The following is a 126,898-nucleotide window of genomic DNA, read 5'->3' on the forward strand; positions in this document are numbered from 1 at the left end:
TTGCATGAAAGGATCACGGGGTGCAGGGAAAATATTTCAAATATGCAGCATGTGGCTTGTAGCAGCTTCAAGCAAGTTGAGGGTGGGATATATAGAACGTAAGCCATGGTTAGATTTTATGTTTTTTTTAAAAATGGGGATGACTTAACAGGTAGTCCTCGAATTACAACCACAATTGATCTCCAAATTTCTTTTTTTTAAAGTTTTTATTTTCAATCAATACAATACAATACAATACAATAGTAGAGTTGGAAGGGACCTTGGAGTCTAGTCCAACCCCCTGCCTAGGCAGGAAACCCTATACCATTTCAGACAAATAGCTATCCAATATCTTCTTAAAGACTTCCAGTGTTGGGGCATTCACAACTTCTGGAGGCAAGCTGTTCCACTGATCAATCAATCAATCAATCAATCCATCTTCTGTGTGTACAAGTATTTTGTGCGAACAATTAAAATTTACAATCATATTCATTATTTTATCAATTCTTAGCTTAATACCAATATCTGAAATGTCTAATACTATAACAACCCTCTTCATGATTTATCTAACTCTATTCATTATTTTAACTATTGGCTCATTTTCTGTATTGTACACGACTCCATTTACTGCTAATTCTAATATTTATTGTCTAACCATCGATAAAATAATTCCTGAAGAGAATCAGTCTGTTCTTTCTCTTTAATTGCCAGTGTTAATCTATTTCCTGCCTAGGCAAGGGGTTGGACTAGAAGACCTCCAAGGTCCCTTCCAACTCTGCTATTGTCTTTTATTCATTTCTGCACATTCTAATATTTTCCTAATCAGTCTCCTCTGTAGGAATCTCTTTGCTTTTCCAGTTTTGTGCAAATACAATCCTAGATGCTGTTATAACATGGATGATCAAATATACAAATATACGTTTGTGGTAAAATCCCCAACAGGAATATTTCAGGTTTTAAGTCTATATGTTGCATCAGCTTTTCCAACCACATACGTATTTTTGTCCAATATTTTTTTGCTTCTACGCATGTCTACCGCATATGATAGTAGCAGCCAAGAGTCTGGTGACATTTGCAACATTTCGCTGATGTGTCTTTAAGCATCTTCACCAGTCTTGAGCCCCAAATTTCTACCGCTAAGTGAAACACTTCTTATGTGAGGTAGCCCCCATTTTGCAACCTTTCTTGCCACCGTTGTTAAGTGACTCACTGTGGTTCTTCAATGTCGAATTGTTTTTAAGTGAATCTGGTTTCCCCAGTGACATTGCTCAGCAGGAGGTTGCAAAAAGGTGTGACCTCCCGGGACACCGCAACGGTCATAAATAGGAGTCACACACCAAGTGTCTGAATTTTGATGACGTGAAAACAGGGATGCTGCAACGGTTGTAAGTGTGAAAAACGATCATAGCTCAAACAACTAGTCAACAAGAATTCTGGGAGTTGATGTCCAGATACCTTAAACCTCCCCAGCCAGTAGGAATTCTGGGAATTGAAGTCCAGATATCATGAAACTTCGGCCACCAGGAATTCTGGTAGTCGAAGTCCAGATGCCCTAAACCAATAACCAGTAGGAATTCTGGGAGTTGAAGTCAAGATATCCTAAGCCAAGAACCAGTAAGAATTCTGGGAGTTGAAGTCCAAATATCCTAAACCCATAGTCCACAAGAATTCTGGGAATTGAATTCCAGATATCCTAAACCCTCAGCCACTAGGAATTCTGGGAATTGAATTCAGATATCCTAAACCCATAGACAATAGGAATTCTGGGAGTTGAAGACGATACCTCAAACCCTCAGCCACCAGGAATTCTGGGAGTTATAAACCCTTAGCCCACAGGAATTCTGGGAATTGAAGTCCAGATATCCTAAACCCTCAGCCAGCATGAATTCTGGAAGTCAAATTCCAGATATCCTAAGTCCATAACCAGTAGAAATTCTGGGAATTGAATTCCAGATATCCTAAACTCTCAGCCACCAGGAATTCTGGGAATTGAAATCCAGATATCCTAAACTCATAGCCAATAGGAATTCTAGGAGTTGAAGTCAATATCTTAAATCCTTAGCCACCAGGAATTCTGGAAATTGAAGTCCAGATATCCTAAACCCTCAGCCACCAGGAATGCTAGGACTCAAATTCCAGATATCCTACACCAGGGGTGTCCAAACTTGGGAACTTTAAGACTTGTGGACTTCAACTCCTAGAATTCCCCACCCAGCCATTCTGGGAGTTGAAGTCCACAAGTCTTAAAGTTCCCAAGTTTGGACATCCCTGTCCTACACCCTTAGCAACCAGGTATTCTGGGAGTTGAAGTCGATACCTCAAACCCTCAGCTAGTATGAATTCTGGGAATTGAAGTCCAGATATCCTAAACCCTCAGCCACCAGGAATTCTGAGAGTTGAAGTCCAGATATCTTAAAGTTGTCCAGTTTGAGAAGCACTGGGTGAACCCCAACCCAGGTCTTTTTTTAGTAGCTGGAAAATCTTTCCTGGGTCAGCCCTTTAAATCCTGCTAATTATAACAGGATCAACTCTTGGCTTTCAGATTACGCCTTGACAGATCCCGGATGCTCGGATCAGGAGGAGCAACTGTATAGATGGAAAGGAGATGGCTTTCACCAATCCCTTAATTCTAAATCGCTGTCTCGTTTGACGCAACTTTAATTGCGGAGTTCATTTAAGACCCTACAAAGGCGTTTTGTCTTCGGACCATAAATTTGTCATATTTTTCCAATTATTATTATTATTTTTGCATTTCTTGGTTGCTTTTCTGAGTTTTATGCTCAACCACTGAGTTTTATGCTCAACCAGCTTTTCTGAGTTTTATGCTCAATTCACGTTCCACGTAAAGCAGCATATGAAGAAATATTGAATTTCATAAAATGTAAATGCCTACACGAACTTACGACCACAACTGAGCCCCAAATATCTGTTGCTAAGTGAGACAGTTGTTAAAGGACTCTTTCTCCATTTTAAGATCTTTCTTGCCATGTTCGCTAAGTGAATTACTGCAATGGCTAAGCGGGTAACCCGGTCGTTAAGTGCATCTGGATTCCCCATTGACTTTGCTCGTTAGAAGGTCGCAAAAGGGGATCGCATCATAAACAGGAGTCTGAATTTTGACCCTGTGACCACGGGGATGCTGCAACGGTCGTAAGTGTGCAAACTGGTCGTAAGTGTGCAAACTGGTCATAAGTCACTTTTTTCAGGGCTGTTGTAACTTCAAACGGTCACTAAATGAACTGTTATAAGTCGAACTATCTCTATCGGTTGGCAGAAGAGGAGAAGGGAAGGAGCACAGTGATGTCACTATTCTGACCGAGGCCTCCCAAGATCATGAAGCCGACTCCTCGTCCCGATAAAACCTCTTTTATTTAGTTTAAAGGGAATTCTGTTCCAGCAAAGTCCCGGCCATCAGTCTTTCAAGAGATTTCACAACCACAGGCCTTTATCTGTCTTGGGGAGCTGCCAGGCCGATATCTTCTAAACTCCATGCTGTAGCAGCAATTACTTGGCAAGAAGTCAGGAACAGATCTTCACCCTACTGAAAGGAACTAATTGTCCCCTGCAAACTCCACTCCCCTTTTGCTCCTCTTTATTCCCTCTGGGAGGGGCCATTCAGCGTCCACCTGTGGCTTTACTCCTGAGTTGCCCCTTGCTCCTCAGCTGTTTCCTTCTCATGGCAGCTCTGCGCATGCGCATATTGAGAATAGGCTCCAGCTGTTCCTCTGCCCCACTGATCTCTGACTCCAAAGGCAGCTGATAACTGTCGAACGGCGCTGCCCTCCTCTTGTCTCCAACACAGAGCCCTCGTCCAAGACTTCTCCAGACTCCAGGACTGGTCCATCTTCCTCCCCAACCTCCTCACTGTCTGAGCCTGCCACCAGCTCCTCTGGCGGGCCACAACAGTCACTGGAGGGGAGGCAAAAAAGTCAAAATGGCACCCAAGGTAATGTGATCACAGCCGTGATTTTTCACAGGTGTGTTGGGACTCACATCCACAAGAAATGGAATTTTGACTGTGTGGCTACAACTGATTTTTTGACACATGGAGACACATCTAAGGTCAATCCTGGAGCTTGAAGTACAGTAAAAGAATATGCTCACAGAATCGGAAATACGGAATTCTGGAATTTAATTTTCAGGAAAGAGGTGGATTTTTCTAAAGTCAACTTGACTCCAGCAAATATTATTAGATTGGGCACCGAAAATGGGAGCCGCATTCCTCACGCAAGGCTGTAAGATTTTTGGCTGGCATTTTACCTTGGAGAGTTCGCAAATCTGGCATTTCAGTGACAAATCATTCTTAATTGCACTGGCAGCTCAGACCATACGAATAACATTGCTGCACATGGTGAACACGCTTTATATCTGTAGAGGGTGACTGTCATGGCAAATGATTTGCACCGTGGAAGTTATTATAGGCTTCCGTGTTTTTCTTAATCACACAAAGCAAAGAAACACGGAGCGTCTGAGTTAGAAGGGAAGTTAGCAGTATACTCATTCAAACGCCTTCTAAGGTGCAAAACCATGAAATCAGCAGCATGAAGAACCTACAACAGTGAAGTTCAACGTAAAATCTTACACTTAGACAAGAAAAACCAAACGTACACCTATAGACTTGGGTGAAAGCTTAATAGCAGTGACTGGGAGAGGGATCTTGGAGCCTTAGTGGACAACCAGCTAAATAGGAGCCAGCTGTGTGCGGCAGCAGCCAAAAAAAGCCAATGCAATCCTAAATTGCATTAATAGAAGGATCCGAGTGTGGTAGATGGGCAGCTGTATATTAGTGAATGGTAGAGATGTGGAAGTAATTTGGTATCCTTAAAAACAAATCTCAATGCATCTTTCTTGGAGGCTTAGTGGACAACCAGTTAAATATGAGCCAGCTGTGTGCGGCGGCAACCAATAAAGCCAATGCAATCCTAAACTGCATTAACAGAGGGATATAGTCAAGATCAAGGGAGGTACGAGTACCACTCTATAAAGCCTTAGTAAGGCCACCCCTAGAGTACGGCATACAATTTTGGTCACCACACTATAAAAAAGAGGTTGAGACTCTAGAAAGAGCGCAGAGAAGAGCAACCAGGATGATGAGGGGACTGGAGGCCAAAACATACGATGAACGGTTGCAGGAACTGAGCATGGCTACTCTAGGGAAGAGAAGGACCACCAGGGGAGACAGGATAGCATCTTCCAATATTTGAAGGGCTGCCCCAGAGAGGAGGAGGTCAATCTATTCTCCAAGTCACCTGAAGGCCAGACAAGGAACAATGGATGGAAACTGAACAAGGAGAGATTCAACCTGGAAATAAGGAGGAATTTTCTGACAGTGAGAACAATCAACCTTAGGCATGAAAACCGATTGGCTGACTTTGGGACAATCATGAAAAGATGCTGAGTTCCAATCCCGACTTAGGCAAAAAAAACCAAGTGGGTGACTTTGGGTCCAACATTCTCTCTCAGCCCAACCCACCTCACAGGGTTGTTGTGGGAAATATACTAGGAAGAAGATGTATCGTATAGACAGTTCGTAAAATGGGGCTACATTCACTTAACAAATGTCTCACTCAGCAACATACATTTTGGTCGTGAGTTGAGGACTACCTGGATACAGATGGTATTCAACTTAACGACAGTTCGTTTAGTGATTCATTCAGCTGTGGCAAGCAAGGTTGTAAAATGGGGCATAATGGTCTTGCTTAGCAGTAGAAATGTTGGGTTCCATTGTCGTCATAAGTCGAGGACTTCCTGTACCCCAAATGTTGTGAGGTTAAAGGAAGAATGACGTGCGAGTTAGAATTTGTGTTTGCAAGAAGCAAAATCACCTGTTCTCCAAAAAAAGAACCGTGTTGTCAGTCTATCGAATCAAAAAAAGGAGGATTTTGGTAGCCTTTTTTTGACTTAACAAATGTTATTAAAAGACAGCATAATAGAATGCAAAATAACAGAAGTGGAAGGGACCTTGGAGGTCTTCTAGTCCACCCCCCTGCTCAAGCAGGAGACCCTATACCAGGGGTGTCCAAACTTGGCAACTTTAAGACTTGTGGACTTCAACTCCCAGAATTCCCCAGCCAGCAGAGCTGGCTGGGGAATTCTGGGAATTGAAGTCCACAAGTCTTAAAGTTGCCAGGTTTGGACACCCCTGCCCTATACTATTCCAGACAAGTGACAGTTTAATCTCTGTCACTGCGTTTATTTGGTTTGCCAGCTGTGCCTATATCCTGAGTTATACGGTAGAATGAACTGTCTCTTATCTAAGCTTCACTGCGCATGTCACACATTCCACATGCCTTCACTTTAGTTTGCTTTAGTTTGCTACATCTCGGCCAAGATGTAGTTATTTAGCTAGTAAGTTTGTATTTTTACTTTCTTTACAATAAAATGTTTTTCTTAGAATATACCTCGGGTTTATTTTGCTTATTTCAAAAGTATGCTTCAAGGATGTGCCAAGATCCATACCCCGTTAATTTCCAGGGCTCAATTCACACCCTGACAATCTCTTCTTAAAATCTCACAGTGTTGGAGGACACATAACTTCTGGTGGCAAGTTGTTCCACTGATTAATTGTTCCAACTGTCAGGTATGTTCTCCTTATTTCTAGGTAGCTTCTCTCCTTGCTTAGTTTCCATCCATTGTTCCTTGTCTGGCCTTCAGGTGCTTTGGGGGATAATTTGACTCCCTCTTCTTTGGGGAAACCCCTGAGCTATTGGAAGACTGCTATCATGTCTCCCCGGATCCTTCTTTCTATTAAACTGGACATACCCAGTTCCTGCAACCGTTCTTCATATGTTTTAGCCTCCAGTCCCCTAATCATCTTTGTTGCTCTTCTCTGCACTCTTTCCAGAGTCTCAATATTTCTTTTATATCCTGTCATCCAAAACTTGATTTGTTTTGCCGGAGTTTAAAACAAAGTCCATAACTGGACCATAAGAAAGGATGAGCACCAAAGAATGGAGGCCTTTGAACTCTGGTGCTGGAGAAGACTCCTGCATTGAGTCCCTTGGACTGCAAGGTGATCCAACCAGTCAGTCCTAGAGGAGATCCACCTTGACTGCTCTTTAAAGGCCAGATCCTGAAGAGGAAACTCAAAGACTTTGGCCACCTAATGAGAAGGAAGAAAGACTCCCTGGAGAAGAGCCTCATGCTGGGAAAAACGGAGGGCAAAAGAAGAAGGGGACGACAGAGAAGGAGGTGGCTGGATGGAGTCACCAAAGCAGTCGGCCTGAGTTTCAATGGACTCCAGAGGATGGGAGAGGACAGGAAGGCCTGGAGGAACGTTGTCCATGGGGTCGCGATGGGTCGGACACGACTTCGCAACTAACAACAACAAAACAGAGTCTGAAAGAAAAGCCATTTCTCCTTTGAGATCATCCTATCCGGGCTATTCTCTTGTCCCCCAGGAAGGTGGGTTTGGGGGTGGGGTGGTGAGTCCCCAACAGCTTATATAACCAGAAAGATGCATGCATAAGCAAACCTTGATAGCTATTTATCTTATACCTCCAACCCACGTCCTTCCTACCATGTGGGGAGGGGGGGGAAAGGAGACATGAATCGCTCACAACCCTGTGTGCAAATTTGCCAGGTGCCGGGCTTAGCATCCTCCGTAAGGATGTCCCCGCATCGAGAGGGTAAGGACATGAACGTTGCTATGGCAATTATTATTTTTCTCCATCAGGGTGGAAACTTGATATGGATTCTGAGCCAGCATGGCTTCTTTCAAGATGTGTTGCGTTTGTTTTAACGCACAACCAACAGTTACAAACCTGAGGAATGAGGGGAGCAGGATTGAGGCTACAGATCCGTGATGGCGAACCTATGGCACACGTCCCACAGGTGGCAGGCAGAGCTCTCTCTGTGAGCCATCACCCCATCTCAGCACTACTGGGTATCTTATATGTGCACACCTCCCACCGGCTAGCTGATTTTCAGGTCTCTGCCTTAAAATCTGCGGAGAGAGCAAGGCGCATGGGGGAGACGCATGCACATGCATGGGGGTTCACATGTGCATGTGTGGGGTCCTTGGGGGTGCATGCGCAAGTGCATGTAATGGGGGGAAGCACAGAGGGATATGGCACCCAACCCACGACCCATTTTTGGTCCCAGGAGGCTGCAGGGAGACCTACTAGGCCCAAAAGGAGGCGCGGGGAGGAGGGGGGATTGCGCCACCGTCCCATGGCCGTTTTTGGTGCCATGAGGCTACAGGGAGGCCTACTAGGCCGAAAACGGGGCAAGGGGGGGGGCTGCGCAGCACACGACAACAAATAGGTTAGCCATCACTCCTATAGATTATTTACAGAGATGTGAAGAAGAAAAGCGATACGAGTCGTCCTCGATTTCAGCGTTCCAAATAGCATCCAAAATTAAATCAGAGTCCAAGGGCAAAGCATTGCTCAAAGTCCCAATTTATGAAGAGAGCCACGTTGGCACATCTGGGGAAACCCGAATCTGAAAGCTTCCCGGTTTTCCCCACCCAGGTGAAAGTTCAAGATCTTGCCCCCACACCCAGAAGTCCATCCCATGGTCCAATCTCCCACTGCCATGCTGGCAGTTCCACCCATCCAGTTCCGGTCAGGTGCAGAGGTGCAGAGACACAGGATGACCTTGGCTTTCTAGAAAGAATATTGTTATGGCTACGTTTCATCTAACTCCATACAATCCCCACCTCCCAGTTTCCCACCATAGAAAATGCATAGTAGAAGAATAGAAAGTGTGGGAGGCCAAAGATCCACGAGAAAAGATGGCTGCAGGCCTGACGGTGACCTCCTTTTGCGACCTTCTGACAAGCAAAGTTCAATGGGGAAGCCAGATTGACTTCACAGCCCTGTTACTAACTTAACAACCGCAGCGATTGACTTAACAACTGTGGCAAGGAAGGTTGTAAAATGGAGCAAAACTCCCTTAATGAATGTCTGGCTTAAGCAAACAAATCTATTGGCCTCAATTGTGGTCGTAAGTCAAGGACTAACGGAACTTCCTAACCTCACGCCCCCCCCCCCCCTACACCCTTGGCTTCTGCTCTAAATGTTCTATTTTATTTCATATCCCTTTAGTTATATCCTTGCCGTTTCCGGAGAATTATCTTGACGGCAAGTTATATGAAATAAAATGGGCAATAAAACTGGAATTGCAAAGACTAAAAGCCAGCAGCCGAATAAGGCAGTAAAATGCAAGGATAATCTTTGAAATCCTATAACAGCTGCCCCTGCCTTTCCCCCCACCCATAGGTTCGCCATCACGGGTCTAGAGAGTCCTCGGGTTACGACCACAATTGAGCCCAAAATCTCCAGTGTGAAGCAGGTCAGTTCTTAAGTGAGCGCTGCCCCGTTTTGCAACCTTCCTTGCCAGGGTTGTTAAGTGGATCACTGCAATTAGTAACACGGTGGTTAAATGAATCTGGCTTTGCTAGACAGAAGGTCGCAGGAGGGGATCACGTGATCGCGGGACACGGCAACCGTCATAAATACGAGTGAGTTGTCAAATGCCTGAATGGGGAAGCCAGATTCACTTAACAACCGTGCGACTCCCTTAACAACTGCAGGGATTTATTTAACAACTGCGGCAAGAAAGGTTGTAAAATGGGGTAAATCTCACTCAACAAATGTCTCGCTTAGCAACAGGAATTTTAGTCCCAATTGTCATCGTAAGTTGAAGACTACCTGTGTAACACTGAATGCTCCTAACCCTTGTTTTTCATAAATAAAAACAATGAATATTATTCTTCACTCCTCTTTGAATTATCTTTTACCCGGGACAGTTTTCTTCTAAAAAAGAAAGAAAGAAAGAAAGAAAGAAAGAAAGAAAGAAAGAAAGAAAGAAAGAAAGAAAGAAAGAAAGAAAGAAAGAAAAGAAGGAAAAGAAGAAGAAAGAAAGAAAGAAAGAAAGAAAGAAAGAAAGAAAGAAAGACAGAAGGATTGAAGGAAAAAAGAAAGAAGGAAGGAAGGAAAGAAAGATGTAGGAACAAAAGACAGAAGGAAAGAAAGAAGGAAGGAAAGAAAGACGGAAGGAAGGAAAGAAAGAAAGAAGGGAAAGAAAGACGGAAGGAAAGAAAGAAAGACAGAAGGAAGGAAAGAAAGAAGGAAGGAAGGAAGGAAGGACGGAAGGAAAGAAAGAAAAGAAAGAAGGAAGGAAGGAAAAGAAAGAAGGAAATAAATAATAAAGAAGGAAAGAAAGAAAGAAAGAAGGAAAGAAAGACGGAAGGAAAGAAAGAAAGACAGAAGGAAGGAAAGAAGGAAGGACGGAAGGAAAGAAAGAAAAGAAAGAAGGAAGGAAGGAAAAGAAAGAAGGAAAGAAAGAAAGAAGGAAAGAAAGACGGAAGGAAAGAAAGGCAGAAGGAAAGAAAGAAAGAAAGGAGGAAGGAAGGAAGGAGGAAGGAAGGAAGAAAAAAGAAAGGAGGGACAGAAGGAAAAAAGAAAAGAAAGAAGGAAGGAAGGAAAAGAAAGAAGGAAAGAAAGATTAAAGAAGGAAGGAAGGAAAGAAGGAAAGAAAGACAGAAGGAAAGAAAGACAGAAGGAAAAAAGAAAGAAAGATGGAAGGAAAGAAAGAAGGAAGGAAAGAAAAAAGGAAGGAAGGAAAGAAAGAAGAAAGGAGAGAAAGACAGAAGGAAAGAAAGAAAGAGAAAGAAGGAAAGAAAGAAGGAAGGAAGGAAAGAAAGACGGAAGGAAGGAAAGAAAGAATAAAGAGAAAGAAAGAAAAAAGGAAGTAAGGAAAGATGGAAGTAAGGAAAGAATGAAAGAAAGAATGAAAGAAAGAAAGAATGAATGAAAGAAAGAAAGAAAGAAAGAAAGAAAGAAAGAAAGAAAGAAAGAAAGACGTCAAAACTTTTTGTATAACCTTGGGGGAAATCAAACTGAACAGCTTAAGAGAAGCAGAAGGATATTTATTTCCCCCATGTATTCTCAGTGGAAACACATGACTTTTCCGAGTCACGACACCGTGTTTCATTTGGCGTGTAAGATATAGGTGTGTTACACCCAGGGGTCTAATGATGGGGTGGTTTGTGTGACATAAATGTTACTCGTCGGGCTGACTTTTGATGTTGCACTGCTTCAACCATTGTGGTTCGGCACAAATTACTGTTATTTCAAAAGCTGCCATGAGTGAGTTGCAATAATAATGATAATATATACAAGAAAAGGCCCTGCCTTCAGCTACAGCTGGGCACGCAAAATGGCTTGGAAAGCAGCAAAGGATCATGGGAGCTCCTTTGGCGACCCCCTGCCCGAGGGGAAGCCTCATTCAGTCAACAACCATGTTCCTAATTGAACCTCTGGTTCCCTCTCACATGTGTGCTCGTCGTTCCCGACTCTAGGGGGCGGTGCTCATCTCCGTTTCAAAGCCGAAGAGCCAGCGCTATCCGAAGACGTCTCCATCAGAGGTGGTATCCAGCCAGTTCTTACCGGTTCGGGCTGGAGGCTCCGCCCACCCGCCCCAACGTAATGTGCGACCTTCTGCGCATGCGAGGGAAGTGCCTGAGCGCGCTCACATTTGCGAACTGGTAGCGAAGGTAAGTGATCATCTGTGGTCCTGTGGCCGGCAGGACCCAACGCCGAAGGAGCACACGGAACGCTGTTCCCTTCCCACCAAAGGTGGTTCCTATTTTTCTACTTGCATTTTTACATGCTTTCGAACTGCTAGGTTGGCAGAAGCTGGGACAAGTCACGGGAGCTCCCTCCGTTACGTGGCACTAGGGATTCGAACCGCCAAACTGCCGACCTTTCTGATCGACAAGCTCAGCGCCTTAGCCGCTGAGCCACCGCGTCCCTACAATTTAACTACTGCAGTGGTTCACTTGACCACAGCAGCGAGAGAGGTCGTAACCCGGGGCAAAATTCACTTAACAACCGTCTCACTTACCAACAGAAATGTTGGGCTTGATTGCGGCCCTCCATCGAAGGCCATCTGTGTGGCCAGCATACACAAAAGATAATTTTATCCTCTGAGTCACTTTTATAGGTAGTCCTCGACTTACAACAATTTGTTTTTAGGGACAGTTCAAAGTTACAACAGCACTGAAAACTGACTTATGACCGCTTCTCAGTTACAACCTACAGGATTATGGCTACGAGATCAAAATTCAGGTGCTTGGCAACTGACTCGTATTTACGACGGCTGCAGGATCCTGAGGGGAGGGGGGGTGTTTCATGTGTTCCCCTTTTGCGACCTTCTGACAAGCAAAGTCAACGGGGGAGCCAGATTCGCTTAAGGACGATGTTCCGAATTCAAACCACCGCAGTGATTCACTTAATGACGGTGGCCAGAAAGACGGGGGCAAACTCACTTAGCCAATGTCTCACTTAACAACAGAAATGTTCAGCCCCAATTGTGGCCGTAAGTCAAAGACTGCCTGCACTTTGAAAAGTTCATTTTGATAACCCAGGAAAACTCAAAAAAGAATTGCTAATGTTATCGAGACTTTGAAGATGCGACAGTTGTATGCGTTCCGTGCTTAATTAAGTTTGAGTATTTTAAGACTGAATCCTGCATACTGACATACATAATTACCTGATTTGAAGGGAGAATATATTAACGAAGGACTCCTGAGGACTATTAGCATAAGTTCAGCGCATACGCGAAGAGTTATGCTTTTCGGCACCAATTAGTTCACTTTTAACAGGCAATTCGCTCTGGGTTATCAGAACTCTACCGAAGTGAATTATCAGTCCCAATAGAGAATCATACCTGGCACGGCAGCCTAGTGGTTAAGACTGTGGGTTTATCGTCCGGAAGATTGGCAATTCGAGACCCAACATAGAAAGATAGATGGATGGATGGATGGATGGATGGATGGATGGATGGATGGATGGATGGATGGATGGATGGATGGACGGACGGACGGACGGACGGGCAGGCAGGCAGACAGACATACAGACAGACAGACACATAGACAGACAGACCCTGTAGATAGATAGATGGATGGATGGATGGAGATAGATAGATAGATAGATAGATAGACAGACAGACAGACAGACAGACAGACAGACAGACAGACAGAATGACAGATATAGACAGACAGACCCTGTAGACAGATGGATGGATGGATGGATGGAGATAGATATAGATAGATAGATAGATAGATAGATAGATAGATAGACAGACAGACAGACAGACAGACAGACAGACAGAATGACAGATATAGACAGACAGACCCTGTAGATAGATAGATGGATGGATGGATGGATGGATGGATGGATGGATGGATGGATGGAGATAGATAGACATAGACAGACCTTGTAGATGGATTGGTGGATGGATGGATGGAGATAGATGGATGGATGGATGGATGGATGGATGGATGGATGGATAGACAGACAGACAGAGAGACAGATATAGACAGACAGACCCTGTAGATAGATAGATGGATGGATGGATGGATGGATGGAGATAGATAGATAGATAGATAGATAGATAGATAGATAGATAGATAGATAGATAGATAGATATAGACAGGCCTTGTAGATGGATGGATGGATGGATGGATGGATTGATGGATGGATTGATGGAGATAGATAGATAGATAGATAGATAGATAGATAGATGATAGATATAGACAGACCCTGTAGATAGATGGATGGATGGATGAATGGATGGATAGATAGATATAGATGGAGAGAGAGAGAGATGGAGAAAGATGGATAGATAGACAGACAGATTGATAGATTGATGTAGCTGGAGAGATGAGAAATATGGAGAGAGATGGAGAGATGGGGTGAGCTCCTGTCCCTTGCCTCAGCTCCTGCCACCCAAACAGTTCGAAAGCATTGAAAAGTGAGTAGATAACATTGGCCACTGAATCATTCATTTAGCGACCATTTCGAAGTTAGAAGCAGCACTGAAAAGGGTGACTTATGACTGCCTTTCAGACTTACAACCGTTGCTGCATCCCCGTGGTCATATGACCAAAATTCAAACGCTAGGTAACTGACACGTATTTCAATCAATCCATCAATCAGAATAGAGCTAGACGGAGACCCTTGGAGATCTTCTAGTCCAGCCCATGCTCAAGCACGAAAACCTATACTATTTTGGACAAGTGGCTGTCCAGTTTCTTGAAAACCTGCAATAATAATGTAATAATCCACAACTTCTGGTGGCAAGCTGTTCCACTGCTTAGTTTTCCTCACTGTTAGGAAGTTTCTCCTTAATTCCAGATTGCTTCTCTCCTTGATTAGTTTCCACCCATTGCTTCTTCTCCTGCCTTCGGGTGCTTTGGAGAATAGCTTGACTCCCTCTTCTTTGTGGCAACCCCTGAGATATCGGAAGACTGCTATCCTGTCTCCCCTAGTCCTTCTTTCTATTAAACTAGACATACCCAGTTCCTGCAACCGTTCTTCGTATGTTTTAGTCTCCAGTCCCCTAATCATCTTTGTTGCTCTTCTCTGCACTCTTTCCAGAGTCTCTGCATCTTTTCTACATCGTGGTGACCAAAACTGAATGCCGTATTCCAAGTGTGGCCTTCCCAAGGCATTATAAAGTGGTATCAACACTTCATGGGATCTTGATTCCAATACCCAAATCCTGCAACCGTTCTTCGTATGTTTTTATCTCCAGGACTTTTATCCTCTCAGTTGCTCTTTTTTTGTAATGTGTTGACCAAAACTGGACACAGTATACCAGATGTGGCCTTACTAAGTACTAATCCTTCCCCTGATTTTGCTTCTCTGTTCATATAACCCAGGATTGTATTCGCTTGTTTGGCTGCCGCCCCGCGTGGCTGGCTCATGTTTAAAGTGATTTTTTTGACCGTTGAAGATGTCCTGGGATCATGTCATCATCTTTTGCAACCTTCCAACAAACGAAGTCAGTGGGGAAGCCAGATTTATGGTTCAACCATATGATTCACTTAACAGCAGCAAAAAAATGTCGTAAAATGGGACAAACAAGAATTGCCTTGCTTAATAACAGATATGAGGGGCTCAGTTGTGGTTGTAAGTCAATTCAACCACATGTATTTCTGTTTGCAGCATCCCAAGGTCGTGTAATCAAGATAAAAATGTGTTTGTTTGTTTTTTGGATGGAATCACAGCTTACTTCCGATTTTAGAGAGAAGAGAGAGAGGAGAAGGTGAGGGGAGAGAGAGAAAGAGAGAGAGAAAGAAGAGAGGGAGAGAGAGAGGAGGGAAAAAGAGAAAGACAGGGAAGACAGAGAAAGAGAGGAGAGAGTGAGAAGAAAGAAAGAGAGAAGAGAGAGAGGAGAAGGTGAGAGGAGGGAGGGAAAGAGAGAGAGAGAGAGAGAGAAAGAGAGATTGAGGAAAGAGAGGAGAGAAAAAGGAGAAAGAAAGAGAGGAGAGAGAGAGAAGAAGGTGTGAGGAGAAAGAGAGAGAAGGAAAGAGGAAAGAGAGAGAAAGGAGAAGGTGAGAAAGAGGAATGAGAGAGAGGAGAGAGAAAGAAATATTGAGGAAACAGGAGAGAGGAAAGAAAAAGGAGAGAGAGAGAAAGAGAGATTGAGGAAAGAGGAGAGAGAAGAGAATAAGGAGAGAAAGAGAAAAAGAGGAGAGAGAGGAGAAGGTGAGAGGAGAAAGAGAGAAGAGGAGAGATTGAGAAAAGAGAGGTGAGGAAAGGAGAGAGAGAAAGAGGAGAGGAGAAGGTGAGAGGAAAAAGAAAGAAGGAAAGAGAGAAAGAGAAGAGATTGAGGAAAGAGAAGAGAAAGAAGGAGAGAAAAAGGAGAGAGGGGTGAAAGGAGAGAGAGAGAGAGAATGGAATTCAAAAGACTTAATTAGGGATAATGTTCTTTCAGTTACCCTCTGAAAAAAAACTTTCCGTTTGGTCTGTGACAGAAAAAGCTATAAATTACAATTAAAAAACCTTCGCAGATTAATTGCAGCAATGAATCAAATCGACTCGTTAATGATGACACAGAACAAGGAGCAGTTTTAATTATGTCTTGATAAGAACGGCCCCTCCCCAGCAACCTGCCACATAATCCAGGAATACGAGTAGTCCTCGACTTACGACCACAATTGAGCCAAGCCTTTCTGCTGCAAAGTGAGACTTTTGTTAAGGAGTTTTGTCCCCTTTTTTGCCACCGTTGTTAAGTGAATCACTGCAGCTGTTAAGTTAGTGACAAGGTTGTTAAGTGGCCTCCCCATGGACTTGGCTTGTCAGAAGGTTGCAAAAGGGGATCACGTAACGTAACCCCAGGACGCTGCAACCGTCATAAATATGAGTCAGTTGCCAAGCATCTCAATTTTGATCATGGGGAAGCTACGACGGTCGTAAGTGTGAATATCGTTCATAAGTCACTTAAGTCATGGTGCTGTTGTAACTTTGAATGTTCACTAAATGAACGGCCGTAAGTGGAGAACTGCCTTATTCAATGAAACACCGCTTGGGGGGGGGGGGAAAAAACACAATTTTGCACAGTTTTGAATGTAGTCTGCCCCAAATTGTTGTAACGCTTAGTGGTGTGGTTGTTGATCAAAGAGATTAGAGGACATTTTTGGTGGATCGGGCTCTGTAAAAGCTTTTAGTCAGTGCGATGATCTGATTTAGTTCCAGCCATCCAGTTCCAGCCAGATGCAGAGGTGCAGAGACAAAGGATGACCTTGGCTTTCTAGAAAGAATGTTGTTATGGCTACATATCATCTAACTCCGTACAATCCCCACCTCCCATTTTCCCACAATAGAAAATGCATAGCAGAAGAATAGAATAGGTGTGTGGAAGCCGTACGGGTCTGGATGGATGACAACCGACTCAAACTCAACCCCTCCAAGACGGAGTGGCTGTGGGTACCGGCTCCCCGGTTCAGCCAATTAATCCCATCATTGGCCATCGGGGGCATTCAACTCGCCCCCGTGGAGCGGGCGCGCAATTTGGGCGTCCTCCTGGATGCCCGGCTGTCCATGGATGACCATGTGACAGCCGTGGCAAGGGGGGCGTTCCACCAGGTCCGCCTGGTGCGCCAATCCCTACTGGACCGGGACGCCTTACGCACAGTCACTCATGCGCTGGTGACGTCTCGCTTGGACTACTGTAACGCTCAGGACCTAGCTACTTGCGGGATCGTATTCTGCCCCATACATCCCTGCGACCAATCCGCTCGCACAGAGAGGGTCTCCTCCAGGTGCCGTCCACCAGACAGTGCCGAGGGGCGGCGCCTAGGAGTAGAGCCTTCTCTGTGGCGGGCCCAGCCCTGTGGAATGACCTCCCTCCAGATATTAGGAATACCTCTGACCTCCGCTCCTTCCGTGTAAAGCTCAAGACCCACCTATTCCAAGTAGCTGGCCTGGCTCAACTATGATCTAACTATATCGCTCCTGACGGGTTTTTTATTTGGGTAATTTAATTGTATTCATTTATCTAGGGGTTTTTAAGCATTGTGATTTTAATTGTTTTTATTCATCAGCCCACCTCCTCCTTGTACATGTCTTGGTATACGTCTTTGTTATATGTATGTCTTGTCTAGATATGTATTCTATGTGTTTTATTGTACGCCGCCCCGAGTCCTTCGGGAGAGGGTGCGGCTAAGAAATAAATATTTATTATTATTATTATTATTATTATTATTATTATTATTATTATTATTATTGTTGTTGTTGTTGTTGTTGTTGTTGTTGTTGTTGTTGTTGTTGTTGTTGAAAGTGTGGCAGGCGAAAGACCCAAAAGAAAAGATGGCTGCAGGCCTGACACACTGCAGTTGATAAGTTAAGGAACCCTGTTGTTAAGTGAATCTGGTTCCCCCCATTGATGTTGATGGTCAGAAGATCACAAAAGGGGGTCTCATGATTCCGAGACACTGCAACCGTCGTAAATATGAGTCGGGTTGCCAAGCGTCCGAATTTTGATTACGTGATCGCGGGGATCCTGCAAAGATTGTCACTGTGAGAAACAGCCATAGGTCACTCTTTTCAGTGCTGTTGTAACTTTAATTGGTCATTAAATGAACTGTTGTAAGTTGAGGACTACTGTGTATCTCTGAATAGCATCTGTGAACCGCAACAACACACAAAAAAAAAACCCTGCTTTTGTGCTGTAAGAATCCCCCAGCTTAACAGCAGCGTTACACAAAAGCTCAGATCTCCCTAAGAGATTTATCTCTTCCGTAATAAAATTTGCTGGTTAAGGGACAAAACTATTTCTCTGAGAATTGTGTGGCAAGCACTGGTGAAGAATTCATCACAAACACTCATAATTTAGAAACAGACTGGCTCGAAGCTGTGTAGAATATATTTCATGGTTAGAAGGCCCTAAGAATAGAATAGAATAGAATAGAATAGAATAGAATAGAATAAGAATAGAATAATAGAATAAAAATAAGCATAGAATAGAGAATGGAATGGAATGGAATAGCATAGCATAGCATAGCATAGAAATTAGAATAAGAATAGAATAGAATAGCAGCATAGAATAGAAATTAGAATAGAATAAGAATAAGAATAGAATAAGAATAAAAATAAGAATAGGATAGAGAATGGAATGTAATAGAATAGAATAGAAATTAGCATAGAATAGAATAAAAATAAGAATAGAATAGATAATGGAGTGGAATAGAATAGAATAGCATAGAAATGCACAGGTACAGTATAGGTGGTACCTTGCTCAGTAGTAGTAACTGTGAAAGGGATCTTGGAGTCCTAGTGGACAACCATTTAAATATGAGCCAGCCGTGTGCAGCAGCTGCCAAAAAAGCCAACACAGTTCTAGGCTGCATCAACAGAGGGAGAGAATCAAGATCACGTGAAGAGATAATACCACTTTATAAGGCCTTGGTAAGGCCACACTTGGCATACGGCATCCAGTTTTGGTCGCCACGATGTAAAAAAGATGTGGAGACTCTAGAAAGAGTGCAGAGAAGAGCAAGAAAGAGGATTAGGGGACTGGAGACTAAAACATATGAAGAACGGTTGCAGGAACTGGGGATGTCTAGTTTAATGAAAAGAAGGACTAGGGGAGACATGATAGCAGTCTTCCAATAGCTCAGGGGTTGACACAAAGAAGAAGGAGTCAAACTATTCTCCAAGGCACCTGAGGGTAGAAGAAGAAGCAATGGGTGGAAACTAATCAAGGAGAGAAGCAACTTAGAACTGAGGAGAAATTTCCTGACAGTGAGAACAATTAATCAGTGGAACAGAAGTTTTCCAGAAGTTGTGAATGCCCCAACACTGGAAGTCTTTAAGAAGATGCTGGATAGCCATTTGTCTGAAACGGTATAGGGTTTCCTGCCTAGGCAGGGGGTTGGACTAGAAGATCTCCAAGGTCCCTTCCAACTCTGCTATTGTATGTATGTATAAATTAGAATAAGAATAGAATAGAACAGCATAGCAGAATAGAAATTGGAATCGAATAAGAATAGAATAAAAATAAAAATAAGAATAGAATAGATAATGGAATGGAATAGAATAGAATAGCATAGAAATTAGAATAAGAATAGAATAGCATAGCATAGCAGAATAGAAATTAGAGTTGAATAAGAATAGAATAAAAATAAAAATAAAAATAAGAATAGAATAAATAATGGAATGGAATAGAATAGAATACAGAGGATAGAATGAAACATCTGCAAGAAAACCACCAACCTCAAAGAGCACCAAGGACCCCATGCTTTTCCTCCCCTTTCTCTCCCTCCCTCCTACACAACCCCCCTCCCTCTAACGCTGATGATGCTACCTAGTTGGGTCCTGAAACGCCTGCAAGAAAGCCACCAAGCTCAGAGACCACCAAGGACCCCACAGTTCAACTATAACACAGTTCAGCTATAAATCTGAGATGGTCTCACCAAACATGGAAAAACCACTTGCAGACACACACACGGCCATCTTAACACTCCCCCGACGAAACCCCCAAGCATGCAACTCTCCAAAACGAACAGTGTACAAGAAATAATAACGCTTTACTTCTAATGACTTTCTACATCACCTAATTAGATTTGTTAATAACATTCCTAACGACTGCCTGGTCATCGTAAAAGAAGGGGGGGGGGAAGTAACATGAAATAAACAAAATTTTCTCTTTTCTTCCCCCCCAAACGTGCTTGTCAGCATTACTTTCGCACTCAGAATGCCTCTTCAAAGTGCTAATTGGTGCTTTTGGCATTCTGCATCTCAAATGAAAGGAAACAGCTCTAATCAGGATAAAATCTAATTTGCTACAGATAAAATACTGTTACTATTAGAGCTTTAAAGCGATTTTTATGCCTTCCTAATTTGCAAAGCAGAGAAGTTCAAACGGGCTAGCTAGTGGGGGACGACGACGACGACTCTGCATTCTACCTTGAGCCTGGACCAGCGGTCACCAACTGGTGGTCCGCGATAAAATTTTGGTGGTCCCCCCAAAAATATGATTTGCATTTTTTATATTGCACTAAATCAGCGGTCCTCAAACTATGGCCTTAGGCTGGGTATATACAATGAATGCTTGTGTTGCTGCAGAGAGTCTCCCCCTTCGGGGTCTTTTTGTGTGGGTTGGAGGGGGGCAGAAATTCTGACTTGGGGTCTGCTTCAGCCTCCTGGTGGGGGGCTTTGGGCGAAGGCTGGAGGGAAGCTCCGCTGGTGGCCAAGAGCCGGAGGGCCTCGTTCCAGTGGGACTGCATCATGGCCTGGAACTGGCTGACCATCTCTGCCCACTGAGCCTCCAGGCGCTGGTCCCTGGCCTTGCACTCCCGCAGGTCTTCCCTCTGCTTGGACAGCCTATGCTGGTAGTCCTCAGTGAGGTGCTCCTGCTGAGCCTCCTTCTCGGTCAGATCCAGTTTGAACTGAGCTGTTGTGCCAACTCTTTCTCATAGTGCTTGCTCAGCTCCAGCAACTGCTTCCTGTTGGGACCCTAAGGAGCCCGGGCGGGGAGGCAAGGAGTGGCTGGGAGGGGAGGGGCGAGTAGACGCCAGTGAGGTGCCCCTTGACGTGAGTGACATCGAGTTGGCCATGCCCACCCAGTCACATGACCACCTAGCCACGCCCGCCCACCCGGTCATTAGGCAGATCATATTAGCGGTCCGCGGGATTTAAAATTATGAATTTAGTGGTCCCTGAGGTCTGAAAGCTTGTTGACCCCTGGCCTGGACGATACATTTGGGGGTAAATAGGCAGTAATTTGGACCAAAGTCACCCAGCTGGCTTTCATGCGTAAGGCATGACTAGAATTCACTGCCTGTCATTGGCCTAATGTCAGCCAATGGGCTTTCATGTCTAAGGTGAGACTAGAATTCACCATCTCCTGGTGATTGGCCTAAAGTCACCCAGTGGGTTTTCATGCCTATGGTGGCACTAGAACTCACCATCTCCTGGGGATTAGGCTAAAGCCCCCAATGGGCTTTCATGTCTAAGGTGAGACTAGAATTCACCATCTCTTGGTGATTGGCCTAAAGTCACCCAGTGGGTTTTCATGCCTAAAGTGGGACTAGAACTCACTGTCTCCTGATGGGACCAGAGGACAGAGTAGGCACAGCTTTCCCAAATAAATTTCTTCTCGACTCCTTTTTCTTTTTCTTTTGACTCTTTCAAAGATACTTTTTTTTTTACATGAAGCAGATGTCCATAAGCTATTTTCTGAATTAATGTCTCACTTTAGCTGGCTTTAAAAAAAAAATCTGCATTTTTCTGGTTCTTTCCTGAATATTCCTTTGCTTTTCATGATCAAACACTGTTTCAACTCTACCTTGAGCCTGGACTATATATTTGGGGATAAATAGGCAGTAATTTGGACCAAAGTCACCCAGCTGGCTTTCATGCCTAAGGCAGGACTAGAATTCACTGCCTCCTGGTGCTTGGCCTAAAGTCAGCCAATGGGCTTTCATGTCTAAGGTGAGTCTAGAATTTACCATCTCCTGGTGCTTGGCCTAAATTCAGCCAGTGCGTTTTCATACCTATGGTGGAACTAGAACTCACTATCTCCTAGTGATTGATCTAAAGTCACCCAGTGGGCTTTCATGCCTAAGGTGAGACTAGAACTCACCATCTCCTAGTGATTGTCCTAAAGTCACCCAGTGAGCTTTCATGCCCAAGGTGAGACTAGAACTCACCATCTCCTAGTGATTGGCTTAAAGTCACCCAGTGGGCTTTCATGCCTAAGGTGAGACTAGAACTCACCATCTCCTAGTGATTGTCCTAAAGTCACCCAGTGAGCTTTCATGCCCAAGGTGAGACTAGAACTCACCATCTCCTAGTGATTGGCTTAAAGTCACCCAGTGGGCTTTCATGCCTAAGGTGAGACTAGAACTCACCATCTCCTAGTGATTGTCCTAAAGTCACCCAGTGAGCTTTCATGCCCAAGGTGAGACTAGAACTCACCATCTCCTAGTGATTGGCTTAAAGTCACCCAGTGGGCTTTCATGCCTAAGGTGAGACTAGAACTCACCATCTCCTAGTGATTGTCCTAAAGTCACCCAGTGAGCTTTCATGCCCAAGGTGAGACTAGAACTCACCATCTCCTAGTGATTGTCCTAAAGTCACCCAGTGAGCTTTCATGCCCAAGGTGAGACTAGAACTCACCATCTCCTAGTGATTGGCTTAAAGTCACCCAGTGGGCTTTCATGCCTAAGGTGAGACTAGAACTCACCATCTCCTAGTGATTGGCTTAAAGTCACCCAGTGGGCTTTCATGCCTAAGGTGAGACTAGAACTCACCATCTCCTAGTGATTGTCCTAAAGTCACCCAGTGAGCTTTCATGCCCAAGGTGAGACTAGAACTCACCATCTCCTAGTGATTGTCCTAAAGTCACCCAGTGAGCTTTCATGCCCAAGGTGAGACTAGAACTCACCATCTCCTAGTGATTGGCTTAAAGTCACCCAGTGGGCTTTCATGCCTAAGGTGAGACTAGAACTCCCAACCTCCTCGTTTTGAAACCAGCACCATAACCAACAGACCAAACTGGGCTTCCTCCAACCATTTTCTTCAACTGGACCAGGATTTAGCAATAGCATTTAGACTTATATACTGGCGACAGGAAGGGCATCCGGCTATTAAAACACTCCGCTAGTTCTATTCGGATGCCCTGACTCTACTCCGTGTGGGATTACGGGATCGTTAAAGGAAGATGATAATGAGGTTGATTTAGGCTTACATACTACTTCACAGTGCTTTGCAGCCCGTTCTGAGCTGTTTAGAGTCAGCCGATCGCCCCTAACAATCTGGGTCCTCATTTTACCAACCTTGGAAGGATGGAAGGCTGAGTCAACCTTGAGCTGCTGAGGATCGAACTGCTAGCAGTGGGCAGAGTTAGCCTGCAATAGCACTTAGACTTATATACTGCTTTATAGAGCTTTGCAGTCCTCTCTAAGCGGTTTACAGAATCACCTCTTGCCCCCAACAATCTGGGCCCTCGTTTTACCGACCTCGGAAGGACGGGAGGCTGAGTCAACTTTGGGCCGATCAGGATCAAACTTCCTGGCTATAATTTTATTTTCCCCACTGGAAATCCATCCCTACTCCCACACCATTCCGAGGGTGCAGCTAGAGGTCTGTAGAGATTCTCAATCCTCCAGGTCATGGAAATCCATTCCAGTAGGGAAAATTGAGACTATAGGAACCAGGAGCGCTACTCAAGGTGACCCTGAGGTCACAGATAAACCTCCAAGTGGCCTCAACGACCCTCTAAAAGGATGCAATGTCAGGCCTGCTGCCACATTCCTCTTGGATCTTTGGCCTGCCACACTTTCTATTATTCTACTGTGCATTTTCTATTGTGGGGAAATGGGAGGTGGGGATTGTAAGCAGTTAGATGAGACGTAGCCATAACAAGATTCTTTCTAGAAAGCCAAGGTCATCCTTTGTCTCTGCACCTGATGGGAACTGGATGGGTGGAAGCTGCCAGCATGGCAGTGGGAGACTGGACCATGGGATGGACTTGTGGGTGTTTGGGAGCAAGATCTTGAACTTCCAACTGGGTGGGGAAAACCGGGAAGCTTTCAGATTCGGGTTTCCCCAGATGTGCCAACATGGCTCTCTTCATCAATTGGGACTTTGAGCAATCCTTTGCCTCGGACTCTGATTTAATTTTGGATGCTATCTGGAATCCTGACATGCAAATGGCCAGCTGCCTGCGAGGAGTGTCAATCCTTTCCTTCCCCACCATCCAATCAGATCTGAAGAAGCTTCGATGAGAAGAAGGGAAAGGTCTTCAAAAGGAAAAAACAAGGAAGCCCAGTTGCCTCCAGAAAAAGCACCTTTGAGGACATTTTTGGGAACCTTCCAATGGGGAAGGATTTTTGCTTGGCTTTTGAGCCGGACCCGAGGTCCATCGTCCTTAAAAGCCCTCCCTTCGCGGGACACTCCATCTTCTCCTTTTCCCTCGCGCCCTTCTTTTGCAACAAGAGGCTTTTCAGGGAGGGAAAAAATAAAAAAATAAAGAAAGGCCCCGTTGATCACCTCTTTATTTCTGAAAAAAGCCCCCTGTTCCTGTTTACAGCTCTGAAAGGTTTTCCTTCGGTTTCCAAACGCTGGCAAGACATTTGGGAACACCGTTGGCACTTCCGTGCCAAATCCCATGGGGCTGCTTTCTTTCACTGAAGGCCTTTTGCGCCTTGAACAAAGCGTCCGAAATCATACGCTCCAGTACACCCGTTCGATCCCCCCCCCACCGCCCCACCTCCTCTTCTCTCTTCTCATTTATCCATCTGTTAAAGGAGGATCTCCCAGCAATCATTCAATTCGGTTCAATTGGTTACCAAGGGAGCGCTGCAGTCGTAGGAAACTTTCCCCAATTTGATGGCATTAACGGGCTGCGGGGAAAAGCAAGAGCCGACTGGAAAAATTCATTTACCGACAGGCATCGCTCGGCAAAGGTATGAACGAATCGGATTGGGCCTCGTGGTTAAGGCGCCAGGCTCGAAAGCAGGAGACGGTGAGTTCTAGTCCTGCCTTAGGCACAAAAGCCAGCTGGGTGACTTTGAGTCAATCACCAGGAAGCAGGCATGAAAATGGTCTGGATGATTTTGGGCCAATCCAAAGGGGACACTGAGTTCTAGTCCCACTTTAGACATGGAAGCTGACTGGGTGACCTTGGGCCAATCACTAGGAAGCTGTGAGTTCTAGTTCTGTGCTAGGAATGAATACGAGCTGGGTGACTTTGGGCCAATTGCTAGAAGACTGTGAGTCCTAGTCCCATTCTCTCAGCCCAACCCACTTCACAGGATTGTTGTTCTGGGGAAAATAGGAGGAAGGTATGTTAGATCTGTTCGCTGCCTTGAGTTATTTGTAAAAATAATAAAGGCCAGATACAGTAGAACCTCTGGTCACGAACGCTTCTTCTTGTTGTTAGTTGCAAAGTCATGTCCGACCCATCGCAACCCCATGGACAACGTTCCTCCAGGCCTTCCTGTCCTCCACCATCCTCTGGAGTCCATATAAGCTCACACCGACTGCTTCGGTGACTCCATCCAGCCACCTCCTCCTCTGTCGTCCCCTTCTTCTTCTTTTGCCCTCCATCATTCCCAGCATGAGGCTCTTCTCCAGGGAGTCCGTCCTTCTCATTAGGTGGCCAAAGTCTTTGAGTTTCCTCTTCAGGATCTGGCCTTCTAAAGAGCAGCCAGGGTGGATCTCCTCTAGGACTGACCGGTTGGATGGCCTTGCAGTCCAAGGGACTCAATGCAGGAGTCTTCTCCAGCACCAGAGTTCAAAGGCCTCCATTCTTTGGCGCTCAGCCTTCCTTATGGTCCAACCTTCACAGCCATCCATTGCAACTGGGGAAACCATCGCCTTGACTATACGCACTTTTGTTGGCAGGGGGATGTCTCTGCTTTTTAGGATGCTGTCTAAATTCTTACCACGACTTCTTAATTATTTACTTACTTACTTACTTACTTACTTACTTACTTACTTACTTACACACTTCTTACCATGACCAAACTGGGGTCTAACCAAAAAATCCACTTTTTTTTTTCACGGCCCATTTCCCCTTCGGTGCCATTTTTTTTGGTAAGTGCCAAATTCCCAAAATTAGGTTGGACCAAATCAGGTTGCGACCAACGTTATGGAACGAAATATGGTCGTGACCAGAGGTTCTACTGTACAAATGAATAAATGAAGGTAGGTCAAGGTACGCATTCCACATCTTAACCCTGGGAAATTTTTTCTATTTGATGAGGTTGCGAGATAAGACTGGTCTCAGCAGTCAAAGTTGGAGAAAATCTAAGAACAAAACCTTTTGTTTTGTTTGGACCAAGCGAAACTTCCTATTTAATTGATTATTAGTGTTACGATATATCAAGTCAATCCAAGTCCTGGGGAATTCCTGCAGTTTTCTTAGGAAATATTTTCAGAAGTATTGTTTTCTTCCTAAGGCTGAGATAGAGGGGCTGGCACAGCTGGCTTTGTGCTCAAGGCAGGACTAGAACTCACTGTCTCCTGGTGATTGGTCCCAAAGTCACCCAGCTGGCTTCTGTGCCTTAGGTGGGACTAGAACTCACAGTCTCCTAGTGATTGGCCCAAAGTTACCCAGTCATAGATTTGATGTCTAAGGTGGGGCTAGAATTCAGTGGCTCCTGGTGACTGGTTCAAAATTACCCAGCTGGCTTTCATGCCTATAGGAGAGACTAGAACTCACAATCTCCTGGTGATTGGCCCAAGGTCACCCAGCCTTTCATGACTAAGGCGGGACTAGAACTCACAGTCTCCTGGTGATTGGCCCAAGGTCACCCACTTTTTCATGTCTAAGGCAGGACTAGAACTCACAGTCTCTTGGTGATTGGCCCAAAGTTAACTCAGTCATAGGTTACATGCTTAACGCAGGACTAGAACTCACAGTCTCCTGGTGATTGGCCCAAGGTCACCCACTTTTTCATGCCTAAGGCAGGACTAGAACTCACAGTCTCTTGGTGATTGGCCCAAAGTTAACTCAGTCATAGGTTACATGCTTAACGCAGGACTAGAACTCACAGTCTCCTGGTGATTGGCCCAAGGTCACCCATTTTTTCATGTCTAAGGCAGGACTAGAACTCACAGTCTCTTGGTGATTGGCCCAAAGTTACTCAGTCATAGGTTACATGCTTAACGCAGGATTAGAACTCACAGTCTCCTGGTGATTGGCCCAAGGTCCCCCACTTTTTCATGTCTAAGGCAGGACTAGAACTCACAGTCTCTTGGTGATTGGCCCAAAGTTACTCAGTCATAGGTTACATGCTTAACGCAGGATTAGAACTCACAGTCTCCTGGTGATTGGCCCAAGGTCCCCCACTTTTTCATGTCTAAGGCAGGACTAGAACTCACAGTCTCTTGGTGATTGGCCCAAAGTTACTCAGTCATAGGTTACATGCTTAACGCAGGATTAGAACTCACAGTCTCCTGGTGATTGGCCCAAGGTCCCCCACTTTTTCATGTCTAAGGCAGGACTAGAACTCACAGTCTCTTGGTGATTGGCCCAAAGTTACTCAGTCATAGGTTACATGCTTAACGCAGGATTAGAACTCACAGTCTCCTGGTGATTGGCCCAAGGTCCCCCACTTTTTCATGTCTAAGGCAGGACTAGAACTCACAGTCTCTTGGTGATTGGCCCAAAGTTACCCAGTCATAGGTTACATGCTTAAGGCAGGACTAGAACTCACAGTCACCTGGTGATTGGCCCAAGGTCACCCTGCTGGCTTTTGTGCCTACGGCCAGACTAGAACTCAAATTCTCCCAGTCTGTAAATCAACACCTTTCCCGTTAGACGGAACTAGCTCTGTATTTAATCAATTACTGATCCATAAAAGGAACTCTTCACTGGGTGGGGAGCTATTTGACATTTCTTTGGAAGCCCCAAAAGAGAAGCTTGCATTTATCACGGTGGATTTCCCAATATGTTAAGACACATAACGAGTGCCTTTTTGGATAACGGCATTGAAACTGCTGAGGGGAGATTCTATGCCTCAATAGGCCGACTCTCTCTATCTTTAAAAGCAATTTCTCACATCACTCCTCAATTATCCTTTGTGCCAGTAGGCAGTTGTCTGCAAAGATTTATTTTATTTTACTGCGAATCAGGCCTTCCACCGCAAATTTTCCTCAGCACGGCTCTAATTTTCAAGGGGAAGCTTCCAGGGAAAAGTCGAAGTGAGGACAATTAACAGAAGGGAGAAAACCCACTTCAACAACGGTTCATAGGGCTGTTGTTACCCGCTAGTAGCCAGCAGATTCGGACAGTGAGGAGGTTGGGGAGGAAGATGGGCCAGTCCTGGAGTCTGGGGAAGGCTCTGATGAGGGCTCTGTGTCGGAGGCAGAGAGGGGGCCAGGGCCGTATGCCAGTTATCAGATGCCTTCGGAGTCAGACATCAGTGAGGCAGACGAACAGCTGGAGCCTGTTCCCAGCGTGCGTATGCACAGAGTTGCCAGACAAAGGGAACAGCTAAAGAACAGGGGTCGACTTGGGAGTAAGGCCACAGGTGGACAATGAATGGCCCCTCCCAGAGGGAATAAAAGAGGAACGAAAGGGGAGTGGAGTTTGCAGGAGACACTGAGTTCCCTTCATTGGTTTGTGAGTCTCCTTGCCACGTTTTGCAGAGATCGGCCTGGCAGCTCTCCAAGCCTGATAAGGTCTGTGACTGTAAATCCTCCCTTGAAAGACTTTGCTGGATGTGAAGGAGCGGAATTCACCGTAAAATAACAAAAGGGTTTTTTGTCAGGACCAGGAGTTTTCTTCATGCTCTTGGGAAGCCTCCGTCAGAACAGTGGCATTCAGTTGAGCCAAGTACAATGAGGACTAGTGCGATACAGGCAGTCCTTGACTTACAACCACAATCGGTCATAGGATTTTCTTACTGCAACCTTCTGGCAAGCAAAACCAATGGGGAAGCTGGATTCACTTAACGACCGAATTACTAACTGGACAACAGCAGGGATTCCCTTAAACGGCTGTGTCAAGGAAGATTATAAAATAGAGCGAAATTCATTGAATGAATTTTGTCTCACTCGGCAGTAGTGACTTTGGCCTCAATTGTGGTCGTAAGTCAAGGACAGCCCATATCCGGGGGGGGGGGGGGAGAAATGACCCAACAGATCATGGCTTGTCTAGTTTAGGAATAAAACTAGCCGTCTGTTGAATTTCACACTCCTGATCTCCTTGTTTAAAGAGACAAATACAGTTGATAAGTGTGTTTCTCTCTCTCTCTCTCTCTCTCTCTCTCTCTCTCTCTCATCTATGTCTCATCTATCATTATCTAACTATTTCCTATCTAATCTATATTTATCTGTCTGTCTATCATATATTCTTCTATCATCTATCTATCTATCATCTATCTATCTATCTATCTATCTATCTATCTATCTATCTATCTATCTATCTCTCATCTATCATTATCTATTTCCTATCTAATCTATATCTATATGTATCTCTCTCTCTCTCTCTATCCTATCTATCTATCTATCATCTATCTATCTATCTATCTATCATCTATCTTATCTATCTATCTATCTATCATCTATCTATCTATGTCTTATCTATCATTATCTATTTCCTATCTAATCTATATCTATCTGTATCTCTATCATTATCTATCTATTATGTATCATCTATCATCTATCTATCTATCTATCTATCTATCTCTCATCTATCTATCTATCTATCATCTATCATATCTATCGATCTATGTCTCATCTATCATTATCTAACTATTGCCTATCTAATCTATATCTATAAGTATATCTATCTATCTATCTATCTATCTATCTATCTATCTATCTATCTATCTATCTATCTATCATCTATCTATCTATCTTCCTATCTATCTATCTATCTATCTATCTATCTATCTATCTATCTATCTATCTATGTCTTATCTATCATTATCTATTTCCTATCTAATCTATATCTATCTGTATCTCTCTCTATCATTATCTATCTATTATGTATCATCTATCATCTATCTATCTATCTATCTATCTATCTATCTATCTATCTATCTATCTATCTCTCATCTATCTATCTATCTATCATCTATCTATCTATCTATCTATCTATCTATCTATCTATCTATCATCTATCATATCTATCGATCTATGTCTCATCTATCATTATCTAACTATTGCCTATCTAATCTATATCTATAAGTATATCTATCTATCTATCTATCTATCTATCTTCCTATCTATCTATCTATCATCTATCTATCTATCTATCTATCTATCTATCTATCTATCTATCTATCATCTACGGAATCTCTCTCTCTCTCTCTCTCTCTCTCTCTCTCTCTCTCTCTCTCCAGCCTCTTCTCATTTTTCCAAACCCTTCCTTCCCCCAAAAGATAGCTATATCCTTCGCCCATTCCACTTAACGCAAGGAAGATTCTCACAGTAATTTTAAAAAACCACATCGTTTTAACTAAAACCTCCTTCTGTTCTGATTATGGTAGGTTGTGTAATTAAACTGCTGCCAGGTTGAGTAGCAGGACGCGGCAGAAGAGCTGATCTAGAAAACGTTCTGCTTAGACCCCCGAAGTGCCAATACGAGAAGGCAAAAAACATTATTTCTAAATCCTGGCCCCTCCACCTGAATCAAAGGAGAAGTCACAGCAGAAACGGACAGGCTGCCCCCAACCGAAAATCTTATTTTACTCCTGGAATAAGCCTTTCTAGCATCTTTCATTACAGTGTCCGCTTAAGGTTTTTCAACACGCCGAGTCTATTTTCCAAACAGCCCTTCATCTCTCTGATCAGACTTGAAAGTGGGGGGGGGAGAAATACCCCCTCCCAACCATGTTGCCTAGCCAGCCAGCCAAACAAAGCATCGGTGACCAATTTGGAGGTTAGGTTTGTAAAGTTTAGCCACCAAGGAAAACACCCACCTGTCTCCTCCCCAAGGCTTCAAAACCTCAATTCAAAAAATTTCAGGCCAATTTTAGGCACCTAGTTACACCCAGCTACAACAGGGAGCAGAAGTTCCCTCCCACCCTTGCAGGGTTTAGGAGAGAGTCTCCTGGGAAGGGGGGAATTCTAGTTCAGCTGCGCCTCCGATCTTGCAAATGCATTTCGACAACCGGCCTGATTCCTCTAGTTTGAATTCTCATTTCATCATTGCTAGCTAAAAGGCTGATCGGATTATGCAGCAGTTTGGGGGTAGCCTCCTCCCTGCCTGCCCCTCTCAAATTGCTCTGTCAAATTAACTCATTTAAGAAGACCCCTCCCCCCACCTCCGCTCCTCACTCCCCACTCTAGCCTAATTCATTCCCGCAGGAATTTCCCACCTGGGTGGGAAATTTTAGCATAATTTTAGCCGGCTTTTTCTCCTTCCCCCCCTATTTTCAGAGCAAAGCAAAGCAAAACTGAAATTAGGAAATCTGGATTATGTCAAACCAGGTTGGAAAGTTGAGCTTTGATCCCAGAGTAGAAATACCCCATTGGATTTGGGGAAGATTTGATTTATCCCTGTTTCCTGAGATGAAATAAAGACATTCTGGCTCTTTTGCACCCACCTTCCAATCGTTATTAACAAAAAACCTGCGTATCTGAATTGGGCAGCCCTGTAAAATCCGTGGAATGAAGAAATAAAATAAAGTAGGCATCGACCCCGCTTGGCAAACGACACCATCCACACAAACTGAATCTTTGCAAATCTCTAAATCGGTTAGGCAGCTCTCCGTGTCAATCGAAGTTTTTATGCATTTTTTTTCAAAGTACCTCTTTTTAATTTTTCGTTTTATGCCTATTTTGCTAGCCATTTATCTATTTCAACCCTGGGTGGATTTCCTGCATTCTCCCAGCCACCGTATTCCCCCAAACCTTTTCCTGAAATCAAACCTTCCCCTCTCTTATAAAATAGGGGTATTTAATCTATTTATTTATTTTGCAAGCAACCTTTCAACTTCCTGTCACCCTTTGCAATGGGGGTGGGGGTGGGGAAAACTTATTAGACATATCAAAATCCAACCTTTTTCATCTCGGGATTATTCACAGAGATAAGACTATAGATAAGAACCTTTTAATTTTTTTTTTTTAGCAATACGTGGGAACTCCAGGGCTTCTGCAATCTTTTTTTTCCTTTTTTTTAAAACATAAAATGCAACGTGCTTTGGTAACCAGATTAGAATATCTGACATCCAGGCATCCTTTCCTATTAACATCAAGGCTCGATTCCAAAAAAGAGTAACAGCAGGGAAGAGCGTCTCTTTAAAACTAGCTGGGATGCTTTTCCTCCCGCAGGCAACATCGATTAATTTCCCTCCATGACGGTGTTTGTGTATGTGCGTGTGGGTATGCGATGCCCCACAGTAAAAATAGACCGGAGAAAATCTAAGGAATCAACAGCAATAAAGAGAAGATGGAAATCCACACCAGACTGAGATTTATATATGCAGGTGAAAATGCAAAGGGTGGGGGGAAAACGGCTGGGACGAGCGGGAGCTGAACATTTGAAAAGGCGCCCGAAAGATTTTCTGCCCAGAGTCAAAACGATTTCCCCGTGTGGTGTGTGGTCAGAGGGGGTGTTTTAGCAGAGGGCTGGAGGAGGAGAGGAAGAGGAGGCAGATTACATTTTGCAAATGCTCAGGGGTCCTTTTGTTATTTGAAGAGGCTAAAGCTCTCCTTTGAGCCTTACGGCTAGATAATTCTGCATGTGCATATCTTCATTTAATGTCATGTAATGTGTGCGTGCCCACACACACAACATGAAAATAATAAAAAAAGGCTTCCTTCCTTCCTTCCATTCATCTTCCTTCCTTCCTTCCTTCCTTCCTTCCTTCCTTCCTTCTTTCTTTCTTCCTTCCTTTCTACTTTCCTTCCTTTCCTCCCTCCTTCCCTCCCTCCTTCCTTCCTTCCTTCCTTCCTTCTTTCTTCCTTCCTTCCTTCCTTCCTTCCTTCCTACTTTCCTTCCTTTCCTCCTTCCTTCCTTCCTTCCTTCCTTCCCCATAGCACTTACTTATCTACCACTTCACAGAGCTATTTACATCCCTCTCTAAGCAGTTTATCAGCCTATCACCCCCAACAATGCCTATTTATTTGTGTATGTGTGCATACACACACACACACACTGTGCCTATATATTTGTGTGTATACATATACACACATATACACACATACACACATATATACATATACATACATACATACATACATACATGCTACATACATATTAACACACAATTATATACATATATACATATATTGATATATATAAACACAAACATATACATACATACATATGTACGTACATACATGCTGCATACATATACCCATATTGTATACACATTTACACATACACACACACACACACACACACACACACACACACACTGACTCAGCTCAGCTTTGTCATGCCAATTGGGGAAGGGAAAGGGATCCATTGTGGGTCCAGGCAGAAAAAGACTTCATTTTTTTTCTCAACCCCCCCCCTCCAAAAAAAACCCCTCCTCTAGATCTGAAACTGTGGCCGGGGGACTCCGATTCCCATCATCCGCAGACCTTAAGGGGTACCCATCTTTTGCAGGGTGCCTGCTTGGGGAATGGCTGGTGGCTGGGGTTTTTTTTTTTTTAGTGCTGATCAGCCTAATGGTCAGCCAAAATTGACCCCCCCCCCGGGGGATAAAATAACCGATTTTAATAAGGTTGGGTGTCCCATTCAAAAATTTGGGAGGGGGACCTCCTGTTTGTGTTGGGGAGGGGGGAGCAAGAGGGAAAAACGGAGGTTTTGGGACCCTTTTGATCTTGGAGACAGAAGGAAGAAGGGGATCAAAGCACGCAAGATGATTGCGTTGAAGATGTGTGTAAGAATGCAGGTTTTATTCTAAAGTATTTTATCTGGCTTTTGCAAGGGGGGGGTGGCATATGCTTCGGTCTACAGAGGGTAGGGGAGAATGGGAGGTGGAGTCCACCCAGCTGCAAGGCAGCCTCTGAGAGAGAGAGAGAGAGAGAGAGAGAGAGAGAGAGAGAGAGAGAGAGAGAGAGAGAGATGGGGGTGTTATGGATATTGTAGTCCAGAGATCCCGCCGGTGGATCAATAATGGGTGGGCTGTGATTCTCAAGCACAGGGGAGGGTGGGATTTGGAGTCCAATGGCCTCTCCAGACTGAGCTAGACCTCCCGAGTAAGACAGAGGGTGTATGGGTGGTGTAGTCTCTAGATCCTGCTGGGAACCTTCTCCGCCAACAGTGGGCTGGGTCTCCCAAGCAGTGGAGCATAGGAGATGGAGTCCTCACCTTTAGCAGATACAGGGAGTGCTAGAGATGGGGGGGTATGGATGATGTAGTCCCCACCCTCTCCTCAGATGCAGGGCTAGAGATCCCAAATTGGGGAGTATGGGTGATGTAGTCCCCCCACCCTCTCCCCATGTGCAGGGCTAGAGATCCCAAATAGGGGACTATGGATGATGTAGTCTCCCATCCTTTCCCGATACATAAAAGGAACCAGAGGTCCAAGACAGGGCAGTATGGATAGTGTAGTCCCCCCACCCTCCCAAACAACCTCTCCGGAGTCAGGAGTATGGATAGTGTAGTCCCCCCACCCTCTCAAACAACATCTCCCGAGTCAGGAGTATGGATAGTGTAGTCCCCCCACACTCCCAAACAACCTCTCCCGAGTCAGGAGTATGGATAGTGTAGTCCCCCCCCCACAGCCTCCCAAACCACCTCTCCTCAATCATGGGGCTACAGCCCTCTCCTGTGGATCATGGGACCTGGAGTCCAACCCTCCCGAACCTAACCAACCTTCCTTCCCCGGAGACACCGGGCGCTTCCTCCCCCCCACTCCCAGGAAAGCCGCCTTCCCCTCCCCGCCAGCAGCGGCGCCTGGGAGCTGGAATCCCGGTTCCCCCCCACCCCCCAAAAAAAACCCATCATCCCCGGCCGGCACTCACTACTTGTAGAGCTGCTGCAGGCAGAGGTCCAGGCACTCGCCTTCCACCTCCTCCTCCGTGATGTGCTCCGAGAGCGGCCGGGGCAGCGAGGGCAGCGGAGGCAGCGGAGGGCAAGGGCTGGCCGGGCGAGGCGGCGGCGGCGGAGGGGGCGGCGGCGCGGGCTCGGCCGGAGGCGCCTCCTCGGGCTCGGCGTCCCCGGGAGGACTGACTCCGTCCGGTCCGGAGCCTTCCTCCTCCTCTCCCTCCTCTCCCTCGTCTCCATCCCCCTCCGGTCCAGCGGCGGCTGCATCTTCCTCCTCCTCTCCACCTTCATCTTCCTCCTCTTCCTCCTCCTCTCCTTCCCCGCCCGCGGCGGCTTCTCCGTCCTCGCCAGGCGCCGGCTCTCCTTCCCCGGCTTCGCTCCCGGCCGCCGCCGCCGCCGCTCCTTCCCCGCCGCCGCCCGCGGAGGAGCAGGAGGAGGCGGAGGAAGGCGAGGCGGGCGCCGCTTCGAAGGGTCCGCGGAACTCGCCCAGGAAAGCCTCCAGGAAGCGGCGATAGGAGCGCTCCTCCGCCAGGCTGCAGGGGCCGCCCGCGGCCATCGCTCCTCCGCACGGCCGGCAGCCCTACCCGACCCGCAGCCCGAGCCCTGCGCCAGCCAGGCAGCCCGCGAGCGCGCAGCGCGGCCCCGAGCCGCCGGCCGGCCGGAATCCCCGCGCCCCGCCTCCTCTGCGCGCGCCCGCTAAGCAACGAAGGAGGGAGGGAGAGCGCGCGCCCGCGCCCGGCTTGCTTCTTCCCCGCGGGAGGCTTTTCTCCTCCTCCTCCTCCTTTCTCCCTTCTTTTCCTTTCCGAGCGGGCGGGGGGCGTGCAATCCCCCTGCCCTCCCCTATTCCAGGATTCTGCAAAAAGGGAGACCCCTCCCCTCCTTTAGCAAGAGGAGAGGGGGCGTGCAATCCCCCTCCCCTCTTCCCGGATTCTGCAAAAAGAGAGACCCCTCCCCTCCTTTAGCAAGAGGAGAGGGGGCGTGCAATCCCCCTCCCCCCAGATTCTGCAAAAAGGGGGACCCCCTCTCTTTGAGCAAGGCGCGAGGGGGCGTGCGATCCCCCTACTCTAGTCCCGGACCCTGCCAAAAGAGAAATCTCTGCCCCCTTTCCAAGAGGGGAGGGGGCGATCCCCTTACCCTCCCACCGGATTCTGCCGAAAGGGAGACCCACCCCTCCTTTAGCAAGGGGGCGTGCAACCCCCCTCCCCTCCTCTCGGACACTGCCAAAAGGGAGATCTCTTCCCCCCCCCCTTTCCAAGCGGGGAGGGGCGTGCGATCCCCCCTTCCTTCCTCCTCTCCCCGGATTCTTTAAAAAGGAAGACCCCCCCCCCTCTTCTTTACCAAAGGGTGAGTGGGGAGGGGATGTGTGTGTAATGATCCCCCTCCCCTTCTCTAGGATTGTGCAAAAGGAGGAGAAAAAACCCTTTCCAAGCGGGCAAAGGATGGGTAACTCCCCCCCCCCTTCTCCTCCTGGACTGTGGAAAAAAAGGGAGACCCCCTTTCCAAGGGGGGAAGGGGCTCCCCGACACTGGAAAAATGGAGACCCCCCTCCTTTAACAAGGAGTGAGGGGGCGTGCAATCCCCTCTCTCCCAGATTCTGCAAAAAGTGAGGCTCCCCCTTTCCAAGAGGGGAGGGGGTGCGCAATTCCCTCCTCTTTCCCCTGTCCTACCAGACCCTGAAAAAGAGAGATCCCCCCTTTTATTAAAGGGGGGAAAGGGGCATCACCACCTCCTCCCTCTGGCCCTTTCCGCAGAACCAAAGAGAGACTCCCCCCTTTCCAAGCCGGGTTGTGGGGGGCGTGCAATCCTTCTCCCTCCCCTCTTCTCCTCTTCCCTCCCTCTCCCCGGACTCAAAAATAGAGACTCCCGCCTTTCCAAGCAGGGGGGGGGAGGAACAGGCGTGCCATTCCGCCTTCCCCTTGCTCTTCCTTCCTGCGGACACTGCAAAGAGGGACTCCCACCCAACACCCCCCCTCCCCATGGGCCGCTGGTGGGACTCCGATTCCAATTGACTGATTAACAGAGTTAGAAGGGACCTTATAGGTCATCTAGTCCAGCGGTCGCCAACTGGCGGTCCGTGGAGAAAATTTTGGTGGTCTGCAGAAAAAGGATTTGCATTTTTTAGATTGCACTAAAATCGGGGGTCCTCAAACTACGCCCCCCCCCCGGGGAATGGATACCTGCTTGTATTGCTGCAGAGAGCCTCCGCCTTTTTGTGCAGGTTGGAGGGGGGGGGGAAATTCCAACTTTTTATTTGATTGATTGCGTTAAGCATGTATTATATAAGAATTTAAGTATAAACATGATTTTGGATACATGAAAAGGGTACCAATAAAAAGAAACATTAGGACAAGGACGGTAGCAGGGAGTGAGGGATTCCTACCGGTTCGGACTGGTTTGGCTGAACGAACCGGTAGTGGTTTGGTGGACTGGGTCAATGGAACCGACCCAGGGCTGCCACACCCCCGAACCGGTTCTCCGGACAGCACCTATGGCGCCGCCCTCTTGTTTTTCGCCTCTGCGCATGCGCAGAACAATTTTTACAATTTTGCGCCCTCGAGCAAATAATTTCCCACCAGCGCAACCATTTCACACCCATGAGCGAACCGGCAGTAGTGCCGGCCGGAACCCACCCCTGGATGGTAGGCATGTTGGTGCGCTTATGCACGCCCCTTACAGACCTCTTAGGAATGGGGTGAGGTCGACAGTAGACAGCCTAAGGTTAAAGCTACGGGGGTTTGGGGAAGAAACCACAGGTAGCAGGTAGTGCATTCCAGGCATTGACTTGGGGTCTGCTTCGGCCTCCGGGGGGGGGGGGCTTTGGGGGAAGGCTAGAGGGAAGCTCCGCTGGTGGCAAAGAGCCAGAGGGCTTCGTTCCAGTGGGACTGCATCAGAGGTGGGTCCCTGCCATTTCTAATCTCTTCTATAAAAGAGGTTCCACAAATCTACCGTGCCATTTAGAACCGGTTCCAGCTCCCTCCCCCCGCCCGTCCGCACATCATCAAGTTGAAGAGCAAGAGGAGGAATTCTGGGAGTTGAAGTCCACAAGTCTTAAAGCTGTCAAGTTTGAACACCCGTGGGTTTTTTTTTTCCTAAAGGGCTAGGGGTGCAAGGGTCTTGTAACTTGACAGCTTTAAGACTTGCACACTTCAATGCCGGAGTTCCTGAGCCAACATGACTGGAGGAGGAATTCTGGGAGTTGAAGTCCACAAGTCTTAAAGCTGTCAAGTTTGAACACGCCTGGGTTTTTTTTTTCTAAAGGATTAGGGGTGCAAGGATCTTGTAACTTGACAGCTTTAAGACTTGCACGCTTCAAATGCCAAGAGTTTCTGAGCCAATATTTTGGTTGCTAAGCTAGAGCGTTGTTAAGTGAGTTTCACCACAATTTACAAGTTGGCCACGCCCACCCAGTGACATGACTGCCAAGCCACTCCCACTCAGTCACATGGCTGGAAATCCACTCCCACCTGGTCACATGGCCGGCAAGCCACTCCCACAAAGCAGGCCACACCTACAGAAGAGGTTCTAAACATTTTGGAAACCCACCACTGGAGTCTTCCCTCTGCTTGGAAAGCTTATGCCAGTGATGGCGAACCTTTTTTGGCTCCCAGCACAGTGGGGGGGGGGTCATGCGTGCGCGTGCCGCATCCATAATGCAATGCGCGATCTCCCCAGTGCATATGTGCGCAAGAGAGGCGCAACCCCCCCAGTTTTCCATGCTTTTTTGGCCCTCCTCAGGCTCCAGAGGCTTTATAGGAGCCTGGGGAGAGTGAAAACAGCCTCCCCCCGCCCAAATGCCCTCCAGAGGCTTCAGGGACCTTCCGGAGGCTTCCCTGAAGCCTCCAGAAGACTACAAAGGACCATACGAGCAAACTGGAAGTGACTTCCGGTTTGCTCGTAGGGTCGTTTTTTGCCCTTCGGAGCCTTCAGGGAAGCCCCTGAAGCCTCCGTAAGGCTTAAACCGACCCTACGAGTAAACCGGAAGTCTGTTCCCGAACTTCCTGTTTGCCCATAGGGCCAGTTTTTTGCGCTCCGGAGTCTTCAGGGAAGCTCCTGAAGCCTCTTGAGGGCCTCCGGGTGGGGGGGAAGGCTCTTTTTGCCCTCCCCAGGCTCCTATAAAGCCTCTGGAGCCTGGGGAGGGCGAAAAATGGCTTTAAAAAAGGCTGAACTCGTGTGCCCTGACAAATGGCTCCGCGTGCCACCTGTGGCCCGCGTGCCATAGGTTCGCCATCCCGGGGCTATAGCAATCCCTGCAGACTGAAACAGCTGATGATCAGGAGGCCCATGCTTAAACTAAAAGTAAAACTTGCTGTTTGCTTCATGAGGCAAATTGCTGGGAGGCAGAAGCAGATTTTGGTTTTCTTCTGCTAATCAGGCTGTTTGCTGCAAGGAGGTAAGTCAATCACTATAAATGCCTATAGAATGTTCAAATTATTAGACTTATTTTGTAAAGACTGCTTTATTATTGTTCTAGACCACTTAACAAAATGAAGCAGTCCAGAAAGCCACCTCAATTTTAACAGCATCTGTACAAGTATAGTCTGAAATGGAACACCACAAACAGTGTATGTGTCTGTACTGTTTGCTGTTTGTTGCAAGGAGGCAAATTTCATTCCCCTTGTTTTGCTCCCCAAAAGCTAGGTATACTTTGGAGCATCTTATACTCCGAAAAATACGGTAATATTCTGCCTTTTTAATATTTCCTAAAATATTTCATTCTTCTAGGACAGGGGGGTGTCTTCCCTCAGAACGGTCACTAAATGAACCCGTTGTAAGTCAACGACTACCTGCATTTCTTAAATTTATATGCTAGCCTTCTCTCTCTCTCTAATAAAGGAACTCAGGGCAGCGTTAGCACTTTCAAAGTCTGTTTCTTTGTTCTGGGAACTGAGAAGGGCTTCAAGATTTCAAAATAACGAAGTACCCACAAACAGCGTAAAGCTTTTAGTAAATGCTTAGAATGCCATCACTTCGGCTTTTTCACTAAAAGCCTCTGTTGACCCTTTGCGTTCAAGGTGAAAATAAAAAAGAAATTCAATACTTACTTTTCCCAGGAAGGACCCAGGAATTTCTCCTATGTAAAAAAAACCCTAAACCCACATTAACTTGGGGTCCTTATATATGCAAGACATTGAGGGGGGTGTAATAAGCACAACTGGGGTCTGGAAAAGCAATTGGGAATCAATTTGCAACCTGACCCACAGTGCCATTAAGCTGAAATGCTTATAGATTTATGGCAGGTTTTTTTTTTGTCCACTTGGAAACAAAAAGGCGCTAAATTTATATATTCTCCCGGGACCTTCCTCCCACCTAGAATATAAATCAGATGAAAGTAACAGAAATAAATTTTCACAGCCAGGAGACCCCAGAAATAAAATACAGGTAGTTCTCAACTATAGAATAGAACAGAATAGAATAGAACAGAACAGAACAGAAATTAGAATAGAATAGAATAGAAATTAGAATAGAATAGAATAGAAATTAGAATAGAATAGAATAGAATAAATTAGAATAGAATAGAATTATTTTATTGGCCAAGTGTGATTAGACACACAAGGAATTTGTCTTTGGTGCATAAAAAAATACATTTATCAAGAATCATAAGATATAACAGTGATAGTCTTAGTGTCAAGCCTGAAGCCATCTTTTCTTTTGGATCTTTGGCCTGCCACACTTTCTATTATTCTACTATGCATTTTCTATTGTGGGAAAATGGGAGGGGGGGTTGTACGGAGTTAGATGCTATGTAGCCATAACAATATTCTTTCTAGAAAGCCAAGGTCATCCTTTGTCCATGCACCTCTGCACCTGACCGGAACTGGATGGGTGGAACTGCCAGCATTACAGATTGGACCATGGGATGGGCTTGTGGATGTGTGGGGGCAAGATCTTGAACTTTCAACTGGGTGGGGAAAACCGGGAAGCTTTGAGATTCGGGTTTTCCCAGATGTGCCCACTTGGCTCTCTTAATAAATTGGAACTTTGAGCAATATTTTGCCTCGGACTCTGATTTAATTTTGGATGCTATTTGGAACCCTGACATTAACCCGAATCTTATTGCATTCTTTGATAATGTGACAAAATTAGTGGACCAGAGGAATGCCGTTGATATAGTTTACTTGGACTTCAGTAAGGCTTTTGATAAGGTAGACCATAACCTACTACTAGATAAAGTAGAAGAATGTGGGTTAGACAGCATCACCACCAGATGGATTGGTAACTGGCTGACCAACCGCACTCAACGTGTAGTTCTCAATGGAACTGCATCTACATGGAGGGAAGTATGCAGTGGAGTACCCCAAGGCTCTGTTTTAGGCCCAGTACTCTTCAACATCTTCATCAATGATTTGGATGAGGGAATAAATGGGGAACTCATCAAATTTGCAGATGATACCAAGCTGGCAGGAATAGCCAACACTCCAGAAGATAGGCTTAAGATACAGAAGGATCTTGACAAACTTGAACATTGGGCACTATCTAATAAAATGAAATTCAATGGTGAAAAGAGTAAGGTTCTACATTTAGGCAACAAAAACGGAATGCACAGGTACAGTATAGGTGATACCATACTCAGTAGTAGTAACTGTGAAAGGGATCTTGGAGTCCTAGTGGACAACCATTTAAATATGAGCCAGCAGTGTGCAGCAGCTGCCAAAAAAGCCAACACAGTTCTAGGCTGCATCAACAGAGGGATAGAATCAAGATCACGTGAAGTGTTAATACCACTTTATAATGCCTTGGTAAGGCCACACTTGGAATACTGCATTCAGTTCTGGTCGCCACGATGTAAAAAATATGTGGAGACTCTAGAAAGAGTGCAGAGAAGAGCAACAAAGATGATTAGGAGACTGGAGACTAAAACATATGAAGAACGGTTGCAGGAACTGGGTATGTTTAGCTTAAGAGAAAGAAGGACTAGGGGAGACATGATAGCATTATTCCAATATCTCAGAGGTTGCCACAAAGAAGAGGGAGTCAAACTATTCTCCAAAGCACCTGAGGGTAGAACAAGAAGCAATGGGTGGAAACTAATCAAGGAGAGAAGCAATTTAGAACTGAGGAGGAATTTCCTGACAGTGAGAACAATTAATCAGTGGAACAGCTTGCCTCCAGAAGTTGTGAATGCCCCAACACTGGAAGTCTTTAAGAAGATGTTGGATAGCTATTTGTCTGAAACGGTATAGGGTTTCCTGCCTAGGCAGGGGGTTGGACTAGAAGACCTCCAAGGTCCCTTCCAACTCTACTATTGTATTGTATTGTATTGTATCTCCATTAAAATATTTTACTGGCTACTTTGAATTTTGAGGTGCTGTCCAGGGTCCTGAGCCCCAGCATCGACCTGAGCCCGGGCGGCGAAAAGACTCAGGGGAAATGGAGGAAGAGTGACCCAAACTAAGCAATCCAATCATACTAGGAAACTAAATAAAACAATATAAATCGTAAAGATACAAGCAACAAGGTTATAGTCATAGGTAGAAAAGGAGATAGGTAATAGGAAGGATGACAAGAATAAGAGTAATACAGTCTTAGTAACAGTTTGACAGATTTCTGGGAATTAGCTGTTTAGCAGAATGATGGCATGTGGAAAAACCGGTCCTTGTGTCTAGTTGTTCTGGTGTGCAATGCCCTATAGCGTTGTTTTGAGGGTAGAGGTTGAGACAATTTATGTCCAGGATGTGAGGGGTCTGTAGACTAAACCATTGGCTTATGAGTCATGACAATTCAAAGTTAAAAAGGTGGACTTATGACCATTTTTCACACTTATTTTTCACACAGCATCCTCCTGCTCATGTCAGCCAAATTCAGACGCTTGCCAATTGCTTCGTATTTATGATGGTTACGATGTCCCAGGGCCACGCAATCCTCTTTTACGTCATTCTCCCAAGAGCAATCAATGGGGAAGCCAGATTCCCTTAACACCCATGTGGCTAAACGAACCACTGCAGTGATTCGCTTAACGGCCGGGGCAAGAAAGGACACAAAATGGGGCAAAAGCCACTTAACTGCCATTTCTGCTCAGCGACAGAACGTTGGGCTCAATTGTGGACGTAAGTCGAGGAAGCGGCATTAGTAAAATAAGGTTCTACATCTAGGCAAGAAAAACGAAATGCACAGGTACAGTATAGGTGGTACCTGGCTCAATAGAAGCAACTGTGAGAGGGATCTTGGAGTCCTAGTGGACAACCATTTAAATAGGAAGCAAGCCGTGTGCAGCAGCTGCCAAAAAAGCCAACACAGTTCTAGGCTGCATCAACAGAGGGAGAGAATCAAGATCACATGAAGTTTTAATACCACTTTATAATGCCTTGGTAAGGCCACACTTGGAATACTGCATTCAGTTCTGGTCACCACAATGTGGAAAAGATGTGGAGACTCTAGAAAGAGTGCAGAGAAGAGCAACAAAGATGATTAGGGGACTGGAGACTAAAACATAAGAGGAACGGTTGCAGGAACTGGGTATGTTTAGCTTAAGAGAAAGAAGGATAGGGGGAGACATGATAGCAGTCTTCCAATATCTCAGGGGCTGCCCTAAAGAAGAGGGAGTCAAGCTATTCTCCAAGGCACCTGAAGGCAGGACAAGAAGCAATGGGTGGAAACTAATCAAGGAGAGAAGCAACTTAGAACTGAGGAGAAATTTCCTGACAATTAGAACAATGAATGAGTGGAACCACTTACCTCCAGAAATTGTGAATGCACCAAAACTGGAAGTTTTAAAGAAGATATTGGATATTTATTTGCCTGAAGAGGTGTAGAGTTTCCTGCCTGAGCAGGGGGTTGGACTAGAAGACCTTCAAGGTCCCTTCCAACTCTGTTTTCTATTCTATTCGATTCTATTATCATTACAGGAAAGAAAAATGTGCATTTGTTTGGAAGTGTGCTGGAAGCAAACATTTCCGTGTGTCTTCTCTTAGGGACCTTTTGGGAAAGTAGCACAAACTAATCAAACTAAAAGCATGACTGCTAATGTGCAAATAAATTGTCTGGGTATTATTGCAGACAGGACAACAATAAAGTCTCTCGTAAACAAATAAAAGTGCAATAATCCTTTTTGGAAGATATATGACGTTCAAAAAGGACAAACTCAAAGAATTAGATCTCCTCCAATTATTATTTTCTGTTCCAAGGACGGAAGCGATCAGATCCAGCCACGCCACAATTACATTAGCAACTCCGGCTGGGATTTTATTACCTAAATCTAAATTGAATGAATTTCTTTCAGGAGGAATAAAACTTTTGGGAGTGTGGGAAGTTGGTTTAGAGAAATACTGGTAACCCTTTGCTTACAACCATTTTTTTAGGGACTGTTTGAAGTTACAACGGCACTCAAAAAAAAAATAGATTTACAACCGTTTCTTGCATTTACAAGGGTTGTAGCTTCTCCAAGGACATGTGATAGAAATTTCATGTATTGCCAATGGCAGTGTCCCGGGACAGCGGTGCCCAACTGGTGGTCCGTGAAAACATTTTGGTGGTCCTCAGAAAAACTATTAGCACTTTTTATATTGCACTAAATCTGGGGTCCTCAAATTACGCTCCCTGGGACGGATACGTGGAATGAATGTTTGTATTGCTGCAGAGAGTCTCCCTTTTCGGGGTCTTTTTGTGCTTGCTGGAGGGGGGTAGAAATTCCGATTTGGGGGGGGGGGGCTGTTTCAGCCTCCTGCTGTGGGGCTTTGGGCGAAGGCTGGAGGGAAGTGCCGCTGGAGGCGAAGAGCTAGAGGGCCTTGTTCTAATGGAATTGAATCACGGCCTGGAACTGGCTGACCATCTCAGCCCGCTGAGCCTCCAGGCGCCGGTACCTGGCCTTGCACTCCCACAGGTCTTCCCTCTGCTTGGAAAGCCTATGCTCCTAGTCCTCAGTGAGGTGATTCTGCTGAGCCTCCTTCTCGGTCAGATCCAATTTGAACTGAGCCGTTTTGCCAACTCTTTCTCCTGGTGGCTGCTTAGCTCCAGCAACTGCTTCCTATTGAGGCCCTAAGGAGACCGGGCAGAGAAGCAAGGAGTAGCTGGGAGGGGAGGGGCGAGTAGAGGCTAGCAAGGTGCCCCTCAACGTGAGTGACATCGAGTTGGCCATGCCCACCCAGTCACATGACCACCAAGCCACGCCTACCCAGCCGGTCATTAGGCAGATCATATTAGTGGTCTGGGGGATTTAATATTATGAATTCCCTGAAGGTTGGTGACCCTTGGATTAGAAGGTCCCTCCAAGGTTTCTTCCAACTCTTGTTATTCTGTTGTCCCATAGGGGTGGGGAAGGATAAATTGGGGTACAACTCATTTAACAACTGCTTTGCTTAGCAATGGAAATGTTGGTCTTAATGTTTAAGATTGATTAAGTTCAACCTTCTGATGAGCCAGGCATGTCTCCAGGATGTAGGACAAAAAATCAAAATATGTTTATGTGCAAGTGGCTTGCCCTACCAGCGTTGGTGAGACTGTTCTTGGTACCCTCTTTCCCAGAAAGTAAGACAGGGTCTTATTTTCTTTTGACCCCCGAAATAAGCGCTTGGCCTTATTTTCGGGGAAGTCTTATTATCTTTGAGGTTTACTGTTTGTGTGTCTGAGTTGATAGTAAACAGAGGGCAAACCCCACTCCCTTCGGGCACTGATGATGAGTTGTTGGTGGACTCCGACAGCTCAGATCATTATGGGACTGCTCTGGAGGATGAGGAAGACTCTGGAGGGTGTCTGGAGTCAGAGCAGGAACTAGAGAGGCCTGTTAGCCACCAGGTGGCATCTGAGTGAGGGAGCAGTGAGGAGGAGCAGAGGGAGGTTGTCCCTGATGTGCGTAGACATCGAATTGATAGGAGACAGGAACAGCTGTGGAGAAGACGTCATAGAAGGAAGTAGGGACAGCTGGTTAAGGGTGTGGCCCCTTCCAAAGAGTTTATAAGTGGAGCGAAGGGAGGGGGATCTTTGCAGGAAACAACAGTCCATTATACGAGCCGTTGCAGAAGCATTCTGTAAGTTTTATCTTGGGTTCTTGAAGATAACGTTCTAGTCTCCCAGCCAAGGGGTGGCTTTATCTATGTAATTAGTCATGGCAGACAGCCAAGCCTGGGTCTGCATATTCATTGGAATCACAGGGCAGAACAGTAGTTAGGTAATGAAATGCTTACTGCAAAACAACCAAGCTCAGAGAGCACCAAGGACCCCACAGCTCTCCTCCTCTTCCTCCTCCTCCTCTACTCTGTAACCCTCACTCCCTTTTAGCACTGATGATGTTACGTAGTTGGGTAATGAAACGCCTACACGAAACTATCAATCAATCAAGCAGAATAGAGCTGGAAGGGAACCTGGAGGTCTTCTAGTCCAACCCCCTGCCCAAGCAGGAGACCTTGTATCATTTCAGACAAGTGGCTGGTCAGTCTCTTCTTTAAAAACCTCCACTGATGAAGCACCCACAACTTCTGGGGGCAAGCTGTTCCACTGGTTCATTGTCCTCACTCTTAGGAAGTTTCTCCTTAGTTCCAGGTTGCTTCTCTCCTTGATTAGTTTCCATCCATTGTTTCTTATCTTGCCCGCTGGTGCGTTGGAAAGCAAGTGGGCCCCCTCTTCTTTGTGGCAGCCCCTCAAATACTGGAATACTGCTGTCCTGTCCACCCCCAGTCTTTCTTTTCTCTATCCTGCAACCGTTCTTCATATGTTTTAGTCTTCGGGCCTTTAATCGTCTTAGTGGCTCTTCTCGGTACTTTTTCCAAAGTCTCAGCATCTTTTTTGTAGTGTGGTAACCAAAGCTGGCTGCAGTATTCCAGGTGTGGCCTTACTAAAGCTTTTTGAAAAAGTTTTGACTGCACCGTTGTGGATGCCGTGACTGATAAACCCATAAGAAATGTAAAGCATCTTTCTTTCAATCTATCTCTAACAGAGACATCATCCTGCCTACAAAACTGTGTATACTCAAGGCGATGGTTTTCCCAGTTGCAATGGATGGCTGTGAAGGTTGGACCATAAGAAAGGCTGAGTGCCAAAGAATGGAGGCCTTTGAACTCTGGTGCTGGAGAAGACTCCTGCATTGAGTCCCTTGGACTGCAAGGCCATCCAACCGGTCAGTCCTAGAGGAGATCCACCCTGACTGCTCTTTAGAAGGCCAGATCCTGAAGGGGAAACTCAAAGACTTTGGCCACCTGATGAGAAGGAAGAAAGACTCCCTGGAGAAGAGCCTCACGCTGGGAAAGATGGAGGGCAAAAGAAGAAGGGGACAACAGAGAAGGAGATGGCTGGATGGAGTCACCGAAGCAGTCGGCGTGAGCTTCAATGGACTCCAGAGGATGGTAGAGGACAGGAAGGCCTGGAGGAATGTGGTCCATAGATTAATGATGGGTTGGACACAATAATACAATAATACAATACAATACAAAAGCAGAGTTGGAAGGGACCTTGGAGGTCTTCTAGTCCAACCCCCTGCCTAGGCAGGAAACCCTATACCGTTTCAGACAAATGGCTATCCAATATCTTCTTAAAGACTTCCAGTGTTGGGGCATTCACAACTTCTGGAGGCAATTTCTGTTCCACTGATTAATTGTTCTAACTGTCAGGAAATTTCTCCTCAGTTCTAAGTTGCTTCTCTCCTTGATTAGTTTCCACCCATTGCTTCTTGTTCTACCCTCAGGTGCCTTGGAGAATAGTTTGACTCCCTCTTCTTTGTGGCAACCTCTGAGATATTGGAAGACTGCTATCATGTCTCCCCTAGTCCTTCTTTCTCTTAAGCTAGACATACCCAGTTCCTGCAACCGTTCTTCATATGTTTTAGTCTCCAGTCCCCTAATCATCTTTGTTGCTCTTCTCTGCACTCTTTCTAGAGTCTCCACATCTTTTTTACATCATAGCGACCAGAACTGAATGCAGTGAATGAAGTGAATGACCAGAACTGAATGCAGAACTGAATACAACTTCGCAATAACTAATAACAACAAATTGATTGAACTGAAAGGTGATAGGTTGCCAATAAAGGCTGCGTGGAGCAATTAATCAACCACCAGACTATCCTTCTGCAAAATCTCCCCTTGGGCAGGCACATTTCCTACTTGATGTTACCGTTTCCTCAACCCACAGCCTGCTAATGTCTCTTATGATGTATCACCTTCGTACTGGCCCTCAGCCTACTTCCACAAGGTAGGATAACAGCCCTTGATTTATTTCCGTATACGGAGTCCTGCTGCCCTAAGAAACAAGTCAGGCCTCAGACAAACTTGTTAAACCACTTAAAAATAAATTACCGCTGTAATTACTGTACAATGGAGCAGAATAATACTAGAGAATTTGTACATCCATGCAATTCGGAACTCGGTGGAAGTTGACTCTAGCAGCTTACAAGGAGCTCCAGGCTAAATTTCTGGTCTGGCCTCTCCTGATTTTCTTTGATAGGATGTCTAAATGTTCCAAAATGTGATTCACACAAGATACTTGCCTCGAAATTTCTTCTTTAGAGCAGCAATGGTCTCTCGGCAACACAGGAGCATCCATTTAACTAATGTTTTAAAAAAGGCATTAGTCTCAGACTTACAAAATGAAAAGGCTGGCAGGTTCCTTAGAGGTCATCAAGTCCAACCCCTTCCCAGTGTAGATATTGTGGCCCGCCAAGAGTCGGAGAGTAAGGAGGTTGGGAAGGAGCACGGGCCAGTCCAAGAGGCTGGGGAAGGCCCAGACGAGGGCTCAGCATCGGAGGCAGAGATGGGGCCAAGGCCGTCTGGCAGTAATCAGGTGCCTACGGAGCTAGACATCAGTGAGGCAGAAGAACAGCTGTTCCCAGGATGCGCATGCGCAGAGCTGCCAGAAGAAAAGAACAACTCAGAAATCAGGGTCGACTTGGGAGTAAAGCCACAGGTGGAAGATGAATGGCCCTTCCCATAGGACATAAAAGAGGAGCGAAAGGGGAGGGGGCTTTTGCAGGAAACAGTTCATTCAGTCATTAGATTCATTTCAGGAGTGTGAAGATCTGTCCGTGAATCTCAGAGACTCTGTGCCCAGCCTTTCCTTGCACAGCACCTCCTTTGGGAAAATATTTGCATGGCAGCTTTCCAAGATAGATAAGGTCTGTGGTCCTAAATATTCCTTTGAAAGACTGTTTGCCAGGCCTGGCTGAAGGTGAATGAGAGGAATTCACATTCGTTTAATAAAAGGGGTTTTGTCGGGACCAGGACTCCGCCTTGTGCTTTTGGGGGGAAGCCTCGGTCAGAACAGTGGGAGTAGACCATGGTACCACAGCAGTGGTGGGTTTCGGCTCCCGTTACAACCGGTACACTGCAACGGGAGCCGGGTGTGCACCATGGGCACGCATGTGCACCTGCCAACTGCGACATTCCAGCTGCTAAGCAGAGCATCGAGCAGGTGCCGTACACTGTGTGCACAGATGGCCCGTTTCCTTCAAATAAAGATAAGGAACGGGGGGGGGGGGCAGACCCTCCAAAGCACCATTCCGGTACGGTGGCTGCTGCTTCCAGCAGGCAATGGTACGTGTGTACCGGGGCGTACCACCTGCAACCCACCACTGTACCACAAAATGTAGGTAGGTTGTTGCATTGTTGAATCTCCCAAATGCACAGGTACAGTATAGGTGGTACCTTGCTCAATAGAAGCAACTGTGAGAGGGATCTTGGAGTCCTAGTGGACAACCATTTAAATAGGAGCCAGTCGTGTGCAGCAGCTGCCAAAAAAGCCAACACAGTTCTAGGCTGCATCAACAGAGGGAGAGAATCAAGATCACGCGAAGTGTTAATACCACTTTATAAGGCCTTGGTAAGGCCACACTTGGAATACTTGCATTCAGTTCTGGTCGCACGATGTAAAAAAGATGTGGAGACTCTAGAAAGAGTGCAGAGAAGAGCAACAAAGAGGATTAGGGGACTGGAGGCTAAAACATATGAAGAACAGTTGCAGGAACTGGGTATGTTTAGCTTAAGAGAAAGAAGGACTAGGGGAGACATGATAGCAGTCTTCCAATATCTCAGGGGTTTCCACAAAGAAGAGGGAGTCAAACTATTCTCCAAGGCACCTGAGGGTAGAACAAGAAGCAATGGGTGGAAACTAATCAAGGAGAGAAACAACTTAGAACTGAGGAGAAACTTCCTGACAGTGAGAACAATTAATCAGTGGAACAGAAGTTGCCTCCAGAAGTTCTGAATGCCCCAATGGTATAGGGTTTCCTGCCTAGGCAGGGGGTTGGACTAGAAGACCTCCAAGGTCCCTTCCAACTCTGCTTTCTATTCTATCCTATCCTATCCTATCCTATCCTATCCTATCCTATCCTATTCTATCCTATCCTATCCTATCCTATTCCATTCCATTCCATTCCATTCCAATCAATGAGAGAAGCAACCTAGAACTAAGGAGGAATTTCCTGACAGTGAGAACCATTTATCAGTGGAACAAATTCCCTCCAGAAATTATGAATGTTCCAACACTGAAAGTTTTTAAGAGGAGATTGGATACCCCTTTGTCTGAAATGGTATAGAATTCCCCAATTCCTGCAACTGTTGTTTGTATGTTTTATCCTCCAGTCCCCTAATCCTCTTTGTTGCTCTTCTCTGCATTCTTTCTAGAGTCTCAACATCTTCTTTATATTGTGGGTGACCAAAACTGGATTTGCAAGTGTGGCCTTACTAAGGATTTACATAGCGGTTCTCTTTTGAGCTTCTTCGCACTGTTTGAGGGTATCTTCTCTTTTCACACCTGATAGATGGACATTTGGGACTCGGCTCCGGATGGAGGGCTGAAGAGGAGAACCAGACATTACAGCGAAGGCCAGGGGTGGTCCCTCTATTTCAGTGTTTCCCAACCTTGGCAACTTGAAGATGTCTGGACTTCAACTCCCAGAATTCCCCAGCCAGCATTCGCTGGCTGGGGAATTCTGGGAGTTGAAGTCTAGACATCTTCAAGTTGCCAAGGTTGGGAAACACTGCTTTATTTCACATTCCGCATTATGTCATATTGCGTTAATTTCCTGCTTGACAAGCTGAGATGCTGTAGCCAGAAATATCCGAGCGATGTTTCATTTGTCATGTTATAGGAAGTTAGCACCCACCCATCTCCTAGACCTAGAAGAATGAAATAGCCTAGAAAATATTGAGAAGACGGGATGTTATATTTCCCTGGAAAAGAAATGGAGAAACATGCTTTTAGACAGGAAACAATGTCAATGGCCTGAGTCAGTCTATTCTACATAACAAAGGTCTCCCCCTTCAGCTCCAGGGTGATGGGATTGAGGCATGGTAGTATTAGCTCTTTACCCATCTCACCACAGGGCACCTGGGAAGAAGCAATGCTCAACCAAACCTGGACTCAAAGCACAGCCTAGAGTGCTGCCCTTGCACGGCCCCATGGGAGTCTGACAACCAATCAGAATGCAAGATCAAGATCAAAGGCCAGAGAGGGCATAAAACCAGGGACTTTCAGCATCTCGCTCTCTCTTTTCTTCTTCACCCAACATCTGGAAGCATCTGATCCCCCCTTTTCCGTTCAGGAGCTCAAGCCATGTGGTCCTGTCCACCATTAAACCATCTTTCCAAGCAGCCTCCGTGTCTCCAGTGTCTTTTTCTTACAAGGGAGTTAGCACCCACCCCTCTCCTAGGAAAATGAAATCTTTTAGAATATTTCCTCTAAAAGGGAGACAGAAACTCAGCTGCCTCCTACCTTTGTTAATGGGCCATTAAGGCCTGAGCCAGCTCATCTGCAACACAAAACACGTGGCTCTCAGGACATGATAGGATTAGCCCTCTTACCCATCTCACCACATGGCACCTGGGATGATTAAGGCTCAATCAAGCCTGGGAGACAGACAGCCCACAAAGTTAGCGAAGACTCCCGCTCCCTGGGAGTCTGACCACCAATGAGAATACATGTCTTACACAGGAACAGGAAGCTCCAAGGCAGGGCCCAAGAGAGAGTATGGAACCCAGGCTCTCTCAGCATCTCTGTCCTTTTTTTCTTCAAGATCTTCAAGGCATGTGATTTCCCCCTTTATCCCCCAGGACCTCAAACTATGTGGTCCTGTTCATCATTAAACCATCTTTCCAAACAGCCGCCATGCTTCCCGTGTCTTTCCCCCCCCCCCACTTGGAAGTGAACCCAGAAGGACATTTCTTCCAATAGGTTCTTTCTGCATTCCTGTCTCAGCCGCTTCCAATATTTAAACTGAGCCCTCTTTAGTGGCGGTCTGCTGTTTTCAATCCTCATTTGGACCATATCACGTTTATTTAGAAAACATATACAGGTCGCCCTCGGCGTACGACCCCAATTGAGCCCAACATTTATCTTGTTAAGTGAGACATTTCTTAAGTAATTTTGGCACCATTTTTACCACTTTTCTTGCCCGAAGTTGTTAAGTGAATTTAACAATGGTTAAGCAACACGGTTGTTAAGCGAATCTGGCCTCCTTTGCTCATCAGAGGGTCGCAAAAGGAGATCACGTGACCCCCCCCAGGACACTGTGACCGTCATAAATATGAACCCGTTGCCAAGTGTCTGAACTTTAATCACATGACCACGGGGGATGCTGCAAAGGTTATACATGTGAAAAATGGTCATAAGTCAGTTTTTCATAAGTTACTACTGTAACCTGGAATGGTCTGTTGTAAGTCGACAACTACTTGTATGATGGATGAATTCCCATTGTTTGCCTTGGATCTTTGTTGTCGTAAGTTGTGGTCATACGTTGAGGAGTAGAATAGAGTAGAATAGAGTAGAATAGAATAACAGAGTTGGAAGGGACCTTGGAGGTCTTCTCATCCAACCCTCTTCTCAGGCAGGAAACCCTACACCACTTCAGATGGATGGTTGTCTAGTCTTTTCTTAAAAACCTGGAGAATTCACAACTTCTGGAGTCAAGTTGTTCCACTGATTGTTCTCACTGTCAGGGAATTTCTCCTTAATTCTAGTTGCTTCTCTCCTTGATTAGTTTCCACCCATTGCTTCTTCTCCCGCCCTCAGGTACCTTGGAGAATAGCTTGACTCCCTCTTCTTTGGGGCAGCCCCTGAGATATTGGAAGACTGCTCTCGTGTCTCCCCTGGTCCTTCTTTCAGTAGACTTGTTGTTGTTAGCTGTCGTGGGTTAATGGGATCCCCTTTTACGACCTTCTGACAAGCAAAGTCAACGAGGAAACCAAATTCGAGTAACTACTATTGTTACTAACTTCACAACTGCAATGATTCACTTAACAACTGTGGCAAGAAAGATCGTAAAATGGGGCAAAATTCACTTAACAACTGTTTCACTTACCTATAAAAAATTTGGGCTCAATTATGGACATAAGCCGAGGACTACCTATAACTCTATTTTGATAATAATTTGTATGATGTGGAATTATCATATTCTATTCTATTCCATTCCATTCCATTCTGTATTTCTATTCTACTCTACTCTTATTCTATTCTATTCCTATTCTATTCTTATTGCTACTCCTATTCTGTTCCATTCCATTCTCAATAAAGATTATATTCTGTTCTGTTCTGTTCTACTCTATTCTTATTCTGTTCTACTCCTATTCTATTCTTATTGCTACTGCTATTCCGTTTCATTCCATTCTAATTAAATATTGATAGATGTATCCAGACAGAATAAATGGATTTACTACCAGTGTTTGCCTCAAGCTTGGAGCATCCAAGGATGTAAAATTGACTTTAAGTTCAAACAAACAATTATGACTTAATGTCTTTAACAAAGAGGATACCATCTCTTGTCTCCCGGGGCACCCAGAGTATAGTTACCGGAAATGGCAATTTGCTGTTAGCAGTGGTGATTTTTAGGAATGAAGGATTGAACCTCATCTTGTGCTACCTAAGTCACGCTGGATTCTAAAAGACATTTGAATAAACTGAAAGGGGGGGGGGGAGAAAAAAAAAAGAAGACACTGAAGCTTCTACAGCACAGGAAGAAAACAAAAAGCTTATTAGAGGATGCCCTGAAAGAAATTGCTAAAGTACAGGCATGGAAAGGAACTTAGAAGAAAGTGGGGAACGTAGATTTACAATACAATACAATAGTAGAGTTGGAAGGGACCTTGGAGGTCTTCTAGTCCAACCCCCTGCCTAGGCAGGAAACCCTATACCGTTTCAGAGAGAGATAATTTGCAGAGATAATGCCTGGGGTGGGAGCTCCCATTAAGTCTTTAAGCTGTGGAGCGCCTCAAGGAATAAGTGCGCGATCGACATACCGCCATAAAGAAACATCCATCCCAGAGAGGCGCTTTCTCCAGGCCATCAAATTAATTAATAGTAATAATCAGCAGGAACGTTCAGAGTCGTGCAGTTACGACACCGCTGGTATTTCAAGCCACCGTCCAAAACAAGATGACATTTTCATTTCGAGCCAAGCCAAGAAATTGGACAGCTCAGCATCTACATGGGTGTAATTATAGAATTCTCTCACCTATAACATGGCATTGTGTAATTCCTCCGCGCTCCCTCTCCACCTCCCCTCCTCCCCAGTAGCGTGCCAATGATTTCAGCCTCACTTCAAGAAACACAATGGGGGTATCTTGCGCTATAAGTAAAACTGGGATGATGGGGAGATTTTTCCCTACAAAGTCGAGCGTGGCTAAATGTTGAGAGTGAGGCTGGAGACGCTCAACGTGAAGGCCGCGTCCAAGGTCAAAGCGCAAGGGCAAACGCTAATCTGCTAATTGCAAAGCAGGCGGGTGATGTGAAGGAACTCAAAAGGTTGCATAAATTTAATGAGGATATTAAAGAGGAGGTTCTGCATGGCTTCCCCTTTGAAGCTTAAGCCCCAAGACAGGGGAAGATCATGAAGCAGAAGAAAAGAGGCCTAGAGAGGAGCAGGAAATAAAGAGAGAGAAATCTATTGTTGTGTAGATTGAACACACAACAGATGATGAGCGGAGGCCCGAGCTGTGTCTCTTAACACAGACAACGTCAGAGAGTTGCTTTACTGCAAGTAAAGTAAAGGTAAAGGTTCTACTTGCACATATGTGCTAGTTCCTGACACTAGGGGGCGTTGGTGCTCATCTCCGTTTCAAAGCCGAAGAGCCAGCGTTGTCCAAAGACGTCTCCGTGGTCATGTGGCCAGCATGACTCAACGCCGAAGGCGGATGGAACACTGTTCCCTTCCCACCAAAGGTGATCCCTATTTTTCTACTTGCGTTTTTACGTGCATTCGAACTGCTAGGTTGGCAGAAGCTGGGACAAGTAGCAGGAGCTCACTCCGTTACACAGCGCTAGGGATTCGAACCGCCGAAATGCCGACCTTTCTGATCGACAAGCTCAGTGTCTGAGCCTCCGAGCCACCATGTCCCTTCTGCAAGTAAAGTGCCATATAATTCAACATTCCTTAACCCGGGCAAACTATAAGATGTATGGACTTCAACTCCCAGAATTCCCCAGGCATTTTCCCATCCTCCGATCAGGAAATCTTCTTTTCTTGTGTGTGCGAATTCTCCAACCATGAAAGTTTTAAAGAAGAGATTGGACAACTCTTGGTCTGAAATTACATAGGGTTTCCTGCCTGAGCTGGGGGTTGGACTAGAAGACCTCCAAGGTCCCTTCCAACGCTTGTATTCTGTATTCCGAAGGAGTCCAAAAGTGATTGCATCAGACGTTAATTGTTTAAAAATGCAAAAATCAACATTCTGAAACATTTTGTTTTCCAGTGATTACCTCTATGAATTTCGATGGTTTATTTTGATTATTAATAATATAATCAAAATAACAGGTTTAGGGTAAGCCTGGCTAGGACATTTATTTATTTATTTACTGCTCAAGTCCAGATGTGTGTCAAGTAAGGAGCTTACGAAAAGGGGAGGATCCTTTGTGGTTTTTTAAATTTAATTTAAAGAGTGCAGAGAAGAACAACAGAACGACTTGCCTCCAGAAGTTGTAAATGCTCCAACACTGGGAGTTTTAAAGAAGATGTTGGATAACTATTTGTCTGAAGTGGTGTAGGATCTCCTGCCTGAGCAGGGGGTTGGACTAGAAGACCTCCAAAGTCCCTTCCAACTCTGTTATTCTATCCTATCCTATCATAGTTTGTCAAACAGTGAGTGGCTGAGTGGCTGACAATTATATTCTGCCCCAACCAAATATCCAGATAATACCCCAAAGGTGCTTTTCCAAAAGTGGACTTCCTTGGTGTTTTTTTTTTTCCTTTGAAAATGTTTTGATTCTCAGCCAAGAAATGAAATGTTTTCAAAGGAAAAAAACCAAGTCCAAGTTGCCTTTTGGAAAAGCACATTTGGGATAACCATGACTTCTTGGATGATTGAAAAACCCGACATCCCGATGCTATACACATTACCCAGAGTATATATACATGTAGCAGATAAAACGTTCATACAGTATGTTGTCCAAAAGCATCAACTCTCTCACAAAAACATATTTTATTTCTATTTTATTTTTATCTTTACCTTTCTTTAGGAGGAAGTTTCTTCTCCCGCGTTTCATCTTATGAAGTATTTGGGGCTGCAAATGACTGCCCCAAATATATTTACTTATTCAATTTTTATATCCGATATTGGGCACTATCTAATAAAATGAAATTCAATGGTGAAAAGAGTAAAGTTCTACATTTAGGCAACAAAAACGAAATGCACAGGTACAGAATAGGTGGCACCTTGCTCAACAGTAGTAACTGTGAGAGGGATCTGGGAGTCCTAGTGGACAACCATTTAAATAGGAGCCAGCCGTGTGCAGCAGCTGCCAAAAAAGCCAACACAGTTTTAGGCTGCATCAACAGAGGGAGAGAATCAAGATCACGTGAAGTGTTAATACCACTTTACAAGGCCTTGGTAAGGCCACACTTGGAATATTTGCATTCTGTTTTGGTCACCACAATGTAGAAAAGATGTGGAGACTCTAGAAAGAGTGCAGAGAAGAGCAACAAAGATGATTAGGGGACTGGAGACTAAAACATATGAAGAACGGTTGCCGGAACTGGGTATGTCTAGTTTAATAGAAAGAAGGACTAGGGGAGATATGATAGCAATCTTCCAATATCTCAGGGGTTGCCACAAAGAAGAGGGAGTCAAACTATTCTCCAAGGCACCTGAGGGTAGAACAAGAAGCAATGGGTAGAAACTAATCAAGGAGAGAAGCAACTTAGAACTGAGGAGAAACTTCCTGACAGTGAGAATAATTAACCAGTGGAACAGAAGTTGCCTCCAGAAGTTGTGAATGCCCCAACATTGGAAGTCTTTAAGAAGATGTTGGATAGCCATCTGTCTGAAACGGTATAGGGTTTCCTGCCTAGGCAGGGGGTTGGACTAGAAGACCTCCAGGGTCCCTTCCAACAGAAGATTTGAATTTGGAAGCAAGGAAGCGGGAATCACATCACCTCTCTCTTTAGATTTTAAGTCTTTTGGCAAGGCTAAAAATACCTAAACATAAAACAATCTTGCATTTTTCTTTTTTATATTATTTTACAACTTTCAGGAAGTCGATGACACGAAAATAGCACATGGGAACCCTAAACGGCTGTGAATCGCTGTTGTGAATCTATAGCCACAAAGACCGTTCCAGAAATATTATTCCAGGTAGCCTTATGATGACAATTGAGCACAGAATTGATGTGGCTAAAATGAGAAATGTGTTAAGGGATTTTTGTCCCATTTTACGACTTTTCTCACCACTTTTGTTAAGTGAATCATTGCAATTGTTCAATTAGTAACAGGATTGTTAAGAGCGAATCTAGCTTCCCTCTTGAGTTTGTTCATCAGGAGGTCGCAAAAGGGGGTCACTGCAACCGTCATAAATATGAGCCAGTTGTCCAGCATCTGAATGTAAATCCTGTGACCATGGGGTTGTGGCGACGGTTGTAAGTGTGAAAAATGGCCTTAAGTCCCTTTTCCCCCCAGTACCGTTGTAACTTTGTTCACTAAACAAGCTGTTGTAAGTTGAGGACCACCTGTATTACCTAGAGGAAAGTCACCTGAGTAATACGTTAAAACGTTTGCTGTTGTCAAGAAGAAGAGAACAACAACCCTCTTTGACGAAGATACTGTAAATCAAAGCCTTGACATACCAAAATAATCTGGATTGATCAGGAAAAGATCTATTTGCAGCATGGCCAAGGAAGCACCGCGTCGATTGGTTAACAAACCAGGTTCTTTTAAGGAAAGACATCACAAGACGCATCCCCCATTTCTCCATATAGCCAAGCAGGCGTGTTCTGTAGGTCAACCCCCAAATCTTAACCGGCATTGCGAAGACGTAAGCAGCTATTATTCCCAAATGAAGCATTTGCTTGTTCACAGTGGGTCCCTTTTGTTTGTCCACGTCTCCTGCGCCAAAACGTTTGTCTGAATCATCGCATCCAGCTCCCCCTTCCTTCCCCTCCTCCTCCTCTTCGCGGATGCTCCCTCGCTTTTGTTTCACGTTGGTTAGGAAAGCTCCGTCTGACTCACGGATTCCAAAATTGGATCGCGTCTCACTCTCGAAATGGAACTCTGAATATTTTATTATGCAGATCGGGCTTGGGGTTCCCCCCCCCCCTTTTTGATTGCGCTCGAAATTAAAAAAAAAAAAGACTGGATCTATTGAATTCGGAAGAGTGAGTTTGGGGCTACCGATGCTCGGGGTTCTTTGACCGCAAAGCTATCCTGAATATAAAAAGTCAAAATGAAAAATGCAGGTGCTTCTCGGGACATGCATTTTCTTTCTCACCCCCCCTGTGAATTTCTCAAGAGATGCACGTATTTTTTTTTAATAATAAATTTTATTTTATTTTCTCAGAGATGCACGTATTTTAATCCATGTATTTTGTGATGTCACAAATCACTATTAATAGGTCAGGTGTAGCGTGAACTAGCTGCAGCGAAAAAGCTTCCTTCCTTCACCTGAATTGTCCAAGGTATTTTTTTTAACAAAATGTTAAATTCTTCCAAAGGCATTTTGTGTCCTGTCGGGGTCTGCATTCCGCCTCTCAGCCTTTCTTTTATTTCTTAGATTTGTTTGCTGCTCTTCTTGCTTCGAGATTATCGAACAAAAGCCGAGAATCCCTGGAACAATTTCTCTCTATGGGAAGGAACATAATTTTCAACTCACGTTTAGGCTTTTTATACAAACATCACCATAGCCCTATACCAGCCTTGAGAGTTCAGCACGGTGACCGTAAATGGATTTGAAGCGGGCAATACAGGTAATCCTCAATTAATGACCACAATGGATCCTCAAATTTCTGTTGTTAAGGGAGAAATTTGTTGAGCTTTGCCCCATTTTACGACTTTTTCTTGCCACAGTTGTTAAGTGAATCACTGCAGTTAAATCAGTAACATGGTTGCTCGGTGAATCGGGTTTCCTCCTTGACTTGGCCACAAAAAGGTGATCACATGACCCAGGGACACTGCGACTGCCCTAAATGTGAGTTGTTAAATTGTTAAAGCATCTGAACAGAAATAACAATAGCCCTTAGACTTATATATGGTTTCACAGCCCTCTCTAAGCGGTTTACAGAGTCAGCCTATTGCCCCCAACATATACGTCCGTGTATGTGGGTATGTGGATAATTGTTATCTTTTGAGAGCTGAATGCAATGAAATGTCATTTTAACGTATTCTGCTTAGGATACATTTAAAGTGTCAATAACGTTTTTATTCTAATTCTATTTTTAAGATGTCCAAGGTCCCTTCTGTAAGCTAACAGTTGGGGCAGCAATATATAAACCAGGATAGTAGTACTGTAGCTTTAAGTACTGCTGTGATTGGTTACTGTTACCTCAAGCAGCCATAAGAGGGAGCCAGAATGACTGTTAGCTCTGTTTGTTAGATGCTGATCGGTGGATGTATCGTGAGTTACTGTGTTTTTGCTACTGTTAGCTGCTTTGTGTGCTAAACTGATTGTTTGATACTGGACTGTGTTCGAAGGATCATTCCTTAACTGAGAACATAGATAACTGACTGACTGAACCGTGTATGACTTGGACTGTAAATTGAACTCTGAATACCTCTATATTTCCACATAGTAAACTACTATTATTTATACTGTTTGGTGTCCCTGTATGCTGGTTTGTGCATGTTCTTCCATACCACTCTCATTATGCTTCTCAGCACAGTCGCTCTCCTAACGGGGAGCTTACTTACTTAACACCTTCTAACTCTTTTTTTTGAGCCATGGTGGCGCAGTGGTTAGAGTGCAGTACTGCAGGCTACTTCTGCTGCCTGCCATCTGCCTGCAATTTGTCAGTTCGAATCTCACCAGGCTCCAGGTTGACTCAGCCTCCCGTCCTGGGTAAAATGAGGACCCAGATTGTTGGGGGCAAGAGGCTGACTCTATAAACCACTTAGAGAAGGCTGTAAAGCACTGCGAATCGGTATATAAGTCTAAGTGCTATTGCTATTCTGTACTCTTGAATTTTGGGTGCCGTGAAGAATTTTCTCCCAATAGGTTTTATTCCTCTGTGAGCCAATAATTCAATCCTTCAATCCTAATTTCGTATTTCTTCCCCTAAGGAAAGCTCATGTCATAAGAGGCAGTGCTGTTGACACACAAATGCTGAAGGCGTATCTGAAGAAAGGCTGAAGTGGAGATGAAGGCACAACAAGGAAGCAACGAAAGGAAAATGACCATTCTTCGAATTCACACTTTTTATTCATGTTACTCTCGGAGATACCTTGATAGGCATCTTGTAGAACTATCATTTAAAAAAAGAAACGTAGTCGAAATTGCTTCTTCTGATTCATGGTTCTTCTACCTGCTCTGTTCGTGGCCTTTTACGAGGATTTGCTTCGTTTTCTGCTGGGGTCAGGTTTGACTCTGAATGCTGAACATCTCTGAATCCATGAGACTGTGAAAACAAATAACAAAACTGTCCAACAACTGTAACTGATTAAGATATAGAGCCATTATAGTGTGTGAGAATCAGGAGTAGAAAATGCAGGTAGTCCTCTACTTATGACCACAATTGAGCCCAAAATATATGTTGCTAAGCGAGTTAAGTGAGTTTTGTCCAATTTTAGGGCATTTCTTGACATAGTTGTTAAGTGAATCATTGTAGTTGTTAAGTGAATCTGGTTTACCCATTGACTTTGCTTGTCAGAAAGTCGCAAAAGGTGATCCCATGACCCCGGGACATTGCAGCCATCGTAAATATGAGTCATTTGCTAAGTGTCTGAATTTTGATCACGTGACAGTGGGGATGGTGCAATGGTCGTAAATGTGAAAAACGGTCAGAAGCCACTGTTTTCAGTGCTGTTGTAACTTTGAACAGTCACTAAATGAATTTTTGTACGTCAAGGACTATCTGTATAGCACATCTACCTGTATAGTCCTTGACTTACAACTATTGATTTAGTGATCATTCAAAATTACAACAGAACTGAAAACAGTGACTTATGACCATTTTTCAGAGTTACGACCTTTGCAGCATCCCCACGGTCATGTGATCAAGATTTTGAAGCTTGGCAACTGGCTCATATTTATGACCATTGGTGTGTTTCAGGGTCACGTGATCCCCTTTTGCAACATTCTGACCAGCAAAGTCAATGGGGAAGTGTGACTAACTCAACAACTGCAGTGGTTCACTTAACAGCTGTGGCAAGAAATGTCCTAAAATGGGGCAAAACTCACATAACAAATATCTCACTTAGCAACATAAATTTGGGGCTCCATTGTGGTCAGAAACACAAGAAACATACACACAACAGGCTTACATACTATACCTTTTCAATGGCAAGATGCAATTTGAGAGACACCCCACTCACCCACTCAAATAGGGGAAGCAAAGATGCGATTCACGTATCTGTTCTTTTCTTTCTTTAATTTTAACATTCCCTCCCCCTCCAAAGTTAAAAAACAAAATAAAGAAAAAGAAGACTACAAGCTAACAACCACCAGACACTAGTAATTTAAAAAAAACCCATGTGAGGAGGAGGAGGAGGAAGAGGAGAGGAGAGGAGGAGGAGGAGAAGGAGGAGGAGGAGGAGGAGGAGGAGAAGGAGAAGAAGAAGAAGAAGAAGAAGAAGAAGAAGAAGAAGAAGAAGAAGAAGAAGAAGAAGAAGAAGAAGAAGAAGAAGAAAAAATAGAATAGATAATTCATACATTTTAAAAAAATCCACCCTGGCTGAATGCTGCCAAATATATCAAATGCATTTGATGTTATCTGTTTTCAAATTTCTTATGAAAAAATATTTGGAAAGAGGGAGCTCTGCAAAGAAGTGATCTGTGAGGAACTGAAAGGTTAGCCTTGCTTTTCAAATCCTCCCGCAGAGTGACAGATGGGATCACTGCAGCTAAGTCACGGTTAAAGGACAAGGCTAACTTCTCTGCCGAAATCGGTGGGGGAAATCCTATCTCTCTGTTCTTTTCTTACGCTCAGAATTAGTCCCCTAATAAGTAATTATTCCCCCAGTGTTCCCCTGCCTGCTCTTAAAAATGGGAAAACGGCGGGTGGCTACCAATTGCTCAAGGAAGCAGCAAATTTGTTGCAGGAGAGATGCCATCTCAAGCTGGCAGGATGTGAAAATTGTGGCCTGAGCAAGGGCTATAAAATGACAAGGAAGACCCAGCTTGATCTGTAACACAAATGACTTATCTCCGAGACGATGAGCAGAGCTGCAGAGCCACCGATCCCTTTTTAAAAGGACAGATAAGGAGAGGAATTGATTTCCACAGTATTTAGGCAAGTCACCACCACCACTCTTTCAAAAGCGGCCCCAAATAACTCCGTGAATAGAATGAAGCAGAAATATTTCAGGGCTGCCTCAGCAGCTCGTCATGGAAATTGGGTTCCTGAAGCCAAAAATGGGCAGCTAAAACACTCCAGCCCCCAAAATGAGAAACAGTTAAAACAAGAAAATAAAGTAAAAGTAAGGCTCTAGATTTGAGTCAGTAGAGATTCTCTGTCATGGTTGTCCGAAAGGTGTTTTTTTTCAGGAGGCAACTGGACTTTCTGGTTTGTCTTTGAAGACGTTTCCCTTCTCATCCAAGAAGCCTCTTCAGATCTGACAAGATAGTGGGGAATGGAAGGATTTATATTCCTTGCAGACAGCTGGTCATTTGCATCCTTTTAGAGAGTTGTTGAGGCCACTTGGAGCTTCTTCAGTTCTGATTGGATAGTGAGGAACGGAAGGAAGGATTTATACTCCTTGCAGACAGCTGGTCATTTGCATCCTTTTTAGAGAGTCATTGAGGCCACTTGGAAGCTTCTTCAACTCTGACAAGATAGTGGGGAATGGAAGGATTTATACTTCTTGCAGACAGCTGGTCATTTGCATCCTTTGAGAGAGTCGTTGAGGCCACTTGGAGCTTTACCTGTGTCCCCAGGGTCACCTGAGTAGACTGCAGGAACCATTAGCATTACTCAGGTGACTCTGAGGATACAGATAAGTGGCCTCAACGACTCTCTAAAAGGATGCAAATGAACAGCTGTCTGCAAGGAATATAAATCCTTTCATTTCCCCCACCATCCTGTCAGACCTGAGGAAGCTTCTTGGATGAGAAGCGAAACCTCTTCAAAGAAAAAACAAGAAAGCCCTAGTTGCCTTCTGAAAAAGCATCTTTGGGTCAAGGTTCTAGATTTGTGGCAGAATATTAGTCCAAAACATAAACATGAGTTGGCTGTTTACAGATTTAGCAAACTGAAACCCCATTGCTCTGTGAGGCTGAAAATGGGGAAAATAATTTCTTAAAATTTTTATTCCAGGGTGTTTCTTTGCCGGTTTTAGCACTGTCACGTTTTTAGAACCATTTTTAGCACTGTGAATTCACTATTGGAATAAAATAATGTTCCATACTTCAAGAGGGTGGCGAATTAAGATGAGGTAAATATTGCAATCTCTACATTAAAACTGAAGTGCCATTAAAGTATGGGTAATCCTAGACATAACCTCCACAATTGATGCCAAAATTTATGTTGCTAAGTGAGACCTTTGTTAAGTGAATTTTGCCCCATTTTATGACCTTTCTTGCCAGAGACAGAGAGAGAGACAGAGAGAGAGACACACACACAGACAGAGAGAGAATGTAGTCACAACACTAGAGATCCGGTAGTTTATTCTATTTATAGTGGCATTTTCTAAGCAGAGAGAAAGAGTTACTTAAACTTTGTGGCGTATGAACTGACAGTTTTCTGTGACTAATTTTTCTGTCAGGAAGAGCTTTGAGAAAATGATTTTTACATTTATGATTTCCACCCTCACTGTTCTGCCAAAAGCTATCATACAGCTGCCGTCTGTGCAATCACGACAGTATCGCCCCTAAAATAAAACTGTGACCGATGGGCTTTGCCAAGAACCAAACAAGAGGCAGTTTTCACTCGAAGACCTAAGACTTTATAACCGATTAGGCTGTAAAATCCTCAACTTTACAACCGTTCGTTGAGTGACTGTTCGAAGTTATAATGGCATGGGGAAAAAAATGACCGTTTTTCACACTTTATGACCGTTGCAGCGTCCCTTGGTCACACGATCAGGATTCAAACCGGCATGGATTTATGATGGCTGCGACCTTCTGACAAGCTAAGTCTGTGGGGAAGCCAGATTTCCTTAACAAATGTGTGACTAACTTAACAACTGTGGCAAGAAAATGGAGCAAAACTCACTTAACAACTCTCATGCTTAGCCATTGGAAAATTTTGGGCTGAATTGTAGTCTTAGGTAGAGGACAACCTGTATTCAGAGCAGTGAGGCTAATTCAGAACATGGCGGTTTCCACATAGTAGATCACGGAGGCCAAACAATGAGACAGATGGTTTCTAAATATGATGAATAAATAAACCATGTTTTCCTCCCCAATGGAAGAAGAACTGAAGGAATGGAAAGAGAAAGCAAGGACAGCTCTTCCTTTCTATGCCCTTCTGGAGCCGTGGGAAAGGAATTGCCAGGGTTGATTTAAACCCCCGTCGTCGCAATATTCATAGTTCTACTTTGGTCATCCCAAAACACATTCAGAACTCAAAAGACACTTCTAAACTTCCATAGGAAATGCTATGGCAACATGCTCCCAGGCCAGCAAACACTTATAGTTTGGTAAGCTGTGTGCTTTTGACATTTGAAGAGCAGTTTAAAATTGTTTTTGGCTTAGCTCCATGTTCTGCAGAAACAGCCCATAAAATGTGGCTAGTTTCAATATTTATTTCAGGATTATACTCAAGGCGTTTCAAATGCCATCAAGAATACCTGGAACGTTTTTGTGATTCTGCACCGTATTCAGTCCACTTAACACCTAGTTCCTGTCATATTCCAACTGGCATTCCGATTCAGCTCTACCTGCCAATTTCAGGGTTGGCTATACCGGTAGTCCTCGAGTTACAACCACAATTGAGACAGAAAATCTCTGTTGCTCAGTGAGAAATTTGTTAAGTGAGTTTTGCCCCCCATTTACTTGCCACATTTGTTAGGTGAATTGCTGCAGTCATGAAGTCAGTTAGACGGCTGTTAAGTGAATCTGGATTCCCCATTGACTTCACTTTTCAGAAGGTTGCAAAAGGGGATCAGGTGACCCCAGGATACTGCAATTGTTTTAAATGTGAACCAATTGCCAAGCATCTGAATGTAAGAGTCCATGACCATGGGGATGCTGCACCATCGTAAGTGTGTCGTAAGTGTGCAAAACGGTCATGTCACTTTTTTCAGTGCCGTTGTAACTTTGAACCGTCACTAAACGAGCTGTTATAATTTGAGGACTACCTGTATAAGTTGAGATCACTTACAATGATCCCCCCCCCCCAATGATTCCCACATCATCTTACAATGATGTGGGAACGAAGCAGGTTATTTGCTTAATTTAGGTCATCAAGTCCTAAATTTAGATCATGAGGTCCATGTAATACTAAGCGGACATTACAGCTTACCTTGGATCCATTATTTTGGAGTGAGGCAGGCATACCTTTTGGCTAGAAGATAGGTTTGGAAACTTACAGGAACCAAGTATGGGTAGTCCTCGACTTACTACCACAATTGAGACCAAAATGTTTGTTGATAAGTGAGACAGGTGTTTGGTCCCATTTTATGACCTTTCGTTCTATAGTTGTTGCGTCAGGGGGTATCAAACTCGAGCGCCATGAGCTGGATGTGTCATGCGCTGACCACACCCACCCGATTTAGCGAAGGGGAAAAATTGTGATACGTCACGTGTGTTGTTGAGAGTTTGACACCCCTGTGTTAAGTGAATCGCTGCAGTTGTTAAGTTAGTAGCATGGTTGTTAAATGAATCCAGCTTCGTCATTGACTCTGCTTGTCAGAAGGTCGCAAGAGGGGATCACATGACCTCAGGACACGGCAACCATCATATATATACATGCCAGTTGCCGTGCCTCTGAATTTGGATCACGTGACCATGGGGATGCTGCATCGGCCATAAGTGTGAAAAACGGGAGTAAGTCACTTTTTTCAGTATCGTCATAACTTCGAGCAGTCCACAAAGTGTTGTAAGGCAAGGGCCTCCCGTAAACGAACTTACTAACTAATAAGAAGTAGGACCTTTCACTTCACAAGGAAAACAACTACGGAAAATCCCACCGAGGAAATATTGAGGATGGTATAAAAAGCCATCGTACCTGCACAAAAATTACCTTCATGAAATTCCGAAAAAAAATTCAAATAAAAGACGGAGAGAGGATCAAAAACATCAAAGATGGTTTATAGACACAGGCAGTGCGGGATTACTGAGATGGTGTCAAGAGCGCGAGAGCTCAGAAGAAACCGAGTTCGTCAAAAGGAGTTAAGAGTCATAAGAAGGGCAACTTCAAATAGGTTTAAACCAGGGGTGTCCAAACTTGGGAACTTTAAGACTTGTGGACTTCAACTCCCAGAATTCCCCAGCCAAGGCTCTGCTGGCTGGGGAATTCTGGGAGTTGAAGTCCACAAGTCTTAAAGTTCCCAAGTTTGGACACCCCTGGCTTAAAGGGAAAGGAAAAGAATCAATGTACCAGCTATTCAGTGAAGTGCTATCAAAGCTGACACCAGCCAGAGCGTAGAAAAACTCAAAAAAATAGTTCCTGATTGGAAGACGAGGAGAGGTCTGGCCCACAGAATCGCCGAGAGTCGGCCTCGACTGAATGGCTAACATCATCATCCCGTGAAGAAGGATTTGATTAAGGAAAAGAGCAGGACACCTGATGACCTAAATCAGGGGTGTCAAACAGAATGTGGATCCGGCCCACAGGGTACTTAGATCTGGCCTGCTGGGCTGCCCTGGAAACAGTGAAGGACCAGAGAACATGGAGCTCCGTTTTTGGCTGCGATGGCCTCCTGCAACTCTTTGCCAGCAAAATCGGAGCTCAAGAGGGGGCTTCCATAACTCCGTTTTTGCGGGCAGGGCACTCGAGGCTCCACAGGCGACCTCATGAGTGAACCTGAGCTGGCCACGTCGAGCTGACCATGGCTCCCCGAGGTCAAACACAACCCTGATGCAGCCCTCAATGAGTTCGACGCCCCAATCTAAATGTTCCCTTCCAAATTTATAATTTATGAGAGGGATGGTTTGAGACTGGATAGAGAATGAGCAGAATACAGTTGCTCAATGCAGACATAATGTCAAGCCGTAGCTAAGGAAACGAATTATGGATATGGCCTGTATCTGCATGGCGTCTTTTATTTGTTAACTTGCAAATCAGAATAAGAACCATAAATAGGTCACAAATGCAGCATGTCTTTCATCCTTAGTTTGATGTTCGGAATTTACATACCACTGAAACTCTCCTGTTTGTCTTGTTGTAACCTTTCACTGAGGAAAATGGCGCTTTGCGGGGCAACAATTTTGGAACCAAAGGGGCTCACTTAGAGAATACATCCCAAATGTGTGGTTTTAATCTTTCAATTATTTTTTACCTGTTTTATAACAGGTAAAATAGCCAGTTACCTTGCAGGGGAAATGGGCAGCATAAACATTTAATAAATAAAACAATTAAAATTACAGAACTGTGGAATGAGTGCCGTGGAATTGAAAGTCAGCAAACTATATAAAAAGATTTTATGACCTAGAAATGATCATAAACCGTTTTATATGACGGGATACAAACTGTCACAAACCATTTCCAGTGGTCAAAAAAACAACGGATGGAAACTAATAAAGGAGAGAACCAACCTAGAACTAAGGAGAAAATTCCTGACAGTGAGAACAATTCTATCCCATCCTATCTGCGGACTGACTTGCCTCCAGAAGTTATGGGTGTGTCATCACTGGAGACTTGTAAGAAGAGACAGGACAGAAATTTGTTTAAATTGATATAGAGCAGTGATGATGAACCTATGGCACGCACGCCACAGGTGGCACGTGGAGCCATTTGTCAGGGCACGTGAGGCGCTGCCCTGTCAGCTGGCCAGCGCGCATACGTGTGCTGGCCAGCTGAGTTCACCCTTTTTTAAAGCCATTTTTCGCCCTCCCCTGGCTCCAGAGGCTTTATAGGAGCCTGGAGAGGGCGAAAAGAGTCTCCCCCGCCCCCCTGGAGGCCTTCTGGAGGTTTCATGAGCTTCCCTGAAGCCTCCGGAGCACAAAAAAAGGCCCTACGGGCAAACCGGAAGTTCGGAAACGGACTTCCTGTTTGCTTGGAGGGTCGTTATGAGTGCTCCGGAGGCTTCAGGGAAGCCTCCTGAAGGTCCCTGAAGCCTTTGGAGCTCTTAAAATGACCCTCTGAGCAAACCGGAAGTGGTTTCTGGTTTGCTCAGAGGGTCAATTTGACTGCTTCGGAGGCTTCAGGGAAGCCTCCTGAAGGTCCCTAAAGCCTCTGGAGGGCTTCTGGGGGGGGGGGGGGAAAGGCTGTCCCTGAAGTCTCTGGAGCCTGGGGAGGGCGAAAAAAGCATGCAAAAATTGGGGGGGGGGGGGCGCCTGTAGTGCGCCATGCACACTGGGGGGATCACGCATTGCATTATGGGTGCGGCACGCCCGCACACGACCCCCCTGTGCTCCCCCCACTTATGGCATGTGAGCCAAAAAAGGTTCACCATCGCTGATATAGAGTTTCCTGATTGAGCAGGGGGTTGGACTAGATAGAAGACCTCCAAGGTCCCTTCCTACTCTTGTCATTCTAGTCCTTACACTCCTGATGGTTGGCAGTTCGACACAGGCTACTTTTAGGGCAGATACATCTCTGGGTATGTTCCCGAAGTAGAATCTCTGCTATCGTTGAAGGAAGCTGGGAAGGAAATATCTCTGAAAAGATGACCCCACAGGTTGCGAGTTGTCTAATATTATTTAAAATTCTGCCCTCTGAGATGTTGGGAGGGTTGAGCAGATGGGAAACGAAAACAGAGCGGTAGCTTCAAATCATGATTTGTTGAGAGAGATCCAAAAATGAAAAGTATTAGATGACCCCATCAATCAGCAGATAACGAACCCATGCTGTGCACGGCGTCTGAAAGGAGCCAAGAGGGACATGACTGTCACAGGTTGACCTGACGAAACTTTCCCTGGATTTCAGTCCTTGCTGAGCTGCTTGTGAGCCATAGAGAGGGTGTTGGCTAGACACGATGATTTGAATCTCTCTCTGTCTGCGGCTGCTTTTCTCTGCAAACAGAATGGACCTATGGAAAAGTACAAAGAACCCGTCCTGGATGGAACCAGTGGAGGAACTGGAACCTGGGCCTGGCGAAGCTGGGAAGTATGGAAAGCATCGAATAGACTGCGCATGGGTGCAACAAAATCCAGAGACACTCTGAACAAAAGGGGCTATAATAGTGATGGCTAAGCCCTTTGGCGTCATGTGCCCACACCTAAAATTCAATGTGTACGCAACATCCCCTGCCTGCAAATACATGCACAGCCCCCCCCCCCAGCAACCCCTCCATGCCCCATTTTGGGCCTAGCAGGCTTCCCTGCAGCCTCCTGGGACAGAAAGGTGGGCGCACCGTACCCCCCCCCGCCCTCAGTGCATGCGTGTACATCTCCTGCATGTGCTCCGCCCCCCAGCGCTTGCACGGTAGAGATTTGAAAACTAGCTGGCCGGCAGAGGCGCGTGCGTGCATGCGCGGTAGAGTTGAGCTGGGGCAATGGCTCGCCTGCCCGCAGAGAGGGCTCCGCGTGCCACAGGTTCGCCATCACGGAGCTATAAGGAGGCTTTTACTCTTTGCGATTGTGGTGACACGCAGACAACACATATGTACACCTGCCCTTTGTGTCCCGATCAATGTACGATTGAGAGTCTCATGGCAGTGTGATAGAACTCAATTAATGTTGCTGATTTCTGGGTAAAATCTATTTAATTTGTACATGTTTTAATCTTGTGTTTTATATTATATACAAAAGAAGGACTAGGGGAGACAGGATAGCAGTCTTCCAATATCTCAGGGGTTGCCACAAAGAAGAAGGAGTCAAACTATTCTCCAAGGCACCTGAGGGTAGAACAAGAAGCAATGGGTGGAAACTAATCAAGAAGAGAAGCAACTTAGAACTGAAGAGAAATTTCCTGACAGTCAGAACAATTAATCAGTGGAACAGAAGTTGCCTCCAGAAGTTGTGAATGCCCCAACACTGGAAGTCTTTAAGAAGATGTTGGACAGCCATTTGTCTGAAATGGTATAGGGTTTCCTGCCTAGGCAGGGGGTTGGACTAGAAGATCTCCAAGGTCCCTTCCAACTCTGCTATTGTATTGTATTGTAAGTAAGCCTCAACTTATGACAGTTTGTTTAGTTGACCATTGAAAGTTACAACAGCACTGAAAAAAGTATTTTTCATCCTTACAAAGATTGCAGTACCCCCTTAGTCACGTGATCAAAATCAGGATACTTAGCAAACTGACTCATATTTATAAGGGTTGCAGTGTCCCAGGGTCATGTGAACACTTTTTGTGACCTTCTTACAAGCAAAATCAATGGGGAAACCAGATTCCCTTAACAACCGTGTTACTAATTTAACAACTGCTGTGATTCCGCTCAACAACTCTGGCACAAAAGGTTGTAAAATGGGGTCAATTCACTTAACAAATGTTTCACTTCACAACAACATTTTTGGGCTCAATCGTGGTCATAAATCAAGTACTACGGGTAGGATGCCGTATTTTAATTGTGATGCTTCTGACACAAATAAGCAAACTATCACAGGTTTATCATGAAGATGTGTGGCTAGGGTTGTGCTCCCTTCATTGTTAGCATTTCATTTTCACCTTGTTCTTCCCAGTTTTGGCCTCTTCCGCTATTTATTTATTTATTTATTTATTCGATTTATCAGTCGCGCCCTCTCCGCGAAGGGACTCGGGGCGACGTACAATCAAATATATAGGCGTGTGGCATGGAGGAGGTAAATACATCAACATTTAACAATACAAATAGAAATAAAAGCCACAAAGTTAAGATAAATAACAGTAAAATTACAACAATTAAAACAGTTAAAATACCCAAAAAATTTAAATTTACAGTTTAAAATTGCCAGGGAGGTTAGAGAGTTCTAATTAAGCCAGGCAGGGTAGTTGGAACAGGTGGGTCTTGAGTTTCGTGTGGAAGGAGCGGAGATCAGTCGTTGTCCTAATATCTGGGGGGAGGTCGTTCCAGAGGGCTGGGCCCATCACAGAGAAGGCCCTGCTCCTGGGCGCCGCCCTCTGGCACTGCCTAGTGGACAGCACCTGGAAGAGTCCCTCTCTGTGAGAGCGGATTGGTCGCAGGGATGTATGGGGCAGGATACGATCCCGCAAATAACTAGGTAAATAATTGTACTTACTGTAATGCAAAAGGGTACGGTTGACTCCTTCTGACTTGGAGACTTATACAACGTTGCCAACCTGGAAATAAACAATAAACAAACAATCATGATTACTTCAGTGACATGGACTAACGTTGAGGTGGAAAAAAGTTGAATAACATTAAGCTCACTGCATTTCACTGGCAATTACCGTATTTTTTGGAGTATAAGACACACTGGAGTATAAGACGCACCAAGATTTTGAAGAGGCAAATTTAAAAAAAGTTTTTGTACCCTGCAGACCTCTCAAAAACGGGCCCGTTTTTTGTCAAAAAAAAGGGCACGCATAGCCTTTAGGAGGCTTATATAGTGGTCCTGGGGGATGGGGGGGGGGAAACAAGCAAAAAACGGCCCGTTTTTCACTCATTTCTGCCCTCCCCAGCCCCCAGGAGCATTCTGGAAGCATCCTAAAGGTTATGCACAGCCATTTTTGCAAAGGGGGCGGGTTCTGGGAGGCCAAAAATACTGCATTCAGTGTATAAGTTGCACCCAGATTTTCAGCCTCTTTTTTGAGGGAAAAAGGTGCATCTTATACTCCGAAAAATACGGTATTTGTGTTTATGTTATCTTATTTCATTACTACAGAGTCAGGGAATTATTAGAGTATTATTAGAGAATTATAGAGAGTATTACATCATTGCTGTTAGTCAGTGAAAGGACATAATCAATTCAACGAATGAGGAAAATATTATAAGATCAAAAATATAGCATGTTAATTTTAGCTTTATATCCTGTCTTTTTATCAGTGAGGTAGTCCTTGTTTAAAGATGCTAATTGGGACAGAAAACTCCATTAAGTGAAGCACTTTTAAGGAGAAAAACCAGTTCAGCTACCCTGGTTACTATCGTTACGTAAGGATCTCACATGGACATAATTTCTGACTTCCTGCTAGCTTCCCCATTGACTCTGCTTGCAGGAACATCACAAATTCTGACCACGGCACACCGTAATGGCAGACATGGGCCCAGTCATAAATACCATTCATTCATCATTATTATCTAGGCTGCATCAACAGAGGGAGAGAATCAAGATCACGTGAAGGGTTAATACCACTTTATAATGCCTTGGTAAGGCCACACTTGGAATATTTGCATTCAGTTCTGGTCGCTACGATGTAAAAAAGATGTGGAGACTCTAGAAAGAGTGCAGAGAAGAGCAACAAAGAGGATGAGGGGACTGGAGACTAAAACATATGAAGAACGGTTGCAGGAACTGGGTATGTTTAGCTTAAGAGAAAGAAGGACTAGGGGAGACATGATAGCATTATTCCAATATCTCAGAGGTTGCCACAAAGAAGAGGGAGTCAAGCTATTCTCCAAGGCACCTGAGGGCAGAACAAGAAGCAATGGGTGGAAACTAATCAAGGAGAGAAGCAATTTAGAACTGAGGAGGAATTTCCTGACAGTGAGAATAATTAACCAGTGGAACAGAAGTTGCCTCCAGAAGTTGTGAAAGCCCCAACACTGGAAGTCTTTAAGAAGATCTTGGATAGCCATCTGTCTGAAACTGTATAGGGTTTCCTGCCTAGGCAGGGGGTTGGACTAGAAGACCTCCAAGGTCCCTTCCAACTCTACTATTGTATTGTATTGTATTGTATTGTAAGTTTGAATGGTCACAAACAAGGATCTAGACAGCTGGAATGGTTCCTATTCCTTTTTAACAGGCTTGCACAGAGGAACTTTCCAGAAGACAACAGAATAACAGAGTTGGAAAGGACCTTAGATGTCTTCTAGTTCAACCCTACTTAAGCAGGTGACCTTATACCATTCTGGACGGATGCTTATCCAGTCTCTTCTTGACAATCTCCAGTGTTGGAGCATTCACAACTTCTGGATATAAGTTATTTCACTGATTAATTGTTCAGGAAATTTCTCCTTAGTTCGAGGTTGCTTCTCTCTTTGATTCTACCTATCGCTTCTTGTCCTTCAGGTGCTTTGGAGAACAGCTTGACTCCCTCTTCTTTTGGGGCAGCCCCTGAGATATTGGAACAATGCTATCATGTCACCCCTACTCCTTCTTTTCATCAAACTAGACATCCCCAATTCCAGCAACCGTTCTTTATATGTTTTAGCCTCCGGTCCCCTAATCCTCTTTGTTGCTCTGTACTCTTTCTAGAGTCTGAACATCATTTTTATTTTGTGGTGCGTTGATTGCTGTATTGCAGTGTTTCACAACCTCAGCAACTTTTTCAAGTCCATGCTGGGGAATTCTGGGATGTGAAATCCATATATTTTCAAGTTGCTGAGGCTGAAAAAAGGTGTCTTAATTTAAAAGAGTATAGATACGGTCAACGGTATTTTACAACTTGTGACAGATGGTCTGACATGAACAGTAAAGAACAGAAAATAGCGGCCGTGTTTGAAAGAGAGAAATGACTGTAGAAACCTGGCCTGCTTTGCAATTCTGCATTCTTAACTTATTTCAAGTTCACAATTTTTACTTTCTTAACTGGCATTTTTTTTAGAAACAAAGGGATGGAATAAATCTTTTGAAGCAATTGTTAACTGCACTGATTTTTTTTTTGGTTCAATCTAAAATCTAATTCGAGAACCTCCCGCTAAAACCCAGAGGGAGGGAGAGCTTCTGAACTTGCTATACCCCAGGAAAATACTCAGCCTTCCTTTGAGATAACCTGCCAAGATTCCTGTTAATTATTTTTAGGGCTCTGGGTTTCTTTTCTTCTCTTGGTGCTGTTCTATTAGAAAGCAAGTAATTACCGCCCAAGGAAGATTATCACATTTCGTTGCATAGGGAATTCCTTAGAACATTTAAATTGGTGGGTGTACTTGATAGAAATAGCCTTAATCGTGAGATACCCTGTCATGTTTTTAAGAGGCTCTCAAATAGAATTCCACCAGGTGCCCTTCAGATGCCATGGATATCTGTGTTTGAAGTAAAGTGACACACACTTAAAAGCGCTGGGCGGAGGGGAGGGGTATTAGGTTTAAACACAATAATTGCATAACGGCTAAGGCTACACTGTGTTCCAGCTCTAAAACAAAGAGGGACGGCGAGAATCCACCCAGGATCCTGGGCAAAACAAGGTTACAAAGGAACAGCTTAACTCGGTTTATTGCCTTTAATACAAAGCTCTCGTTTTCTACAGGTTTCCCTCATGGTATAAAAAGGAAGGCTGTCTCTGCTAACACATTGCTGTCTTGCAGTCTCACACTTTTGTCTTTAAAATGTCGATGTTTGGATAGGTTTTGTAGCTGAGTGCTTTGGATAAGGTTGTTGCCCAGAATTGCAAGCTACGTTAAAGGGACAGAACAGCCCCTGATGCAGTCTCTCCAAGAATTTATTTCAGGTTAAGATGCCCTGTTTCCCCAAAAATAAGCCCTTCCCCAAAAATACCCCCCCCCCAAATATTGCAACACAGCAGCAGCCATGAGGTGAACACGCTCGCCGCCTCCTGCACCTCAAAAATAATAAGACCTCCCCGAAAAGAAGGCCAAGCATTTATTTCAGGTGTCAAAAGAAAATAAGACCATGTCTTAAATTTATAATTTATATAAATTATAAATTATAATAAGACCATGTCTTAAATTTATAATTTCTTTCCCACAGTTTATCCCATTTTTCTAACTCTATATTATGGCCAAAATTTCTTCCCCAGCTAATCATTGTCTCCTTTACCGTCTCTTCCTCCATTTTATATCTTAGAAGAAAATTATATAATCTAGTAATCATTTTTCCTCCCATTCCTAGTAATATTTTATCTAATTCCATTTGTTTCTCGTGTATTCCGTATTGCTTCCGATCTCTTTTAAATCTTGCTTTAATTTGTAAACAGGGCCACCATTCCATATTTATTCCTTGTGTTTTCAGATCTTGTACTGATTTTAGTTCTCCTTTTTCGTCTAAGAGCTCTGCACAGCTTACCATTTTACTGAGATCTATAGTATTTGGATATGTCATTGCCTCCATCGTTGATAACCAGATTGGGATTTTCAGGGAGTAGGTTTTTTTTTTTTTCCCCCAGACTCTAAACAGGGCATCCCTTACTATATGACTCTGGAAGTAGGAATGAGATTTATTCTTTCCCTCCCAGAGGAAGCCATGCCAGCCTAGTTGGAGATCGTGGCCTTCTAGCCTAAGGATTCTTTTATTTTTTAGTTGAATCCAGTCCTTTAGCCATGTTAGGGCTGCCGCCTGATAGTAGAGCTCCCAATCTGACCCTGTCTTATTTTCGGGGAAACACGGTAAGTTGTCATTCGTATTTACATTATGCTATTCATCCCCCCCCCCCTGCATCTAAATCGGCTTTTTATGTATTTTGTTCACAAAGATCTGTACACCTCAACTTCAATGTTACGAAAAAGAACTGGCTGGTTCTGGCATAGGTAGGCAGATTTTGCTACTTGTCTCTTAAAGTCCTTTTTTGTGTTTTATTTTTAGAATATCTGAAGAAGTGTAGAAGTTGAGGCATGCCAACGGGAATTCTTTTTCTTGTTGGCTTGAAAATTTCGAACTTGATACTGTATACTTGACTCAGTTTTCAGGCTTTCAAGACACTGAATTATTAGCAAATCATACCTGCTGTTCTGGACAACAAACTAGGCTAGTGTATAAAATGGTTCGCTAGTTTGTGGTTTATGTAGTTATCCTCAAGTTATGATCACAACTGAGCCCAAAATTTATGTTGCGAAGTGAGACATTTGTCAAGTGAGATTTGCCTCGTTTTACGACCTTCCTTGCCACCATTGTTAAGTGAATTATTGCAGCGGTTAAGTTAGTCTCACAGGTTGTTCAGTGAATTTGGCTTCCCGTGGACTTTCATTTGTCAAAAAGCCGCAAAAGGTGATCACGTGACCCAAGGACACTGCAGCCGTCATAAATATGAATCAATTGCCAAGCGTGGGAATTTTGATCATGTGACCATGAGGATGTTGCAAGCGTCATAAGCGTGAAAACCTTTCAGTGCTGTTGTTACATTGAGCGGACACTAAGTGAACTGTTGCAAGTTGAGGACTACTTGGACAACTTTTTCCTGTCTAGCTGCATATAGGCTGTTCCTTTTTTTGGGGGAGGGGGGGGGGAGAGTTTTTGAAATAATTTTTGTGAACTTTGTTGTAGCCAGTTTTTAGGTAAGTATTTAAATTAAAGGCAGAATTTTCATTCCACAGCTGGTACATGCTAAAGGCAAGATGAGAAGAGAAGTAGAAAAGGTAATTGAGTGTACCCTTGGGTTTAGTTACTAATTTCACTGATTGGTGTCCATTTTTAAACTCACCTCTGGTTTTTATTCCAGTGCAAAATTAAACGTATCGTAGCTGCATGACCCCAGCTTTCCCCTAAGGGGGGGGGGGGGGAGAGACAGAGAAAGAAAGAAAAAAATAGTACTAATTATTCTTCAAGCATGTTTTAAAGGTATACAGCTGGTACATACCGCAGATAGGAAGGGCCAGCTCCAAAGAAATAATAAAAGAACTCATGATCAGAAAATTAGCAATTATCAGTGAAGATAAATCCTCTTAAGCTTTGAGAAGGCAAGCCGGTTTCCTATGCAAAAGGAAGCACTGAGATACTAAATGCCTGCACGACAAAATGCCTATTAATTGTGATAGAACAATTCATTAAGACGGCCCTGCTCCCTTTCTGCCTTGCAGTTTAATGATTTATAGGAATCTTGGAGGCTTTCAGAAAACCGAGTTAGAAAATATTTGGAAACAGATAAAAATGGGTTGTTTTTTTAAAAAAAAGAAATCCTCACAAATATAGAAGAACATATATGTAGCTTGGGATTGAAGCGGGGAGTCCTTGGTGCTCTCTGAGCTTGGTTGTTTTCTTGCGGATGTGTTTCGCTACCCATTTAAGTAAGATCATCAGGGCTAGAAGGGAGTGGAGTTGGTGAAGTGAAGGAGGAGAAGGGGAGAAAGAGAAGAAAAGGAAAAAGAAGGAGAAAGAGGAAGAGAAGAACAGTGGAGTCCTTGAGCTAAGTTGCTTTTCTGCAGACCTTTCACTACCCCTCATCAGTAGAGGGGAGCGGTTCTAGAGAAGGAGAGGAGAGGAGGAGAAAGAGGAGGACGATGGTGGAACTCCTTGGTGCTCCCTGAGCTAGGATGTTTTCCTGTAGACATTTCACTACCCAACTTAGTAACATCATCAGCGCTAGATGGGAGGGGGGGGGTTTGCTCTCCGTCTATACAGAGTTGCTTATCCCACCAGTCTTGTTGGGGATACACAAGGATTTCACCTCACAAAAAAGGTACTCCTGAATGAAATGCATAATCTGCTTAGGCCAGACACGCAAATATTTTTACCAATTTATTTATTCCATAGCCACCCATCTCAGTCAATAGCTGAAAATTAGTTTAGTTTACTTTACTTTACTTTGTCATTGCACCTTGTACAATACAATACAATAATACAGTACAATAGTAGAGTTGGAAGGAACCTTGGAGATCTTCTAGTCCAACTCCCTGCCTAGGCAGGAAACCCTATACCGTTTCAGACAAATAGCTATCCGTTTCAGACAAATAGCTATTGTACAATGAAATTAAATGCCATCTTCAGTGTACATTATAACTATAAAAATGAAAACACAAAGACACATCCTTCACATTCCATAAAATTGAATTGAAAACCCGATATTGCATTAGTATTTCACTATACAGTGGAATTCAATATGGTTCCTGCTCTGGGGTAGAAGCTGTTTTTCCGCCTATTTGTCCTTGTTTTTATTATCCTGTACCGTCTGCCAGATGGTAATAGTTAAAAAAAAAAGGGTGGGCCCAGGATGAGATGGATCTTTAAGAAAGTTTTGAACTTTCTTAAGGGCAGCGGGAGCTCTAAAGCTCTTCCAAGGAGGGGAGGGGGCAACCCATGATCCTCTGGGCAATGAAGTTAACCTTCCGGAGCACTGTCCTATCTGCCATTGTGCAATTGGCAAACCGGACACAGGCGCAGTGAGTTAAAATACTCTCTATGGTGCAGCGGTAGAAGGTCACCAGCAGTCTTTCATGTGGTTGTTGTTTCCTGAGAAGTCTCAGATAGTATCATCTCTGCTGGACCTTTTTGACCAGGGCTGCAATGGGAGGTCCCCAGGTCTCAGGTTCTCTTTTAAGACAACACCCAGAAACTTAAAACTTGCCACTTGCTCCACTCAGCTTCCATTGATAACGGAGGGTTGGATGTCTGATCTGTTCCTTCTATAGTCCACTCTAAGCTCCTTGGTCTTATTGGCGTTAAGGACCAAGTTAATGGTCTCCACAGACGAATGGCTTTTCATTGCTTCATGAGCTCTAAACCAAGCCATGCCTCAGACAGAGAAACCTTTAACAAGTCTCTCCCAGTCTTGTCTAAAAGAAGAAACACTGCCAAAGTACTGGTGAGGCTGGGGCATCTGTGATTTATATTTAACACCTTTGACAGTCAAGGCTACTAATAGACCGTTTCTCCTTTAAGCAGTACAGTCTGCCTTCATTCACTAGTCTTCACTTTTTTGCTTATCTTTCCAACACTCCAGAGTCTGTGTCTGGAAATATAATGCAGCCATTCCTGGAATGGTTCTCTTCTACTGCAGGTTTCAGCTTAAGGGGCAGAAGGTTTCTTTGTTACCCTGTTTCCCCGAAAATAAGACCCAACCTGGAAAATAAGCCCGAGCATGATTTTACAGAATGCTCGTCATATAATCCCTACCCCAAAAATAAGCCCGAGTTAAGATCACCAGCCAGATGGACTCATTTAGTACCATATTTTCCCCAAAATAAGACCTAACCAGAAAATAATGCAGGGGTGTCCAAACTTGGCAACTTTAAGACTTGTGGACTTCAACTTCCAGAATTCCCCAGCCAGCTGGCTGGGGAATTCTGGAAGTTGAAGTCCACAAGTCTTAAAGTTGCCAAGTTTGGACACCCCTGTTCTATGCGTCTTTTGGAGCAAAAAATTATAAGACCGGTCTTAGTTTTGGGGAAACATGGTACCTTTGATGAGCCATAGTCAAATGGCACTTCTACACTGTAATTTGCCTTTTATTTTTACTTAGTCATTAATTTAATTAATTAATTTATTAGATTTCTAGACCGCCCCCTCTCCCCGAAGGGACTCAGGGCGGTGTACAGGTATAAATTTAAAAACCATACAAACAATAGTATACATAGCTAAAATTAGATTAAATAGCCCCTGTACGAATTTATAAAAATTAAAAACTTAGACCATAAAACCAATCATGAAAATTTAAAAATAAAACTGAGGTGGGAAAGCTGGGATTGGACCAGGCCGGCTAGCTGAAACAGGTGGGTTTTGAGTTTCTGACGGAAGGAGCGGAGGTCCGTAGTCATTCTAATGTCAGGGGGAAGGTCATTCCAGAGGGTTGGGCCCATCACAGAGAAGGCCCTTCCCCTAGGCGTCGCCCGCTGGCACAGCCTAGTGGACGGCACCCGGAGGAGTCCCTCTCTGTGTGAGCGAATCGGCCGAAGGGATGTATGGGGCAGGATACGATCCCGCAAATATTGATTTATATCCCACCTTTCTTATGTTTATCAATAATTCAAGGTGCTGAACATACCTAATATTTCCTCCTCTTTTCTCCACAACAACCCTGTGAGGGGAGTTGTGCTGAAAGCGAGAGGGACTGGTCTTAAATCACTCAGCCAGCTTTCATGTAAAGGTGGACCTAGAACTCAGAGTCCCTTGGTAATTGGCTCAAAGCCATTAATAGTTCTAATTCTCAGTAAACTTCTCCTTAGTTCTGGGTTGCTTCTCTCCTTGCTTGGTTTCCATTCATTGTTTCTTGTCCTGCCGTCAAGTGCTTTAGAGAATAGACACCCCCTTTTCTTGTGGCAGCCCCTCAAATATTGAAAGACCGCTATCATGTCACCGTTGGTCCTCCTTTCTTCCGGACTAGACAAACCCAATTCCTGCCAATGTTCTTCACTGGTTTTAGCCTCCACTTCCCTAACTGTCTCTGTTGCTCTTCTCTGCACTCAAGAAATTCGCTGATGGCCCAAGGTCAGTGGACTCAGATCTGAGCCACAATATCAATTAATTGGAATTGAGGGCTGCGCACCTGGTGTGAAGTTCCCAGAAGATGACCTAATTAATTTATGAGCCTCGAGACAAAGTTCAAAAGAAATCCATTCATTTATTAGGATCAACATTTCTGGCATGTTCTCCTGCGGAGCTGAAACTGATTTCCGCTTTATTGCGTTTGAATTTTACCCGTGTCCCCTCCCCTCTGTCTGGGTCATAAATCACATTCACCAACAAGGTTGTAGAAATATGAGATCCAACTCTGGCCGAAGGTATGCATGGAATCCTCCTTCCAATGCCAACCTGATGATAGTCATGGCAACGCTTTACAAGTTGACACCTGGCACTCAAGAAATTCAAGAACTCTGTGTCAAGACGGCACATGCTCATCCTGACAGATGTGGCCACCAAGGCCCATATAAACCACCAAGGGGGTCCCATTCAAGGGCCTCCGAGTGGAGAGACATATTCTGTCCCTAAGGACGGAACATATTTCAGGGGTGAGCAACATGGAAGCAGACTGACTCAGCAGAGCCACAGTGTGGTGCCTGCATCCAGACATATTCCAGGAACTGACAGAACACTTCGGTCCTCCAGTCCTGGACCTATTTGCCACCCCAGACAACAAAGAGCTTCCCAGGTTTTTCTCTAGGTTCCCAGCACCAGGGGGCAAATAGGTCCACTCCCCTAACCGTCTCTGTTGCTCTTCTCTGCACTCTATACATTTCTGGAGTCTGAACATCTTTATATTGTGGCTGTACTGGATGCAGTATTCCAAATCCTATCTTACCACGGCATTATAAAGTAGTATTCAACACTTCACGTCATCTTGAACATACCTGCTTCTAAGTTAATATGGGGAGGGGGTATGGCAGGGATCTTCCTTTAGAAGACCAGATATGGAAGTCAGGGCTTGTTCTGTTTCAGGGTTAATTGGACCTCTATAAAAGCACCACAAAAAAATCCTAACCTAACCAAATTCTCCACCGATTCCTCTCTCCGAAGGGGACTAAATCCTTCTATGTGCTTTGCCTCTGAAATATTTAATTGCTTAAGAAAGTGGAACAGACCATAGCAATCTCCTCCGGCTTCTTCCTGTCCACTCCCCCCCCCCTCTCTGTAATACAGTACTTTCCTGTGAAAGGACTCGAATGCAATCATTTCAAAGCCAAGGCCAGAGCCCGGGTGCCAAAAGAACAATAAAGGTACAAACAAAATGAAACTCTGCTCCGCTCATGAGAAACTGGGGTGGCTTTGGAAGGAAGGAAACTTAATTATTCTTGCTGAGGTTGGACCCTGTCATTTGATTTCCAGACAGATTCATCGAGCCTGTCTCTCAGCCCATTCTAGACACGGCTTCTGTGTAGGCAGAAGATGGATTGGATTTTAAAGCAACAATTTAAGGGAAATGCCGCGAGCCCACCCCGATTTGTCTCAAAGCGGCTCCAGAAGCACAAAATTGGGCATCTGCTGGCCTCTAGCAAGTACATCGCAAACTCTACCCACTCCTTCATTATCACACCCAGAGGGAGAAGCACTATCATTCTAATAGAGGAATTCTCAAAATTAAATGTCTAGACTCCGGTGGCATCTCGCCAGCTCTCGTCACCATGCTAGCATGAGATTTAACATTTGCAAGCGGAGATTAGTGCACGAATTATACAAATGAATACCGTTTCCATTTCAAACCAGCCCGTGGAGGGGGGAAACTGTTTTTATACTCCGTGGCAAAACGCACTGCTTCTAAACGATACTGAGGGGAGATTAATATCTGATCTTATTGCTGAGAAATATCAAGTAAAAGCCATCTCTGGGATAAGCCAGCTTGGGAATTCGGCTTGGTTAAAGACAGATTTGTTTAACAAAGCCCTTAACCTAATTCTTGTAATGCTTGGTAGATTCCTTCTGCTTTTATCTATAGGTCTTTTTAAAGAAACTAAAGCTAAGCTAAAATAACCATTCTGGTCTTTATGGTCACTTTTATGGAATAATTTCTAAAAGATCTTTTCATGAATAAAATAAAATGGAGGGGAAAAGAGGGAACAGCAGTGCTCACTAATGGATGTGTTTATGCTGCTACTGAACAACAAAATTTGCCCTACTTGGAAGCGGTTTGAAAAAGAGAAGATGTGAGAGAAAGCAAAACAAGGCTCCCTTTAATGTATAGACTCTTTTTGACACATCCTAAAAGCTTTGTTGTCTAAAAATATCCGAAATATTTATTAATAACATGCTGTAGGAGTGGAGACCCGTTTGGTGTAATGGTTAAGGTGCTGGCTTAGAAATCAGGCGATGGAGAATTCTAGCCCCGCCTTAGCCATGAAAGCTGGCTGGCTGATTGGGTCAATCACCAGGAGACTGAGAGGTCTAGTCCTGCCTTGGGAACAGTAGGATGACTTTGGGCCAATCACCAGGAGACTGAGAGGTCTAGTCCTGCCTTGGGAACAATAGGATGACTTTGGGCCAATCACCAGGAGACTGAGAGGTCTAGTCCTGCCTTGGGAACAATAGGATGACTTTGGGCCAATCACCAGGAGACTGAGAGGTCTAGGATGACTTTGGGCCAATCACCAGGAGACTGAGAGGTCTAGTCCTGCCTTGGGAACAGTAGGATGGCTTTGGGCCAATCACCAGGTGACTGAGAAGTCTAGTCCTGCCTTAGGCATGAAAACCAACCCAGGGACTTTGAGAGAGTCCTTCTCTCTCAGCTCAACCCACCCCCCAGGGTTGTTGTGGTGGGGAAAACAGGAGGAGAAATAAGTCTTAGGTACGTTCACTGCTTTGAGTTACTTATAAAGTAATAAAGGCGGGATAAAAATCTAATGAAACAATAAAGCAAGCAAGTTACAGAATTGGTGGGACAACCTTTATTCCCAATTTGATCATGGTGCAACCTGTTTTCAAAGCATTTTACAGGCCTTAAAGCAATCCAGGGGGGGGGGGGAGACATAATGCAACTTACAAGTCTTTTTTTTGTGGGGGGGGGGGGGTTCCCAACAAACATTATGGGCCATATTTCCAATAACCCCTTTCAGTCTTGAATGGCTGAAACTGACCGGCGTCAACTACAATGAGATTTTGAGGAATCATGATTTGCAAAATCAATGGGGAAGCCAGATTCACTTAACACCCGTATTAGTAGCTTAACGACCGCAGTGAATTGCTTAACCACCATGGGAAGAAAGGTTGTAGAATGGAGCAAAACTCACTTAAGGAATGTTTCGCTTAGCAGTGGAAATTTTGGCTTCCGTTGTGGTTGTAAGTCAAGGGCTACCTATAGTCTCCTGCTCTGAGCTTTGAGAGAGGAGAAGCTGGCTAAAAGTTGGAATCCAGGGGCACCTGCACCCTGACTCTCTTCACCCGCAGTCCAATCCAGGAAAATGAGAGAAAGAGAGAAGGGGGTGGGGAGAGAGAGATGGGGCGGAGAGGAAGAGATGGAGAAAGAGGGAAAGAAAAGGGGGAGAGAAAGAGAGTGGGAGAGAGAGGGAGGGAAAGAGAGAAGGGGAGGAAAAGAGAGGGGGAGAGGGGGAGGGAGGGGAAGAGAGAGAGGAAGAGTGGGGAGAGGAAGAAAAGGAGGGGGAGAGAGGGAGAGGAAGAGAGATGAAGAGAGGGGAAGGGAAAGAGGGAAAGAAAGGGGGAGAGAGGGGGAGAGGGAAAGAGAGAAAGGAAGAGAGGGAAGAGAAAAAAAGAAGGGGTAGACAGAGGGAGGGAGGAAGAGGGAGAGGAGACGGAAAGAGAGAGGAAGAAAGAAGGAGGGAGAGAGAAAAGGAGAGAGGGAGGGAAAGAGAGAGGAAGAGGGGAAGGGAAAGAGGGAGAGGGAGGGAAAGGGGAGAGAAAGAGAGGGGGAGAGAGGGGGAGGGAAAGAGAGAGGGGGGAGAGGGGGAGGGAGGAAAAGAGAGGAAGAGAGGGGAGAGAGGGGGAGAGGAAGAAAAGGAGGGGAGAGAGGAAGAGAGAGAGAGAGAGATGGAAAGAGAAGGAAGGAGAGAGGAAAGAAGAGAGGGAGGGAAAGAGAGAGGAAGAGGGAGGGAGGGAGAGAAAGAGAGAGAGGAGGAGAGAGGGGAAGGGAAAGAGGGAGAGATGGAGAAAGAGGGAAAGAAAGGGGGGAGAAAGAGAGTGGGAGAGAGGGAGAGAGAGGGGGAGAGAGGGAGGGAAAGAGAGAGAGGAGGGAGAGGAGAGACAGGGGGAAGAAGAGAGAGATGGAAAGAGAGGAGGAGGGAGAGAGGAAGAGAAAGGGAGAGAGGGAAAGAGAGAGGAAGAGAGAGAAGGAGGGAGAGAGGAAAGTAGAGAGGGGGGGGGGAGAGAGAGAGAGAGAGAAAGAGAGAGGAAGAGGGGGGGAAGAGAGAGAGAGAGAGAGAGAGACTCCACCCTAGAGGAATTCTCTGTTGCTTGCTGGAGAGGATTGTCTTTCCCTGAACTGTTCCAAGAACAGAGAGGAAAGGACTGACTGGCAGCTGAGGGAGCAGATGGCAACCCTTGGGGAGCTGGACCCATCCCACGGATCGCCAGTTCCCGACCCTTAAATCGATTAGCTTTAATTTGCTTTGTTAGCCTGACTGTCTGCCAAAAAAGAAAAAAAAAGCCCCTGTGTAGACTGCAGGGGAAGAAGGCCGGGCAGGAGACGATAGGTCAGCGTTTGAAAGCAAGGTATTGTTTTTATTTTTAAAAAAAAATCTGCCTGCCCACGTCCAATCCGGCGTCCTCCGAGGACTGCGCTTTTGACTGTGTCCAATTTATCTTGCACCTCTGCCAAGCGGACGAAGGAACTGCTGAACACACATGAAGGAAAGGCCTCTGCAAAGCTGCCCCTGCCCCGGCCATCAAGGGAACCTTATGGGATTCAGAGGCAGAAGGAATGCAAGAGCTATTTTAAAAGAATGGCTCTGCGGTCATCGTCCTGACGTGGCTTTAGCCCAGATCTTTGCCCCTTTGGGGGAGGAACAAAATACACCCCCCCATCTGGGCCTCTTCTCATCAAAGGGAAGGAGCCCCTTTTAAAATGACCCAAAACAAGAGTAGAATTTCTGATGGTAAAAGCTCAGGATGCTGTATAAACCTAAGCAGCAGCTAGAGTTAAATACAATACAGGTAGTCCTTGACTTACAACTGTTTGTTTAGTGACCGTCCGAAGTTACAACGGCACTGAAAGAAGTGACTTAGGGCAGTTTTTTCACACTTACAGCCATTGCAGCATCCCCGCAGTCACGTTGGTTTACATTCGGATCCTTGACCACTGACTCACATTTCTGATGGTTGCCTTGTCACTGGGGTCACGTGATCCCCTTTTGTGACCTTCTGAGGAGCAAAGTCAATGGGGGGAAAGCCAGATTCACTTAACAACCGTGTTGCTAATTTAAGGATGGCAGGGATTTGCCGAACAAAAAAACGTGGCTAGAAAAGTCATAAAACTCATTTAGCAAATTTCTCGCTTAGCAACATAAATCAATTGTGGTTGTAAGTTGACGACTGTCTATACAGCTAGTGCTCGACGTATGACCGTCATTGAGCCCAAAATTTCTGTTGTTAAGCGAGACACTTGTTAAGTGTGCTTTGCCCCATTTTACGACCTTCTTTGCCACAGATGTTAAGTGAATCACTGCAGTTAAGTTAGGAACACGGTTGTTAAGTGAATCCGGCTTCCCCATTGACTTTGCTTGTCAGAAGGTTGTAACAAGGGGGGTGGGGTGGTTACATGACCCTGGGACACAGCTAAGGTCATAAATATGAATCACTTGCCAAGCATCTGAATTTTAATAATGCTGCAAAGGTTGTAACTGTGAAACACGGTCTGCAGGCATATTTTCCAGTGCTGTTTAACTTTGAGTGGTCGCTAAATGAACGGCTGTAAGTCGAGGATTAGCTGCATATGTTCCTGGCGGCAGCGATGTCATGTAACGCAGAAAAGCAGCCAAGACACCTAAAAACAGTGGAGTCCCCCAAGGCTCTGTTTTGGGCCCAGGACTCTTCAACATCTTCATCAATGATTTGGATGAAGGAATAAATGGGGAACTCATCAAATTTGCAGATGACACCAAGCTGGCAGGAATAGCCAACACTCCAGAAGATAGGCTTAAGATACAGAAGGATCTTGACAAACGTGAACATTGGGCACTATCTAATAAAATGAAATTCAATGGTGAAAAGAGTCAGGTTCTACATTTAGGCAACAAAAACGGAATGCACAGGTACAGTATAGGTGGTACCTTCCTCAATAGTAGTAACTGTGAAAGGGATCTTGGAGTCCTAGTGGACAACCATTTAAATAGGAGCCAGCCGTGTGCAGCAGCTGCCAAAAAAGCCAACACAGTTCTAGGCTGCATCAACAGAGGGATAGAATCAAGATCACGTGAAGGGTTAATACCACTTTACAAGGCCTTGGGGAGGCCACACTTGGAATTACTGCATTCAGTTCTGGTCGCCACGATGTAGAAAAGATGTGGAGACTCTAGAAAGAGTGCAGAGAAGAGCAAAAAAGAGGATTAGGGGATTGGAGACTAAAACACATGAAGAATGGTTGCTGGAATTGAAGATGTCTAGTTTAATGAAAAAAAGGACTAGGGGAGACATGATAGCAGTCTTCCAATATCTCAGGGATTGCCACAAAGAAGAGGAAGTCAAGCTATTCTCTAAGGCACCTGAGGGGAGAACAAGAAGCAATGGGTGGAAACTAATCCTAAAAACTAAACTAAAATAGGGGCAGTCAGGCATAATACAGGTTATGTAGACAGTAAACACAAGGTCAATCAAAATGGACTCAAATGTCTATATACCAATGCACAGAGTATGAGGAATAAACAGGGAGAATTAGAAATTCAAGTAAAAGAGGACAGATATGATATTATTGCCATTACAGAAACTTGGTGGGATGAAACTGACAAATGGAACATACAGCTAGAAGGATTTAAATTATTTAAAAGAAATAGACCAAATAAAAGAGGAGGTGGAGTTGCACTATATATAAGAAATAACTATGTCTCTACAGAAATAGAGCACAACAATAATGAGAACTATCTTGAATGCATTTGGGTCAATATTAAAGGTTGTGGGGGAAATGACATTGCCATAGGTCTATACTACAGGCCACCCAACCAAGCAGAGGAAGAAGATGAACTTTTTGCTAGTCAGCTAACTAAGGTATGTAGGAAGCACACCACAATAGTAATGGGAGATTTTAACTACCCTGACATCAACTGGGAAACAAACTCTGCACCAAGTGGAAGATCCAACAGGTTCCTAACAAACCTAGCAGACAACTTTGTTTTCCAAAAAGTAGAGAAGGAAACAAGGGGATCAGCCATACTGGACTTAATTCTCACTAACAGAGAGGAAATGATAGAAGGTGTTGAAGCCATAGGAACCCTGGGGGCAAGTGACCATGCAATATTGGAATTCAACATTATCCAAACACAAGTAGTAGAACAAAGTCAAACTAGAGTCTTGGACTTTAAGAAAGCTAATTTCAATAAACTTAGAGAGAGCTTGGGAAAAATTCCATGGATGAGAATCCTCGAGGGGAAAACAACTCAAGAAGCTTGGGAAATTTTGAAAAATGAGATTAGAAAAGCCCAGTCTAACACAATACCAATGAAGAAGAAAAACAACAGCTCCCAAAAGAAACCAGCATGGCTGCATAAACAACTATCTGACAAACTGAAAGACAAAAAAAGTAAGTATAAAAAGTGGAAGGAGGGGGACATAACTAAGGCAGAATATCAGCAAATAGCCCGAGCCTGTAAAGATGAAGTGAGGAAAGCTAAGGCTCACAATGAAGAAAGGCTTGCCACAAAAGTAAAAATTAACAAAAAAAGCTTCTTCCAACATGTTAAAAACAAAAAAAAAGTTAAGGAAACAATTGGTCCATTGCTAGGAGAAAGTGGCAAGAAGGTGACAAGCAACAGGGAGAAAGCAGAACTATTTAACTCATGTTTTGCATCTGTCTTTACACAAAGGGATAAAACAGTCCAACCTATCAAAAGCAGCACCACAAAATTAGGAACACAAATTGAAATAGGGAAGAAAATGGTAAGTGAGCACCTGTCTACCCTAGATGAGTTCAAATCACCAGGACCGGATGGATTACACCCCAGAGTTCTGAAGGAACTAGCAGACGAGATCTCAGAACCACTGAATTATATCTTTCAGAGATCCTGGAACACCGGGGAACTACCAGAGGACTGGAAAAGAGCTGATGTGGTTCCCATCTTCAAAAAAGGGAAAAAATTAGATCCAGGAAACTACAGACCTATCAGCCTAACCTCAATACCAGGAAAGATTCTGGAAAAAATAATCAAGCAACGAATTTGCGAACACCTAGAAGCAAACAAAGTAATAGCCAAAAGCCAACATGGATTTGTCAAAAACAGATCATGCCAGACTAATCTTATTGCATTCTTTGATAATGTGACAAAATTAGTGGACCAGAGGAATGCCGTTGATATAGTTTACTTGGACTTCAGTAAGGCTTTTGATAAGGTAGACCATAACCTACTACTAGATAAAGTAGAAGAATGTGGGTTAGACAGCATCACCACCAGATGGATTGGTAACTGGCTGACCAACCGCACTCAACGTGTAGTTCTCAATGGAACTGCATCTACATGGAGGGAAGTATGCAGTGGAGTACCCCAAGGCTCTGTTTTAGGCCCAGTACTCTTCAACATCTTCATCAATGATTTGGATGAGGGAATAAATGGGGAACTCATCAAATTTGCAGATGATACCAAGCTGGCAGGAATAGCCAACACTCCAGAAGATAGGCTTAAGATACAGAAGGATCTTGACAAACTTGAACATTGGGCACTATCTAATAAAATGAAATTCAATGGTGAAAAGAGTAAGGTTCTACATTTAGGCAACAAAAACGGAATGCACAGGTACAGTATAGGTGATACCATACTCAGTAGTAGTAACTGTGAAAGGGATCTTGGAGTCCTAGTGGACAACCATTTAAATAGGAGCCAGCAGTGTGCAGCAGCTGCCAAAAAAGCCAACACAGTTCTAGGCTGCATCAACAGAGGGATAGAATCAAGATCACGTGAAGTGTTAATACCACTTTATAATGCCTTGGTAAGGCCACACTTGGAATACTGCATTCAGTTCTGGTCGCCACGATGTAAAAAAGATGTGGAGACTCTAGAAAGAGTGCAGAGAAGAGCAACAAAGATGATTAGGGGACTGGAGTCTAAAACATATGAAGAACGGTTGCAGGAACTGGGTATGTTTAGCTTAAGAGAAAGAAGGACTAGGGGAGACATGATAGCATTATTCCAATATCTCAGAGGTTGCCACAAAGAAGAGGGAGTCAAACTATTCTCCAAAGCACCTGAGGGTAGAACAAGAAGCAATGGGTGGAAACTAATCAAGGAGAGAAGCAATTTAGAACTGAGGAGGAATTTCCTGACAGTGAGAACAATTAATCAGTGGAACAGCTTGCCTCCAGAAGTTGTGAATGCCCCAACACTGGAAGTCTTTAAGAAGATGTTGGATAGCTATTTGTCTGAAACGGTATAGGGTTTCCTGCCTAGGCAGGGGGTTGGACTAGAAGACCTCCAAGGTCCCTTCCAACTCTACTATTGTATTATTGTATTAATCTAGGAGAGAAGCAACTTAGAACTAAGGATAAATTTCCTGACAGAGCAATTAATCAGTGGAACAGAAACTGCCTCCAGAAGTTGTGAATGCCCCAACACTGGGAGTCTTTAAGAAGATGTTGGATAGTCATTTGTCTGAAACGGTATAGGGTTTCCTGCCTAGGCAGGGGGTTGGACTAGAAGACCTCCAAGGTCCCTTCCAACTCTGCTATTGTATTGTAAACGGCTCTCCAAAGCGGAGGGGAAGGATGAGAAAGAAGAAAACCGAGCAAAGAGTTATAACGTGGATGCCATCCAAATAATCATTTTTAGATGATTGATGGATGCAAAAGCGAAGATTATATGACTGCAGTTCCAGGCATTTCCATTTCTATAACTGCTGGAGGACGGGCTGTTCTCAGCAAACTAAACAGGGTCAGATCTGGCAAGAAATGGGATGAGAGCACATCAAGGAACCACAGGCTTTAAGCGCAACAAATCCCAAACGGCCTGAAATAAAGCGATGGCAAACCACCCAAAGAGCTGCCAAGAAAATTAAATGGATGTGTTCAGGAAGTCCCCAGCAGTCAAGTTCACCTCAAAGGATGCCTTGCTTAAAAATAAAAGAAGAGATTTGCTTGGCAGGAAACAGTGGGGGGTGGGGAGTGGAGTGGAGTGGAAAGTGCTTTCTGTAAATCTTTTATTTGGGCTCTTTTGGATTCCCCGGCTCTTAACTCCAGAGTTTGATTCAGGAGCTCTCATGTCAGCACAGAAAATTCTTCGTATTTTATTACCTTCGGTATCTTTACCTCCCCTGCTGGGGAGATGGGCGGTATATAAATTTAATAAACAAATAAATAATAAAAATCTTTAGCCAGAGTGCCTCTGTAAAGGAATGCGTGGAGGTCCTTGGCGGGTCTAGGGAAGAAATGCTGACTAGCAAACAATCATCACCTTCAAATGATAAGAAGGGACCTTGGAGGTCAACCCAAGCATAGGATAGGATAGGGTAGGGTAGGATTGTTCTCACTGTCAGGAAATTTCTCCTAGTTCTCAGTTGGTTCTCTCCTTCATTAGTTTCCATCCATTGTTTTTTGTCCTGCCTTCCGGTTCTTTGGAAAATGGGTTGACCGCCCCCCTTCTTTGTGGGGATCAACCTATTTTCCAAAGCACCATAAAGCAAGAACAAGGAACAATGAAGCCAGTGAATGGACTACAGGCACTAGATGCAATCACAGCTAAGGCAAAACAGAATTATAAGCAAGGAACTTTTAGTCCCTTTAAAACGTTCTCTGGGTGAATATGCCTTTAGAAAGAATTCTTTGGGGAACAAGATTGACCATCACTATACTTTTTTTGTTCCTGAGAGAGAAAGTAAAATATAGGCAGAGGGGGGGGGGGGAAACCATCCTCTAACAGGAAGTAGAAATGCTTACCTAGGGCAGGTACCAAAGAGGAATTATTTTGTTCAAAGCGTGTGGTCATCTGATTGGTCAACACTACCTGAAAGAAGCAGAAAAGAAGAGAATCTACGTCAAATAAATTAGCCTTTATAGTTACTGAAAAATAAAAGCTGTTAGACCCGTGTTTCTCAACCTCAGCAACTTGAAGAAGTGTGAGCCTCAACTCCCAGGATTCCCCAGCCCACCTGGGAGTTGAGGTTCACATATCTGGGTATGTCTAGCTTAAGAGAAAGAAGGACTAGGGGAGACATGATAGCATTGTTCCAATATCTTGGGGGCTGCCACAAAGAAGAGGGAGTCAAACGATTCTCCAAGGCACCTGAGGGTAGAACAAGAAGCAATGGGTGGAAACTAATCAAGAAGAGAAGCAACTTAGAACTGAGGAGAAACTTCCTGACAGTTAGAACAATTAATCAGTGGAACAGAAGTTGCCTCCAGAAGTTGTGAATGCCCCAACACTGGAAGTCTTTAAGAAGATGTTGGATAGCCATTTGTCTGGAACGGTATAGGGTTTCCTGCCTAGGCAGGAGGTTGGACTAGAAGACCTCCAAGGTCCCTTCCAACTCTGCTATTGTATTGTATTGTATTGTATTGTATTGTATCTTCAAGCTTCCAAGGATGAGAACCCCTAAGTTAGACTCCCTTTGTCTCTGATTACTGGTCTTGCTGCTGAGGCTTATGGGGTTGGCTCCCATCAGCTTTTGGAGAGCCATAATTTCCCCAGCTCTGCCACAAGTAGACATGGTATAGCCGCTTTCACTAATAATAATAATACACAGTCAACTTACGACCACAACTGAGCCCAAAATTTATGTTGCTGAATGACTTTGAACGGTCACGAAATGAACCGTTGTAAGTCGAGGACTACCTGTAATAGCAACAGCATTTAGACTTACATACTAACTTACAGCAGGGGTGTTAAACTGGCGGCCCATGGGCCAGATGCGTCACGCACAGGCCACGCCCATCGCAGCTCCACGAAGGGGAAAAACATTGCCATACGTCCCATGACTGCAATGTTATGCCACGGGTTTGACACACGTGGCTTTACAAAAGCAGCCTCTTACCCCCAACAATCTGGGTCCTCGTTTTACCCACCTCGGAAGGATGGAAGGCTGATTCAACCTTGAGGTGGTCAGGATTGAACTCCTGGCAGCGAGCTGAATTAGCCTGCAATACTGCATTCTAGCCCCTGCGCCATCCTTAACAGACTTAACAACTGTGGTTAAGAAAGACAAAAAGTCTGGAGTGGACCTGGAGACAGGCCAATAGAAGAGAAAGAACTGGAGAAGACAACAAAATACAATGACCTGCAAGCAGAAATAGAACCACTGTGGCAAAAGAGAGCAAAGGTAGCGCCACTAGGAATAGCTGCCTTGGGTGCAATACCAAAACTAAAACTGGTGGAGAGAATTCCGGGGGTTAAAGGAGGTTGTGGGGACAACCCCGTTCGTTTTCTTTCTGAGGCATTATATCGTTTGTATCTTGACTTGCTCATCATGGCCAACATTTAGCACGCAGACATCCTTCCTTGTCCTACAAGACAGCTATTTTGAATTATTTTAGCAATACAGAATATGCCCATCAAGCCCCTCGGTTGCTCCTCTTGAGTCAGTCATTCAAAAGGGGAACTAAGAAGGGTTTCTTCCTCCAGCACCTGATCTAAAGAATCCGATGTCAGTATCCAGCGCAGAATTACAGAGTTAGAAAGGACCTTGGAGGTCTCAGGCAGGAAACCTTCTGCCCTTTCAGACAAGATGGTTGTCCAACCTCTTCTTGAAAACCCCCAGTGTTGTAGCACCCACAAATTTCTGGAGGCAAGGCATTTCCACTGATTGATTGTTCTGTCAGGAAATTTCTCCTTAGTTCTTGGTTTGCTTCTCTCCTTGATTAGTTTCCACCCATTGCTTCTTGTCCTGCTCTCACATGCTTTGGAGCATGACTCCCTCAGATAAAAATATGGATTAAACTGGGGTGCCTCTGAATATTCTTAGCTGGGGGCTATTGCTGTTAATGTACTACGTGAGGCTTCCCATTGGTATCTTGTTTAGCCAGCTTGGGAAGTAACATTTTAGGCTCACAGGCTGATCCGTTAGAGCTGTTCTGTGTTGTCTTCTAACACTATCTGAGTAAAAATACATGGAGGGGCTTATTTTTAGCAGCCCAGCAATAAAAAGAAAAAAGAAAGAAAAACCCCAGCGTACATAACAGAATCACAGCTTAAGGAGGAACGACGTTACCTGGAAACAGGGAAAAAGTAACATTCCAGATTCTGGAATCATCCTTTCTAACCTGGGTAGGCTGAAACCCCCCCCCCCCCACTTATAAATAGCTGTAGCTCAAGCGTGTCATCCTTTGGCAGGAAGCCAGCTATATCTGCAGCACCTCCAGGCTGAGGTCAAATGATGCAGCAACGAAGGAGATGAAAGGCAGTTTACTAAGGAATTTCTCCCAGGAATTTCTCTCTCAGCAAGACTTGTTTTCTCTTCACAAGATTCTGCCTGTATGTTATCTATTTATCTGCCTGCCTGCCTGTCTGTCTGCCAGGTGCTTTTTCAAAAGGCAACTGGATTTTATTTTTCCTTGACGATATTTTGCTTCCCATCCAAGAAGCTTCTTCAGTTCTATCTATCTACCTATCTAGCCTTTATCATTTTATAAATAACTCAAGGCAATGAATACATGCAATACTCTTCCTCCTCCTGTTTTCCCCACAGCAACCTGGTGAGGTGAGGTGGGCTGAGTGTGTGCGACTTTCATTCCTAAAGTGGGACTAGCAATAGGAATAGCACTTAGACTTATATACCGCTTCATGGCGCTTTACCGCCCTCTCTAAACGGTTTACAGAGTCAACTTCTTGCCCCCAACAATCCGGGTCATCATTTTATTGACATCAGAAGGATGGGAGGCTGAGTCAACCTTGAGCCGGTCAGGATTAAACTTCCTAGCTGTGGGCAGAGTTAGCTTGCAATATTGCATTCTTGCCACCACAGCTCTTCTAGAACTCTCAAACTCTTGATGATTGGCCCAAAGACACCCATCAGCTTTTATGCCAAAGGCGGGACTAGAACTCACTGTCTCATGATGATTGGCCCAAAGTCATCCAGCTGGCTTTCCTGCCAAAGGCGGGACTAGAACTCAACCATCTCCTGGCTTCTAGCCTGGTGCCTTAATCACTAGATCAAACTGGCATTCATGTTCATAAAAAGGACAATGACAATCAAAAGGCAGGAAATCCTTAACCCACTTAAAACGCGTACAATGTGAGCTTTATAAGAACAGCTGGATTTATGTCAAGCCATCGTTTGTTGAATCATGCCCAGCTGAATAAATAACTGGTTTTAAATAATCTAGTAAACTAGAAATTATGGTTTAACAACCACAATTGATAGGTTTATATAACATGTCAAAAATACATTGCAGTGTTAGCACATCGAATTTTCTGTCAAATGTTTAGTCACTACGAGTGTTACGAAGTTATACAGGTAGTCCTCAACATACAAGTTTGTTTAGTGACTGTTCGAAGTTACAACGGCTCTGAAATAGTGATTTATGTGATTCATTATGTGATTCATTAGTGATTCATTTTTCACACTTACAACCATTGCAGTGTCCCTATGGTCAAGTGATCAAAATTCAGACACTTGGCAACTGACTCGTATTTATGACCCATTGCAGTGTCTCGGGATCATATGATCCCCTTTTGCGACCTTCTGACCAGCAGATGCAATGGGGAAGCCAGAGTCACTTAACAACCGTCTTACTAATTTAACAAACAAGTGATGCACTGAACAGCTTTGGCAAGAAAGGTCGTAAAATGGGTCTAAATTCACTTAATAAGTGTTTCACTTAACAGCAGAAATTATAGGCTCAATTGAGGTCATAGGTCAAGGGTTACCTGTACCATTTACTGGTTTAGCCACGTATCTCCATTTCCCCTCAAACTTACCGATAATGTACGGTCATTTGCAAGGCATATCAACTGTTGGGCCAGGCCATTCAAAAGTCTCGTTCGCAGCGACAGGTCTTCGAAGTCATGGCGGAAAGGAAAGGCAATTCCATCAATCACAATCAACTGTACCTAATGGTCGAATATAAAACAGAGTGAGAGAGAGCTTCATTCCCACAGAAATCTGTATCAGAAAAGCTGGGATGCCTGTAAATAAGATTATTTCCCCCCCCTAAGGGATCCTTTGTTATTAATCCAAGGGCTACTTGTCATTTCATGGTTGAGGGAAATTAAGTATAGATTAATCTGAAAGGGATTAACCCTTCGCCTCGTTGGAGTTGTTATTCTATTTATAGAATTTCAAGTTATAAAACCACGATGACTCTCACAGGAAATAGCTGCAGTTTTTTTCTCCATCAGATTTTTAAAAAAAACAAAGCAAGAACAGTAGCATCTTAATAAGCCTCCCACGATCCTCAGATGTTCTGACTGTTATTGTGCTTAACCATTAGAATGACCTGGAAATGAAAAGAGGTCAGGCATTAGAACAGATACTGGTCGGTTACTAGATCATTTTGAATTGGAGGATTTTTCTTGGAAAAAAGAAAACACCTTTATGCAAATAGGTGATTTGCTTCAGAAAATTTTCAATTTGCATGGGAAAAAACGCCAGATACTGTGGCCCTCCCCAGATTACCGGCGGAGTTCGGGCCCAATCCTCCTGCTGTGTGCTGGCGGTGATCGCGGGCGCTTGTAGCCTCTGAAGCCCTGGGACCCAAGATGGCGACCGCCGACCACGTGGTCCGAACACGTGAGCCTCTCCTCCTTCCTGGGTCCTGCGATCCCCATGCTTTCCCACCGCCTTGAAGGAGGTGGTGGTGGGGCCCCTCCTTAAGAATCTTTCCCTGGACCCAGCTTCTTTAGCCAACTATCGTCCGGCCTCCAACCTTCGCTTTGTAGCGAAGGTTGTTGAGAGCGTGGTAGCAGGTCAGCTTTCCCAGCACCTGGACGAAGCTGCCTATCTGGATCCGTTTCAGTCGGGTTTCAAGCCCCGGTACATCACGGAGACGGCATTGGTCGTGTTGGTCGATGATCTCTGGTGGGCCCGGGACAGGGGCTGCTCCTCTGTCCTGGTCCTATTAGACCTCTCGGAGGCTTTCGATACCATCGACCATGGTATCCTACTGCGACGACTCGGGGGGTTGGGAGTGGGGGGCACCGTTTTACGGTGGTTCTCCTCCTACCTGTTGGATCGGTCACAGTTCGTGTTGACTGGAGGGCAGGGATTGACCCCCAGGCGCGTCACTTGTGGGGAGCCCCAGGGGTCGGTTCTCTCACCCCTCCTGTTCAACATATAGATGAAACCGCTGGGCGAGATCATCTGTGGTTTTGGGGTACGGTATCATCAATATGCTGATGATACCCAACTTTTCATCTCTACCCCAAACCACCCAAACGATGCCCTTGACGTGACGTCCCGATGCCTGGAGGCTGTGCGGATCTGGATGGGGAGGAACAGGCTCAAGCTCAATCCCTCCAAGACTGAGTGGCTGTGGTTTCCGTCATCCCGATTTGTGCATCTTGTTCCATCTTTGACGATAGGGGGAGAAATTTTAGCCCCCTCAGAGAGGGCCCACAATCTGGGAGTCCTCCTCGATATGCGGCTTAGTTTAGAAGAACACCTGACGGCCGTGACCAGGGGGGCCTTTTACCAGGTTCGCCTGGTACGTCAGTTGCACCCCTTCCTGGATCGGGATGCTCTATGCACAGTCACTCATGCCCTCGTCCTTTCTCACCTGGACTACTGCAAAGCTCTCTACATGGGGCTGCCCTTGAAGAGCACCCGGAGGCTTCAGCTGGTCCAGAATGTGTCCGCACGGGTTGTCATGGGGGTATCTAGGTGCTCCCATGTTACACCCCTTTTAGGCGGCCTGCACTGGTTGCCGGTTGTTTTTTGGGTGCGATTCAGGGTGTTAATTATGATCTTTAAAGCGCTCCATGGCTTAGGCCCAGGGTACTTGCGAGACCACCTACTGCCACTGGTAGCCTCCCACTCGGCCAGTGTCGGCTAGGGGGAGAGCCTTCTCTCCCCCAGGGGGAGAGCCTTCTCTGTGAGAGCGCCTTCCCTCTGGAATGAGCTGCCCCCGGAGCTTTGCATAATCCCTGACCTCCGGTCCTTCCGACGCACGCTAAAAAGTTTCCAGCAAGCCAGTCTGCTCTGTTAATTTTATCTAATTTTTAAAATGTTAGTGTTATATAAATTGGGTTTGTTTTTTGGATTGTTTCTAATTTTCTTTTAACTTTTGTAATATGTGTTTTTTAATGCTGTACGCCGCCCTGAGTCCTTTGGGAGAAGGGCGGCATACAATACAATACAATACAATACAATACAATACAATACAATACAATAGTAGAGTTGGAAGGGACCTTGGAGGTCTTCTAGTCCAACCCCCTGCCTAGGCAGGAAACCCTATACCGTTTCAGACAGATGGCTATCCAACACCTTCTTAAAGACTTCCAGTGTTGGGGCATTCACAACTTCTGGAGGCAACTTCTGTTCCACTGGTTAATTGTTCTAACTGTCAGGAAGTTTCTCCTCAGTTCTAAGTTGCTTCTCTCCTTGATTAGTTTCCACCTATTACTTCTTGTTCTACCCTCAGGTGCCTTGGAGAATAGTTTGACTCCCTCTTCTTTGGGGCAACAAACAAACGAACAAACATGCTGTAACTGGGATTGCTTGCAGTCGCGCTATGAGGCGCGGGGCCTGGGGCTTCCCCCCTCCGCCGCCGAACCGGGGCTCGGGAGCCTCTCAGTAGCGCTACCAGCTTACTGTGCACAAGCTGATTGCAGAGCGCACGAGAGGAGGCTACGCTAGACAATTACGCTTAGCTGAAAGGAAGTACCAAGGAGAGCCAGTTAAATTAGCTCCTTCTGAGCCGAAGACTGAGGTTAATCTGGGGAGTCAGAGGAGGAGCAGAGGGAGTGACCTCAAGATTTACCTCAGTCTCCGGGCAGATGGGCCGTGACAATACCCAGATGTGTCTCCTCCCACGCCCCCCTTCGGAGACTTTTCAATTTGCATGGGAAAAAATGCCAGTCACATTACTGATGATATAGGAAAGCTTTTTTTAAAAAAATCCAGCTGTTATTATGCAGTATTTAGTTCTGAGTTTCCCATAACAAACACCTGAAATAATGAGTTTATAGTGACCCTTCAACCTATTGTTCTCCGATTCAGGAAGAAAGCAGCAGTTAAAAATAGCTAAACAGCATCACAATTCTCTTCTCTTAATACTTTTGTTTTTATAAGGTCTGGCTATATGTTGAAATCCTGAAGAGGAAACTCAAGTACTTTGGCCATCAAAAGAGAAGGAAGGACTCCCTGGACAAGAGCCTCATGCTGGGAAAGACCGAGGGCAAAAGAAGAAGGGGATGGCAAAGAAGGAGATGGCTGGATGGAGTCAGCAAAGCAGTAGGTGTGAGCTTCAATGAACTCTGGGTGATGGTAGTGGACAGGAAGACCTGGAGGAATGTTGTCCATGGGGTTGCGATGAATTGGGCATGATTTCGCAACTAACAACAATATGTTGAAAAGGTTATCTGTGTAATGACATGCTAAAGCCTTTTTTACAACCAAAAGCTGTGATTCTCAAGATAACACTCATGACATAAATCCTTGTACAGGTAGTCTCTGAATTACGATCGGAACTGAGGCCAGAATTGATAAAGAGCAACCTCATGGCTTGGTGACAGCAATTCCTACAATTTTCATTGCTGCTGTTTCAGTGGTGGGTTCCGGATCCCGTTCCAATTGAAACAGGCCCGGCGGCGTCCATATGGACACGCGCAGTGCGCCCGCACACATATCTTAGTGCCTCCGTGATACTCCAGCTGCTCAGCGGAACGATGTGCAGGTGTTGTATGCGCTGTGCGCGTAAGTGCCGAAGACTTAAAAGATCGGTAAGGAGCTCGGGCGGGCGGGCCCTCTGGACCACCGTACCGGAACCGTATCCGGTGCTCTGGGCAGGCTCTGGTACACCCGTACTTGCAACACACCACTGTGCTGTTTGTGTAGGTAGGTAAAAGCTGTGGTGGTGCACTGGTTAGAATGCAGTATTGCAGGCTAATTCTGCTCACTGCCAGAGTTCAATTCTCATTGGCTCAAGGTCGACTCAGCCTTCCATCCTTCCAAGGTCGGTAAAATGAGGATTGTTGGGGGCAAGAGGCTGACTCTGTAAACTGCTTAGAGAAGATTGGAAAGGACTATGGAGCAGTATATATGAGCCGCGGTGGCAGAGTGGTTAGAGCGCAGTACTGCAGGCTACTTCTGCTGATCACCGGCTGTCTGCAACTTGACAGTTCGAATATCACCAGGCTCAAGGTCAACTCAGCCTTCCATCCTTCTGAGGTGGGTAAAACGAGTACCCAGATTGTTGGTTTCAGCCTCTTGCCCCCAAACTGCTTAAAGAGGGCTGGAAAGCACTGTGAAGCGAAATATAAGTGTAAGTGCTGTTGCTATAAAAGTCTAAGCGCTCTTGCTATTTATGTATTATTTATTAAATTCATATGCCATCCATCTCACTTTGAGACCGAGGGGTTTACAAGGGAATAAAAGGTAAAAGCTAAAGGTTTCCCTGTCCAGTTGTGTACGACTCTAGGGCACAGTACTCATCTTCATTTCTTAGCCAAGAAAACCGCCTCAAGACATACCGAACTCTTGGAGGGAAGCATACATCACATTAATATTTAAAGAAGGCACAGACCAAAACCAAATTCAAAATTACAGGCCAATCTCGTTGCTGAATGCTGACTATAAAATATTTGCAACAATAATAATAATAATAATAATAATTTAAATTTATTAGCCGCTCCCTTTCCGAAAAGGACTCGGGGCGGCGTACAATGGAGTAAAAAACATATAACATTTACATAAATCCATGACATACATAAGTACAAAGACACACATGTTCGGAGGAGGTTAACAGATACAATACATAGACAATTAAAAACCATTAAAATACCCTAATTACAAAACCCCATGTACAATCCAAATTCAAAATGTTAAAAAACAGACAGTCAGGAGGAGTACGAGAAAATTACGGTTGAGCCAGGCCAGATAGTTGGAAGAGGTGGGTTTTCAGTTGTACACGGAAGGAGCGGAGATCGGAAGTAATCCTGATGTCCCGGGGGAGGTCATTCCACAGGGCTGGGCCCATCACAGAGAAGGCTCTGCTCCTGGGTGTCGCCCCCCGACACTGTTTGGCGGTCGGCACCCGGAGAAGTCCCTCTCTGTGAGAGCGGATTGGTCGTAGGGATGTGTGGGGCAGGATGCGATCCTGCATGTAACTAGGCCCTGTGCCATGGAGCGCTTTAAAGATCATAATCAAGACCTTGAAACGCACTCGGAAGACCACAGGAAGCCAGTGCAGCTCGCGCAGGAGAGGTGTTACAGGGGAGAATCTAGTCCTCCCCATGATCACCCGCGCGGCCGCGTTCTGGACCAACTGTAGTCTCCGAGTGCATCTCAAAGGAAGCCCCATGTAGAGAGCATTGCAGTAGTCCAGGCGAGACGTCACCAGCGCATGGGTGACTGTGCGTAGGGCATCCCGGTCCAATAAGGGGCGCAATTGGCGCATCAGGCGAACCTGATGGAACGCCCCCCTTGCCACGGCTGTTACATGGTCATCCATGGACAGCCGGGCATCCAGGAGGACGCCCAAATTGCGCACCTGTTCCATAGGGGCTAGTTGCACGCCCCCAATGGCCAGAGATGGAAACACCTGGTTGAACCGGGGCGCCGGAAGCCACAGCCACTCCGTCTTGGAAGGGTTGAGTTTCAGTCGGTTGCCATCCATCCAGATCCGTACGGCCTCCAAACACCGGGACATCACTTCGATGGCCTCATTGGGGTGGTTTGGGGTGGAGATGTATAGCTGAGTGTCATCAGCATACAGATGATATCCCACCCCAAAACCACGGATGATCTCGCCCAGCGGTTTCATGTATGTGTTGAACAGGAGAGGCGAGAGTACCGAACCCTGTGGCACTCCACATGTGAGAGGCCTCCGGGTCGATCTCTGCTCCCCTGCCAACACACGTTGCGTCCGGTCAGTGAGGTAGGAGCCAAACCACCGTAACACGGTGCCCCTGACTCCCAACCCCTCCAGCCGGTGCAACAGGATACCATGGTCGATGGTATCGAAAGCCGCCGAGAGGTCTAATAGGACCAGGATAGAGGAACAACCCCTATCTCTGGCCCGCCAGAGATCATCCACCAATAATAGCGGAGAGACTAAAAAGATTACTAAATAACTACATACATCCAGATCAAAATGGATTTCTCCCAACAAGACAAATTAGAAATAATACCAGAATAATAGCAAATATCTTGGAGTATTATGAGGTGCATACAGAGAAACAAGTGGCTCTTGTATTCCTGGATGCACAGAAGGCATTCGATAATTTAAATTGGCAATATATGAAACAAAAAATTAAAAATATGAATTTAGGAAATAAATTTGAAAGATTAATAGAAACAATATACTCTACCCAAAAGGCAAACATATCAATATCAAAGCCTTCTGATACGAATTAGAAAAAACCAGGAAATAAGAGGAATCAAAATTAAAAATGAAGAATACAAAATACAGGCCTTTGCAGATGACTTAGTATTTATTATAGAAGATCCATTATAGAAGATCCATTAGAAACAGGGAACAGGTTAATGCAAGAACTTGGAAAATATGGAGATGTGGCAGGATTGAAAATTAATAGAGAAAAGACCAAAATAATAACCAAAAATCTGAAGGAAGAACAGAATAAAGAATTAGAAAAAACAATAGGACTCCAGGTAGTAAAGAAAGTTAAATATTTAGGAATATGGCTAACTGCAAAGTGCTCAACCATAAAAGAAAATAATTACACAAAATTAGTGCAACAAATAAAAAAAGATTTAGAACTATGGTGGAAATTACAATTATCTTTATTAGGGAAAATAGCAACTATAAAAATGAACATACTACCAAGAGTCCTATATCTATTTCAAACGATTCCCATAAAACTAGAGAAAAAATTCTTTACCGAACTGAAAAAAATAATACTAAAATTCATCTGGCAAGGGAAAAAAGCTAGGATAAAATTGAAAGCATTACAGGCGGCGCCTAGGAGTAGAGCCTTCTCTGTGATGGGCCCAACCCTCTGGAATGACCTCCCCCCCGACATCAGAACTACCACCGACTTCCGCTCCTTCCGACAAAAACTAAAGACTCACCTGTTTCGATTAGCCGGCTTGGCCCACTCATAGTTTTATCTTACCTCCTGGCAGATATTTTTAATTGGGAATTTCTTGGGGGAATTATTTTAAATTTAATTTTTTTGGGGTATTTTTAGGGGTCGCTTTTTAAATATTGTTTTTTAAATGCTTTACTTGAAGGTACAGTTTTTATAACCTCCTCCATTTAAGTATTTGTGTATTTATGTATTCATTTTATGTATTCCATTAACTGTACACCACCCCGAGTCCCTTCTGGGAGAGGGGGCGGTCTAGAAATATGAATTAAAGTAAAGTAAAGTAAAGAAAGAAGTAGAGGTGGTATGGGGCTACCTGACTGGGAACTCTATTATAATGCAGCAGCACTAATCTGGATCAAAGACTGGATAAATTTAAAAAATAGAAGAATATTAGCAATAGAAGGCCATGACCTGCAAATAGGATGGCACTTTTTCCTATGGGAAGAGAGTAAAAAGAAGCAAAAATACTTCCATACACATATCAGAGAAGCATTAATACAGGTCTGGAACAAAATTAAAGCAAAACACTACATGAAAATACCGACATGGCTCTCCACTATGGAAGCCATGACACACCCCAATATGCTAGATCTATCAAAAATGGTTAGGTATAGTGAAATTTTAGATAACCAGGGGAATCTGAAAACGAATCAAGAACTAAAAGAGAATAATATAAATATAGATTGGTGGCCATACCTCCAATTACAATCAAGATACAAAAAAGATGTAAAAGAATATGGAATATATATAGAACTGCAACAAATAGACAAAATCTTAATTGGCCCAGAAAACAAATTTATAACGAAAATGTATAAATATTTGCTAGAAATAAATTTAGAAGAAGAAATAGTTAAAGGCTGTATGATAGCATGGGCCAAAAATTTGGGACATAATATAGATCTAGCGGATTGGGAAAGAATTTGGCATACAAATTATAAATTAACGAGATCAGCAACATTGAAAGAAAATATAAACAAAATGTTTTATCGTTGGCACCTACCACCAACAAGATTGGCAAAAATGTACCCAACACTGAAACCGACCTGTTGGAAATGTAAAAAAGAACAAGGGACCTTCTATCACATGTGGTGGACCTGCCGGGAATCGCAAAAATATTGGAAAAGAATTTAGAAGTGGGCACAAGAAATTACGGGGGAACAAAGTATAAACCCGAAACCTTCTTACTAGGAATAATCAAAGGGAATTATACAAAAAAAATTAAATATCTACTAACACATATATTAACCACAGCTAGAATAGCTTTTGCCCAATGCTGGAAGCAAAATAATGTACCGCCGGACGAATTAGTGGTAAAAAAAAACCTTGGATTGTGCAGAAATGGACAAATTAACCCTAATATTAAAAGACAAAGAAGAATCGGAATACTACGAAATTTGGAATAAGTGGTATGAATGGTTGGAAAATAAGAAAAATAATTAAGCCGAAAACAATATACATAAATAAACATAGAACTGTATATAAAAGTAGGTAAATATGTAAAATATCATAATAATGTATAGATAAGATGACATAATGACGTAATATATGGTAAAGAGAGGAAAACATAGATAGATACGACGATGTAACATTGTACAAACTGTTGATATAAAGATTGTAATATGTAATGAAAAGACAAAAACAATAAAAATTATTATTTAAAAAAAAGACATTTCTTATGGTCATGTGGCCAGCAGGACATCACATCACATTGCAGTGTAGAGCATGGGGCAAAATACGGACTGCTGTTACCTTCCCACCAAAGTGGTACCTATTTATCTACTCACATTTGCATGCTTTCAAAATGCTAGGTGGGCAGGAAAAAATAGGAATGTAAAATCCAATTGTAAAATGAAACCAAATTAAAATGACGCGTTAAAGGGAGAAAATGTAAAGTGTTCATTGAATTCTACAGTCATTGGGCAAGGCAACCTCCTGCCAGGGTCCCACAACCAGGGTCAGTGGGAAAGCCAGCACGTTCCAAGCCCCATCGGTGTGAGGGGCAGGGAATGAGGAGGTGTATAAACTATGTCCAGTTTCCAGAAAACAGAGATAATTGACAGCCATGTAACTAGAAGTCAGAGCATCCAGAAACATTTAGTCAAGGAAAGATAATTTATTATTTTCATTTCTTGCAGTGGCATAGTTGAGCTGAGAGAACGAACGGATGGAAGCCTCAAACCTCCTCTCCCAGAAATGTTCTTGAAATATACACCCCAGTTCTGCCTCCTACAAGGAGCAGCAGGATAATTCTGGCTGCCATTGAAAAGGATTGCTTTTGCTTGGCATCCTTCCCTTTATCCTCTGTATGTAAAACTCAGTGAGGTTACTACCTTGTAGGGGATCGTTAGAACAAACGTTACCTCTGTGCCAGTTTGTTATTTGGAAAATCTTTCTTCCTATAAATTTCAAGAACCTTGCAGTAGTTCTTTCTCCCCCTCCCCCATCCAACAAATTCTTGCATCTTCCCCCACAGCCCCAAAAGAAGTGCCTGCAGTTTCCAAGAGAACAAATGTTTTCCCATCTGGATCGCAAGGGCTTATGGGGGAATCTCTCTTAGGAGCTCTGTATTAAACTAAGGATTTCTTTTCAGGAACATTCTGTCAGAAGATCTGTAACACACAGGTAGACCTCACTTAACAATCATTCGTTAAGAGACTATTTGAATTTACGACGGTGCTGAACAAGTGACATTTACAACGGATCCTCAAAGCTTTGGCAGCTGGAGCGTCCCTGTGGTCACATGATCGCAATCAGGACGCTCAGCAACCAGTCTGGATTTCCAATCTTCACAACATCCTACTGTCATGTGATTGCGATCTGCAACCTCCCTACTGGTTTCCCACAAGCAAGTCGATGGGGAAGCTGGTAGGAAATCGGACGTTGTGATCACATGAGGTCCTGGCTTAACAACGGCAGGGTGGATTTGATTTAAATCGACTCGATTTAAATCACGATTTAAATCACTAGTAAAAAGACTCGATTTAAATCATAATTTTAAAGAGCAACTGTCACCTCCTCTGACCTGCTGTTGACTCACCAACAGTCCCAATATTGCAGAATCTACAGCCTCATGCTACACAACGAAGCTCCATTTCATGCTAAATAAACCGAATTATTAATGTATCTTAAATAGAAAACTATCTTTAGATAGATTTTATTCCAAAAGCATTTTTTAAAAATAAATTTGATTTTTTTAAAAATCCGTTTTAAATTTTAAAAAGAATCCAATTAAAAAAAAAAAAGAATTGATTTTTATCCACCCTGAACAAATGGTAACTGGGGACTGCCAGAATTATCACTGCTACAAGATGGAGTCATGTAACATGGCGCTTTACAACTGCATCCTTAGTGGCAGACATTCTAACGATCCCCAAGTGAGGACTACCTGTATATTCTTACAAATTCTGTAGAATACTAGAAAGGAAACAAAATCTTACTTATTTTTAAATGAGGAAAAAAAGGGACTGTGTAAATCTGAAGAAAGTGGGAAGACGCTGCAAACTGCTGCAGATAGTCCTCGGGTTAAAATCATTTCTTTAGTGACCCTGCAAAGTTAACAATGGCAGGGGAAAAAGTGACACATGACCATTTTTCACACTTGTGTGTATTACAGCATCTCCATGATCACGCAATTAAAATTCAGACGCTTGACAACGGGTTCATATGTATGACGATTAGTATCCCCAGATCATGAGATCTACTTTTCTGACCTTCTGAGAAGCAAAGTCCATGGGAAAGCCAGATTCACTTCACAACAGCGTTACTAACTTAACATCTGCAGTCATACACTTAACAATTACGGCAAGAAAGGTCATAAAACAGGGGAAAAACTCAAGACTTAACAACTGTTTCACTTAGCAGCAGAAATTTTGGTCTTAATGGTAGTCGTAAGTCAAGGACTACCTGTACTGCTACTCTAATACATTCTCTTTTCCCCTCTGGGAGATGCACTTCTTTTGGGTCCTTACCTTTGGGTGTCCAGAGAGAAAATCTGGGAGGAGGTAAACCTGTGCCAGCAGCTCCATATAGTCATGGCAACGGAAGTAATAAATATGGGAAAGAATATTTTCAAGAGAGAAAGTCTCCAAGGCTGTTTGATGATCTGAAGAAAAAAGGGTAAGAAAAAAACTCAATAAAAACCTGTATTGAATTTGTTCCTCATCCCTCGCTTCCTGGCTTCAGAGACAGAGGCTGTTGACAGGGCAAGGTATGGGGAATAATCTGTTCCTTCCAGAGATAGTTTGTGGTAGTCTTTTGTAATAATAAATCGCATAATCCTATGATTAATCATATAACATATACTTACTATGACAGACTGATAACCATATTTAGTTATCATATATAAATATAATATATAAATATTAAGAATGTCTTGTTGCATGTTAAAACATCTATTCTTACAAAGGAAAAGTGTTGGGAGCAGAAGAAAATACCTGCACAAAGCCCATTTGCAGTTCCCAAATTTTCTGTACTATCACATTGCATAAATTTGCATAAAATCAGAATTTTGCCAAATGTCTTTCCAAGCCGTGAATGTTTCCAAGAGGCTTGTGTTTTGGTTTCAATTCAGAGTGCTGTTCAATCCCTAATGAATTCTGTCTCTGAAATGAAACCAATCTACGTATTTCGGTTTCTCAAGGACTGCTGCCCGAGGTCAGAAGATATTCTGGGGAAACTTTATTTCTTTATTTATATCCTGCCTTTATTATTTTCACAAGACGACAAACTTCCCCAACACACTTTCCTCCTCCTATTTCCCCCATAACAGTAACCCTGTGAGGTGGGTTGGGCTGAGAGGGACTGGTCCAAGGTCACCCTGCTAGTTTTCATGGCTAAGGCGGAATTTGAACTCATCGCCTGCTGCTTTCTAGCCTGGTGCCTTAACCACTAGACTAAGCATTCTCACCAGTTTTCTAATATTACTCTGCTATTAGATCTGTGTCTTTGTTCTTTTCACCCACCTTAAAAATCAGCCCTTCCAGAAGGGTACTTAAAAAGCAAGCCTTGAAATGCAGCAACCTCCAAACAGTTTTTGCAAAGTCTGGCAAAGAATCAAGAGCTAAAGAATCTGTTTCTGAACCTTTCCCCTTTAAGTGTCTTTATCATCTTATGTGCTTTGGTTGGGCATAAGAAATGTCCAGGCTTAGTACCCAATGGCCCTTCTTTTATTCCAAATTTAGGAATGTCCATTGGTTTATTACTGTCAAGGGTTTCTCAATCTCGGCCACTTGAAGATGTGCAGATTTCAATTCTGGGAGTTGAAGTTCACATATCTTCAAGTAGCCAAGTGTCAGGGGTTCCAAGTAACACCCCAAACGAAAGAAGACTCCAAGGCTTGAGGTTCCTCAAAGTTCCATTTTATGAGAGATGTCATATTGGCACATCTGGGGAAAACCCAAATCTGAAGTTTCCAGGTTTTCCCCACCCAAACGAAAGTTCAAGTCCCTGCCTAGCAACCACATGTCCATCACATGGTCCAATCAAGCAATGTCCTAACTGGAGATGCCTCCCGTCATGCCACTCCAGGTGCAGGGCAAGTTGTCCTTGACTCTCTGAGAAAGGAATGTTATTGGGAGTGTATCTACCCCACTCCATATAATCCCTCCCTCCCAATTTCCCAGAGCATGAAATGTGGCAGGTCTGAAGGCCCAATGCAAAAGATGGCTTCCAGGCCTGACACCAAGTTTGAGAAACACTGATTACTGCAATCTAATTCTGCATGAATAAAACATTCCAACTCAGTACCGCATACAGTTACTTCCTATATTTGAATAAATATTGAATGGATCTATGATGGTTAAGGAAATAAATGGAACGGTTTGAATAAAGAGCCAGGAAAAAAGCACACTTTGCACGAAAGCAAATATAGTTTGGCAATTAACCTTCTTCTGGGTGCACTTCAGCAATAAGCTGACAGTGACGAATGCAGGCTTCTGCTATATCCACAACTCGATCAACCATAAAGCTCCCCTCGGTATCTATGAATATAGCTTCTGCAGCAAGTCCACCAAAGCATTCTGGAATTTGCACATCCACCACTAGCTGCATGCTGGAAAGAAAGAGGGAGAGAAGGAGAATGATAATAAAACATCAACGGAGAAAGGTTATTGCAAATCGACTCATTGCTTTACTACCCCGATGGCTGAAAATGCAAAGGATCTGCAAAGTCTTGTAACAGAAGTCTAAAAAGACACAATGAGAAACAAGAGATTGCAATGAGAAACGGTCAAAGGAACTGGGTATGTTTAGTCTAACAAAGCACTGTAGTACTATGGCTGACATGATAGGAGTTTTCTAATATTTGAGGAGCTGTGACAGAGAAGAGGGGATCAATTTATTCTCCAAAGCACCTGAAGGCAAGAAGTAACAGATGGAAGAGCATTAAAGAGAGCTGCAAACTAGAATTAAGGATAATTTTTCTGACAGTGAGAACAATTAACCAGTGAAATGACTTGTCTTTAGAAGACATGGGTGCTCCATCACTGGAGATTTTTAAGAAGAGATTGGACAACCATTTGCCCGGAATCGTATAGGGACTCCTGCTTGAGCAGGGGGTTCAACTAGAAGACCTCTGAGGTCCCTTTCAACTCTGTATTCTGTATTCTAAATATAAAGACCAACACACTAATAACCAAGGTACAATAACCAGCCTTAGAATTGATAGTGAAGGTATCAAAGTGTAAAATAGTGCCCTCCTTTTAAAAGCAACCATCAACAGTAAAAGAGTAACGGGTCAAGAAATATGCTGTAGACTAGAACTTTTGTGGACCAGCAATAAAGGCCTTGGAAAATACATTCAGAAGCCATGATGCATCCATACCTACGAAGATCAGAACTTTGCAAACCATGGTAGACTCAAATTATCCTACCGTGGACAGTGTTACGCAACAATTTAGCTATGTGGAGAAGCCTCTAATGCTGGGAAAGGTGTAAAGAAAGAGAAGAAGATGACCAGGACTTAGTTACAGTGGTGATGAGTGCATTGTTTGAAGATCAGAAAGACAGATCATCATAGAAAAAAAAATATTTATCTATTTGGTTACTAAGAGTCAACCTGATGAGGAGAAAACAGAAGTAGTAGTTAGATGTCTACGGAGATTCTCAGTCATCCAAGTCATGGTTGTCACAAAGGTGCTTTCTTTTCAAGAGGCAACTGGACTTTATGGTTTTTCTTTGAAGATGTTTCCCTTCTCATCCAAGAAGCTTCTTCAGTTCTGACTGGAGAGTGGAGAATGCAAGGATTTATACTCCTTGCAGGCAGCTGGTCATTTGCATCCTTTTAGCGGGTTGTTAAGGTCACCTGGAGGTTTATCTGTGTCATCAGCAAGGAGTATAAGTCCTTCCATTCCCCACCATCCTGTCAGAGCTGAAGAAGCTTCTTGGATGAGAAGTGAAACATCTTCGAGCACCTTTGGGACAGAAGAAATAGTTGGACTTTACTCCTGGTGACTGCCTAGATCAGTGTTTCTCAAACTTGGCGACTTTAAGTCCTGTGGACTTCAACTCCCAGAATCCCCCAGCCAGCATAGCTGGCTGGGGAATTCTGGGAGTTGAAGTCCACAGGACTTAAAGTCGCCAAGTTTGAGAAACACTGGCCTAGATCCCTGCAGTTGTCTTGGCAACATTTCTGGGAAGTGGTTTGCCCTTTCCTTCTTCTTACACCTGAGAGTGACCAGCCCAAAGTCATCTAGCTGGCTTTATGTCTAAGCCAGGACCCAAACTCAGTTGTCCAATTTTTAACTAGGTGCCTTTCACTGCTGCACCATAAAAATGGTGTGAGATTCTCGATGCTCTCTGAGCTTGGTTGTTTTCTTGCAGATGTTTAAGTAAGATGTTCATTACCCAAATTATGTAACATCATCAGTGCTAGTCCACGATTTCAACTGTGAGCTATCCCCTCAATTTCAACCCTGACATACAAATATTATCCTTTACAGGTTAAGATTGTATATTTTGAACTCCCATTAATTACAATAAGACCTCAATGTCAGGGCATATGAACAAGCCTGGGGCAGTGACTACAAGCTGTGAGCAGTAAAGTCAGCGCAACCAAGTCCCCAGAGCATGTGCATCATTCATAGACGCATGCTTTGTTTAACAGGATGTAGTTTAACATGGCCCAAACTAGGAAAAAATGACTCCATCCATTTTATGGCTTGAGATGAACCTTGCCATTTTGCAAACGAACAAGATTGCAGTGCATTTTAAGTCAATCTACTTGGGTTTATTTCTTTCCAGAACAGCTTCATCACACAAAATACTCCTACGGTACTCAGTGGGGTTGTGCAGAGCTTTGGAAATAATTCAGAAAAGGTGTTCCAGTGTGTGTAGGAGTGGTTTCCCCTGAGATTCTGCCGTTGCCCCTTGCTTTAAGGAATTGCAGAGAGGTGCTACCTTTTTCTGCAATATTATTTCCAAAGCCTCGCAGCACCTTATTATTCAGCATTTTATGCAATCCAATATATTTATAATAGCAGGGCTCAGATACATAATTTTATTGTGATGGGAACAAGCCTCATTCCAGATTTCAACACCTCCCTCTCTCATTCTGGCCCAGCTATAAGAACAGAAGCCTTTCCTTCTGTTTCAATTAAGCAATTTAGTCTTACATCTGAATCTTAAACGGAGAGTGATCCTAAACTACAATTTCATGAAACAACAGTAGTACGAAACGTGACACAAACCCTGGTTAAGAATAACTGTACTCTGCCAGGTTCTGTAAAAATGAAAACGAGGGCTTGCAAATTCCCTTCTGCTGCTGTATGGATGAGGAAGAGGGGAGAGTGTTTCTGATTTTACCGGGACAAGCAATAGCATCATCTGGAGGACCTCAGCATAGTTGTTAAGAACATTTATCAACAAAAGCTAAAAAAACTAGTAGAAGGGATGTTGTGTACTGTTTATTACAAACACTTATACTGTTTATTGCAACCATTTCAATCTCATGGATTTGGGGCTCACAAAGTAATTATGTAATGGGGGGGAAAAAAAGAACAGGATTTTTACAAAAGCATTGTTACAGAATTAGAACAGACACTTTCCTTGGGAAGCTGCTTTATAATCTCAGCCTTACATTTGATGTTAAGACTTCAGAAAGAGTACAGAGAAGAGCAAAGAAGATGATTAAAGGACTGGAGGTTAAAACATAGGAAGAACGGTTCGAGGAACTGGGTATGTCTAGTCTAATGGAGGAAAGGACCGTGGGTGACATGATTGCCATATTCAAATTTCTACAAGGAGGGGATCAAGCTATTCTCCAAAGCACCTGAAGGCAGGAGAAGAAGCAATGGATGGAAACTAATCAAGAAGAGATTCACCTAAAAATCAGGAGAAATTTCCTGACAGCGAGAACAATGATCAGCTGAATAGCTTGCCTCCAGAAGTTGTGCATACTCTATCACTGGAGGTTTTTAAGAACAGTCATTTGTCTGAAATGGTATATGGTCTTCTGCTTGAGCAAAGGGATTGGATTAGGAAACCTCCAAGGTCCCTTCCAACCCTGTTACTCTTATTTTAAGAATCTGTTTACATCAGAAGAATTTTATGACAGTAACCTATCCTACCCTCATGAATGACTCCTGGAAAGAAACAGGATTCTCCCTAATTATGCAGCCAAAGATTGGGGCCAAGAAAACGGAAGCAGCAGGAACCAGGATGAGGGGTTTTGCAGGACACTGTAACAGAGTGGTCAGTAGGTGGAATTTGAAACATCTGAAGTTTTTACGCCAATGCACAGAGTACAGAAAAGAAACAGGGAAATTCTAAATCAAGAAAACAAATATGTTTAGATGGAGATTCCTAAAAATGTCTGCAAAAAGACAGCCCAGCTCAGAGAGCACCAAGGACCCCACAGTTCAATCCTGGGGTGCAAATATTCTCTTCTATTGGTATATTGCTGAAAGTTGGTGGGATGTTACTTAACACTGGCATATATAGCAGTGCAAAGTAGCAATTTATTGGAACAAACTCAACAGAAAGGGCGTGTGTGTGTGGGAGTGTTGAATTAAATGTAAAGAACAAATATGCTTATTCAGGAATTCAGGAATCGGAGCATGGAAATCCTGCATGAAATATGCGACTAGGAATATTTTTGTTTATTTGTTCATTTGTTTATTAAATTTATTTACTACCTACCTCATCACAAGGTGACTCTGGGTGGCTTATATTGTTAAAAATTGAATTGAATTGAATTTATTAGCGCTTATAGACCGCCCCCTCTCCCGAAAGGGACTCGGGGCGGTGTACAGTCCATGTCAAAGAACAAAATTAAAACAATTAAAATTACTAAATGGACAATATATATATACAAATATAAAATAGATGGATGGATAAGAGGAGGGTAAAAGATGTGCAGGACTGTATTGCTAATAAATAATTAAAATAAACAGCCATTAAAATCCCAATACCCAATAAAATTAAGTCTACAGAATAATCCCCTTAAAAACCAGTAAAAATGTAAATGCCAGGAGATAGGCGTTGAAATTATGCCAGGCCAGCCAGTCGAAACAGGTGAGTCTTTAGTTTCTGCCGGAAGGAGCGGAAGTCGGTGGTGGTTCTAATGTCGGGGGGGAGGTCATTCCAGAGGGTTGGGCCCATCACAGAGAAGGCCCTACTCCTTGGCGTCGCCCGCTGGCATTGCCTAGCGGACGGCACCAGGAGAAGCCCCTCCCTGTGAGAGCGAATTGGCCGCTGGGATGTATGTGGGAGGATGCGATCCCACAGATAACTGGGCCCTATGCCATGGAGCGCTTTAAAGATGGTGGTCAAAACCTTGAAACGCACCCGAAAGACCACAGGCAGCCAGTGCAGCTCGCGCAGGAGCGGTGTCACGTGGGAGTACCTGGTACTCCCCATGACCGCCCGCGCGGCTGCGTTCTGGACTAGCTGCAGTCTTCGGGCGCGTCCCAAAGGAAGCCCCATGTAGAGAGCATTACAGTAGTCCAGGCGAGACGTCACCAGTGCATGAGTGACCGTGCGTAGGGCATCTCGGTCCAGGAGGGGGCGCAATTGGCGCACCAGGCGAACCTGGTGGAACGCCCCCCTTGCCACGGCTGCCACATGGTCATCCATTGACAGCCGGGCATCGAGGACGCCCAAATTGCGCGCCCGTTCCACAGGGGGCAACTGCTCGCCCCCTATGGCCAGCGCTGGAATTAGCTGACTGAACCGAGGTGCCGGTAGCCACAGCCACTCAGTCTTGGAGGGGTTGAGTTTGAGTCTGTTGTCCCCCATCCAGACCCCGACGGCTTCCAAACACCGGGACATCACTTCGACAGCCTCACTGGGGTGGTTTGGGGTTGAAACGTACAGCTGAGTATCATCAGCGTACAGATGGTATTCAACCCCAAAACCACGGATGACCTCCCCCAGCGGCTTCACATATGCGTTGAACAGGAGGGGCGAAAGGACCGATCCCTGCGGCACCCCACAAGTGAGTGACCTCAGGGTCGACCTCTGCCCCCCCCTCAACACACATTGCGACCGGTCGGAGAGGTAGGAGCCGAACCACCGTAAAACGGTGCCTCCGACTCCCATCCCCTCCAGCCGGCGCAATAGGATACCATGGTCGATGGTATCAAAAGCCGCTGAGAGATCTAATAGGACCAGGATAGAGGAGCAACCTCTATCTCTGGCCCTCCAGAGATCATCAACCAGCGCGACCAAGGCTGTCTCTGTGCTGTGTCCGGTATACCAAGGGGCTCGGGCAGATCGCTGCCGCAGGAGAGGTCGCAAAGGCGCAACCCGGTCCAAGGCCCCAGCCACCGCCATATTCCAGGCGGCCACTAGGTCCTCCGACCGAGCGCGGGTCAGGGCTACAGGTAGCGGCCCAAGCTCCGTCTGGAACCTCTCCGGTTCCATCAGGTGCTTGGGGCGGTACCAGCTTGGATGAGCTGGCTCCGCCTCCTCGCGGTGAGGGGTAGCGACAGGGAAGTCGAGCCAGAGACATGAGTGATCTGACCATGACAGGGGAGTAATAACTAGGTCCCCTATTCCCAGATCACTCGTCCACTGTTCAGATACAAAAACAAGGTCCAGTGTGTGACCACCCTCGTGTGTGGGGCCCTGAATTAGTTGGGTCAGGCCCATGGCTGTCATGGAAGCCATGAACTCCCGAGCCACCTCAGATGCTGCTCCCGTCGACGGCAGGTTGAACTCCCCCATGACCATAAGCCTGGGGATCTCAACCGCCGTCTCTGAGATCAGCTCGAGGAGCTCGGGCAGGGCCGCTGATGTATAGCGAGGAGCCAAGTATACAATCAGCAGGCCCAACTGCCTCCCTGGGCCCCATTTAACACCTAGGGACTCACAACCGGGTATCTGAGGGACAGTGAACTCTCTCGGTTCTAGACTCACCCGAATAACTACCGCCACCCCGCCACCCTTACCCAGGGCCCGGGGCTGATGGAATGCACGGAAACCCAGTGGGCACATTTCCACGAGGGGTAAACCACCCTCGTGGCCCAACCAGGTCTCCGTTATCCCTGCAAGGTCCAGCTCCCCCTCGGAGATCAACTCACTAATGAGGGGGGCCTTGTTGGTTACGGACCTTGCGTTGCACAGCATCAGCCGCAAGCCCTGGCCCTGTAGTTCCTGACCACCTAGTCTGCGGGGGTTGGTACAAACGACCGGGCGTAGCCAACAGCCACGGTCTCCCAACCGACCTCGTGATTTTCTCCTGTCCTCGCATCCCCCCCTCCCCGCGACCGATGTAATAAAACAACCCTCTACTGGAATGGCTTGTTCCCTCTCCCCCCCCACCCCGCTCACTCCCCTCCTTGACTCACCTGCTCGACTGGTGCTGGCTTCCCTCCTGGCCTGGTTAACCCACCCCCCCTCCCTGGAACCCCCTAAGAACAGTGTAAAACATTTCGATAAAAAGCCCCTCATATTATCTCTAAGAATGCAGAGAGAAATGAAAACCGGATGAGAGTTCATTACTGACCATTTGGACAGGCAGAAGATAAAGATGGGGTCATGAAGTCATAAGAACATAATTAGGGCCCATTTAGTCCAGCGGTCCGTTCTCACAGTGGCCAACCAAGCATACAAGGAAGCTTACTAGCCTCCCAACAAATGGCCTTCAGTGGCTGTCAGATGGCCATCAAGGTTAATAGCCATTGATCTATTTGCATTAGATGACCAGTCTTTCAAAGAGGCATGCAATATTGATAATGGAAAATTTCAATTATCCTGACATCTGCTGGGAATCTGCCAAGAGTTAAAGGGTCAAACAAATTCTCGTTCTCTCTTGCCGACTTCATTTCTCAGAAGGTATTTTTTTAAAAAAAAGAACCAAGGGGATCTGCCACTCTGGACCTAATTCTCACCATCAGAGATTAATTGTTTAAAGAAGTGAAAATGACAAGGTACCTTGGGGGAAAGTGAACATGTTAGCCTTGAATTAATGACATCTGGGGAAAGAGAAGCGAGAACGGGAGCAGATTTTGATGGACTCCGAGGAAGAAAAGGTCGGTTCCCATGGGCCCGAAATCCCAACAAAGAAAATTATACAGGAAGGGTAGGAAATCCTGCAAAATGAAGTACTGAAAGTGCCATCACCAACAATCCCCACAAGAAAGAAAAAAAGAGAGAGAAACTAAAAGAGGCCAATGTGGATATTTGCAGAATTCTCTAAAATGCTGAAGAGTAAAAGAATCATACATAGGAAATGAAAGGAGCGGAATATAAAAAAAAAATGAAGAGAAAGTTACCTCTAGAAATTGTAGGATCTGTCAGAAAAGGAAGAACTTGGAGTGAGGTGAGCCTTTCAAAACATACCACAAATGACGATGGATGTGACAGAACTAAAGGAAAAGAGAATGTATATCTTCTGAAAGTGGCAATGCAGTACAAGTAGTCCTCCACTTACAACCTTTTGTTTAGTGACCGTTCAGTTACGATGGCACTTAAAAAGTGACTTATGACTGTTTTCCGCACTTATGACCATCCTTGTGGTCATGTGATCAAAATTTGGTTGCTTGGCAACTGGCATGCATTATGCTGCGTCCTGAGGTCATGCGATCATTTTTTGCAACCATCTGACAAATAAAGCTAGTGGGGAAGCAAGATTCAATTAACAATTATGTTACTAACTTAACCAATGCAATGATTTGCTTAACAACTATGGCAACAATGGCCATAAAATGGAGCAAACTCACCTAACAACTGTATTGCTTAGCAACAGAAAACCTGGGCTTAAATTCTGGTTTTTAAGTGAGGACTGCCTGTAATGGTGAGAAGGCAGAGCTCCAAAGCACCTGATTTTGTAACTGGCTTCTCTCCGAATGGAAAAAAAATCCTTCGCTGACCATGATTATACTATATTTAATTTTATGAAGAGGAAGGAAAACCTTTGCTTGGGGAAGATGAGCTTTTGCTGTGGTTTCCTAACAAAACATGGGTCTAACCAAGTGTGGAAATCCATTATATCAGTAATAGGAATTCTTACACCTTTTAAAGATAGATGCCAGGATTATAATCTACATTAAAGTGGCACTCTGGCTGAAATGAATTTGCTGAAAGCCAGCCAGTAAATCAGGATCAAAAGCTGATCAAGAGGTTTTTCAGACTGTAGGAGCTCACTGACAGAAATGCTAGTAGTGCATATGCTAGGAGTGTTAAGCAGCTGTCTTTTAAGGTCAGACTATTGCTATCTAGCCAGTTATGACTCTTTCCCAGTTATTTGTTCTGGCTGGTAATAGCTATCCATCTTCTTTATTAGATTTTCATCCTACCTTTATTATCTTTATAAATAACTCGAAGCGGTGAACATATATAATATCCCTTCCTCCTATTTTCCCCACAAAAACAATCCTGTGAGGTGGGTTGGGCTGAGAGGGAGACTGCCCCAAAGTTACACAGCTGGCTTTCATTCCTAAGGCAGGACCAGAAGTCACTCACTCCTGGTGTCTGGCTCAAATTCATTCAACCAGTTTTTCTTATCTGAGACAGAATTCACAGTCTTCTGGTTTCTAGCCTGTTGCCTTAATCACTAGGGCAGGGGTCTCCAAACTTGGCAATTTTAAAACTTTGTGGACTTCAACTCCCAGAATTCCTTAGCCAGCCATGCTAGCTCAGGAATTCTGGAATTTGAAATGTAGAAGTCTTAATGTTGCCAAATTTAGAGACCTATGCACTAGAGTCTAGAGTAGACTAACCTCTCAGAGAGAAGTTTCTTTCACCACCCACTTGATCTATTGAACCTGTATTAGGAATGGCCTTCTGGATGCCAAGCACCTGGAAATGAGACTAAACATAAGAGCTGTGATTTCAATTCATCAAGATTTGATGGTATCAACTTGAAGAGCTGTGGTGACACGTGGTTAGAACGCTGTTTTTGCAGGCTAGCTCTGTCCATTGCCAGGAGTTCAAATCTCACCAGCTCAAGGTTGACTCAGCCTTCCATCCTTCTGAGGTTGATAAAATGAGGTCCCAGGTTGTTGGGGGCAAAATGCCAGCTCTGCAAGCTGCCCAGAGAGTGCTGTGAAGCACTATGAAATGGTATATAAGTCTAAGGGCTATTGCTAACAGTTAATATAGTGTTCCCCCAAAAATAAGACTGGGTCTTATATTAATTTTTGCTACAAAAGACGCATTGAGGCTTATTTTCTGGTTAGGTCTAATTTTCGCGAAAATATGGAACTAAATGCATCCATCTGGCTGACACTCTTAACTGGGGCTTATTTTGGGGGTAGGGCTTATATTACGAGCATCATGCTAGGACTTATTTTCCAATTGGGTCTTATTTTCAGGAAAACAGGGTAGTCACCAAGATTTTTTAAAAGAGAATGATAAACATGGGGAAGTTACAGAAACGTGAACTTTAGTATTGTGTTTTACCACAATTGTGTTTTCCCAACACCTGGCACTCCGCAGATCTCTGTAATTTTGGTCAGCTGTACACCCCCACCAAGGATGTCGTCCAACGCAGAGCAAAAGGTGACAATGAACCCTTGAGTCTGTTCTTTTTCCAACAGTTCCAGGGCTGTGCTCTTCTTAATGGTTTCTGCTTCCTCAGAAGGTTTTGCTCCATCATTTTGCTGTTCCCATTTGATCACTTTTAAAATTTCTACAGCATCCTCTTTAGAAATGTCAATTTCTGAAAAATCAAAACACAGAATATATTAATAGGATAATGAAGAAGAGATACAACTATGTAACTAATAGCCACTTAGAAAGATATCTTTCTTTGGGGAATACCTAAAAGAAATGTTCTAGTAGTTGAAATTTTTAACAATATTTTTTTTTACTGCTGCTGCTGCTAGGCACTTGCTTTTTAATTGCTAGAAATGTTTCAACCTGTTTGTTATAATTGTATTTTTTATGTATAAACAATTGTAGAAGAGAAGGCCAGAGCATGAATAAACAACCAGTATGAAGGAAAAATATATAGCTTTCATAAAATTCATTGACATATTTTCTTAGGGTATTGATATATATCTAAAATTCCCTTTTATTCCTCATTTTATTTCTGCTTCTTTGAACCCACCTGTTTCTTTTTTAAATGAAAACTAAAGCATGGCATGATAGCATCACCTTGTGGTTGATGAAGATAACAGTGCATTCCTACCATTGTCCGCTAAAAAGCAAAATCCACTGGGTTTATTCTCCAATTTGTTTTGTCACCTTAGACATTAATGTAACTTACATTACAGTTTATAAAATGCCATAAAAATGCAGAAAGTGACACAAGATTCTTCGAACTCATGTTAGGAATCAACTCCTTCAACAGAGGGATTTTTGCTTCAGATTCATGTAGAACCCGGGGGTGGGGTGGGGAGTCTGTTTTAAAGATGGCCAGATCCATGATGCACTCACTCACGAACGCACATATACACACACACACACTATATATATAGTATTAAATTCTATATATATAGTATATTATTACATTTTTTGCTGATAAATAAATGAAGGGAGAGTATAGTAGATCTATTTCAAGCTATTTAGCTCTCATCAGCTAGCCATACCATTACTGGGATTATGAATTTGGGCTATTTTACATGTTAGGCAGTTATAATAACCTCTAAGCCACAAGCTCTCCTACCCTTATCAGCTGAGTCAGGGGAATGATTAATGTTTTGTCAAAGCACCTGGTATGCCCAAATATGGGAGGGAGCATACTGCTTCCCTTTTGCCTTTCAGCTCCACTCTAGTATAATATATATGTGCATTATATATAGTGTATATATATATCTAATCTGTGGGGTTTATATTGCATATATTATAGTATGCCTGTTTCATCCATTAGAATTCAATTCCTGGGATTATATGGTAACAAGTAGCAAATAAGCAATATTGATCTTATTTCTTATGCCCAGCTAGATATTCCTATAGGCCAGCAGGAGCTGGACTTGATTGGAGAAAGACTGACCTTTACTAATCCTTTACTTTTTACTACTACCAATTTATTAAACTTCTATAACTCCTGACTCTCTGTGGCTCACAATAATATAAGAAATAATAAAAATAAAACAAAAAATAATGATAAAAACCGATGAGTGCCCCCATTCCTGATACAACACGTTTACTACGCCATTCATTCGCCTGTGCCAGTATACCAAAGGAGGGTGAATTAAGACCCAATCTGGGTCGGTCATCAAGACCAGAGATTTACTCTTCTATATAAATGTGTGTGTGTGTGTGTGTGTGTACGTACACACACACAGAGAGTACATGTTTACTACAGTCATTCGCCCATTTACTCTTCCATATAAATGTGTATGTGTGTGTGCTATCATGGTATGCTTTAGTTTTCATTTTTTTAAAAACCCAGGGGTTTTTAAAGAAGCAGAAATAAAATGAGGAATAAAAGGGATTTTTAGATATATCAATACCCTATACAAAAATATGTCAATTAATTTTATGAAAGCTTTATATTTTTCCTTCATACCATTGTTTATTCATGCTCTGCCCTTCTCTTCTACAGTTTGTTTATCTACATGTATAAAAATGGCTGTGTGTGTGTGTGTTCCAGCATAACTCTGGAAAGCCTCGACCAATTTCAACCAAACTTGGTACACAGATGACTTACTTTGTGGAGACAAATACCGTGGGGGTAAGACACCCCTAAAACCCCGTGGGGTGAGTGTTCTGTTAAGATACAGCCTGTTGTGTCTTAAAATGGCTTCCACTGTATTGCTGTACTGGCTTCTACTGTACAGTGCAGTGGAGTTGCCATGGTGACAGCTTCACAGTACTCCACAAGGGGACTCCCTCTGGTAAGGGGGAAAATCCAACTTAGAAATTAAGTTTAGTCTGGACATTTCCCCCCTATAAATTAATACCAGGGCAACACCGGGTTATTGCTAGTTGTATAATATACAACAGAAACACACACTCAGAGATCTACTTATAGTGAAGAGAATTTTAGGGAGAGAGAATGTTATATAAAGTTATGCATGTCAAACAAACAAACAAACACACACACACAATTTTAAGGGGCTCCAAAAAAATCTCCTCCTCCACCACACAAAGCTCTGGCTGACAAAAGCGGGATTGTTAAATCCTCTCACGAAAAAGGTTTACTTAAAGGCCCAGAAACCCCTCCGAGTTCAAAAACTTTTCCCCGAAAAAGACATCAAGCGATCCAAACGGCGGAGGACAAGAAGACGAAACCCTCCCTGTGGAGATTAAGGTGGTCGTGAGGAAAGATCCGAAGAATAAAATTCAGTTTGACCCAAATTGGCGAAGGTTTTTGTGTTTTTTTGGCGGGAAAACCGGTCTTCCCTCAGCCCGCCGCGATACCTTTGCTCAGCTGGCAAGGCCCGACCTCCAGCACCTCTTGGGCGGTCTGGAAACCGGCGGCCGTTAGCTTCGCCCGCCAAGCCGGCGGTAAGGGGAAGGTGCCCAAATCCCTGAGCTCCATGAGGGAAAAGAACGGGGATCGTCCATGCTTCAACGCCTTCCTGAGGCGCTGGACTTCAACTCCCAGAAGCCTCCCGGATAGCGCGCCTGCGCCAAAGAAATAACCCAGGGGGCCGTGGTTGGAATCCAGCTACTGGCAGGGGCGGCCGAAGGCTTTCCGCTTTGGGCCCGCTGGAATGAGCATGCGCCATCTGGGGAGGATTCTGGGTGTTGAAGTTCCAATCTCTTGAGGAGTTAGACAGCTTCTCGACATAAAGCAGACGACAGCTGGAGAGGATTCTGGGAGTTGAAGTCCAGAACCTTGCTGAGAACTGTGCGCGCGCATCCTAAAGAGGATTCTGGGAATTGAAGTCAAGCTATGGTGCAGTCTCACCACCTGCTTAATGACCAAATGGCACTGAAAAAAGCGACCGATGAGTGTTTTTCACACTTATGGCTGGTGCAGCAGAGCCAAAAATTCAAATGCTTTCCAACTGACAGGTATTTATGAGGCTGCAGAGGTCACTTTTTGCTGGGTTCCGAAAAGTAAAAATCAATTGAGACATCAGCTTCACTTAACGACCATGTTATCAAGTTCACAACGGCAAGGATTCGGATAAGGAACCAGACCCAGACAACGCAAAATGAGTAAAATATGCAAGGTTTCAGATCCAACAGAACGTTTCCTCCAGAGAGAAACTCGGTGATACCTTCAAGCTTCTTCCATTGGTGCAAAATAATAATAATAATAATAATAATAATAATAATAATAATAATAATAATAATAATAATAATAATAATAATAATAATAATAATAATAATAATAATAATAATAATAATAAATTGGAAAAGCAAAAATATGCATGGCCAATACTTGAAAAGTATTGAAGGCAAAGCTGACCAAAAACTAACTTGGAACTGGTTAAGATCAGGAGTACTAATGCTAAGATCATTCACTGGAAATTGTGGCAAAAGTTTGGATTTGAGTACAACAAAAACCACTGGGACCATCAGGTTGAGAAGGTTTTAGAGAATGAGAAAATCAAGATCTTGTGGGACTTCAGAATCCAGCTGACAGGCACTTGGCCTACAACACACCTGACATAACAATAATTGAAAAGAAAAAAGGATGGTTCATTGACATTGCAATACCTGGTGATGTGCTAATTGAAGATAAACAGCAAGAAAAAATCACAAAGTACCGGGACTTGCAAATTGAGGTTTGAGCGACTGTGGAAAAAGAAATCATGTGTTGTCCCAATTGTAATTGGAGCCCTTGGAGCAATACCTAAAGGGCTACCTCGTTATTTGGAAATTCTAAATTTACCTGACTTGGACATTCTGACTCTACAAAAAAACCACCCTACTTGGAACAACTTATATCCTCCGACGTTACCTTAACAGTTCCTAGGTCCTTGGTTAGGACTCGAGCTGTTAGGCTACCAACCAGCCCCAAAGGCTGTGAATCTCACCAAAGATTAACCACCTAATAATAATTTTACAAGATACATCAACAAATTGCAGCTTCTTGTAATAACACCAGCAGAACTGCAAAAAACTGTGCTACTCGGAACATCGTATATTTGAAGAAGGTCCTTGGTTGATACATAGGACGCTGGCAGCAAACCGTATCAACCATTAGCACCAGTCACTGGTATTTGTAATGCATTTTTGAATGTTCGGTTGGCTGAGTTTCATGTTTAATGAATAAAGTATATAAATGTGCAGTTTTGAGTCCTTTCCACCTTCTCTGAATCAGCTGGACTTGATAACCCATGTTTTTAAAGCCCAAAATTCTTGCCTAGTCCAAACCTGGCATTTAAAGATAGAGCTGGCCTGAATATGGAAGTTCTACTTAACTCTCTCCCTCCCTCCCTCGTTTTCTCTCTCCCTCCCTCTTTTCCCCTCCCTCCTCTCCATTTCTCTCTCAATCCCTCTTCTCTCTCTTCATTACTCTCCTCTCGTCCTGTTCTCTATCTCTCCCTTCTCTTCATTTTTCTCTCATCCCTCCCTCTCTCTTTTCCCTTCCCCCTCTTCTCTCTCCCTTCCTCCCTCTCTCCATTTCTCCCTTCCTTCCTCCCTCTTTCTATTTTTACTTCCCCTGTTTGTCTCTGTAGATATTCTCCATCATCCGGCCCCAAAGATACTTTTTTTTCCAAGAAGCAACTGGACTTTCTTCATTTTTTCTTTGAAGACTTTTCCCTTCCCATCCCATCCAAGACGCTTCTTCAGCTCTAACTGGATTCCCCCACCATCCAGGTAGAACTGAAGAAACTTCTCTTGGATGAGGCTTGAATGGCACCCTGAAAATACACCAGATTGAGGAAAATGTGTAAATACAACAACCGAAAGAGGGAATGGAGAGAGGAGTAGAGGGAAAAGTAGAAAGAGGAGAGGAGAAAGGAAAAGAAGAAAGGGGAAAGGAGAGGAAGAAATGGAGGGGAAGTAAGAGTAGGTAACAAAGGGAAGAGAAGGAGAGAAGGCGGGGAGAGGAAGGGAAAGGAGAGGAGGAAAGAAGAAAGTAGAGAAGGAGAGAAGAAGGGAGGGAAGGAGAAAGGAAAGAGAAGTAAGGTTGTTGTAAAGATGGGTGTAGGGTAGGGGTGACCAAACTTGGGAACTTTAAGACTTGTGGACTTCAACTCCCAGAATTCCCCAGCCAAGGAATTCTGGGAGTTGAAGTCCACAAGCCCCCTGCATGGGTGGCTGGGGAATTCTGGGAGTTGAAGTCCACAAGTCTTAAAGTTCCCAAGTTTGGACACCCCTGGTGTAGGAGATAGCAGGAAAGCAATCTCGATTATATTTTTAAACTTTAATTTTAGGAGGAGGAATGGATTGTTATAAATATTAAAGGATAATACATATTATGAGATTGTATATTTGTGAATGTATGCATGAAAAATTAAAAAAAAACTTTTTTTAAAAAAAGAAGCTGATTATCAGTAGCCTCGTCCTTCTGAGTTTCATTGGAATTATCAGATTCTGAGCTGAATTCAAAACCCTTACCTTTCCTTTCTCTATGGGGCCTGATATTCCCGTGTAACAATTTCTTCTATGTTTTCAAGAACGTGCCTAGCTTTGAAGCCAAGAATAGAAGATGAGACGAGATAACATTTGCAGCAATGCCATCCCAGTATGAAGGTTCCAATTTGCTAGGCTAGAAAAAACTCATTTCTGTCAGTATACAAGAATACAAGCAGAAGCAAATATAGGTTCATATTGATTCATATACTCCTTCATAACAATGAATGAATTAATAAAATGGTTTTTTAAATCCCCCAAATCGTGGGAAACAGGCATGCCTTTCTAATTGCAACCGACTTCTTCTGCCAGGTGTGCAGAAATCGCAGAGGTTTTTGCAAAAAATGCCTCGCCTGCCACACATTCGTGCAACCCCATTCCGCACGCTTTTCCCGTGCAAACAAAGCCCGAGGTGCAAATATTTGCACGCACCCAACCCGGGGATGCAAATCTTCACACGCATCATTCCGCACGCTTTTCCCGTGCAAACACAACCCAGGGGTGCAAATCTTTGCACGCACCATTCCGCACGCTTTCCCCGTGCAAACACAACCCGGGGGTGCAAATCTTCGCACGCACCCTACGGAGGGAGGGATGCGTGTGGAATCGCACCCCGATTTTGCTCTGCTCCACCCTCCTTCCCGCCTCCCCGGTTGCAAGAAGTTACGCAGCGGGGAAGAGAACGTGGTGACGGCATCCGCCGGCCTCAACTGAAATCCTCGGCAGTTGGGGGGGAAAAAAGCAAAAGTCAGCCGCCGAGGTGCGTGGGGCGACTAAGAAAGGAGGGAGCGGTGCGAATGGAGGTTTTCTTTTTTTGCGGGGAAGGGGGACGAAGCGGAGCAGCGGAGCGGGGCTGGGGGCGCAGAGAGAGATCGGAGATCTGTTTGGGGGTGGAGGGGGGGAAGGAGAGAAAGGGGGGTGACTTTCAGCCCTCGAGGTACCCCCAACATGGAGAAAAAAATCCCGAAATTATGAAGATGGGGAGGGGGCGATAATCCGGAATAAAACTTCCTAAAATTTAGGAACTCCATAGAAAGTTTTTACCTTTCTTCTGATCTGCGCCCTAACTGAGCCTAGAGTCGTTTTGGATGGTGAGATAGGCGGGTGTAAATGTGATTTGATTGATAGACATAGATAGGAGAGACAGGTGAGGATGGAGAGATAGAGATGGAGAGAGATGTGGCTGATAGAAGACAGAGAGGGAGAGATATGATGAATAGATAAGAGATGGAGAAAGGTATGTGGATAGATGAATGGATGGATGGATAGATAAGATAGAGATAGAGAAATGGATAGACATGGATGGAGAGAGAGAGAGATGGTAGGTAGGTCGGTGGATATGGTAGACAGATGAATGGATAGATAAGATACGGAGAAATGGATAGACATGGATGGATGGAGAGAGAGAGATAGTAGGTAGATAGGTGGATATGGCAGACAGATGAATGGATAGATAAGATAGATATGGAGACATGGATGGATGGAAAGAGGGAGAGAAGAGAGAGAGAGATATGATAGGTAGGTAGGTGGATAGGGTAGGCAGATGGATGGATAGATAAGATAGATATGGAGACATGGATGGATGGAGAGAGGGAGAGAAGAGAGAGAGAGATATGGTAGGTAGGTAGGTGGATATGGTAGACAGATGGATGGATGGATAGATAAGATAGATATGGATAGACATGGATGGAGAGAGAGAGAGAGAGAGAGATGGTAGGTAGGTAGGTGGATATGGTAGACAGATGAATGTATGGATGGATAGATAAGATAGATATGGAGACATGGATGGAGAGAGGGAGAGAAGAGAGAGAGATATGGTAGGTAGGTAGGTGGATATGGTAGACAGATGGATGGATGGATAGATAAGATAGATATGGATAGATTGTTTGAATTCCCGCCCCAAGCCCCCTTTTCCCCCTACACGCGTGTTCTAAACACACACACACACCGCGAGAAAAAAACGGGTGTATCCCAACGACACGAGACCCCGGACGCCGGAAACCTCCCCCCTCTTGCTCCCCACCTCAAGGGTCTGATTGGGTGGTCGTGTGCGCAGACACCGATTATATGCGTTCACACGACCCAGAGATCCATCGAAGCTTGCAAAGGGGATGATCTTGGCAAAAGGGGGCGTTTTAATGTCTCTCTCTCTCTCTCTCTCCCCTCCCTCTCCCCCTCCCCCCCAGGGAGCATGGCCCATACCCTTCCTATTCCCTGCCCGGTCAAACTCGGGACGGTGAAAGTCGAGAGTCCCGAAGCTCGTCTGCACGACTACGTCAAGCAAGGCAACTACGTCAAAGTGAAGAAGCTACTCAAGAAAGGTAATGCGAGGTTGGGTGTGAGCAGGAGGGGCGTGCAAAAGGAGAGGCGGGTGTGTTTTGCGCCGTTACTTTGCTTTCATGTTGCAAACTTGCGGGTTAATTGGCCCGGCTGGTCCTGTTTTCTCCCAAAGGCGCTTTTTTCTCTAGCAAAGATTAACAAGAATTGGAAGGGACCTTAGAGGTCATCTAATCCAGGGTACGGCAACCTGCGGCTCTGAAGCCGCATGTGGCTCTTTCATCCCT

General features: G+C 44.3%; 2 protein-coding genes across 3 annotated transcripts in view; both read right to left on the reverse strand.

The window, feature by feature from the left end:
• Positions 1–35,298, reverse strand: part of PPM1E (protein phosphatase, Mg2+/Mn2+ dependent 1E) — a 123,326-nt gene extending 88,028 nt beyond the window's left edge. Inside the window, exon 1 of the mRNA XM_081945406.1 lies at positions 34,659–35,298. Within this exon, the coding sequence (XP_081801532.1) occupies positions 34,659–35,236 (578 nt within the window). The 5' untranslated portion in view covers positions 35,237–35,298. The remainder of the gene's footprint in view (positions 1–34,658) is intronic.
• A 24,890-nt stretch (positions 35,299–60,188) lies between these two features.
• Positions 60,189–121,442, reverse strand: RAD51C (RAD51 paralog C). 2 transcript variants are annotated; one of them, XM_081943771.1, is made up of 9 exons: positions 121,218–121,440; positions 118,311–118,569; positions 108,353–108,519; positions 106,439–106,572; positions 95,181–95,312; positions 91,205–91,271; positions 76,463–76,523; positions 71,209–71,269; positions 60,189–60,406 (listed from the first exon to the last, which is right to left on the reverse strand). In XM_081943771.1, exons 1-9 carry the CDS (start codon positions 121,336–121,338, stop codon positions 60,299–60,301), a joined length of 1,110 nt encoding a protein of 369 aa, XP_081799897.1. In that variant the 5' UTR covers positions 121,339–121,440; the 3' UTR covers positions 60,189–60,298. The 2 variants fall into 2 exon arrangements, with proteins under 2 accessions (XP_081799897.1, XP_081799898.1); XM_081943772.1 differs by lacking the exon at positions 76,463–76,523 and having other exon boundaries at positions 121,218–121,442.
• Between the last annotated feature and the right edge of the window lie 5,456 nt (positions 121,443–126,898).

Source organism: Natrix helvetica (genome assembly GCF_964273705.1).
Source record: "Natrix helvetica genome assembly, chromosome: 2".
Classification (NCBI taxonomy): domain Eukaryota; kingdom Metazoa; phylum Chordata; class Lepidosauria; order Squamata; family Natricidae; genus Natrix; species Natrix helvetica.

Coding starts and splice junctions, on each gene's coding strand:
- RAD51C (XM_081943771.1), bottom strand. CDS start 121,338: ATGGAGCTCAGGGATTTGGGCACCTTCCCCTTACCGCCGGCTTGGCGG. Junction 106,573..108,352: donor TGAAGTGCACCCAGAAGAAG/GTTAATTGCCAA, acceptor TTTTTTCTTCAG/ATCATCAAACAGCCTTGGAG. Junction 71,270..76,462: donor CACTGGAATAAAAACCAGAG/GTGAGTTTAAAA, acceptor GTTTATTTCCAG/GTTGGCAACGTTGTATAAGT.